The following is a 144,179-nucleotide window of genomic DNA, read 5'->3' as shown; positions in this document are numbered from 1 at the left end:
GCCAAGGATGACCCCCGGCTGGGGGAGTCCACTCTTGTTTATTGGTGCCCCGTTGGCACACGAGGACTGCTGAGCCCACGCAGCGGGAGATCGTGGAGGAGACCGACCTCTGCCCCGGACGGGGCCGGGGGGTGGACACGTATGTTTAGTTATTTTTTATTAACTGTTTTTGATGCACTGCTCACAGGACTACACCATTTGATGCACGGCTACTTGCTGGAACTGAATCGGCCCCGGCTGGGGCCCAGCCCACTGGTAATGACCCTGGGGCCTCGAGCCTCGGACGGTAATTATTGTTTGATTCAACCATGGCCCCCACCCCGATAGTGACTTGGAATGTGAGAGGTGTCCATGACCCACTGAAGCGAACTATGATACGGTCTGGTTTGAAGAAATTTCTCCCTGCCATTGTAGGTTTGCAAGAAACCCACCTTACTAAAGACACGGTGGGATGTCTTGGATTTTCCTGGGTGGGCAAGGCCTATCATTCCACTCACACCTCATATTCAAGGGGGGTGAGTGTACTGGTACATAGCTCCTTGGCCTACCAGGAAATTGGTGCAGCGGTTGACACGCTTGGTAGATATGTCTTTTTATATTGCAAATTATATACGGTGTCTATGGTTTTAGCTTTTGTATATATTCCCCCCCCCGTTCTCGAGGGAGGTGCTGCAGCTACTTTTGACCTATTTGGGGGATAAGCCGGATGTTCCTATAATGATTATGGGGGACTTTAACGCTTGCCTAGATCCGAGAGAGGATAGACATCCACCAGCTAGGATACCCCAAGGGAGTAGGGGGACGGCTCTGAGCAGGTTGCTGAAGGATGTGGGGTGGCTTGATGTCTGGAGGGCTAGATTCCCTACGACCAAACAGTTTTCGTGCTTCTCTAAGACGCACGGCTCATTGTCCCGTATAGATCTGTGTATTGGGTCCCCCCAGGTTCTTCATATGGTTCCCAGAATAGAATACTTTCCGAGGGGGGTCTCTGATCATTCTCCGCTGGTGGCGCACCTGGCTACCCGCCCGGTGTCCTCTTTGCCCAGAGCCCCTTGGAAATTAAACGCCTTCTGGCTGAAATTGTTCACTTCCCATGACCAGGTTACACGCCGGATAGAACAGTATTTCGCGGAAAATTGGGAGGGGATGGAGCGGACCCAGGGCTGGGATGCCTTTAAGGCCTGTTTAAGGGGAACATTTATAGAGGAGATTGCGTCCATTAAACACAACTCGTCAGCTGTTTTAGAGCGGGTGGAAGATCAGGTGAAGCAGCTGGAACTGTCCTATGTTATTGACCCCTCGGAGGCCGCGAGGGAGGCATGGATGTCGGGCCAGGACTCCCTGGACCGGCTGAGATCCTCCGCCGCGGAGAAGAAGCGATTTTTTACCCAGCAGGCCTATTATGAGGAGGGGGAGAAGACGGGTCGCTTGCTAGAATTGCCCGGTCACAGCAGGCGTCCCCTGCCATAGGAGCGATCCGGGATGTGCAGGGGCAGCTGGTGAATGAACCTGAGTTGATTTTAAAGGAACTGGCTGCTTTTTACTCTGAGTTGTACAAGTCTAGGGATGAATTCACGGACGGGGAGCTGCAGCGCTATGTGGATGCGGTGGCTCTCCCGACCTTGACTGATAAGGCGAGGAGTGAGATGGAGAAGCCGCTGACCCTGGAGGAGTTGGGAGAGGCGGTTGCCTCCTTCCCCACATGTAAGGCCCCGGGAGACGACGGATTGCCCATGGAGGTTTACACTCAATATGGGGCGGTGATGTTGCCCAAGATACTCGAGGTGTTTAATGCCTCGCTGGAATCGGGGGCCTTGCCCCCGTCTATGACGAGGGCAAACATCATCTTGCTGCTGAAGGCGGGCAAGGATCCTCTGGATCCGGGGTCGTATAGACCCATTTCTCTCCTGCAGAGTGACGTTAAAATACTGGCGAAGGTAATGGCCATGCGCGTGAACAAAATTATTCTGTCTATTATACATTCTGACCAGGCGGGATTCATGCCATGTAAATCCACAGCGACGAACCTCCGGCGGCTATACTTGAATATGCAGACCCCATCGGACTCCGCTGGCAATAGGGCACTGTTGTCGCTTGATGCCAATAAGGCCTTCGACAGTGTTGGCTGGCGGTACCTATGGGCGGTGCTGACTAAGTACGGCTTCGGCCCTAGGTTCCTGGGGTGGGTCCGGCTCCTGTATGCTACACCAAAGGCGGCCATACGTATGGCGGATAGGATGTCCCATGCCTTTGCTCTGGGCAGGGGGACCAGGCAGGGATGTCCCCTGTCCCCCCTGCTCTTTGCCCTGGCCATAGAGCCCCTTGCGGTTCTGGTGAGGGGGTGCGAGACGATTCAGGGATTTAGATATGGCGAAGTTCACGAGAAAATCATGTTGTACGCTGATGACATGCTTCTCTTCCTGGAGGATGCGGAGGGTTCCCTAGAGCAGGTCATGGCCATTATTGCAGACTTTGGCCGCTTCTCGGGGCTCACAATTAATTGGTCTAAGTCGGCCCTGATGTTCCTGGACGGGGAGCCCGAGACTGGGAGGGGCCTTGTGTGCCCCGTGCCTGTAGTGCCATCTTTTAAATATCTGGGGGTTTGGATATCGCCCGTGATAACTGACTACTGTAAATTGAATGTGCACCCCCTGCTGTCCAAATTCAGAGATAAAATACAAATTTGGAATAAACTGAGAATGTCTTTGGCAGGTAAAACTAACCTTATCAAGATGATACTGATGCCTCAATTGCTATATTTCCTGCATAATACACCCATGGTAATTAATTACCCTTAGAATATTCCGAGTGGTCAATTCTCTTTTCAGACAGTTGTTGTGGCATACCAAAACCCCCAGGATTAAATTAGAACAGCTGCAGCGCCCAAAGGAGGGGGGAGGACTGGCATTACCCAATCCCTGGATATACTACCTGGCGGCTCAACTTCAACACCTGATAGGGGCCACAGGGCCGCAACCCGGGGCCTTGGCGGCTAGACTAATGTTGCAGGGATCGGGGGCAGCCACAATACCCGAGGGGCTGGAGGCCCGCAAGTTTCAAAAACCCAATAAGCGTATGCCCACTTATGCTCTTGTTCAGAAGGTGTGGAATAAGGCTAAACAGCTGCAGGATGTTGAGGGGTTTACCGAGTTTACCCCTATCTGGGGGAACGATTCATATGAGGAGCTGGCCAAAATAGAGCAGGGTCACAGGTGGAGTTCTTTTGGGGTCATGCATCTTAAACATGTCTTCAGGGGGGGGGACCCTGCTCCCTTTCAGTGAATTACAAACCAGATTCAACCTACCGCACAGTATGCAGTTTTACTATATACAGTTGCAACATGCAGTGAGGGCTCAGGGGATGGCGGTTGAATGGGTTCAGTCCCCCACACCGGTTTTCCGGGCGCTATGTCAGGCGCAAGACACCAAGGGCATGATCTCACATTGCTACAACATGTTCCTGTCAAAATTCCTGGAAGGGCATCCTATGAGGGTGGCTGAACAGTGGGAGGTAGACCTGGGGCCCGTTGAGGGGGAAGTGTGGGAGGAGGCCTTACAGGCTGTGAATACGTGCTCGCTGAATGTGTCACAAAGGGTATCCCAACTGTACATCCTACTTAGGGTGCATTACACTCCTGTTAGACTCTTCAGAATGGGCCGGGCTCCGGACCTGCTGTGTGGACGATGCAGGGCGACCCAGGGTGATCTGGTTCACCTGCTTTGGCGGTGTCCCAAGTTGCATAGGTACTGGGCGGAGGTACTGGCGACCCTAAACTCAGTGTTCCAGACCAATGTCTCGCTGGACCCGCTCTGCTGCCTGCTGGGTGTTCTGGAGGGGGTGATAGAGGAGGAGGCCACCAGGGTGGCGTTTGCCAGGGCATTGTTCCAGGCGAGGAAACTCATCCTTGTACACTGGAAGTCGAGGGAGCCCCCTTCGGTTAAGACCTGGATACAGCACATGGGTAGAACACTGTTGATGGAAAAGTATATTTACCAGCACAGAGGGAACGCAAGGAAATTTCTTAAATTATGGGATCCATGGCTCGCAACACCCGGATTGAGCCCCTTGGAGCTAGTACAGGCACGGCTACTTGGGGGGTTAGAGGGGTAAGGAAAAAACGCGCAGGGTTCATAGCCCAGTACCTTTGGAGACCGTAAGGAGGGAGTAGGAAGGGGATCGCGGGAGGAGATAGGAGTCTAGGGCTGTGGACATGGGTGCTTGAGAGGGTGCAATATCTGTATACATTGATGGGATGTAGTGCATCTGTTATTTGTTTATAATTTTGCTGGTGTGCATGTTTGCATACTGAGTGTAAAATGTCATTATTTTAATGTCAATTTGTTGTGTGAGCAATAAAAATCTTTTTGATTCAAAAAAATAATATGTATGTATTTGATATTCTGTATTTTATTCTCAAAATTTCAATAAAACATTTGAAAACAGAAATTTACAAGGGTGCATTGTTTTTCACACACAGTTGGTAAAGTTTTTGCAGGGTCTTTAATACAACTTTCATTATTTGATAACATTTTAACCACATATAATATGATATTCATATGTGAGATTTTGGGGAGTGACGATCTCCCAGAAGCCCACAGCACGCCGTAGTGATGTAGGGGCACAGCAGGAGGAATCATTGAGTGTGGTGGTAGGGGACCAGATGATTGACTCTCCAAGAAGCTGTTGTTTCTGTAAAAGACTTGAGCTGGTGATATATCTTCAACACAGCGGCGTTCGGTGGCACGAGCAACTTAGAAAACATCTCAATATACATAACATAGAACTGTTCTGTATGCGACTATATGGGCTCAGCTCACAAATCTGCTTTACTCTTTTTGAGACATGATTTTCTCGACATGGAACTTTGCATACATTAAATCTCTAAAGGCTCAATTCACAATAGCTCCCTTTATGTAACCCCCTCTCAGTCAGTGTAATTCCAACAGCTGGTTTAATAAACAAAATCAATATAAAAGTGAAATTACAAGGAATACAACTGGGGGTGTAACTGTGCATGATGGGGCACCTTATAAAGACCATTAAAGTGCCCTGATTGTCTACTTTCATTCATCAAGGAAATCCCTTTAGAGTCCTGCCTTGTAGAGAATTCCAACATTAATATACATTTAATGTGTCCAAATATATTTGCAAATGCTATTGCTACCTATACATAATATTATGTAGGTTGATAGTGCTGGGCTCCAGTGCAGAGCTCCATAGCAGTTGCATGAGTTGCTAAGGCCAGAGTTGCATGGTATAGTTGTAGTTATGTATGCAATAAAAGAAGAATGAAAATGTGCTATTTGATTTAGTTATAGCATAGCCTTATTGCTTCTTGAATAAAAAAAATACTTAGAATATAAAAACAGAATTAAGAAAAAAAAATATTCTTCACAGATCTGTCCATAAACATGAGAAATCATCTGAATTTGATGGTTGATGGTTTGTTGGTTTAGCTGCTTTCCTCACAGTTTTAATAAAGCAGTGCATTTATGTTTAAATGTCTAGTCTACCAACAAACAGAATTTCCATAGGGTCTGTATGTAAACCTTTCATAAGTATTTTCCATCAGTTGGTTATTCTCTTGTAAGCGTTCCAGTATCTCCATTGGTACTTCCAGTACAAATCGATTATTTCCAACCATCACAAAACTGCCACCTATTTCTCCATCAATTGTAAAACTGACGATCTTTTGGTTATCCGAAAAGTTTGATATTTTCACTGGAGATGGTCTACTGATGTAGTCGGTGCAGATGAACATTCCCGGGGACATAACTGACTCAAATGTAACACTTTGTATGCTTCTTGTTCGTAAAAACAGAAATCTTCTTGTTGAGTCTTCTATTGTGTCAAGGGTTTCACCGTTGTTGTTCGGGTCCTAGTATGTAGAAAGAGAGAAGGCAATATGTGTTAGGACAATGGAGAATTGCATTACCTACATCTCAAAGACATTTATCAAGAACCTAATCTCACGTCTTCCAGAAAATTCACTGTCTGTGAAACACTGCACTATGAAATGTGTTTCACTCAAAGAATGTGCTATAGATGTGCTTACCTGTCCATCATCACCTATATCTTCTCTAGTACCTACATGCCATCTGACCTTGTATATGTTCTTCTATGTGCCTGAAACCCCAAAATATCCATCTACTTCTCCTACTTCGTTGCTCTTGTTTTGGGTCTGTACTTTCACTTATTGCTTTCTCAATGATCCACCTGAATGGTCCACTTTCCTGTCCCTATTCCAGCCAAATGCTGCTCTTTCCACTAATGTATGGCTCTGGGCCCTGTACTCTCTTTGCTCTTGCATGTGTTTCTCCCTTCCCTGTTGCAGGAGAGGTTCCCCATTAATAATTTATAGACTGATATAGATTGATTTTTTATGTTTAGATGTAGTTATAAAATTAGGGTATTATAATTAAGTAATATTATGCAGCTATAAAAAAAATCTGATGAGTGGAGGAATACATGCACGATGTATAGGGAGATCTTCAACAAAATGGCGTCAGGGTAATTTTTTATTGAATGATGAACTATAAAAAGATGGATGTGATTACTTATTCCAAATTCCCTGATGATGACACGTGACCGTGACAAAGTATGTTGGGCGGGCTTGGTGATGTCATTGCACATGGGCCAGGACAGGTTTATGTGCTGATGCAAGCTGTAAATCAAACAGTGGTGCACTGACAAATGTGAGTGTGTTTTAAAACGTTTTTAATAAAGGTGAATATTTAAACAGTAGGGATGGTCCCGATGTTTCGAGTCGAATGTAAGTTTGACTCGAACATCGGGTGTTCGTTTGTTTGTAGAACAAACTAACATTTGGGGCACTCGCGGCAAGTTCGCCCACTGCTGAGCACCCCATAATGCCCTGCGAGATCGTAGTGAATTGACGGCTGCTGATTGGCCAAAGCATGCAGAAGGATTTAGCGAGCATAATTCATTCCGGAAGCATGCTTGTAATCCAAAGCACTTGCATATCAAAGTGAATTTTGCCATAAGAAATAATGGAAACTGAAATGATTCGTTTCACAACTATTTATTCATAAATCCTTCAGTTTATAGTCCATATAAAAAGATTATAGCAATGCGATAGGTTGTGTAACCATAAAATGTCCATCCACAAGGGGATTAGAAGCAGAAATCCATCAGGAGCTACAGAGTATAAAAGAGAATAGAGGCACCTCTAAGTGTAGCAATATGGTTACATCTAATGACGGTACAACATATACCAACTCACATGGTTTATGATTAAAAGAGGCACATCTAAGTATGCAGGCATCCGGGGTAAAGCTGTCTACAATCGTGACCGCGAAGACTACCCTGCAGTAGAGCGATCTGAAAGCGAGGCTTGAATCGCTCGTGGAGCGCAGCATGGAAGGGATGACGTCAATGGATGGTTTATGTGGACAGATCCCTGCATACTTTTTTTTTATTTCCATATTCTTTATTAATTTTCTTCATCGTATAAAAAACAGATTACATCCATATAAAACCTTAATATTGTCTTTTCCTATTACACATATAACATAATCTTTTCAATATCCCACATTTATTCATTTTCTTTTCCCCCCTCCTCCCTCCCCCTCCTCTCTTTGCTATCCGGTTTGATAGGTTTTCCTTTCATATAGGGTATGCCATTTTTTCAGCCAAGGGTTCCACATTTCGCCAAATTCCCTGATGTTCCTTCTCTTAACCACTTAAGCCCCGGGCCTTTAGGCAGCTAAATGCCCAGGCCAGGTTTTGCGATTCGGCACTGCATCGCTTTAACTGACAATTGCGCGGTCGTGCGACGTGGCTCCCAAACAAAATTGATGTCCTTTTTTTCCCACAAATAGAGCTTTCGTTTGGTGGTATTTGATCACCTCTGCGGTTTTTATTTTTTGCGCTATGAACAAAAATAGAGTGACAATTTTGAAAAAAATTCAATATTTTTTACTTTTTGCTATAATAAATATCCCCCAAAAACATATATAAATTTTTTTTTTCCTCAGTTTAGGCCGATACGTATTCTTCTACCTATTTTTGGTAAAAAAAAAAATCGCAATAAGCGTTAACCGGTTGGTTTGCGCAAAATTTATAGCGTTTACAAAATAGGGGATAGTTTTATTGCATTTTTTTTCCTACTAATGGCGGTGATCAGCGATTTTTTTCGTGACTGCGACATTATGGCGGACACTTCGGACAATTTTGACACATTTTTGGGACCGTTGTCATTTTTACAGCAAAATATGCATTTAAATTGCGTTGTTTATTGTGAAAATGACAGTTGCAGTTTGGGAGTTAACCACAGGGGGCGCTGTAGGAGTTATGCTTCACCTAGTGTGTGTTTACAACTGTAGGGGGGTGTGGCTGTAGGTCTGACGTCATCGATCGAGTCTCCCTATAAAAGGGATCACTCGATCGATGCAGCCACCACAGTGAAGCACGGGGAAGCCGTGTTTACATATGGCTCTCCCCGTTCTTCAGCTCCGGGGAGCGATCGCGAGGGGGTGGCTAGAAACGAATAGCCGCGCCCTCATCCCGGATCGCTCCCTGAGGCTTACCGACCGCCACATGTACCGGGGGGGGGGGGGTCCCGATCCAACCCCCCACCCGCGGAAAGGCAGCAACGTGCGGGCACGTCCTTCTGCCTGTCCGTGCCATTTTGTCGACGTATATGTACATGCGGCGGTCGTTAAGCGGTTAATATATACTACCTTCTCCTTTCATATTGTTTTGGTTGCTACATTAATCCACTCCCTGCATACTTAGATGTGCCTCTTTTAATCATCAACCATGTGAGTTGCCAAATGTTGTACCTTCATTAAATGTAACCATATTGCTACACTCAGAGGCGCCTCTCTTCTCTTTTATACTCAGTTGTGACGTGACGCTACTTGTATATCAAGTCAAAATGTATTAACAAATGTTGCTCGTCTTGCAACACTCTCAAACCAAGGTTTTACTAATATGTTCTTTATAACATAGCAAATTTTCACTTTTTTTCTTTTTGTTTCACTTTAGGAAAAGCAGATTGTTTGGCAGTTGGAACATGCAATCATTCTGTATTCATGGATAGAAAAGGCTGTTAAGACTCACCTCTAGTATTAGTTCTCCATTACTGCAGGAGAGGTAAAGATTTGGTCCATCGATTTTCAAAGTAACTGGCACTTTGTCTGTATTGGATCTTTGAATATAACTTGTAATTTCAAAGTTTGCTAAATATGTAAAAAACAAATGCACAAAAATGTTACATTTTTCATGATGTACAGTACAGTATATATTAGAATTTGTAATTACTTTGGGGCATTTGGAACATAGTCAATGCTACTGTGAGCACCAGAAATAAAAAATGTGAAATCATTGGCAAAGGGCGTTAGAGATTTGCTGATTTTCAATGTCTCATAACAGGGTGACAATGCTCTTCTTTCTGTTTTAAATAACAAACATGTTATACTTACCTCCACTGTGCAGCTCGTTTTGCACAGAGTGGCCCCAAACCTGGTCTTCTGGGGTCCCTTGGCGACTGTCTCGGCTCCTCCCTGCAAGAATTCACCACCTTCATGCGAGCGAGTGAGCGAGCATGGTGGTGAGCTCTTGCGGGCAAACTCCCGTGATACAGTGAGCGGCCCCCGGCACGCCGCGTCATTGGATGTGATTGATAGCAGCGCAAGCCAATGGCTGCGCTGCTTTCAATTAACCAATGAATGAGCCGAGAAGCCGGCCGAGAAGCGGCGTGGGACTTTCGAGGGGTCAGGTAAGTAAAAGGGAGGCTCGGGGGGGGGGGCAGTTTGGAGGCGCTGCCCATTGATTTCAATGGGCAGGGACACTTTAGTTTAACTACCTGTGATTGATCAACTGATCCTTTTAGTTTAACTACCTGTGATTGATCAACTGATCCTTCCTGCTAATTCACAAACAGAAGCATAGTAAACAATGTTTACTATGCTTCATTGATGAATGGACACATGAGTGATTGGTACGGATTTCTCACTGTGTTCATTCGGGAAAGAAAGGGTCCAGTAAGTTACATAATTGCCGGCCCCTTCCCCCACTCTCCATCCTGAGACATCCCCCTGTGTGCCCATAGCAGCTCTGGCCAGAGAGGAGAGGAGGGAAGACGGCAGTGCTGCAGGGGAAGGAAAAATAGGACCGGTGGCTGCAATAAGACAGTACAGCTTCTATTTGGAGGAGGGAGGGGCCTGATGAGGGTGCTCGTCGGAACACGCTGCTAGCTCTGAGGAGCTCCGTGGGCTCCATGGATCACTCGGGCGTGCACTAGGCTGCGTCTCTTCCCTTCCCCCCCGCTGTGCTTCTTCCCCCCGCTCCCCCCACCTCTCGTCCCGTCGTGCTGCCTCGGTACCTTGGAACCGCGCTGTGGAGAGTGGTCGCGAGGATCTCCTGGAGACGTGAGTTTGTGGAGCCCCGACGCTCGCAGGTGTTGGAGGAGCCGAGGGGCTCGGGTTCTGTGTGCTGGGTGTGCTGGGCGCGCTGTGCGGTGCTGAGGAGCTGAGGAGCGGTGAGGAAGTGCAGTCTGATTCGTCTGTCTCAGGCGGTGTGAGTTCCCAGCGTGTCAGTGTGTCAGCACGGTTCAGCATGCAGCGTACCTCAGTGAATGAAGCTGCAGCTGACTACTGACTACTGATAGACTACTGATAGACTACTGATAGTGGACTAACAGAAAGACTGTGATTATCATTATCATTATTATCATTGATAAAACCTATATGCTACCTAAATGTCAATCACCATCAGCTAATTATACAAAGGCATACAAGGCATATATAAAGGCACCTCAGTGAATGTGGCTACAGCGGCAGCAGATTACTGATAGAGGAGGATCGATAGAAGACTGTTATTGACCCAATGCTATCTAATGCTATCTAATGCTATCTAAACGCTAACCATCAGTCAACTATAAAATTGCACTCCAGCAAGTGATGATAAGTGTTGAAGCGGTTGGCCGATTGAAGACTGTCACTAACTAAATGCTAAATAAATACTAACTACCAGCTAATCATAATTATATAGCAACTGTATGCAACTATAAGTAACTATAAGTAACTATAAGTCATCATAAATGATTACAATTATAGGCGATGGAGTTGTGATTAGCGTGTCAGGGGACAGCACACTACAGGGCACTTTAGTGAGCGAGGCTGAAGCAGAAACCGAAGCGGATAGTGGATAGTGGATTGCCACTTTAAGGGATTACAAGGGGCGTGGGGTGTGTGGGGAATAGTGTGTCAGAATAGTGTGCGGGGAAGCGTGGCTTTCTGTCCCTGCCCCCTACCACCTTTCAGCTCAAGCTCAAGCTCACCTACCAGCTCACATTGCTCCCACAGTCCGCAGGTTCTCACTACACTTTAAATATCAAAGGATGGGAGACGACTGAGCAGGAGACGTGAGATAAAGGAGAAAGAGAAAAATTAAGGAAAACAAAGGACACCTTTCTATCTTCAGAGGTTCATCAACTGGTAACTATAGTCTTAACTTTAAGTTCTGGCAAATGCTCCGGTAATCGATTGCAACAAGCGAAGGGATATAACAGCCCCACCACTTATCCGCTATCCAACTGTTGAGTTGTCCGAGGGGTCATTAGTGGAAAACTATTCAGAATTGAAAGCCCTTATAGTCGATCAATTGGCCGTGTTAAGGGTATTTGGGGGGTCCCTCGATCATTTTTATTTTTTTTTTTTGTTGTGTGACCAACAGAATATAGGAAATGAGAGGCCGCCCAGTAAGGGGTGCTGTGGCTAACGCCCCCAAAATAAGTGCCAGCCCTGGCACCATAAAAAAATACATGACACAAGACACTTCCAAAGACTGTCCTAGCGAAACATCTGGGGCCAAAAGCAGACCATCATTGGGCCAACAAAAAAATGGACAGAGAAGGTACTCTGAAACAGTGACAATCAGAGAGTCTGAGGAGGATGTTGCGGAACCACACGGTGCCATCCATAAAGATTTACCCCCATCAAAAACAGAGCTATTAGAGATGTTTTCGCGACTAGAATTATCAATCTCACGAATGGAGCTTTCGTTAAAAAATGAGATAACGATTGTACACGAAGACATGAGTCATTTATTGAGAAGAGTGGAAGAAACTGAAGAAAAACTGGATAGCCAAGCAGCTGAGGTGTCAGAGTTAAAAATGCAAATGAAGGAATTACAAATAGAACAAAGGAACTTGAGGTATCGTATGGAAGATCAAGAAAATCGAAACCGGAGGAAAAATTTGAGGATCCGGGGTTTACCAGACCTGGAAGGAGAAGACCTCCAAGTAAAACTCGATAAATTATTCGGCCCCATTTTGTGTAAAACAGAAACGGAAAAAATCAAATTTGAAAGAATTCATCGGATTAGAAAACCGGCGGAATTGGCAGCCGGAATACCCAGAGACGTGATCGCAAGATTTCATAATTTCCAAGATAAAGAACAGATATGGCAGCGTCTTAAAACCATCAGGCCGGTTACATTCAATGAGACTGAATTACAGATTTTTCCGGACCTTTCCACCGTGACCCTCTCTAGAAGGAGATTATTAAAACCGCTACTCGAACATTTTAAAATACATGGTATCCAATATTCCTGGGGTTACCCAGCGTGTTTAATCGGGAAGAAGGAGGGCAGGTCCGCGACCTTAAGGTTCCCTGAAGAGATGACTAAGTTCTGTAAGAGACTGGACATTCCATTGATAGAGATACCTGGATGGAATGAACCACAAGAGAAGATATCACCTATACCGGGTCATCAGACATGGAACCTCATCCCAGGAAATAAAAGAGGAAAATAATTAAGAAAAAATCCACATAAGATGAATAAAAAGGGGAGATGATGAGGGGGGCCGGGGGGTGGGGGGGGGGGTTAGGGGGGGATGGGGGGGGACCGGCTGGTGTGAGCCCGGGGAGTTCTGGGGTCCTGGGGCTACTCACCCACCCCCAGCCTCCGGTTGGGGGGGGGGGGCGGGGGCAGTTCGGGATGTAGTCACACTTGCAGAGCTCAACCTCTGGGGCGAGAACCGTGGGCCGGGTGGAGAAGGTTGGCCACGGATCCAGGTGCCTATTTTAGGCCGTAATGCCCCTATTGGTGGGGGAAGGGAGGGAGGGGGGGAGGGTTAGGGAGAATATAGGGGTCATAGTACAGAGTAAATGGGGGGAGGTGGGGGGGTGTGGGAGAGGGTTCGGGGGGGAGTATCTCCGGTTATCAGTATCAGAAATAAGCTGCCTGTTGTGGTTTTGCCCTGATGCTTATTGGAAATCCTGTCTATGTAAGATGACGAGTGACATGACTCAATTCATAACAACTGAATATAATAATAACAATGTAACGGGAGTGGTCCGGGGGCGAGGGATTATCTGGTAGAACTATGGGAACCTTAAAAATACTCTCATATAATGTAAGGGGATTAAATTCCCCGTTAAAAAGGGGTAATATTTTAAGAGAAATTAAACATCTTAAAGCAGATATAGTACTCATACAAGAGACACATATCTCGCAGGAGTCAAATCTTAAAATAAGTTCACCGGAATACCCACTATGGTACTATGGAGACTCACCGACTAAACTGGCAAAGGGGGTTGCCATAGGGTTTGCCAAGGAAGTTAGATTCGTCCTGGTAGAGAGAAAAGTAGATCCCGAGGGGCGGTATCTCCTACTTAGAGGAAAAATAAACGAAGTGGACTATTCTATAGCAAACATTTACTGTCCAAATAAGAACTCCATGAGATTTCTTAAGGGGGTCATCGAGATGTTTATGGACTTCAGGATAGGCAGGGCAGTTGTGGCGGGTGATATGAATCTCTGCCTGGATCTGGACCTTGATTGTACGTCCCGTGCACAGCGGACTGGAGATGCACAAAGAAAATTACTTAAAAAAAAATTACACCAACTCCAATTGATAGACGTTTGGAGAATTCAGCATCCGAAAACACGAGATTATTCATTCTACTCCGCTGTGCACGGGACGTACTCTAGGATCGACTTTTTTTTAGTGGATCATAGCTCACTGGATGTAGTGACAAGTTCGGGAATTGGGATAACTACCCTGTCGGATCATGCGCCAGTTTCAATCAACTTAAAAAACGAGGGAGCTCCCAAAAGCAACACCAAATGGAGACTTAACGAGGATTTAATACAGGACGAAGAGGTTGTAGTAAGGATAAAACAGGAATTGGAATGGTATTTCAAGACAAACTGTTCCGAACACATGTCGGAATCATTAGTTTGGGAGGCTCACAAGGCCTATATCAGGGGCATACTGATCGCAATAGGATCAGCGAAAAAAAAAGAAACTAAGAAAAAATATGATGAGTTATATAAAACTATCTTGGATCTTGAACAGACCCATAAACTAACAGGAGAGCATGAAGCGGAGCGCACCGTTATCTTAAAAAGAGAGGAATTAAGAGATCTCATTGAATATGATAATAGAGCGGCATCTTACAGACGTAAGAAAGAGAACTATCAATGGGGTGACTTGTCGGGTAAATACCTAGCAAAAGGGTTTCAAAACAAATTTAAGGGTAATTTTATAGAAAGTATTCAAACAGGCAAGGGGAGTAAGGTACATACAACATCAGAAATTGCAAGAGTATTTCAAGAATACTATGGGAAGTTGTATTCGATATCGCAAGGGGACACCTCAGAAAAAACAAAAAGGAGAAGTGTTAATACAAAAATTTTTTTAAGTAACACATGTTTAAATAAAATACCAGATGACAAAATTCGTTTTTTAGAAGAACCTATAACGGAAATGGAAATCCGTAATAATTTAAAGGAGTTACCAAAGGGGAAAAGCCCAGGCCCCGATGGGCTAACAATTGCATACTATCAAAAGTTCAGTGACATTCTGATCCCCAGGATGTGCTCCTATATAAACGGTATCGGTTTAAACTGGGATATTCGTCAAGAGGCTTTGGAGGCTGCAATTACAGTAATCCCTAAGATAGGTATAGATCCCTCCTTATGTTCTAGTTTTAGACCCATTTCGCTATTAAATGCAGACGTAAAATTGTTCGCCAAAATCTTAGCAGGGAGAATGAAAACAATCATGAAAGACTTAGTACATACTGATCAAGTAGGTTTTGTCCCCGGGAGGGAAGGTAGGGACAATAGCATCAGAACACTTCTGTTGACACAGATAATAAAAGATAGTAAATCCCCAGGTCTACTCCTGTCTATAGACGCCGAAAAGGCTTTCGACAGGGTAGACTGGGGATTTCTATTGAACACATTGGAGTTTATCGGGATCGGTCCAAAAATGATGGGGTGGATAAGCGCTCTGTATAAACACCCAACGGCAAGAGTTAAGGTGAACGGGACATTGTCAGGGACATTCGAAATGTTCAATGGGACTAGACAGGGGTGCCCCCTGTCCCCTCTTTTATTTATTTTATCTTTGGAACCATTGCTGGCCGGGATTAGAAATAACCCCGACATCAGGGGGATTCAAACAAATGATGGGGAACATAAACTTGCAGCGTTCGCCGACGATATCTTATTATTTATAACGAATCCAACTATAACACTCCCGAATCTATTAAAAACCCTCAAATTGTATGGAGACGTATCTAATTTTAAAATCAATCCTCTAAAATCAGAAATCCTCAATATTAGCGTGAACGCACAGGACGTACGGAGATATAAGCAAGAGTTCCCATTTATTTGGAAAGATACCGAGATAAAATATTTGGGAGTCAATATTACATCATCCCCTGACCTAATTTACCTGCAGAATTATATACCATTATTAAATGATATTAAAAAAGATTTAAAGAGAATTGCATTGAGACAAAGATCCCTACTTGGGAGAATAAATTGTTTTAAAATGTTTACTCTCCCTAAGATATTATATATAATGCAAATGTTACCAATCGCATTACCGGGTGTTTATTTTAAAATACTAAAACAGTTACTAAATAGGTTTATATGGCGGAACAAAAAAATGCGCATAAGTATGGAGGTGTTAATTAGAGATAAGGAACATGGTGGTTTGGGGGTACCGGATATTTACACATATTATAGGGCCATTCACATGGCACGGGTGATTGATTGGGTCAGAGATAACAAAGAGAAAAGGTGGGTGAGAATAGAAAGTTGCTCAAATAAGTCACGGTTAGGAAAAGAGATTTGGATACCGCCACATTTTAGACAAATAAACCCGCACATGCACAAAATCACATTGGCATCCACGTCTATATGGGATAGGGCACATAAAAAACATAGATGGGGCTATAACTCCCCACTAATCCCTTTATTTGACACAAATTTTTTTGTACCAGGGAAAATGGACCTGTTTGGTAACTGGATTAAAAAACCAGATGCACAATTAAAAGACATATTAAAAGATGGCAAAATTCTTACCTACCAGGAACTAAGTAAAAAAAAAGAATTGTTTGAGTTGAACAGGTGGCGATACTTGCAGTTGACGCATTTTGTAGATTCCTTCCCCTCCCCCCTGAGGTCAGATAGACACTTGCTTCCTTTGGAGCGTCTGTGTTTAGCTCCAAAGGGAAGGGGCGCGATTTCCGCAATTTATAAAATATTGATGGGATTGAAAGACCCCGGTTTCCCTCCTTATATTAATAAATGGGAAGAGGAATTGGGAACGGGTAAAACCGAGACAGAGGTCAGGAAAATATTAGAAAGGACGCATACGACTTCATTTAATTGTGCATTGATCGAAATGAACTTTAAGTGTTTAGCACGATGGTATATAACCCCGGCCATAGCACACCGTTATCAAGACGACACCTCCAAATATTGCTGGAGGGGCTGTCTTGAAGTGGGAACTATGTCACATATATGGTGGACCTGCCCAAAAATTAAAACATACTGGAATAATGTATTATTGGTAATTGAGGAGATAACCGGAATTAAAATACTTCCTGATCCATGGGTCTGCTTGTTCCATGGGACAGAAATGTCAACTAAACAGTACATGAGAACTTTACTTCCTCACGTACTAGATGCAGCAAAGAGTCTGATTCCCAAACAATGGAAGGACCCTATGAGCCCGACAGAGAAGAGCTGGTTTTGCAGAATCAATGATATATATTATGCTGAACAGCTCAGGTACATGGGAGAGGAAGGAGAAGGCGGATTTAAACGAAAATGGCAGGACTGGGCTAATTTTAAACTTGCACCAAGGTATATAGATAGGATGATATGATATAGTGTAGGAAGGTTAATGGGCAAAGAGTGATTCAATAGGAGACAGATTTCCGGAGATAGGGGAGGGCGGGAAGGTGGGGATAAGGGCTGGGGGCGGCTTGAGGGTGGGACGAGGGTTTGTTCGGCTAGGGGAAACTAATGTATCTATTTATGTAATTAAGTATTTTTTCCTTTCTCTCCTTTTGTATATTTACTGACATATATTTAAGGAAAAAAAAAAAAAATAGGGAAAAAAAAAAAAAAGGGAATAAAAAAGGGAAGAAAATGAAATGGATAGATAAATAAATTTTCCAACCATGATGCGAACTAAGGAGACTGCGAATTGAACGCAAATTGATTGAATATCCTGATAGTTCTCTGAGGCGGAAAAAAAAGAAAAAAAAAAAAAAAAAAAGACAGTACAGCTGGCCCTCCTGCTCAGCAGGTACTTCAGCCCCCCATTTAAACTGATAGGGCCCGGGACAGGAGGGCGGGCTGTACTGCCTTATCAGCGGCCCTGACTGCTGGGAAAAGGTATTTAGAGATTATATTGCTGGAAAACAAACACACATTGCCCCATGAGAGAACCTATCATCAGAGTTTATTGTGGAGACTTTGCAACTACGTTATATATATCTTTAATTTCATATTTTAAAGAAATTAAAAGAAAAAAGATACTGACCTCCTTCTAAATTTTGTTTTGGCGAGGCTGTTAGTCCAGATGAGGGGTTATAAAATATATATTTGTTTCCCTTATCACGAATTTGAGATATTTCACCGGTTCTTTTTTTATAGACTTCCCCTCCACCTAATCGCACGTGTTCTTCTTCTTCATTCGGCAGATAAAATCTGCCATCTAAATTGAAATGAGCAGGAAATAGAGGTCATTTAGGTAAATATTCTCTTAATACATATTCTACATACAATAGTTATGGTACTCAGTGTATTACTGTAATTCTACATTATGACGGCCTATTTTTAGGCTCCATGCACACTGAAGCTGATAAACTGGTTTATTGGCGTTTTGGCCTTTTTTTTTAAAGCCCATGAACTGAACTCTATGTTAGCCTATGTGTCCATGCACACCTGGGCGTTTTTTAGTGTTAATGAGCTTTGGAGTTTATTGGCTTTTTTCTGAATGCCCGAAATTTGCGTTCAAAGTGCTGTTTTTTGGCGGGAAAAAACGCTAAAAACGCAAAACGCTCAAAAATGCCCATAAACGCGGAAAAACTCTCAAAAACGCTGGGGCCAGCGTTTTTTTGTGGTTTTTTATCCATTGAAAAAAAGGCAAAAAAAAAAAAAAAAAAAGCTACACTGAAAAACGCTGATTAAAGCTATTGCAAAAACACTAAAAAAACGTTGAAAGGCTCCCTGCAAAGCTACTGGCGTTTTTGAATAGCTTTTTTTAGCTTCAGTGGGCATGGAGCCTTAGTAACAAACTAATAAATCTAAACATTATTTAAAAAAAATCTAATAGGAATCTGCTTCAAACGGAGCCCTTGTAAATAATTTGATGATGATACCCATTAAAAAAAAACAGTAATAATTATGACGCTTTGAAGCTGAACTGTAGGCAGATATAATGGACACAATTTAACACAGCTCTGTAATATTTTTTTAATTTAACCACTTGCCGAATGCATTGCTGTATAGATGTGAGGAGAGGAGAGAAAAAACAAGAAGCAGCATGAGTTGGCATGATCCTGAGTGCCCTTTAGTGCCACCACAGTGCCCATCACTGTCATTACAGTGCCACTACAGTGTCCATCAGTGTCACCACAGTGCTTATCAGTGTCCTTACAGTGCCACTACAGTGTCCATCAGTACCAACACAGTGCTCATCAGTGCCATTGCAGTTTCCATTAGTGCCATTACAGTTTCCATCAGTGCCTCTACAGCGCTCAAATATGCCACTACAGTGCTTATCAGGGCCCTACGGTGCCACTACAGTGTTCACCAGTGACCTATGGTGCCACTACAGTGCTCATTAGTGCCACTACAGTGCTCATCAGTGCCACTACAGTTCCACTATTGCGCCCATCAGTGCTTATCAGTGACACTACAGTCCTCATCAGTGCCCTACAGTGCCCATCCGTGGGTGCTTATCAGTGCCATTAGTGCACATCAGTGTCCTACAGTGCACATCAGTGCCATCAGTGAGTGTTTACAGTGCCATCAGTGCCCTACAGTGCCATCAGTGAGTGCTCATCAATGCCCCTAAATTGATCATCAGTGCCACTACAGTGCCCATCAGTGAGTGCTCATCAGTGCCACTCTATCAGTGGATCTTCATCAGTGCCTGTCAGTGCTGTAAAAAAGTGTAAAAAAAAAAGGGGGGGTTTCATTTTCTTTCCACATTTCCAAAAAACGTGTGGAAAAAAATGACATGTTCAAAAGATTTATTATGCCTCATAGAATATACATTGGGATGTTTGCTTTCCAAAATGGGGTAATTCCACTTTCCTGGTGCTTCAGGGCCTTCAAAAGTGTAATAGGTTGTCAGGAAATTAGATATGTAATTTACAGTATCTCACAAAAGTGAGTACACCCCTCACATTTTTGTAAATATTTTATTATATCTTTTTATTAGACAACACTGAAGAAATAACACTTTGCTACAATGTAAAGTAATAGTAGTGAATTTGCTGTCCCCTGAAAATAACTCAACACACAGCCATTAATGTCTAAACTGCTGGCAACAAACGAGAGTACTCCCCTAAGTGAAAATGTCCGAATTGGGCCCAAAGTGTCAATATTATGTGTGGACACCATTATTTTCCAGCACTGCCTTAACCCTCTTGGGTGTGAAGTTCACCAGAGCTTCACAGGTTGCCACTGGATTCCTGTTCCACTCCACCACGACGACATCAAGGAGTTGGTGGATGTTAGAGACCTTGCACTCTTCCACCTTCCATTTGAGGATGCCCCACAGATGCTCAATAGGCTTTAGGTCTGGAGACATGATTGGCCAGTTCATCACCTTTACCCTCAGCTTCTTTAGCAAGACAGTGGTCATCTTGGAGGTGTGTTTGGGGCCGTTATCATGTTGGAATACTGCCCTGCGGCCCAGTCTCCGAAGGAGGGGATCATGCTCTAATTTAGTATGTCACAGTACATGTTGGCATTCATGGTTCCTTCAATGAACTGTAGCTCCCCAGTAATTATTCAGCCCCACTCCCTCCACCATGCTTGACTGTATGCAAGACACATTTGTCTTTGTACTCCTCACTTGGTTGCCGTCTACACAGACCTACATGACCCACCTACCTGACCACTACACTGACCTATCTGACACATTCAGGGAACCACCTACCTGACACATACAGTGACCCGTCTAACTGACACATACACTGACCCACCAATCTGACACATACAGTGACCCACCTACCTGACCCTTACACTGACCTATCTGACCCACCTACCTGACACATACACTGACTCCAACTTCCTGCACTACTCACCTCCCCATCCCTCACACACAGCTCGATGTAGATCAGGGAGCAAGGGTGTAGCATAAGGGGTTGCAGGGGTCACAATTGCAACCCCCGCCCCAAGCTCAAGGGGGCCCCTGTAGCCTTTCTGTCATATTATCATATCCTCCACAAAGTCCAGCTCCAATCTGCCCTAGGTCCAGGGGTCAAGTCCTGGGGAAAAAAGTGTGGGAACTCCCACCCAAGATCCACTCCCCCACCAAAAAAAAAAAATGATACGCTCATATGCATAATTACTAAACCGCATGTTTTTTTTTTTCCGATCCACTGTACCTTAGTAATCCTTTATGTTACTGGCCGCTTCCTGTATATGGATTCATCGGGTGGTGTGCGGGTATTCGCAAGTTACCCGCAAGTTCTTTCGAAATCCCGCGATAACTCGCGGCAGACCTCCTGCAATGTCTCCTGGGAACATGGACAAAAGCTCCCAGGATACATTGCGGCATCGAGGAAGTGACGGAATACCCGCACACTATCCAATGAATCCTTATACAGGAAGCGGCCAGTAACATAAAGGATTACTAAGGTTCGCCTGCCCCTGACAGTGACTCGAGCTGGGCATCGCCGCTTAGTGAAGGATCGGCTCGGGCGGCTCGGCTGCTCTAGTCCTGCAAAGGGAACTGAGTTCCTGCTGTGAAAAAAGTACAGGAACTCCGTTCCCATGCGTTCCCGCAGGACTTGAGCCCTGCCTAGGGCCCCAGAGCCACGCTCCAGTAAAGGGCCTCCACTTTGCTTTTCACAGTCCACATTCCTACTTATTGGCTGGAGAGAAGCTGTGAGCCATTTCCTCAATGGAGAGGAGCACGGGGTGAGAACAGCCCAGGATGGGAAAGTGTCTCTGCTGTGTGCTGGCAACATGGAATGGTAACCAAGCTCATTGTGGCAAGAGGAGGAGAGTGTCGTCCTGTAGCCACGATAGGGCCGATGTTACTGGTGAGGTAAAACACAGCTCAGTGTCTCCTAGTCACCAGCTGGGATTCTCTGTACCCCTCACCCGGGGATGTCTCCTTACCCCACTTCCCTGAGGCCTGGGGAAAAGACTCACACCTCCGGGAGATGACCTTCCCCCAACACCTGCCAACACTGCTTAAACAAATCCCTTAAAGGAGTTGTAAATAAAAATTTTTTTTTGCTGAAATGACTGTTTTATATAGACTTAGGGCCAGATTCTCGTCCATCTGCGTATCTCTGCGGCGGCGTAACATATCCGTTTTACGTTACGCCGCCGCAACTTAGACGGGCAAGTGCTGTATTCTTAAAGCACTTGCTCTGTAAGTTGCGGCAGCGTAGCGTAAATCGGCCGGCGTAAGCCCGCCTAATTCAAATTTGGATCAGGGGAGCATGTTTTATGTAAATGTACTGTGACCCGACGTGATTGACGTTTTTCCCGAACGGCGCATGGTTTCGACGTGAACGTAAATGACGTCCAGCCCCATTTACGGACGACTTACGCAAACGACGTAACTTTTTCAAATTTCGACGCGGGAACGACGGCCATACTTAACATTGTTACGCCGCACTTATGCCACCATATAGCAGGGGTAACTATATGCCCGGAAAAGCCTAACGTAAACGGCGTAACTTTACTGCATCGGCCGGGCGTACATTCGGGAATTCGCGTATCTACCTAATTTGCATACTCAACGCGGAATTCAACGGAAGCGCCACCTAGCGGCCAGCGTAAAAATGCAGTTACGATCCGACAGCGTAAGAGACTTACGCCTGTCGGATCTAACAGATATCTATGCGTAACTGATTTTAAGAATCAGGCGCATAGATACGACCGGCCGGACGCAGATATAAGACGGCGTATCTGGAGATACGCCGTCGTATCACCTCTAAGAATCTGGGCCATAATAGTTAACTGATTCCTTTTAAAAACGATTAAAAATAGATAAAAATCAATCATATAATGTACCTGTAGTTTCTAGTTTCGTTTTTGCATGTTGTTTCCTGCCTTTGTGCTGTATAGAGCCATAGAGCAGTGATGGTTTGGAAAACGAAACTAGAAACTAGACACACAGTAATCACACCTCCTTGATTAGTGACCACAGAGAGAAACTCCCAGCACTGTGGTTATCAGGAAACAGACAACCAGGAAGTGTGGAGATCAGAGAAGAATTACAGCAACTTGAGAGCAAAAACGAACAATGAGGACATGAAAACAGCACTGCATTTAGGGAAAGGAAGCTATTAAGATAAAAAAAAAAATCCTATACAAACCATTTAACTCATCCTGAGGGGCCCATGAGGGGCTGCAGGCTCCAGATTTTGTGTCAGATAACTTTTCAATCCCAGATCTAAGTTGCGCCCCCCCCCCCCAAAAGCCCCCTGACCACCCCTCCACCCTGGATGCTATGTCTGCTGCTGAGCTCCTTTCCCATTACAGCACTCTATACTGCTCCTCCTCCGCAGGGCTGAAATCACATTCCTTTACAACACAGCCAGTCAGCCATGATCTACACAGGGTGTATCTGCCTACTGAAACAACACTGCCGATCTGGCCAGAGAACTTTACAGGTCAGAATGGCAATTTAATAGCCAGATACACCTTATGAAGGTTGACAGACTATGTGTAAAGGAATGTGATTTCAGCCCTGTGTAGTGTGGGGTGGGGGAGCTGTATACAGTGCTGGGATGGGAAAGGAGTTCTGCTAAGTGACCCGACAGGGGTTCCTGTCCTCTGATTCTCCAACAGTGATCCCTGTCTTCTGATGTAAGGAGGAACTCTGGGAAGCAAAAATCTTAAGCCCCATTGAGTATCTTGGCCTGCAGTGGGTATATCTGCACGCACAGTGGAAGTGGTGGGTGATAGTGGGGAGGGGACCAGGTCAACTTTTGCATCGGGGCCCACAAGCTTCAAGCTACGTCTCTGTCGGGGAGGATCTATCCTGCTCCTTACCTTTGCTCTTCATGGCTTGATTGACCATCACATCAAGGCTCTCCTCAGCAGCGGTCAAGCAAGTCCCTGCCAGTGCCTCCATCCAGTTGCTCCATGATGTCCCCGCCAGCGTCGCCATCCATCTGCTCCATGGTATCCCCACCGGTCAGGAGGTCAGCAAACAGATGCTGCACCTCTCTCAATGCTCCCCTCTTCACCGAGCCCTGCCCCTCCGCTGCACTCACACAGACACACAGTGCCACTCCAGAAGGACAGGCTGGAGCAAAGGAGTCCTGTGAGATATTACTGTGTGAGGAGATGTAACAGCGGTGCGCTCAGTGGGACACATCAGAGGATTATCGGTATGCAGCGGATTTATTCCCGGGGACAGCCAGACCAACACCGAGCTCACAAATGCCTGGAGCTACACCGAAACAAAGGCCATGGCAGCGCCCTAGGTGGTAGTGCACCCTAGGCGGCTGCCTACTCCACTTAGTGGTAGCACTGGCCCTGGTCTGGGTACTAACAGGCTGACCCCCCACCCTTTAATTCTCTGCAGCAATGCTGGCAGCCCTCATACATCTATTTCACAGATAACCCCTGGATATGACGCTGCGCACGTGCTCTCAACTTCTGTTGTTGACCATGGCGAGGCCTGTTCTGAGTGGAACCTGCCCTGTTAAACCGATGTATGGTCTTGGCCACCATGCTTCAGATCAGTTTCAGGGTCTTAGCAGTCTTTGGACCAAATTGGACATTTTCACTTAGGGGTGTACTCACTTTTGTTGCCAACGGTTTAGACATTAATGGCTGTGTGTAAATTTACACTGTTATACAAGCTGTACACTCACTACTTTAAATTGTAGCAAAGTGTAATTTCTTCAGTGTTGTCACATAAAAAGATATAATAAAATATTTACAAAAATGTGAGGGGCGTACTCATTTTTGTGAGATACTGTATGTTCCTAGAACACATGACGATGCTCGGTCAATGTTGGGCCTCTCTATGTGGCCAGGCTGTGTAAAAGTCTCACACATGTGGTATCGCCATAACCAGGAGGAGTAGCAGAATGTGTGTTGGGATACCAAGCCTTTCGGGTCTCATATGGATTTTAAGGGGAACCCCATGCCCAAATTTACAATAAAATAAACCGGCGTGGGGTCTCCCACAAAATGTTTTATACAGTAGGAAAAGCATATATATATGAAAATAAATAAGAGGTAAAAAAAAACATATAAAAAGAAGACATTCTAAATAAACTTATTGATAAAAACCATGGAGCATAATGACAAGGATGGAAATACACAACACCTAGGGGCGATGTCTCCATGACAGGTAAAGATATTGCAGATACTCAATGGGATAATGTGTTACATAGAGGATCCTAATTTATAACTTATATAAACTGTACCATGAAGCCACTAATGTTACTAAATGTTACTTACTATGACCACCCCCCAAAGGACAAAGAAAAGGAACCATGTGAGTCCAAATATCCAGAAGGAAGGCCATAAGGGTCCATTGTGAAAAGAAATTCAATTGTAGTGGACATTCCTCCCCCATCGTTTCCCAGTGACACATACACTCACCTACCTGTCCATTACAATCACCTACCTTACACATGCATTTTCCTACCTGACCATTACACTCACCTACCTGACACATGCATTCACCTACCTAACACATGCACTCACCTATCTGACCATTACATTCACCTACCTGACACATACATTCACCTACCTGACACATGCACTCACCTACCTGACACATGCACTCACCGAATTAACACCTTTATTGTGCAAAATTGCAAGTCTCCCCTGATCCCAGCCACGTGTTCTCTCAGTCACGCCCAACAAGTCACCGCTGACCCCAGGGATTTGTGGGAGATATAGTTTGATGGTGGATGCACTGTACATTGGACAGCTTTCATGATTGGATCTCCGCTCCATTCGTAACCCCTGGCCCTTTGTTCTTAGTCACGCCCACCTCGGACACATCACCGATGGCCTAGAGACCTGTGGGAAATGTAGTTTGCGATGGGGGGTGCACCATTGGATGTCAGTGTTTGCTTTTCTAATTTTTCCTGGCGTGCCCACAGAGAGGGCTCGGCGTGCCGGCAGTGGCACGTGTGCCACGGGTTCGTCATCACTGGTATAGACTATTACAGCTCCATTTTCTGTATGTTTTCCTGAACTGTTGTTTGCATGCACTCCTTGCGCCTGAACTGTCATGATGCTGCACACATGATCAGTTATAACACCAGTCATTTGATGGCTTGACAGTTTGGTTGAGAGCGAACATAAGCATACCAGTAACTTTAACAGTTATAATTGACAATTGGCAGAAAGTTAAATCAGTGTGTGTGGGGGGGGGGGGGGTATTATTCTGCTTTAAAAAAAAAAGAAGCTTACTCTGTTCACTGGGATCCCCATCACTAAAGCAATAAAACCACTTGTTATCCTAAAGCCTAAAAAATAAGCTGTTTTTTTGTCTGTCTTGGATATTTCCTCTAACTTCCTGTCCCAGTGACATAATTGTCCCCAGAACAGGAAGTGAGGTGATATTCATTGAAGGGGGTCACAGACAGCATAAATACCTCATAGAAGATCTATGCCTTCCTCACTCTGTCCAAAACAAGAATGTCATTAACTAAGCGATAATATGTGTGACTGTGCTATAATTTAAAAACACCCAAGTAATAATTAAATAAAGATACTCGATGTGCAATGAAAAATGTAAACTAATAATTAAAATGAATCAAGGTGTCCTCTGTCATGCAATCTATTTAGTGCAATAAAATGATATTGTGCAATAAAGTTCATCCATCAGGGTCCAGATTCCCCAATCAAATGCATTAAGTGTCCCGTGCAAAATTTGTGCAATATATCCTGTGTCAAACACACATAAAGTGCAATAGTGTATCCAAAATAAATGGTCCACAAAGGAAATCCTGCTTACTGTTTTTTCATCACACCCAGCCTCCTCCAGCTGTCACACTAACCCAGAGGTCCTCAAACTACGGCCCGCGGGCCACATGCGGCCTGCCGAGGACATTTATCCGGCCCACCGGGTGTTTTTGCCGCCGCTGCCTGTCCGTTACTTTTTTCCAACATAAGAGACGGACAGTCCGGCAGCTGGCCTATCATTGGTGGAAGAGGGGGCGGCGGCCATCGATTGGCTGGCCGGCTGAAGCGCTGGATCATGGAAATTGTAGTCTGGCCACAATCAAGCTCCTGGCGGTGGGTGGAACTGAACGGCGCAGCCGGACTACAAGTCCCACCTCCCAGGACTCAGGACTCAGAGGCAGCCAGGGCCTGTGGGAGGGGCCGGCTGGACGTGACTTGCGCAGTGACTTGTGGGCAGTGAACGTCGGGCACTGACTCGTGGAAAAGGGAGAGAAGGAGGCGTGCCAGAGCATCACAGCACAGTCGTTTTGAGCAACAAGAGCAGAGGCAGCTTGGAGGAAGTTGGCATCACCCCCCCTGGAAGAGGTCGGTCAATCAAGGCTGAGGTGAGACAGATCCCGATACACTAGATGACCCCAACATCCTATGGGCACTAATTGGGCTGCGGTGGTGGGCACCGATTGGGCTGTGGTGGTAAGCACTAATTGGGCTGCGGTGACCAGCACTAATTGGGCTGCGGTGGCCAGCACTAATTGGGCTGCGCTTGCGGACACTGATTGGGCTGCGCTTGCGAGTCAGTGACAGACAGCCTTCTTCTTTCCTGCAGTGGAATCAGCACATTTGCATCACTTGTTACGACTAGCAGTGACAAATATGGAACCGGACATTGGCCATCTCGTTAGCCAAAAGCAGCCCATAGTTCCCATTGAAATACTGGTAAGTTTGTTGATTTAACTTTACTTGTTCTTCATTTTAAATATTGTATTTGTTCCCATTTTGTTCTTTCACTTACAAATACGATATGTGCAGTATGCATAGCACATTGTTAATTTTTTTAAACTATAGTCCGGCCCTCTAATGGTCTGAGGGACAGTGAACTGGCCCCCTTTTTCAAAAGTTTGAGGACCCCTGCACTAACCATTCACCAGATTAATAATACATCAGGCTTTACTTTATATAAATAAACAAACAAATTTCCTCTTCAGTATCCACACACTTCAAGCACAAATAGAATCATGTCACTCCGGACAAGCCCCGCCCTACGTGTTTCGACAACGTGATATCGTCTTCAGGGACGGAATGGAGGTGCCTCATTCCGTGTCTCATATTTTTATTCATTTTACATGTATTACAACTGAAGCACAATATAATTATTCAATACAGCAACAGCCTATCTACACAAAGTAAATTCTACCTAAATCTATTAAAAACACCTCTCTTCTCTTGCTAGCAAAAATCATGATCTTTTAAAGAGACATACCCTCCTTAAGGGGACTCTATCTATTTAAAAATTGTCCAAAGAGTAAATATTAACCTAAAAAACTATAAAGATATATTCTCTGATCTACTCCAATATATTACTAAACTGAGTATTAAATATTAAAAAGCTAAATGACAAACAATTAGGATCAATGTTGATGTTCATACCTCCAGGTTGTAGTGTTTCTAATTAATAAATCCACTTAGTCTCTTTCTTTGAGATCTCTGTCACCCTATCACCTCCTCTCCAATTGTGATTAGCACAATCTATCCCATGTTTTTCCAAAAAGTGCTTGGAGACTTACACTAAATGGATTGTATGACAGAGGACACATCAATACGTTTTATTATTATTTTTCATTTTTCATTGCACATTGAGTATTTTTATTTGTATTATTTATGAATTCACGTGGGTATTTTTAAACTATAACACAGTTACACATATTATTGGTTTGATTTTTGCACTATTGTTTTTGTGGGACTGCAGCTACAGGTTAATAGTAGTGGTAGTTTAAGTTTTTCATGTGGCACATACTTTACACTGTAAGACAAAAGAATGTCATTGGCTGAAATTTCATTTAAAATCCACAATAACACTAAAAAGCATAGCATTATTTGTGTGGTAATATTTCGCAGAATATTGTGTGTGTGAATATACGGTATAAGTCATTATTTTACCTTTTGCTGACGAAAACTTCCTGATCATATCCAACAACAATCTAGGTCTTGGGAACGGAGGACCCTTATGAAGACCTATGTTTATCCGAAGTGTTATGTATGGAGGAGTTGGGTATGTGATTACACGAGGTATATTCCAGTAGGCCATCAGATGATCGAGCTGTGGCTGAACGGAAGACATTTTTCTGTTGCTAAAAAAAGTTTTAAAAGGAAAACATTTAAATGTTAGCTTTTTAAAATAAGACTTGTCTTCCAAAAACCCTCTGTAAGGCCTCATTCACATGGACATATTTGTCAGTACACCAATGTAGAGTGCCGCATTTACCCACCCAGAATGCACAGGTGATGCGTGTAGCCAGCCTGTTTAAATCAATGACAAGCAGACAACCGCACAGATCTTTGTGGGTCTTTACGTATATCCCTGAGTGTACATTGTGCCGGACAGAAACATGGCTCCAACACAGACAGACTGGGCTGGTAAACTTGGCCATATCATGGGTGTACTGATCAGACACGCCTCCTGTGTGAATGAGACCTAAAGAATAAAAGGGTTGATTTCTTAAAGGAATAGAGTATGTTCACTTAGCAAAGTGAGTGCCCACTGATCTTAGTAAATTGGATGAAGCTGTATTAATTTCAGTCAATCCATTCATACATGATTGTTTTTTAATTTTGCTTGTGCATGATTGAGTATTCAAAGTGAATAAAAATTACATTATTCAATAACATTCACATTACACATTGTACAAAACCTGGAACCAGGATCAACTGGTTAGCAGTGGCTTTTGGGTGCCTGACTGATGGTCCTTCTATAGGTATTGTACGGTGAGGTGAAGGCTTTCAAACTTTGGGGAAAACACTGTATATGTTTGTGAATATGGAGATACATATTCTCAACTTGTGGTCAGACTGTATCATGTGCACATTAAATAAGGATACATAGAAATGATTGTGTGATCACCGTTTTTGGCAGTCTATTGACACCTCATAGCATTTCACACATGCGGACCGTTTGTGCATTTTTCATCCATCCGTTGACTGATGAAAAAGGGACATCAATGCATCTCTATGGAAAAATGGATGCAAATGGATGATCATCCATTTTCATCGGTTTGCAACCGCTTCCGTCAACATCCGTTATATGGAACAGATCAAAGCCCTGCTCTTCTTCCATTCTCTGAAAACTCGGCTGAAAACTGATGTAAAGGGAGAAACGGTACGTTTTTGCATGAAAAATGGCTCTAGGACTCAACTGATCAAAACAAACGGTCCACGTGTGTGAAAGCGGCCTTAAAAGGTTAAATATGTGAAAAGATGCCTTTTTTTTTTTATCAGGAAACCGGTCCACACGAACCACATACATAAAACACAATAACACAACAATTTACAACTCAAGGCAACTATTACATGTATACGTATACTGGGGTATATAGCAAACATGATGGGGCGATGGCGTAAATTGCCCTCATTGTCAGGGCCCGGAGGAGGATAGTATAAATCCATCCCCTCTGGAGTACCGTGCCACCCTGTCGCCCGAGTTGGGGTAACATGGCCCGGTGACCCATTTTTTTAAATAGCATAGAACAAATTCAGAGCAAAGGAAAGGTGGAGAAAGAGTGTGCCCGTGGGCACATAGAGCTCAGAAGAGCGAGGAGGAAGGGGGAAGAGGTTAAAAGCGGTCTCAGGGGGGAATGGAGAGTGGGGAGTAGTCACAAGGTGAGGTGGGAGGGGGGGATTCGCGAGCACGGTCCCACGTCATCAGCTCAGAGCCGTCATTCATCGCATCAGACAATCTAAGGGGATCTCTAGATCTCATATAGTGAATCGTCAGTTAGTCTGGTCTTCCCCTCTGAGGGCCTGGCCCTCCGTTGAGTACTTGAACATGTTCCATGATTGCCACATCTTGGAGTAGGATTCACTCCTATCCTGGCTTGTGAGGATAAGGTCCTCCATTTGGTTGATGTCCTCGACCTTCCTCAGCCACATGGCGATGGTCGGTGGACGCTGAGATTTCCACAGGAGTGGAATGAATACCTTCGCTGCGTCTAGTAGGTGTCTGATGACCGATTTTTGTACATATTGGCCGGGGTGTCAGTGGCGTGTAAGAGGAAGTATGCCGGATCGTCCGGGACCGGTCTGTCAGTGAATTTTTGGACTATTCTGCGGACTTCCCCCCAATAGGACTGTAACCCTGGACAGGCCCAGAAAATGTGGAGAAGAGTGCCCCTTTCTTTTTGGCATCTCCAACACATATCTGAAGTGTAATAATGTCCGAGTCCTGTACCACTGTGTGAGAATTTTGTAATTAGTCTCCTGTATGTTGGAGCACAAGGAGGACTTATGTGTAAATTTAAGGATATATTGTCGCTTGCTGGCGGAGAAGTGGCAATTCAGATCTCTCTCCCACTTGGCTAGGCTCAGAGGCTGGAAGTCCCCTGTCGGTGTCATGAGCATATTATATGTCAAAGAAAGTGCATGTGGTAGCGGACCCGTTCCACCGTGCCGGAGATATCCGGGTTCAGTCTAACGTGGCACAGGAAGGGCTCCAGGGACAATGCGAAGAGCAATGGCGATAAGGGACAGCCCTGTCTGGTCCCGTTGGTAATCTGGAACAGTTCGGAAAGTACCCCGTTCGCCCTCACTTTTGCCGAAGGGGTGGAGTAGGCCGCAGAGATCCACTGGAGCATATTTTGTCCCACTCCTATATGCTCCAGCGTCGCAAAAATTATCTTCCAGCTCACCTGGTCGAACGCTTTCTCAGCGTCCGTTCCAAGAAATACGCACAGTGTTTTGTTACTATTGACTAAGTGCAGCAAATTCAGTACCTTGGTGGTATTGTCCCTGGCCTCCCTGGTTGGGACAAATCCAATCTGGTCCCAGTGAATTAGGTGCGTCAGGTGCTGTTGTAGCCTAGTGGCAACGATCTTGGTAAAGATCTTAAGGTTGGCGTTTAGGAGGGATATTGGGCAGTATCTACCGCACTGAGATGGGTCTTTGTCCTCCTTCGGGATGACTGAAATATGAGCTTGGGTCGTGGAGGTATGAAATGTTCTCCCCGATCCAAAGTCATTATACAATTTGGCCAGATGATGGCCCAAACTGGGCAGGAGGGTTTTGTATCAAGGGATGGTCAGACCATCCGGACCCGGAGCCTTTCCTGATATTGAGCGCAGTCCTAAGTGGGTCGGTGGGTAGACAGTGCCGGGAAGCGAGCTCCCGAACCTCTCCGCCCACCCCCGCAATCAATAAGTGATGCATCTTACACCGGTATAAAACATAGATAAGCATGTAACGTGAGGTAAGAGTGGTTGTAAACCAATCCCACCCCAGGCTAATTGCCTGTAAAAGGTCCAAGACCCTCCGCCTACCTCCCCCCCCCGCACTCCAACATTAAGAAGCTCCATGCACAGCAACTGCATGTACTAGTCTCTGCAGCTTCAAGTGGCCCCCCTGGGAGTAGTCCCGGCTCCCAAATGTCACTCCATCCCAAACAGGTGCATTCCTGGCGGATCCGCCACTCCCTCCCTTCAAGGGGAAAAAAACTCCACCCCCTCCCTTCAAGGGGAAAAAACACCCCCAACACTCCCGGCTGAATATGCCAAAGCGGCATGCAGACGGCTGAGCGCCCCCCCCGAACAGCCACCAGGGGGAATCACCCATGGGCACACGGTGGGCGGGTAAGGAGCAATCCCTGCAAGGCCCCGGGGCATGGGGGGTGCCGGGAGAAAAAGAGGGGGGGCACCAGACGACCAAGAGATTCCTTTAGCCTCCCATAGCCTAGACGGGAGCGGGCACACACCAAGGAGGAACCGTCAGCGCTGGTAAAATGAAGGGGCTTTCATCTTGTGTCAATGGAGGAGTGATACAGGCAGGGGTGGGTGATCTCAGTGTCTACTCACGATTTTCTCCTCTTGATGCGGTCCTGCGCCTCCATCTGCCTCTCTGTTGGCAGGGTGGCAGGGGGCCCCGAAACGTGGATAAGCCCGAATGACCCGCCAGGCGCGAGAGGATCTGTAGCCAGTCCAGAACCAGGATCGGGTCGACCTCCAGAAAGCGAAGAGGGCTGGGAGATCTGCGGCAGTCTGCATCGTGAAAGCGGAGGTGTCCCTCCTGAAGGTGACTGCCAGCGGGTAGCCCCAGCGATAGGTGAGACCCTGTTGTTTCGCAAGATCCAGGACCGGACGCAGCATGGCTATTCGTTTCAACGTTGCTCTGGACAGGTCGCGTAAGATCCTCACGTGTGTCCCCGCCGTTGCCACATCACCATGCTCCCAGGCTCGGCGGAGGACATTTTCTTTCTGCAGGTAGCGATGAAATCTGCAGACCACATCCTGCGGTCTGCTCGGATCCGCGGGTCTCGGGCCAATGGCCCTGTGGACCCTATCCAGCTCGATAGTAGCCTCCTGGTCTGCCAGCACTGTGCAGAAGATGTCACGCACCATGTCTCCGAGGATCTCCGCCTCCATATCTTCCAGGATTCCCCCGGAGCCGCTGATTCTGCCTGTGGCTCCGGTCCTCAATGTCCTCCAGGTGGAGCTGCAGCGCAATGGCGGTATCCCTGTGCTGGTCTCGGGACTGTTCCAGCGCCGTCACCCGCATCTCCAGGGTGGAGACTGACTCCTCTCCTGACGTTATCATAGCTATGAGTAAGCACTGATTGTAGTGCGAAACGTCAGCTGTATGCCCCTTTCTATGCTGTGATGTGTGGTGTTTGAATACTTTTATCAATAAAAGGCAACCGAGAAGGTTTTTCCAGAGTGCGGCTGTCCAAACATTTCTTTCTACAATTGCTGACGTTATCCTTACCGCTAAGGTTGAAACCTCTCCCCTCACCTCCTGGATATCCCGTCTATGGGTTTCTTCCAGACGGAGGATCAGCGCCTCGATGTCTGTCCTGGTAGGGAGCGCCTGTAACAAGGCCCGGATATCTGGATCCATCCCAAAGCTGTCGGGTGGCTGGGGGGAGGACATCGCTGCCGGTCCTGGGCTTTGTGGTGCTGTCCGGGGGCAATCGGGTATTGCAGAGGTGCAGGGAGAAAGATCCCTGGCGTCTTGGACTTGGGCCTTCTGTGCGGGTACACGCGGGGAGCCTCGTGGTGCTGCTACTCTGGCGCCAGGGGAAACCTCCTGCAAACGGTTAAAGTATTGTTGTATTTCCCCTAAGCTTTGTCTGGAGGGGGTTCCCCGTGTCACAGCTCTTGTCCTATGCCTCTTGGCGGATTGCATACTGGTTTCCAAAGGGTATATTGCAGGGTAATGGAGGCGGAGGCTGGGAGCTCTAAGAAAAAGCTGCTTCACTCGGCCATGTCCAGGCCACGACCCCCGGAAAAGATGCCTTCTGAACTATGATGTAATATATTTCCCTGATGCTGTATCCCCAAAAACACTTTTATTAAACTTCCACTTTTAAGATAAAACTGGGAGCTTGGCTTGCAACTTATAGTAATAAAGATTCAGTTAAAAATATTGATCAAATGTAATATAGTGACATAATACAGTTTGAATTAATCGTGGAATACTTGGTGTCAAAGAACATAGCCTGCTTTCCCAATCACTCCCAGTCAAGTTGAATGACATTATATGATTTAACCACTTCCTGGCCAAGCCCTTTTTTGCCAATCGACACTGCGACTCTTTAACTAACAATTGCGCGGTCGTGCAATGCTGTACCCAAACAAAATTGACGTGCTTTTGGTGGTATTTGATCACCTCTGCAGTTTTTATTTTTTGCACTATAAACAAAAAAAGAGCGTAAATTTGGAGAAAAAAGCAATATTTTTTTACTTTTTCCTATAATAAATATCCCCAAAAAATATATAAAAAACAAATTTCCTTCTCAGTTTAGGCCGATACGTATTCTTCTACATATTTTTGGTAAAAAAATTGCAATAAGCGCATATTGATTGGTTTGCACAAAAGTTATCGCATCTACAAAATAGGGGATAGATTTATGGCATTTTTATTAAGATTTTTATTTTGTAGCAATGGTGGTGATCTGCGATTTTTTATCACGACTGCGACATTGTGGGAAACAGATCGGACACTTTTGACACATTTTTGGGACCATTGACATTTATAAAGCGATCAGTGCTATAAAAATGCACTGATTGGGCCTGATTCCCAAAAGAGATACGCAGGCGTAACTGCTGTTCAGTCTGTGCCTAACTTTGGAAACGATCCTCAAAAGGCTTTTTCCAAAGTTAGGCAGAAAATCTGACATGTGTAAGACACTTACACGGTCAGATCTTAGGATGCAGTACCGCATCCGCCGCTGGGGGCATTTCTCATGGAAATGCAGCTTTGAGTATGCAAATGAGGACTTAAGCAGATCCACAACGCTTTTCATCAGCTTTTCAGCACTGTGATTTCTGCGTAAGTTTCCATTTGCTTGCGCAAAACTAGGGCTGGTTTTACAATGTGGAAAGTTAGTCACACCTTGTAAAAGCCCATTCAAGCGACGGCATTTGGTATGCATTCCTGAGGGAGAACTCCACGGCAATTTTTCAATTCAAAACCGGCATGGTTTCCCCCCCCCAGGAGCATACCAGGCCCTTAGGTCTGGTATGGGTTGTAAGGAGACCCCCCCTACGCCGAAAAATCGACGTAGGGGTCCCCCTACAATCCATACCAGACCCGTATCCAAAGCACGCTACCCGGCCGGTCAGGAATGGGAGTGGGGACGAGCGAGCGCCCCCCCCTCCTGAGACGTGCCAGGCCGCATGCCCTCAACATGGGGGGGTTGGGTGCTCTGGGGCAGGGGGGCGCACTGCGGGCCCCCCCACCCCAGAGCACCCTGTCCCCATGTTGATGAGGACAGGACCTCTTCCCGACAACCCTTGCCGTTGGTTGTCGGGGTCTGCGGGCGGGGGGCTTATCGGAATCTGGGAGTCCCCTCAAATAAGGGGGCCCCCAGATACCGGCCCCCCACCCTAAGTGAATGGATATGGGGTACATCGTACCCCTACCCATTCACCTGTAGGCAAAAAGTAAAAGTTATTAAACACACAACACAAGGGTTTTTAAAATAATTTATTATTCTGCTCCGGAGGCCCCCCCTGTCTTCTTTATTAGCTCTAATACCAGGGGGGGCTTCTTCTTCCACTCTCCGGGGGTCTTCTCCGCTCTCCGGGGGGGCTTCTTCTTCCGCTCTCCGGGGGGGGGCTTCTCCGCTCTCCGGGGGTCTTCTTCTATCTTCGCCGCTCTCCGCTGTTGACTCGGCGAACCCCGGTTCTTCTGCAGATGTCCGGTGCCTTCTTCTTCAGCGCTGGCTGCCTGCTATCTTCGTGTGTTAGCTCAATTACTAGCAGGCAGCCATCGCGGTCTTCTGTGACGTCAGGTTCTTCTCTTCTGTTCTTCTCCCCTCTTCCGATGTTGACTCGTCCCATTTATATAGGCATCACCGTCCCATCATGCTCCGGTAGGTACCCACGTGGTGGGTGCCTACCCACGTGCACCCACCACGTGGGTACCTACCGGAGCATGATGGGACGGTGATGCCTATATAAATGGGATGCAAGGCGCGCTTCCATCATTGCAGTGTCAAGAGGCGACGAGTCAACATCGGAAGAGGGGAGAAGAACAGAAGAGAAGAACCTGACGTCACAGAAGACCGCGATGGCTGCCTGCTAGTAATTGAGCTAACTCACGAAGATAGCAGGCAGCCAGCGCTGAAGAAGAAGGCACCGGACATCTGCAGAAGAACCGGGGTTCGCCGAGTCAACAGCGGAGAGTGGCGAAGATAGAAGAAGACCCCCGGAGAGCGGAGAAGCCCCCCCCCGGAGAGCGGAAGAAGAAGCCCCCCCCGGAGAGTGGAGAAGACCCCCGGAGAGTGGAAGAAGAAGCCCCCCCTGGTATTAGAGCTAATAAAGAAGACAGGGGGGGCCTCCGGAGCAGAATAATAAATTATTTTAAAAACCCTTGTGTTGTGTGTTTAATAACTTTTACTTTTTGCCTACAGGTGAATGGGTAGGGGTACGATGTACCCCATATCCATTCACTTAGGGTGGGGGGCCGGTATCTGGGGCCCCCTTATTTGAGGGGACTCCCAGATTCCGATGAGCCCCCCGCCCGCAGACCCCGACAACCAACGGCAAGGAATGTCGGGAAGAGGTCCTGTCCTCATCAACATGGGGACAGGGTGCTCTGGGGTGGGGGGGCCCGCAGTGCGCCCCCCTGCCCCAGAGCACCCAACCCCCCCATGTTGAGGGCATGCGGCCTGGCACGGCTCAGGAGGGGGGGGGGGGGCGCTCGCTCGTCCCCACTCCCATTCCTGACCGGCCGGGTAGCGTGCTTTGGATACGGGTCTGGTATGGATTGTAGGGGGACCCCTACGTCGATTTTTCGGCGTGGGGGGGTCTCCTTACAACCCATACCAGACCTAAGGGCCTGGTATGCTCCTGGGGGGGGGACCCATGCCGGTTTTTTCTTTGAAAATTGGCATGGAGTTCTCCCTCTCAGGAATGCATGCTGAGCGACGCTGTCATTTTTTTTTATAATTATTTGTTTTCCCGGCGCGTATATTTTTTTTCACCCTTTGCAACTTTAGTGTCCCGTCGCAATCCACAAAGCCGCCCGGCGTCAATTACGTTTGCGCGCTGCACGTCGGGAAAATTACGTCACACGCATGCGCAGTACGGCCGGCGCGGGAGCGCGCCTCATTTAAATTTTAAACGCCCCCTGGAGAGGAGGACCGCCTTGCGACGGCGGCACTTAAGTTACACGGCCTGAAATTTCTAGGTAAGTGCTTTGTGGATCAGGCACTTAGGTAGAAATTTTAAGTCAGTGTAACTTAACTGCTGAAACTTAAGTTAGGCAGCTTTTTTGGGAATCAGGCCCATTATGTATAAATGTCACTGGCAGGGAAGGGGTTAACACTAGGGGGCAATCAAGGGGTTAACTCTGTGTTCTGTGTGGGGATGGGACTAACTAGGAGTGATGACAGATCGCTGTTTCTACTTTGTAAACACACAAATCCCCGTGCTGGCCCCACGACCACGCGATCGTTCGTGCCCCGGCGACACGCACCCTCTGGCAGATCTTAAAGGGCAGACGTATGGATAGGTGATTTTGCGCATCCGTGCCACTTTGCCAACATATATCGGCGTGAGCCGGTCGGCAAGTGGTTAAAGGGTAATTCCGCTTTTGTTGTGAACTAACAAACCCTTCTGGGTAATCAATGTACATTGCAAGAATTTTCACAAGGTTTTTAGATATCTACTTTTTGTTGCTGTGAAGAAATAGCTGTTCCCTTCACCAGACTGATCACAAACTCATTCTTAATAAAAAGAGTATGGTTCATTATTAATCAGCTGTTGATTTTTCTGTGTTGTAATGAGGAAAGACACAGTTCCTGCATCCCTTTAGAAGTGATTAACCCTTGGGGAGTATCTCATCAAAACTTACATTTTCACAGGGGCTTCAGCTTGTATAAGAGCAGTGTGAACAGCAAGTTTTGGCAAAGCATTTGCAGAGCTTTCAGCAAGCTTTGTTGAAGCTTTTAAAGTTCCATATAGCTGCAGTTTGTCAACTAATGTGAGTGCTGATTGCCACTTTAGCAAGCTGCTAGCAGGCTTTAGCATTTGTTCAAGCTTGCTGAAAGCCTGCAGAAGCCTGCTAGCAGCTTGCTTAACGTGGCAATCAACACTCCCATTAGGATTTGTGTTCAACATTTACAAGCCAGAGCTGAATGTATTCAACAAAGCTTGTTGAATGCTCTGTAAATGCAGTGTTAAAGCTTGCTGTTCAAACTGCTCTTATACAAGCTGAAGCTCACATAAAACAGGATGATAAGCAGACTTCTGGGAAAAACAGTGAGCCAATCACATAGGCAGGAAATGACATTTCAGTGCAAGATCCATACACCAACTGTGTACAGACAGCCTGCAGGTTGCCATTTTACATTGAATTCTATTGAAAATCACAGCGCTGCAGATTGAAAAGGAAAGGTAATTTTTAATAATATTCAATTATAACATCACTTGTGTAGCAAATGTGCTAAATGTGCTGTTTTCTTTAAGACTAAAAATACACTTTACACATTGAACATACAGTTTTCAAAGCCAACATTCACTAATTGAGTAAATCATCACCATTGCTGCCCAATGTACAATGAAAAACAATGTTAAACCTACCTGTGTACTAGAGAACGTCCTGAACCGTCTGATCCTTCGCCTGTACTATTGGGTGTACACACACATATTTATATGTTGAGACAGCTCATGCTGTAAAGTATTTTGTTATGTAAGAATGCACACAGCCCACTTCTACCTGGATTACGGCAACTTGTGTCTTACCGGTTTATTGTCTTCCTGTAACTTCCATAATTTTGAAGTAGTTTAGTCATAAAGTCACACCTAATCATAGATATGTGACTTATAACCAGAAACCAGAACCTTATTGATGATATTTGCGCACACACAACATTTTTAATGCTGTGTTTAGGGGCATCTGACAATTTTTTTTTCTGCCTCTAAATGCCCCTCCATGTTCGCCTGTGTGTCCAAGTACACATAAGAGTTTAGAGGCAGGGGCGTTTCTAGGCAGAAAACAAAACCCACAGCATGTCCAGGAGCAGCTGTATTTTGGCAAAAAAAAAAAAAGCTTGACATGTGTAAACGCATCTAAATGCACATTAATACTAGCCGTACCAAGCACTTAAGCATTCATTTATTTCAATGGCCAAAATTCTGGCCAATCAAATTAATTAATGGCAATATACCTTAAGGCATCTAAACGCGTTTACACACATCAAATTTGTTTCTGCAAAAACACGCCTGACAAAAGGAAAGCCATTTGGGAGAGGTTAGCTAGCGTCCGTATACAGGGGGCCTTAATCACATCAGTGGACATGTCATCTTAGCCAAATCAGAAGAAGAAACACCACAGTCAGTCACCCTAAGGCCCGTTTTACACAGGCGGACCAAGCGGATCACCCATTGCTCTCTATGGAGCGGTGGATGTCAATGGACATAAGTCTGCTGACACCCGCAGATATACGATTCGATCCTGTCCACTAAAAACAGACTGATGGGGTATCCATTCCCCATTCGTCTGGCAGATTGGATGACAGTCATATGGAGAAGGACAGGCGGTCCGGTTCCATTCGTCCACCCGTATAGAAAAGTGGGACATGTCATCCACCTGCTCAACGGGGATCAGCGAACAAATTCCCTTGTGAGTAGCCAGATCTGCTGGCGGAGTTCGACTGTGTGAAAGGGGCTTTAGTGAAAAATGTTTTCATGGTGTACAGATAATGTACAGTATACAGAACAAAAGAAGTCCTACTGTTTAGCATCCATTCATGCAGTATAAAAACAGATACTGAGGAAGAAATCCAGCATATACATCAAGATAAATGAGACCTTGCAACATCCATACATACAGTATAAGAATAAATACTGAGAATTACTATTCTGTCTCTAGGACAGATAGCTAAACCTTCTTATCCTATAAACTTCAGATACCATATTTCTTTGATCTCAGTTTTGAAAACTTAAATTTTATTGAATTTTCAACATTTTCCAGGCAAAGGAAAAACAAAAGAAAGGACAAAGAAAAAAACAAAACATAAAAGGACATATAACATTATAAAGAGAGGCAGCACTAGGAAGGACAAGCAGAGTTGCCGGTAGTACAACTGGAGCATAAGATAGGTCAATGCAAGATCCAATCTGGTTAACATAGGGCCAAGTGTCTATATCATCACAGAATCCAGCCTGCCACAGTGTGCCTTAGCGACCAAAAGAAAATAGGGTATAGTGAAGAAGTAAAAGACAGTCAGTGAAAGTGGAGAAATGTAAAGAAAGAGAGGTAAAGAGTGAAGGGGAAAAAGAGAGGAGACAGGTCCAACATCAGCCCAAAACCCCCCCCCCTTACAGCCCGGGATACCCAACCATGCCGCGCCCCCCCCCCCAAAACGGGGGTTATCATGCGATCAGGGCCTCCAGCGCATTCCATAGTTCCCATACCTGGTTGTGGGTATTGAGAGTGTTGTTCAGGAAAGCTGTCATGTATTCCATCCTTTTAACATCCCTGATTCTAGAGTGTAGTTCAAACAGGGAGGGAGGTTCCTTCTTTTTCCATTTCAAGGCCACCAAGCACCGTGCGGCCATAAGGACCTGTGCCAAGAGTTTTTTAGAAAATTTAGAAAACGAGGGGGGTGGGAGGCCCAGAAGGAAAAGTTTAGGACAAAACGGCACCGATGAACCAAATATAGAGTGGATTAGGGAATGAACTGTCTGCCAATAGGGCGCAATCAAGGAGCAGGTCCAATAGGTATGATATAGCGTTCCCTCCGCGTCAGAGCAGCGCCAGCAGCGGCGATCAGCTGAAGGGTAAATAGAGTGGAGCAGGTCTGGGGTTTGGTACCAATGAAACAACATTTTATACTGGTTCTCTTTATAGAGCGTACAGATGGAGCTCTTAGAGGCCTGCGACCATATAAGCTGCCATGCCTGCGTGGGTATATCCTCACCCAAGGCCTGCTCCCACTTGCGCATGTAGACATGCTGAGGCCCAGTAGGTGACATGTCCAGTATCAGAAGCCGGTAGGTGCGCGAGATCATACCTTTGGGGGATGACCCTTCCAAACAGATTCTCTCAAACTCAGTTAAAGTGGAGAATTGAAGATTCGTTACTAGAGAATTGTGACGGAGCAAAATGACGGATTTGTAAATAACTAAAAAAAGCCTGTTTGGGCAAATCAAAAGCCTCTTTCAGGTCTTGGAAAGACCGTAAAGTTCTGGTTCTAGTATCCACCAATTGACTGAAGCGAAATAAGGCCCTATCCCTCCAGAAGTGGGACATATGCCAGGTCAAGCTGTCTGGGATATTAGGTGTAAATAAAAAAGAGGTGACCAGGGAGGCGGAGGAAGTGAGGGGATATTGCAATTTAGCGCGCCGCCACAACGTTCGCAATAACATCATTGGTCCAAGAAGTTGTGAAGGGCTGAGCGATATGTCGAAACTCCACAGCATGGAGTTAGGGTGAGTAGGAGCCAGCCACAGTTTTTCAATTTGTGTCCGATCTCAGTTTTATTAGAACAAGCCAAGTGAAACTACAAAATAACAGAAATAGACCTCAAGAAGTACAATATTGCATACATTACAGAAACAATGATCTACAATATAGGATGAGATAGTAAAAACATCCTTTTTAAGTTCTCTAAGGGGTGATGGTGATAGATTGAGAAATACATGTCTTGCTTCCTGTAGTGTCTTCTCAAAGAATGGTGGCTGGTTCACTTCCTGTGAAGACTCTACCCAGAATTCCCTGCTTACTAACAACTTCCTTTACTACACATACAGTGAATCAAATAAACAGAACTGCAGCAATACCAAACAGGAACACTAGATGGAGCCTGCACTCCACATATGATTGTCTAATGTAAATTACAAACCTTACATGTAATTTTAACAACACAGATACAAATAACCCAAATAACCCTGTCCTACTGTTTGGTGTTGTTCATGCCCGGTTCTTGTTGGGGTGCACTGTGATTTTGTTTTCTTTGCAGGTGTCCCGCGATGCCTCAACTGGATCCTGGGACATTCTTTGGTGTTTTGGGGAGCCAGAAGGCATACCTCCCAACTTTCTGAGATAGGAATGAGGGACACCTATCAGCAAAAGTATGCAGGCATAGGACACACCCCTTGCCACGCCCCCTTAAAGGAGAATTGTACAAAAAAATAAGATTGGTTAAACCCACAAGTGCTTTTTTTACCACTACAATTTCTTTATATTGGCTTTTGAAATTTACAAATGCAGCCATTTAGAAATCAGATTAAAGGTTTAGCACTGGGAAACACTTTTTGATAGATCAAAAGTGCATTTTATATACATCTGTATAGATCAGACCAAAATGAGGGACAAATGAAGAGAATGAGGGACAGAGGGACATTGCTCCAAATCAGGGACAGTCCCTCGAAATCAGGGACAGTTGGGAGGTATGCAGAAGGGCAGAGGTTAGGCCCAATGGCAGGCAGTTAGGTCTGCCTCGTGACTTGGTAAGTGTTAGATGGATTGGGGTCCAAGGTTTGCTGTGGGGCCAAGTAGTTCCAAAAGTCACCCACTTTGCCAGGTTGGACAGGGCCCCCGATATCTTGATTCTTCATGTGGGGGGCAATGATTTTGGCCTCTCTCCAGTAGAGAGCTTATCAGGGACGTTAAGTTTTTCTTATACTTCAGAATTCATTCCCTGACATGCTCATACTATGGTCAGATGTCGTGTCATGTACATCTTGGTGGTCGGCTAGATCTGTCGAAAAAATAATAAGGCTCATCAATAGTTCATTGTCAGGAATGGGGGTCTGGTTATTCGACACTTGAATTTGGAGTCCGAGACATGGCAGTTCCTTAGAGGTGATGGTGTTCATCCTAATGCCATAGGTACTAACCTATGTTTTTTGGGTCTGGAGAATGGGATACAACACGTTTTTTGTGTGTGGAGGGGCGCAAAAGTGTAAGGCTTTACACTTGTGTCGCCGTGGCGGTTGGGGTCCTTGATGGAGGTCTATTTGTGGTTATTGGGAAAATGGTGGGGATCCATCTGAGGTATGGAGTCCTCGAGTGTGTATGGTACAATGGTGTTAAAACTGATGGGTTTCTGATGTCAGCTGGGTTAGGCTCTAAGGCAGTGTTTTGTGGCTGGGGTCGCAACTGGGGTTGCTGTCTGGATTTAGCTATGTGGGGTTATGTAAAGAAATTGTATGTTTAATAAAAGGCAGTTTTCAGGCATTTTAACTCCATTTATGCTTTGTGTGGTTAATTCTTATAATTAAGGGGAGGTATTTTGGGGTAGACAGGGCTAGGGGTCAGTCTCAAGTGAGCTCTTACCTAACCTAGTCATGCTATTGTGCATAGTAAATACATACATAATAAGAACAAATACTGAAAATTACACCCAGAATACAGAAAAAGAGAAGTGCTACTTTGCACAGTCCATACATACATTTTAAAAACAGATACTGAGAATTGCACCCAGGAAATAGAAGATGGGGATGGAGATTACATGATTAGGGAAACAAAAACAAAAAAAAATATCCAATTGATATAATAAAATAAGTACTAAGTTGGTGCCTACGTGTACATAATGTCAACCATTTGAAAACTGAAAGAAAACCTTGCTTTTACACCTATGTTCATAGGTGTACTGGACACCTGGCAATTATACAGCTTCAGGTCTTTGATAAAGCAAAGCTTCACTTTAAACTAACTTCACTAACTTCTGCAAACAGACCAGCTTATACACAGACAGACATAGACATCACAAGACTGAGAAATATAGACAAATAGGGACACATAAGAATACCAGTTCATATTGCTGTAATATTAGGCACACCTACCACAGACAAGCATGGAAGCAGTTGCAGTTTAATGGGATCTAGGTGTGTTTCTTTTCAAGCGGTAATACCTGTTTAAAGCATATATCATACACAAGGTATAATGTTATATGCAGGTGGAGCATATGAATCATTAGATCAGTACTGCTGGCAAAAACTTATGACACAGTATTAGGGATGGTCCCAATGTTCGTTTCGAATGTAAGTTGATGGGGACAAGGGCCTAGTCCCTAGAACCCTGACCTGGTGGTTGTGAGGGTCTGCAGGCGGGGGGCTTATTGGAAACTGGAAGCTCCCTTTAACAAGGGGGCCCCCAGATCCCGCCCCCCCCCGCCCGTGAATAGGTATCGGGTACATTGTATCCCTACTCATTCAACCAAAAAAGCGTCAAAAAGTAAAAACCACAATAGACAGTTTTTGAGAATTCCTTTATTAAAAAAGAAAAGAAAAGTGTCCCGCGATGTCCACCCATCTTCAATCATGCTGCCCGTCAAATCCGAAAAATGGAAAAAAAGCCCCCCACCCGCAGACCCCCACAACCACCGGGCCAGGGTTGTGGAGACGAGGCCCTTGTACCCATCAACATGGGGACAAGGTGCTTGCAACATGGGGACAAGGTGCTTTGGGGGGGACCATCCCTATGTTAAGGGCAAGCGGCCTGGTATGGTTCAAGGGGGGGACTTGCTCACTCCCTTGCATGGATTTTCGGGGGGAACCCAAGCCAATTATTTTTGAACCCAGCATCTTATGTGTGTAGGTCTGTTTGTTTATGACCTAGACGATGATGAGTTCATGAACAGGAGGAGGACGACGACGCGTTCATGGACCAAGAATTGGTTGCTCCGTAGGAACCAATTCTCTCACATGCCTTTGCTGCGGGAGCTTCAGGAAAATAATCCTGTTGATTACAGGAATTTCCTGAGGATGTCTGATCCCGTCTTTCAGCACCTGTTGGCTTTGGTGTCCCCCTATATTACCAGGCAGGACACCGTTATGCGGGAAGCCATCAGTGCTGAGCAGAGGCTAGTTGCCACCCTCCGTTATCTGGCAACTGGGAGAAGCCTTCAGGACTTAAAGTTCTCGACGGGCATCTCCCCCCAGGCTCTGGGCCTCATCATTCCTGACACCTGCTCTGCCATCATCCAGGTTCTGCAGGAGGAATATATGAGGGTAAGTTTTCTCCTTTAATATCCCATTTTATGTCTATAATGTATGCTAATGTCTTGTAGTTATCTCCTCCTTCCCTAATTACCATGTTTGGCATATGCTGTGAATGTTCCCTTTGCCCCCATGCATGCTGTAAACTTTATTGATGCCCCTTTTTGGCCTAAATGCATATTTCCCATCACTTACCTCCCCAGCATGCTATCCTGGGCCCCAACCAACCAACCAATGTATTGTGTTATATCCATTGTAATGCTCCCCCCCTCCCCTCCCAAATGTGTTGTAAAGTCTATGTTCACCAATCTTAAATTTGATTTTTTTTCACATTTTTGGACTCCCAAACTCATCTAGCCCTCCCCTCCCAAATGTGTTGTAAAGTCTATGTTCACCAATCTTAAATTTGATTTTTTTTCACATTTTTGGACTCCCAGACTCATCTAGCCCTCCCCCCCCAAATGTGTTGTAAAGTCTATGTTCACCAATATTAAATTTAATTTTTTTCACATTTTAGGACTCCCAAACTCATCTAGCCCTCCCCTCCCAAATGTGTTGTAAAGTCTATGTTCACCAATCTTAAATGTTATTTTTTTCACATTTTAGGACTCCCAAACACATCTAGCCCTCCCCTCCCAAATGTGTTGTAAAGTCTATGTTCACCAATATTAAATTACATTTTTTTCACATTTTAGGACTCCCAAACTCATCTAGCCCTCCCCCCCAAATGTGTTGTAAAGTCTATGTTCACCAATATTAAATGTTATTTTTTTCACATTTTAGGACTCCCAAACACATCTAGCCCTCCCCTCCCAAATGTGTTGTAAAGTCTATGTTCACCAATATTAAATTTTATTTTTTTCACATTTTAGGACTCCCAAACTCATCTAGCCCTCCCCTCCCAAATGTGTTGTAAAATCTATGTTCACCAATATTAAATTTTATTTTTTTCACATTTTAGGACTCCCAAACTCATCTAGCCCTCCCCTCCCAAATGTGTTGTAAAGTCTATGTTCACCAATATTAAATTTTATTTTTTTCACATTTTAGGACTCCCAAACTCATCTAGCCCTCCCCTCCCAAATGTGTTGTAAAGTCTATGTTCACCAATATTAAAAAAACATTTTTCACATTTTTGGACTCCCAAACTCATCTAGCCCTCCCCCAAACTTGGGCACTGGCCCATCAGAGGGGGTGTTTAATGTGCTAATTGTCTAAATATATTTAGATATAATATGCTAGTTTCAAGAAATGTTAGAATGCTTATAATGTCTTTGTCTAATCTGCTTGCAAGGTTATGTGGCTAATTTTTTTTTTTTTCTTCCCCAGCTTCTGTCCACACCATAGGAGTGGCAGTCTGTGGCTTTGGTCTTCCAGACCCGTTGGAACTTCCCCAACTGCGGGGGAGCCATCGACGGGAAGCACGTCCGCATCGTGCCTCCACCCCGTTCGGGATCCCAGTTCTTTAATTATAAGGGGTTCAACAGTATTGTGCTGATGGCGGTGGTGTCAGCACAGTACGAATTCCTTTTTGTGGATGTCGGGATGAACGGACGGATATCGGATGGGGGAGCCTTCAGGCAGATGGAGTTTGCGCTTCGCCTTCAGGATGATGATCTGTCATTGCCACCGGATGACCAGAATGTAGAAGGCCTGCCATTTGTTTTCCTGGCTGATGAAGCGTTTGCCCTGGGACCCCATCTTATGAGGCCATTCCCTCAGCGCACCCTCACCCCAGAGAGGAGGGTGTTTAATTTCAGGCTGGGCCGAGCCCGCAGAGTGGTGGAGAACACTTTTGGCATCATGGCCAGCCGGTTCCGGCTTTTTCTCATGTCTCTCCACATGGCCGAATATAAGTGGAATACTATAATTTTTGCATGCTGCATACTTCACAATTATTTGCGGAGACAATCTACTACCTATCTGGCCCCGGTTGGGCCCGAGGCACAACATTTGACACCAGCAGAAACTTTGCCGGGCCTAGAACCTGGCCACACAGGACTGCCCCCCCAGAGTGCCCGTGAAGTGCGGGACAAATATTTAGAATATTTCATGGGTAGGGGGGCCATACCATCGCAAGCCAATTTGCCCTAATTATTTTTGGCTGGAAAAATAAATTCAACTTTTTTGCTAAAACTTGTTATGTCTCGTTTGTATAGCTTGTAGATGTTTACTAATTTTAACTATTGTTCTACATGTAGTGTCAAGTGTATTTTCCTTATCAACTATCAAACATTTCCAGGTGACCCCAAAACAAAACACATATAAACTTTGAAGTTTTTGAAGCAAAACCCCACACACTTTTTGTAATTTCCAAGTTGCTTTATTTTTGCACATAACCTTAATTTTTGACACCAACATTTCACAGATGTATATTTTTGATTGCCAAAAGATGTCTAATATTTTTTTTATTTATTTTTTTGTTGCTTAGAAAATACAAATTAAATTTTCTTTTTTTTTTTTCTTTTTTTTTATACGAAAAATAGAATCACATTTTTTTTTTTTTTTATTAGAAAAATACAATCAAATTTTGTTATTTTTTTGTCTTTTTTTTTATTAGAAAAATACAATCAGATATATTTTTAATAATTTTTTTTTGGGATTCAGACTCTCCCCAAAACGTCGATTGGGATTCGGACAGGAATCGCACCGTATTCCTGTTCATATCACATGCAATTCTTTGCAGTGGGATATGAGTCCATTCATTATGCATGAGCTCAAATCACACTGCAAAATATTGTTTTTAGGTATCGAAGCATTTACATGAGTACAAGTACTTGTGCAAATGCTTAGTATCAGCAGCGATAGCGGTATCAGTACAACCCTAGTACACACTATTTTTTTCCAGCAGGCTGAACAGAATCCTGCCTCCACTCAAACAAGATGGATGGAGGAATCCCCCTTCTGTGCTTTTGTACTCTGACAGCAGGACTCCTCCACTGTCAGAATACAATGATCAGCGCTGCCCATAAATCGAAAGAGGTTTTTGAGCAGGACCAAGATCAGGTTTAGTTCGTTCTAGAGCATCATTTATAATCTTCAGAAATCACCCTCGGGCAGCCAAGTTACTCATTATTGGCTGCGAACCCCATCAAAGCAAAGCGGTGTACTTTGTGATCATTGTGATGACCAATCACAAATTTAAATAGGAATAATAGTGCGCTCCGCAATTATTACATATGTTTTTTTATGTTGCAAATGCTGCTTCTAGCTCCACCCCCTGCTCTGCACCCCCGTCCTGGGCACTGAAATACCTTGTCCCACCACTGCCCAGAAGGAAGCCTCTTCTAAAGATGACGCACAAGAAAGCCCGCAAACAGTTTGATAAAGAAAAGCAGACTGAGGACATGGATTACTGGAACCACGTCCTGTGGTCTGATGAGACCAAGATAAACTTATTTGGTTCAGATGGTGTGAAGCGTGTGGGGTGGCAACCAGGCGTGGAGTACAAAGACAAGTGTGTATTGCCTACAGTCAAGCAGGGTAGTTGGACCCCAAACACACCTCCAAGACGAACACTGTCTTGCTAAAGAAACTGAGGGTAAAGGTGATGGATTGGCCAATCATGTCTCCAGACCTAAAGCCTATTAAACATTTGTGGGGCATCCTCAAATGGAAGGTGGAGGAGCGCAAGGTCTCCAACATCCACCAGACATTAATGGCTGTGTCAAGTTATTTTGAAGGGACAGAAAATTTACACTGTTATACACGCTGTACGCTCACTACTTTATATTGTAGCAAAGTGTAATTTCTTCAGTGTTGTCAAATGAAAAGATATAATAAAATATTTACAAAAATGTGAGGGGTGTACTCGCTTTTCTGATATACTGTATCTCCCTTATCCCAGTTTGTTCCCTTTTTCCCCTTCCGATTTATTTTATGGGATGCCCTTGCTCCTGGGCCCAACAGCTATTTTTCTAAATTCCCCAGCCAAGGGACTGGCTTGATTTTGGTGAGGGGTGAGTTGTGCACCCTCTAGTTAGGTAGGTGCTAGAGTGAGGATTTTTCTATCAGAGTAGGAAAATTTAGGCAGGCCTAGCAAGCCTGTTTGTCTTCATTCTGGGCTGGGAGTGGCTCAGGGCAGGGTTGGGTGACTCACAAGTAGCATCATTGTCACCTCCCTCTTCTTTCTAGAAGGTGCTAGAAAGAAAGGAGGAGAGGTGGAGCTGCCTTAGGAATTCTAAGAAGCCTTGACTAATCCCCAACTTGGATTGGTAGGGGGCAAGCCTCCTTAACCACTTCCCTACGGCCGTACGACTATTGACGGCCGCAGGGTGGTTCTAAATCTCTGAGCCGCCGTCAATTGACGGCAGCTCATTTCCGCGTTCCCCGCGCGCGCTCCCGAGCGCGCAGCGGGGAACTTCTGTACTGGCCGTGTCCCTTGGACACAGCCAGTCACAGATCGCCGTGAACGGCCAATCGGAGCGGCCGTTTCCTAGGCGATCTGTGCGGCCAATGAGAGATGATCTCATATGTTTACATATGAGATCATCTCTCATTCCCGGCTCTCGCAGACAGCGGTGCTGTCAGGGGAGAGAGGAGACGGGTCTGTGTCTCTTGTACATAGAGACACAGATCGGTCACCCCCCCAGTCACCCCCCTTCCCCCACAGTTAGAACACTATATAGGGAACACACATTTAACCCCTTCCTCACCCCCTAGTGTTAACCCCTTCCCTGCCAGTCACATTTATACAGTAATTAGTGCATATTTATAGCACTGATTGCAGTATAAATGTGAATGGCGCCAAAAATGTGTCCGATGTGTCCGCCATAATGTCACAGTCGCAATAAAAATCGCAGATCGCCGCCATTACTAGTAAAAAAAATAATAATAAAAAAATAATAATTCTGTCCCTTATTTTGTAGGCGCTATAACTTTTGCGCAAACCAGTCGCTTATTGCGATTTTTTTCTTTTTTTTTTTTTACTAAAAATATGTAGAATACGTATCGGCCTAGACTGAGGATAAAAAATGTTTTTTTTTTAAAAATTGAGCCATTTATTACAGCAACAATTAACATTTTTTTATTTTTTTTTCAAAATTGTCGCTCTATTTTTGTTTATAGCGCAAAAAATAAAAACCGCAGAGGTGATCAAATACCACCAAAAGAAAGCTCTATTTGTGGGAAAAAAAAGGCGTCAATTTTGTTTGGGAGCCACGTCGCACGACAGCGCAATTGTCAGTTAAAGCGACGCAGTGCCGAATCGCAAAAAGTCCTCTGGGCAGGAAGGGGGTTTAAGTGCCCAGTAAGGAAGTGGTTAAAGCGGTGGTTCACCCTCCATAGCAACATTTTAGCATAAAATTAGGCATAGTAGCGCGAGCTACAGTATGCCTGTCTTGATTTTTTTCGCCCGGTACTCACAGTGCAATCCTCTATAGAAGATTCCGACTCCCCGGGGAATGGGCGTTCCTATCCAGACGGAGGATGATTGATGGCCGGCTCTGGCACGTCACGCTCCCCGAAGACAGCCGGAGTAGGTCTCGGCTCTTCACGACTATGCGCAGGCGCCGTGAAGAGCCAAGCCTATTTCGGCTATTTCCGGAGAAGCGTGACGTGCCAGAGCCGGCCGTCAATCATCCTCCGTCTGGATAGGAATGCCCATTCCCCGCGGGGAGTCGGAATCTTCTATAGAGGATTGCACTGTGAGTACCGGGCGAAAAAAATCAAGACAGGCATACTGTAGCTCACGCTACTATGCCTAATTTTTTTTTTTTTATTATTTATAGGGTGAACCCCCGCTTTAAATACCCAGGGTCAGCCCAGCTGGGGAAGAGTTGTCGGTGGAAGAACTGGAGTGAGAGAGTGTGAGGCTGTTGGGGCCCACTGGGAGCATCCATGAGGAGTGAAGAGATCCTGGAAGGAGAGGCACAGGAGAGAGCAAGGATAGGACAGCGGGAGAGAACACTGCTAAGAGACTCCAGGGAGGAAAACTGTTCGCAGCCGGTAGGGCTGGTGATTGGAGCACAGTCGGGAGGACTGGGGAGGCACGTTTGAGAGAACTGGGAGATTGCAGTTTGAGATGGGTGCAGAACCAAAAGAGAGGACTATAGGAAGGGCAGTGGAGAGAGGTCATTGTAGCTAGGCTGGCTGGCACACCTACCAATCTGAGATTGGTGGGTGTGCAGAGGACAGTAAGCACCTGAACTATATCTACACCACAGGGACCCGGGATCCATGCCCGCAAAAGGCAGTTCACTGAGGCCTAGCTGAGTTATTGTTGGGCATAAACTGGAGGCAGCCCTATGAAAGCAATGGGAGACTGCGGATCGCCATAGTTAATCTCGGCCTGTGATTGGCCCTGTACACAGATTACCTAGATCCAGGGCTGATCATTTGCAATAATGATTGCTGCATGAGCGATTACATCTAACCAGAGTGCAGGTACTTTCGCAGGTGTGAATTCACTTTTAATCCTTGGGTTTGTGTTGGATGTAAATACCTTCTATTTTTAGAATGCAATACTGTGCGTCAGGGTCTAGGGAGATAGTTTCATTTCCACTTATTGTGCACTAATGTTATTCTAAATAACGTGTCCAAAAACAAAACACAAAAAAAATGACAAGGGCACAGTTTTTCACACGCAGTAGGAAATGTTTTTGCAGGGTCTTTAATACAACTTTCATTATTTAATAACATTTTTAACCACATATAATATGATATCCATGTCAGGGACGTGCAGTGAGGTCAGTGACTGTTGAGGCACTGGTTAGTATCAGAGCCAGATACACACACGTTGCATACTAGACTTGAGCTGGCGATATCTCTTCAACACAGCGGCATTCGGTGGCACAAGCAACTTAAAAAACATCTCAAAATACATTACATAGAACTGTTCTGTATGCGACTATATGGGCTCAGTTCACAAATCTGCTTTACTTGCATACATCAAATCTCTAAAGGCTCAATTCACAATAACTCCCTTTATGTAACCCCCTCTCAGTCAGTGTAAGTCCGACAGCTGGTTTAATAAACAAAATCAATATAAAAGTGAAATTGCAAAGAATACAACTGATGGTGTAACTGCGCATGATGGGGCACCTTAGAAAGACCATTAAAGGGCCCTGATTGTTTACTTTCAGTCCTCAAGGAAATGCCTTTAGAGTCCTTGTAGAGAATTCCAACATTAAAATATAAGTCCAGTCAAAATTTAAAAATGTTCTATTAACCACTTGCCGCCCGCCAATGACAGATTGACGGCGGCAAAGTGGTTGTAGAATCCTGACCGGACGTCATATGACGTCCTCAGGATTCTGAGCCGCTGCGCGCCCCCGGGGGCGCGCATCGCGGCGATCGTTGTTGCGGGGTGTCAGTCTGACACCCCGCAACAAAACCGATCTCTGTAAAGAGTCTCTCACGGAGACTCTTTACCACGTGATCAGCCGTGTCGAATCACGGCTGATCACGATGTAAACAGGAAGAGCCGTTGACGGCTCTTCCTCACTCGCGTCTGACAGACGCGAGTAGAGGAGAGCCGAACGGCTGCTCTCCTGACAGAGGGGGTTCGCGCTGATTGTTTATCAGCGCAGTCCCCCCTCGGATCGCCACATGGACCACCAGGGAAGCCCACCCTGGACCACCAGGGAAGGGCAGATCCCCAAAAAAAAGGCTAAAAAAAAAAAGGCTGTAAAAAAAAAAAAAAAAAAAAAGGGCAGATCCCAAAAAAAAGGCTAAAAAAAAAAAAAGCATTAAAAAAAAAAGATGCCACTCAGTGCCCACAATTGGGCACTGAGTGGCAACATAGGTTAATCAGTGCCGCCCCAGTGTCCATCAGTGCCACCCTACAGTGTCCATCAGTGCCACCCCACAGTGCCCATCCATGCCCAGTGCCCACCTATCAGTGCCCATCTGTGCCACCCATAAGTAGCCATCAGTGCCACCCATAAGTGCCGCCCATGAGTGCCCATCTGTGCCGCCTATGAGTGCCCAGTGCCACCTATGTGTGCCCATCAGTGCCGCCTATGTGTGCCCATTAGTGCCGCCTATGTGTGCCCATCAGTGCCGCCTATGTGTGCCCATCAGTGCCGCCTATGTGTGCCCATCAGTGCCGCATACAAGCGCCGCCAATCAGTGCCACCTCATCTGTGCCCGTCAGTACTACCTCATCGATGTCCATCAGTGCCATCTCATCGGTGCCCATCAGTGCCGCCATATCAGTGCCCGTAATTGAAAGAGAAAACTTACTTATTTACAAAAAATTTAACAGAAAAAAATAAAAACGTATTTTTTTTCAAAATTTTCAGTCTTTTTTTCGTTGTTGCGCAAAAAAAAAAAATCGCAGAGGTGATCAAATACCACCAAAAGAAAGCTCTATTTGTGGGGAAAAAAGGACGCCAATTTTGTTTGGGTACAGTGTAGCATAACCGCGCAATTGCCATTCAAAGTGCGACAGTGCTGAAAGCTGAAAATTGGCTTGGGCGGGAAGGTGTATATGTGCCCTGTATGGAAGTGGTTAATTATATGTAAAATATCTTTGGCATTATTCATTTTCTGTATAGCCGATTGCCAAGCTTAGAAAGTCTTATCTAAGCCAGACAATCAGCTTCTTCCTGTTCTTCAGGGACAACCTTACTTCCTTATTTCTAAATTCAGCATGGGGGCCTCTCACTTCCTGGAAACGTTGTCCTTCTCTTCTACGCGCCCCCTCCCCATCCCTCCTCTCCTTTTTAGACAGACATGCCTAGACCTGTCCAGCACCGCCCCCATCCCTCCTTCTCTGATCTCCTCCTGTCTTCACAGCCTCATTCTGGCCAGCAGTTTCTCCTGAAAGGGGGGCAGGCTTTGGAAGTCAGTTCTGTTTGTTAGAAACTGTAATATAGATTACAATGCAACATGGTGCAGATTTTCTACAGTGTACAACCACTTGGTTGTTTCTGCATGGCACTGTGTGCATGGTGTGATGGGTACTGTGTGCATGGAGTAATAAGTACTGTGATGGACATGGTGTGATGGCTACTGTGATGGGCACTGTGTACATGGTGTGATGGGCACTGTGTGCATGGTGTGATGAGTACTGTGTGCATGGTGTGATGGGCACTGTGATGGACATGGTGTGATGGGTACTGTGATGGACATGGTGTGATGGGCACTTTGATGGGCACTGTGTGCATGGTGTGATGGATTCTCTAAATCAAAGTCGCATCAAAGCATTGCAGGTACCCCCCCCCCCCCCCAGATCCCTTCTCCTGTGCACAGCTATACTGTAAATGTTTAACCACTTAAGGACCTTGCCTGTTTTTCAGACTTTTTTTTGCTAGAAAATTACTTTGAACCCCCAAACATTATATATATTTTTTTCTAACACCCTAGAGAATAAAATGGCGGTCATTACAATACTTTTTGTCACACCGTATTCGCACAGCGGTCTTACAAGCGCACTTTTTTTGGGGAAAAAAATCACTTTTTTTTTATTAAACAATAAGACAACGTAAAGTAAAGTTAGCCCAGTATTTTTTTTTATTGTGAAAGATAATGTTACACCGAGTAAAATAATACGCAACATGTCACTCGCTTGTGGAATGGCGTCAAACTTTTACCCATAGGCGATGTTTAAATTCTATAGGTTGCATCTTTTGAGTTACAGAGGAGGTCTAGGGCTAGAATTATTGCTCTCGCTCTAACGATTGTGGCGATACCTCACTTGTGCGGTTTGAACACCGTTTTTCATATTTATTTTAATTGATTTTATTTATTTTTACACTGTTAAAAAAAAAAAAAAAAAAAAAATATGGGTCACTTGTATTCCTATTACAAGGAATGTAAACATCCCTTGTAATAAAAAAAGCATGACAGGTCCTCTTAAATATGAGACCTGGGGTCAAAAAGACTAAAATGCAATAATAAAAAAAAAATTGTCATTTGAAAAAAAGACAACAAAAAATGTGCCTTTAAGAGGCATGGGTGGAAGTGACGTTTTGACGTCGCTTCCGCCCTGCTATGCTATGGAGACAGGTGGGGGCCATCTTCCCCTCACTCGTATCCCAGGCAAGCAGCGTGAAGGACCCGATCGCCTCCGATAACGGTGATCTCGCAGGTAATTCGCCACGGAGACCACCATTATCGTTTACAGGAACGGCCATTTTAAAGATGGATATCTCGGTTGTGGCAGCAGCTATATATGTAAGTGAGCCGGTCCTTAAAGTGGAGGTCCGGTGAAAAAAAAAAAAAAAAGTCAGCAGCTACTAACACTAGCTGCTGACTTTTACTAAGGAGACTTACCTGTCCAGGGTGCCCGCGATGACGGTAGCCGAAGCCGAGCCAACGCTCGGGTCTCGGCTGCGCCGCCGCCATCCTCGGTCAGGGAATCAGGAAGTGAAGACTTGCGGCTTCATCGCTCGATTCCCTACTGCGAATGCGCGAGCCGCACGGCGCTGCCGTGAATGGATGATGTCTCCTGGGACACACACAATGTCTCAGAAGACACTGCTCCACCATTCCACAGGAGGCAACCGAGGAACAGAAGAATGAAGACGGACCGTGGATCAGGAAGTGGCAGATTAGGACGATCTGCCTAGCAACAGGCACTCAGGTATGTATAATTTTTTTTTTTTTTTTTGCCATTTAAAAAAAAAAAGTTTTCCTTGGGGGACATTCGTTTTAAGTGGTTAAATGTCTAGTCTACCAAAACCCAATATTCCATAGGGTCTGTATGTAAACCTTTCATAAGTATTCCCCAACTGTTGGTTATATTCTTGTAAGCATTCCGGTATCTCCATTGGTGCTTGCATAGAACGATTATTATTTCTAACCCTATTAAAGCTGCGAACTTCTTTATCAATAAAAAAACCGACAATCTTTGCCTGATCCGAACTTTTCGACATCTCTACTGGAGATGTTTCACTCATGTCGGTGGAGATGAACATTTTTGGGGACATAACTGACTCAAACGTAACAATTTGGCCGTTTGGTCTTGGTCGTAAAAACAGAAACCTTTTTGTTGAGCCTTGTATTGTGTCAAGGGTTTCACCGTTGTCGTTCGGGTCCTAGTATGTAGAAAGAGAGAAGGCAATATGTGTTAGGACAATGGAGAATTGCATTACCTACATCTCAAAGACATTTATCAAGAACCTAATCTCACGTCTTCCAGAAAATTCACTGTCTGTGAAAACACTGCACTATGAAATGTGTTTCACTCAACTAATGTGCTATAGATGTGCTTACCTGTCCATCATCACCTATATCTTCTCTAGTACCTACATGCCATCTGACCTTGTATATGTTCTTCTATGTGCCTGAAACCCCAAAATCTCCATCCACTTCTCATACTTCATTGCTGTTGCTCTGGGTCTGTACTTTCGATTATTTCTTTCTCAATGATCCACCTGAATGGTCCACTTTCCTGTCCCTATTCCAGCCAAATGCTGCTCTTTCCACTACTCTATGGCTCTGGGCCTTGTACTCTCTTTGCTCTTGCATGTGTTGCTCCCTTCGCTATTGCAGGAGAGGTTCCCCATGAATAATTTATAGACTGATATAGATTGATTTTTTATGTTTAGATTTAGTTTAAAAAAAATGGGTAATATAATTAAGGAATATTATGCAGCTATAAAATATCTGATGAGCGGAGGAATACCTGCACAGTGTTTGGGGAGATCTTCAACAAAATGGCGTTGGGGTTATTTTTTGGTGAATGATGGACTATAAAAAGATGCATGTGATTACTTGGTGACTTCAATGTACACGGATCAGGAAGTAGCCGGAATTGCAGGTTTATGTGCTGATACAAGCTGTAAATTAAACAGTGATGCTTGTTTAACATTGTGATTTACCTGTGTGTACTAAGGAGATGGTGCACTGACAAATGTGAGTGCGTTTTAAAGAGTTTTTAATAAAGGTGATTATTTAACCGCTTCAATACTAGGCATTTTCACCCACTTCCTGCCCAGACCAATTTTTAGTTTTCAGCACTGTTGCACTTTGAATGACAATTTCACGGTCATGTAACACTGTACCCAAATAAAATCTTATAGGTAGATTCAGAAAGAGTTAGGTCGGCTTATCAGTAGATAAGCTGACCTAACTCAGAATCTACGCCGACTTATGTTTTAAGTGTATTCTCAAACAGAGATACGCTTAAACATATCTAAGATACGACGGCTTGCGCCGTCCTATCTTAGGTTGCAATATTGAGGCTGGCCGCTAGGTGGCGCTTCCATTGCGGTCGACATAGAATATGTAAAGTAGTAGATACGTCGATTCACGAACGCCCGGCCGCCGCAGTACATTTACGCCGTTTCCGTAAGGCAATATCAGGCCTAAAGTTATTCCATCTAATAGATGGAATAGCAATGTTAAAGTATGGCCGCCGTTCCCGCTTCAAAATTTTTACGTTGTTTGCGTAAGTCGTCCGTGAATAGGGATTTACATAGTTTACGTCCACGTCAAAATCAATAGGCCCGTGCGGCGTACTTAGCCGCAATGCAAACTGGGAAATGTAGGCGCATGCGCAGTTGAAAAAAAAGTCAAGAACGTAAGGTCAAGCCCCATTAACATAAAACACGCCCCCTTACACACATTTGAATTAGGCGCCCTTACGCCCGCCCGCTTTAGGCTACGCCGCCGTAACTTAGCAGGCAAGTACTTTGAGAATCAAGGGCCAGATTCACAGCGGAGATACGACGGAGTATCTCAGATACTCCGTCGTATCTCTCAGAGTATCTATGCGACTGATTCATAGAATCAGTTACGCATAGATAGCCCTAAGATCCGACAGGTGTAATTGTTTTACACTGTCGGATCTTAGGATGCAGTACCGCGGCCGCCGCTGGGGGGAGTTTGCGTCGTATTCTAGCGTCGGGTATGCAAATTAGCAGTTACGGCGATCCACGACGGATTTTCGCGTTCGGTACGTCGTCACTAGTATAGTTTCCCATCGCAATTTTAGGCGTCGTTTGACCTGCCCTAACTTTAGACAGCACACGTATGTGCTGTTTAAAGTATGGCCGTCGTTCCCGCGTCGAAATTTACATTTTTTTTTGTTTTGCGTAAAACGTCCGGGAATACGAAAGTACGCTACGCACGTCGCACGTCGTCGCCGTTCGAAAAAATTACGTCACTTCGCGCAAAGCACGGCGGGAATATAGAAACGGAGCATGCGCAGTAGGTCCGGCGCGGGAGCGCGCCTAATTTAAATGGCACACGCCCATTTGAATTACGCGGGCTTACCCCGGAGGCCGCCAGCGTAGATTTTCATTGCAAGTGCTTTGTGAATCAGGCACTTGCGATGAAAACTTGCGACGGTGTAACGTATCTACGATACGTTACGCCGCCGCTAGTCTACGTGAATCTGGCCCCAAGTACTTGCCTCGCTAACTTACGGTGGCGTAGCCTAAACACGCTAAGCTACGCCGCCGCAAGTTTACACCATTGTACCTGAATCTACCTATGAATGTTTTTTTCCCCACAAATAGAGCTTTCTTTTGGTGGTATTTGATCACCTCTGCAGTTTTTATTTTTTGCGCTATAAACAAAAGAAGACCGACAATTTTGAAAAAAACACAATATATTTTACTTTTTGATTTAATAAATATCACAATTGAAAAAATATATATATATATTTTTCCTCAGTTTAGACTGATATGTATTCTTCTACATATTTTTGGTAAAAAAATCGCAATTAGCGTTTATTGATTGGTTTGTGCAAAAGTTATAGCATCTACAAAATAAGGGATAGATTTATGGCATTTTTATTTATTTAATTTTTTTTTACTAGTAATGGCAGGGATCTGAAATTTTTATTGTGACTGTGACATTGCGACGGACACATCGGACACTTTTGACATGTTTTTGGGACCATTCACATTTATACAGCGATTACTGCTATAAAACTGCACTGATTATTGTGTAAATGTGACTGGCAGGGAAGGGGTTAACACTAGGGGGCGATCAAGGAGTTAATATGTTCCATAGTGAGTGATTCTAACTGTAGGGGGAGGGGGCTCACAAGGGGAGGAGACCGATGTGTGTTCCTCTGTACTGGGAACACACATCGGTCTCCTCTCCTCTGAGGCCTTGTACAGACGAGCGAACATGTCCGATGAAAACGGTCCGCGGACCGTTTTCATCGGACATGTCCGCTCGGAGATTTTGGTCTGATGGTTGTACACACCATCAAACCAAAATCCCCACGGACAGACAGCGCGGTGACGTGGCGGTGACGTTGACGCCGCCACGTCCGCAAACCCGGAAGTTCAATGCTTCCACGCATGCGTCAAATCACTTTGAAGCCATGCGTGGGTTCTCAGGCCAGCGGACATGTCCGATGAGTGGTACTGACAATCGGACATGTCCGACGGACAGGCTTCCAGCGGACAAGTTTCTTAGCATGCTAAGAAACTTTTGTCCGCTGGAAACCTGTCCGGAAAATTGTCCGGTCTGCCCTATACACGACCGAACATGTCCGCGGACCAGTTTCAGCGGACATGTTCGGTCGTGTGTACGAGGCCTGACAGGACATGGATCTGTGTGTTTCACACAGATCCATGGTCCTGCCTTGACAACTTTTGAGTTGTTTGAATTATTGCACCACACCTAGATATCTGAGAGTTTAAACATAGGAACCTATTAACAAACAAATAATAAGTAATAATGTTTAACCCTTTATTACAGAAGTCCAGCTCTCAAGTATGAAACCCTAATGGTAGAACTAGTAGACCTAAATTACAGTGGGGGATTCCATCAGTTTTGTCCTGTGTTGAACTGAGCCATCCATCCTCTTTATATGTAAAACGGGGGTATTCCTGCGCTATTATGGGTAAATAGAGTTGCTCAAGGGTGCCGCAAACACCGTAAGGGTCAAACACTACCCACAAAAGAATCACAAAAAAAATCAAATAGTGGTGTTGCGCTCCCTCATGAAATAACATATAAACCTAGATATATGAATGCAGAGAGAATAAATTATATACCGTATTTATCGGGGTATTGCGTGCTTACAGTTTTGGTGTCTTGCGCGGCGTCCATCGGCGCGGCTTCGGGTGTCCTCTTCGTCAGGTCCGGCGTTCTTCTGCGGCGTCCTCCCCGCTCGATCCCTGCTTTCCCGCGCCGAGTCTGAATACTGCGCCGGCATATACCGAGCGCAGTACACTCCTGTATAGTCAGGCAGGCTCGGCTACTCTCGCGCTCATGTCCTGTACGTCCAGGACGTGAGCTCGAGAGGAGCCGAGCCTGCCCGACTATACACGAGTGTACTGCGCTCGGTATATGCCGGCGCAGTGTTCAAACTCGGCGCGGGAAAGCGGGTATCGGCGTATATGGCGCACCCATGATTTTGCCCTGATTTTCAGGTGTCTAGAAATGTTTGGAGTCACGAAGGACGTTGCTGCCCTGAGGGCCCCTATGACCACACCAGGGGTGTCCTCTACGCCTGCGAGAGTGCCCGTGACAGACACGGGCATTCGGCTGTCCACAAGGGGACAGTTTGCATTGCTGTCCTCTCGAGGGACTAAGATGTTGGGCCTGATCTGCCCTCGGTGCCAAGATCTGACCGTGCACCTCCTGCCATTCGCCCGGTGCCATGGTTGTCGGGCCTACCTCTTTGAGGCCGCTCCGCCGTTGGGACGCCTGAGGGAGTACTATATGGATCAACGTTCGGGAGTGATCGCCGCCGAGGTGGAGGCCCCATGGCTGGAAATTCCCTCCTCCAAGGAGAACGTGGGATCAGAGGCCCCGAGTGATGGAGATACCACCATCCCGTCTGCCAGATGGAGATACCACTGTCCCGTCTGCCAGGACTCTATTGCCGGCTGCCTTGTCCCCTAATTTTCAGAAGGTAGGCCCGCTGGACGGGATGGGGAAGTTAAGAGACCATGTGGCCCGTGCGGCATGCGTGGAGGCCGAGAGCACCTGCCTGACCATCTCTTTGAGCCGGGGTTCCCTGAGCAGCAGGGCTTTGGGGGATCCTGGGCCTCTACAGGGAGGAGGAAAAAGAAGAGGCGCCCTGCCCGGAGTGCATCCTGTGGATCGAGCACCGCATGTCTGCTCTGAGGAGCGGGTGAGTCCGTTGTGTGATGTTTTTCTGTTTGACTCACCACTCCTCCAACCCAAGACATGCCGTCCTGTGCAGGGTGCCCGATGTTCCCGTTGCCGGGCCCTGTTTGTGCGATTGGGTGAGTTGCCAGGTTCGGGCACTCACTAGAAAAGAGAAAGGGAAGTTACGGACAAGTATGCCCCCACTCCGTTTGACTTTTTCTTCCTGGTTTCCCCTTTCCCCCTGGCTCCTCCAGAACCACATAAACTTGTGTGTAGAACTCTTGGGGGGGGGGGGGGGTTGGGTTCAGTCAGTTAGAGTGGGGACCTTGCCAACTTTTTCTTTGGAGCAGCTTTGGAACGTTCAACAAGGAGAAAGAACTGTTTTTCCATTTTTTTCTGTTCACTTCCTTTTTGCTGCCACTTCTTCATATCTCTGAATCTGTGACTGTTGCAGTACCAGCGCACTGACCGCTAGGGGCAGTGTTCTGCAAAGTTCTTTGTAGGAGAATGTTATTGAGTTTTGAACTTTGATATCTCTTGCACAGAGTATTTCTTCCTACAGCACTTGCAGTCCAGAACTTTTAGTGAAGGAAACTTTGTGTTTTTTTTCCTATACAGGATTTCTTCTGGACCCACCTGCTGTCAAACACTGCGGAGAATGGGCAGATAGATAGCAGGGTTGTGTATGTTGTATGTCTTAGGCCATTTTAAGATTTTTATTAGAATGTGTGAATTCTGTCCTTCCTTCTTTTCCTCCTTTCCTATTTTTTTAAGCAGGTATCAGGTCAGCATTTGGGCTCGAATGCTTTAGGACACTGGGGACAGTGTCATTTCAAGTATGGGCACTACGCTAAAGTTACGCTAAAGTTAGTGGGGAATGGGAGAGTTACCTTGCTCCCATTCACTATTTGTTTAAATTTGGGACTCCCGTCATTCCAGAAATGTCCACTGGGTCAGTCTGTGGTGCAGGGATGCAGTGTCATCCCTGGCCAGCAGTTGGCGCCAGAGGGGTTCTGGCAGAGCAATGGGAGAAGTTTCTCCTTGCAAGGCATGCTGGGGAAGGGTATATCTGGACAGGTGTCATGTGTTCTAAAATCTTCGCAGGGTCCCCGTTCCAGGTGCGGCATCCACCTTCAGGGTGCGCGCATCCATGGACCCCGCCGGCGTGGCCCACCTGGCCAAAGTTGCAGTCTATGAAAACCCTCATCCGGAGGTACAAGGGAACCCCAGTGACTTGCTGGGTTCCCAGTTCCACTGAAAGGATCCCAGGCTGGGTGCCATACGATTGGAGAGTCGGTTTGAGGAGGACCCGGAGGCAGGTCGTCCAACAGAGCCTGAACAAACCAATTGGGAATCCGGTGATCAGAGTACTGACAGGTATGTTGCTGTCATCTGGTGACCGATGCAGAAATCTACTGGGAGGATTTGCTTCATTTATCTACCTAGCTCAGTTATTGTAATTGGCCCGTGAGACAGGCCTGCATCCTCAAAGAAATCCTAAGTAATACCACGGCTGCCAGACTTATACAAAGGGGTCTGTCCGGGGGCACTTTACCCACTCCAAGCAGAGTGGCGACGAGTTACAAATTGGTACTACGCAGAGCAGTACTGACTGCTCCATCTGATATCCAGGCCTGATACTGCAAGGTTCTCTTTTTCTCTCCCTCATCAACCTTGACCTTCCCAATTGATGTTGATGTTGGCCGTGTTTGGCCTGGAAAATAAAGCATTGAGAAAACCTTTTTTTTCACTGTCTGGACCTTCGCTCACTACCTCTGTTCTCACAACTACACCCCTAGACAACACCAGGGTAACTTAGTAGGCCGATCCCCAAATCAACCAGCGGCTCCTTCGGGGGAGAGCGCTACATAAGTATGTTTATTTTTTAGAACCATACTTACCTAGGTGGATGCAGCCAAGTGCTGGTCCAGCCATGAGCCAAGTGCCGGTCCAGCCATGAGCCAAGTGCCGGTCCAGCCATGAGCCAGGTGCCGGTCCAGCCATGAGCCAAGTGCCAGTCCAGCCATGAGCCAAGTGCCAGTCCAGGCATGTAGGAGGATCCCGACCATATGGTTGAGTGAGTGAGTGAGTAATTTGTATAGTGCTGACAAATGCGAACCAAATCGCCTCAAGTCGCTGTATCCAGAGTCATGCGATCTTTCCCCATCCTGGACCGGTTCTGTGACAACACCCGACAGCGGGCTTCAGCAGTTGAAAATGGGTTTCAGGAGTGCAGAAAGGATTGTGAGCCACAGAAGAAATACAGCCAGAGGAGCTTTGGGTTTCAGGAGTGCAGAAAGGATTGTGAGCCACAGAAGAAATACAGCCAGAGGAGCTTTGGCTGCACTCCTCCTTTGATAGATCGAAAGAGCATCCATCCGCTCGATGACTTAACTGATCAGTTAAAGATGCCACTCAATGAGATATTCAGAGTACAACCAATTCTACATTATTTAAGATCACTCCAGAGAAGTACTAATGACATTGTGGTGCATGCCCTTTATGAAAACTGATGTTCGCAAGGGACTTCCCAGTGTTTTCCCTTTTCCTAATACCTCCCTGAGGTGGTACATTTTGAATTTTACATTTAGCATATATCATTATTTCCCAAAAAAGGGGGGGGGGGGGGTTGCTTTCTATTATGTTGTGTTAAAACATTCTGAAGGGAACTCGAGACCAAGGCAGCAACGCGTCGGATGTATAGAAACCGACTACTGAGTCTTTCCGTTGAAGTTTCTTCTTTGATTGCATTATTACTCTCCTTAATCGAGTTTCTTGATATGCTCCTATAATGCGGGCACTTGGTCACAAGTAGTCCACCTGATGGTATACCTGAGAGTTACTGTCAGGAAAATGGCCGTGTTGTGGGCAATTCGCCAACGCACGTGCACGCCTTGACAATTGTAGGCACCCCCCCCCCCCCCCGGCCTATTTAAACCTGCCACTGACACTTCAAGCTTGCTGGATTATCATCAGCTTTCTGTGTTCCTGTGCCTGTTTACCTTGAAACCCCTGGCTTGACCTCTGCTTCTGGCTTGACCTGTGTTCCTGATTATCTCCTTGCTCTGACCTTGGCTTGGCTGACTATTCTTCAATCCACTGCCCACTGTTTATGACCCGGCTTGCTCATGTTTGTTCTTGGACTGTCTCCCGGTATATGACCGCTGCCGTGGCTGCAAACCCTGCTCCTGGTTTATCCTGCAACTGCCTACTCAGAACTTCTTCTTGCACGGCTACTGACATCGCTACCCAGTGCACCCCAGCCACGTCCTGCTTACCAGCCTGTTTGCAGCATTACTGGCAACCCGTGCAACTTTGGGCACCATATCCCCTGTATCACTCCCAGGGGAGTGCTGCACTCAGCCGCAAGGGGTGCCCTCTCTGCCACCCGGCCCCACATCAGAGACTTGACAGTTACCCCATCTTTGAGCCTCACTGAATAAGATTGGTCTCCATAACATATATGAATAATTTTTTGTTGTACTCCCCTTTCCCTTATATGATGGTTTGAGTTACGCTCGACCTACCATTTGTCCATACCCTTGTATTTCTTACTTTGGAAAAAGTAAATAAAAATCTATTGAAAAGAGAAGAGGCAGGGCTTTGCTTCCTCATGTCAGAGCCTCCAGCAATGAGAACAATGAGCAGCAGATTATTGACTTAAAGCAGAACTCCGGGATTTTCAAAAATGTCCCTATTAGTACAATGCAACGTGTCAGTGTCCACCAGAGCCGAATGTCAGGGACAACCACCAGTGCCAAATGTCAGGGACAACCACCAGTGCCAAATGTCAGGGACAACCACCAGTGCCAAATGTCAGGGACAACCACCAGTGCCAAATGTCAGGGACCACCAGAGCCAAATGTCAGGAACCACCACCAGTGCCAAATGTCAGGGACCACCAGAGTCAAATGTCAGGGACCAACAAAGCAAAATGTCAGGAACTACCAGAGCAAAATGTCAGGGACCACCAGAGCCGAATGTCAGAGACCACCACCAGTGCCAAATGTCAGGGACCACCAGAGCCAAATGTCAGGGACCACCAGAACCAAATGTCAGGGACCACCAGAGCCAGTGTGGCAGGGACAATGGAGGGGTGGATTGCTGGCAGGGAGGAGGAGGAGGGAGGAGAGAGGAAAGAGGGAGGACACCTCCTCCATGGGTGGCACAGACCGGGGACTGTGAGACCCCTTATGCCCACTACAACATGTCTGCTTCCTCCCTGTTCTTTCTGAGGGCTACAATGGGGCGTGACAAACTGCTGGCTGAGCTGAGGAGAGGGATAGAAGCCAGCGGTCTTACAAACAGGATTTCAGCAGGCAATAACGTTTTTTCAGCCTATTACAGAGGAACTACAGAGCTCAGAAGAACATGGATGGCAAAGTTTGTGCAGGTAGGAGATCAGCAACAAGGACATGGAAAAAAAATCTTGGTCGGAGTTCTGCTTTAACCAAACCCCACCCCAAAGCTTCTGAGACTAGCAGTCAGAAGCAGCAGTGCCTTAGATCTCATAGTGAAGATTAGGGTTGCCACTTCTTCTTCAAGCCAAACCCGAACACTTTAGTGGCGTACAGTAAAACATTTTTTTTTTTAGTATACACTATAGGATTGTAACAGACCAGGGACACCTTGGGGCACTCCGAAGAGAATAGTAATGCGACACACATAGCGCCCCCTGTAAGGCCCTGTTCTGAGCCACATTCCTGTCTGAATAATGTGTCCGGGTTTCAGGTGGACTGAAACACGGACACATGATTCAAAACCCAGACTGTCCGGGTGAATCCTGGACAGGTGGTAACCATAGTGAAGATATACAGTTATGAGGCTGTATGCACAGGTGTGCCTAGGCACACTCACATACTAGAAGGTGCGCTGCTATTTTTTATTGGGAATTTTAAGTACATTTTCTCAGGATACTCTGTTTAGGCACAATTACTCTTTCAATATGTTTTTTATAACATAGCAAATTTTGTGGGGCGTGGCTTGGACATGAGACAGTGAAGACGTGTCTTGTGTGAGCTCCGGCGCTGGCACTGATTTAATTCATGTTTTAGAACAGCCTTTTCTTCTTCACCTATATGGCAAGCATGGGGAAGAGTTTAGGGAAGAATCTGCCTAAGAAGAGTACCTCCGCCAACTCTATGAAGCGATTTCTCGCGACTGAACCGGAGGACTTTCCTGACTCGGATGGCTTAGGCCGCTTGCCTCGTGGGTCCGGTGCGGGCTCCGCCCCCCGTCACAGGCCTAAGACCAGATGCCTTTCCCCAGTATCCTCCGGAGGCTCTGATGGTGAGAGGAGTCCGGTGAGACGTTCGGGGACTGTTAGTGCTGCGACGTTGCCTACAACCGCGGACCTCGCTTCTATGCTACTGAGCTTGGAAAGAACGATCAAGAAGGAGGTATCTGCAGTGCGCACTGATCTCGCCCAAGTTCTTGAGAGCGTAGAAGACTCGGAGTTGCGGCTTGACAGACACGCGGCGGCCATTCGGGACTTACAGGCAACTACTCGCAACCTGGCGATTGCCCACAGAATGGCGTTATACAAGATTGAGGACCAGGAAAATCGGAACCGACGGAACAATATCCGCATCAGAGGGTTGCCAGAGGCAACGAGGGATGAAGATTTGGCGCCCTCCATACGTGGCATTTTTAACGGCCTACTGGGTAATCCAGCGGATCATCCCTTGAAACTGGACAGGGTCCATCGTGCCTTACGCCCTCGCAACCTGTCTTCGGATTTCCCTTGTGATGTTATTTGCAGGGTGCATTATTTTGAAGGAAAATAATTGATCATGCGTAAGGCGAGGGAATCGGCTTTGTTGGAGTTTGATGGTGTCACCCTCTCCTTTTTGCTTGATCTGGCCAGGGAAACTTTGGAGCGTCGGAGGGCGTTGAAGCCCCTCACGGAGAAGCTTAGAGAGGCTTCTATTGCCTACAGGCGGGGTTTCCCAGCGGCACTTATCGCTAACAGAGATGGAAAGATTGCCATACTTCGTTTCCCTGAGGATCTAGAGACATTTTGCATGGATCTTAGCATCGTTCCCCCTGAATTGCCCGGGTGGCAGGATTGTGTACCTTCCCCGCCTACCCCCTCGGATGGGCATTGGCAGAAGGTTTCTAAGAAACGCCGTTCGGCTACCCGGGTTCTGGCTCACAAGCTGACTGAACCTCTGCCTTGTGAGATCTTGGCTTTGGCCAAGTTGGGACACGGGCTGCTGGTATGCAAGTATTTTCCTGGCGCTTGTCCTTTGTTATTACACGGTTATGGGTTTTTTTTTTTTGGTTACATCGACATTCCTGTGTCAACGATATGTCGCTATGGTCACGGGACATGTGGTGAATTTTTGGACATGCCTGTGCTTCTGACCTATTCATTAGACACACGATGGGCTGCATGGTGGTTTATAATACATGTGCCGGCGCCGGACCCTGCGGATGGTATATGCCTTTTATAGACATCTGCGGTCTGGTTTCGGAGACGGCCTCTCCCTGTTTCCCGGGATGTCGGGGGGGGGCAGTTCCGTGGAGCGGTTCTATTCGCATCTGCCAGCCTGACAGGATATTGGTGTTTTGCTGATGCCCCATACGAATTCAATGGCCACACTTAAAGGGGTGTTCCAGTCAGTTTTCATGTTTAGCTTCTTCTTTCCAAGTGTGGGCACCCGGCCGTGACAGCTTTCGGCTTCACGGCCGGGCACCCACTGCGCATGCGTGAGCGTCAGTGCGCATGCGCGAGCGGCGCCGCGCCATGCAATTGGACAGGCGATCGCCTGCATCCACTTTGCTTGCGGATGCATGTGCCCTCATTAGGGATGAGCCGAACATACCCGCGTTCGGTTCGCACCAGAACCGTCGAACAGTCCATTCGTTCACGCGAACATTTAGAACCCCATTGAAGTCTATGGGACTCGAATGTTCGAATTCAAAAACGCTCATTTTAAAGACCAATATTCAATTTAATGTTGGAAAACGTCTTTCAGAACCCGGGTCTTGCCCCAGGGAACATGTATCAATGAAAAAAAAAGTTTTAAAAACTGTCGTTTTTTCTGGAGCAGCGATTTTAATGATGCTTAAAGTGAAAAAATGTTTTAAAAAATTCCTTTAAATATCACACCTGCTGGGTGTCTATAGTAGTGGCACGTGTTCAGGGCTGGTGCAAGGATTTTTGACACCCTAGGCGAAACCTTATTTTGCCGCCCCCTTGGATCCTCCCCTGACCCCACCCCCTTTGTGCTTGCCCTGACCTTTTTAATGGCTGCTCAAAAACAAAATAAAAATACCTTCAAAGTTGCTGCTTTCTCCACAAACCAAACTTCTCCTGCAGTCCTCACTCCCAGCACCCTGCCATCCTGCTCCCAGCAATCCTCACTTCCAGCACCCTGCCATTCCTGCTCCCAGCAATCCTCACTTCCAGCACCCTGCCATTCCTGCTCCCAGCAATCCTCACTTCCAGCACCCTGCCATTCCTGCTCCCAGCAATCCTCACTTCCAGCACCCTGCCATTCCTGCTCCCAGCAATCATCATTTCCAGCACCCTGCCATTCCTGCTCACAGCAATCCTCACTTCCAGCACCCTGCCATTCTTGCTCCCAGCAATCCTCACTTCCAGCACCCTGCCATCCCTGCTCCCAGCAATCCTCACTTCCAGCACCATGCCATCCTGCTCCCAGCAATCCTCAGTTCCAGCACCCTGCCATTCCTGCTCCCAGCAATCCTCACTTCCAGAACCCTGCCATTCCTGCTCCCAGCAATCCTCACTTCCAGCACCCTGCTATTCCTGCTCCCAGCAATCCTCACTTCCAGCACCCTGCCATTTCTGCTCCCAGCAATCCTCACTTCCAGCACCCTGCCATTCCTGCTCCCAGCAATCCTCACTTCCAGCACCCTGCCATTCCTGCTCCCAGCAATCCTCACTTCCAGCACCCTGCCATTCCTGCTCACAGCAATCCTCACTTCCAGCACCCTGCCATTCCTGCTCCCAGCAATCCTCACTTCCAGCACCCTGCCATTCCTGCTCCCAGCAATCCTCACTTCCAGCACCATGCCATCCTGCTCACAGCACTCCTCACTTCCGGGCACCCTGCCATTCCTGCTCCCAGCAATCCTCACTTCCAGCACCCTGCCATTCCTGCTCCCAGCAATTCTAACTTCCAGCACCCTGCCATCCTGCTATAAAACAGCAAACGTGCAGTCAGACCAACTACGTTTAGGTGCTATAAAACAGCAAACGTGCAGTCACACCAACTGCGTTTAGGTGCTTTTAAACAGCAAACGTGCAGTCACACCAACTGCGTTTAGGTGCTATTAAACAGCAAACGTGCAGTCACACCAACTACGTTTAGGTGCTATTAAACAGCAAACGTGCAGTCAGACCAACTACGTTTAGGTGCTATTGAACAGCAAACGTGCAGTCACACCAACTGCGTTTAGGTGCTATTAAACAGCAAACGTGCAGTCAGACCAACTACGTTTAGGTGCTATTAAACAGCAAACGTGCAGTCACACCAACTGCGTTTAGGTGCTATTAAACAGCAAACGTGCAGTCAGACCAACTACGTTTAGGTGCTATTTAACAGCAAACGTGCAGTCACACCAACTGCGTTTAGGTGCTTTTAAACAGCAAACGTGCAGTCAGACCAACTGCGTTTAGGTGCTATTTAACAGCAAATGTGCAGTCACACCAACTGCGTTTAGGTGCTATTAAACAGCAAACGTGCAGTCAGACCAACTGCGTTTAGGTGCTATTAAACAGCACACGCGCAGTTACAGCAAATGCGTTTAGTTGCTATTAAACAGCACACGCGCAGTAAGAGCGACTGCGTTTATGTGCAATTAAATAGCACACGTGCATTAACAGCGACTGCGTTTCTGTGTAAATAAATAGCACACGTGCAGTAACAGCTAATGCATGTATGTGCAATTAAATAGCACACGTCCGCTAACACTGACTGAGTACTATGTTTAGGTACTATGTTTAAACTAAAGACTATGCAGGCAATACAACACGTTAGAGCAGGGTTTCTCAACTCCAGTCCTCGAGGCGCCCCAACAGGTCATGTTTTCAGGCTTTCCATTTTTTTGCACAGGTGATTTGATCAGTTTTACTGCCTTAGTAATTACCACAGCCAATTCATCTCAGGGAAATCCTGAAAACATGACCTGTTGGGGCGCCTCGAGGACTGGAGTTGAGAAACACTGCGTTAGAGCACTGCATCAAGCACAATCTCCTGCCTGACAAATACTAATAGCAGATCTAGCTATGCTATACAGTTTATAAATATATGTACAACTCCTAGGGATGTATATATATTCTCTACAAACTGTAAATTTAACTATACTGACTAGCCTTCCTGCTCTATCTATCTATCTATCTATCTGGTAGAAAAGACACTGTGTCTCTATATATCTCTCTCTCTCTAACTGTCTGACTGATCTTCTCTTTCACAAAGCCGGAACACACTACACGAGGCCACCTTGCAGGCTACCTTTTATAGTGTTGGGCGTGTACTAAACCCCCTGAGACATAATTGGCCAAAGCCACCCTGGCTTTGGCCAATTATGGCTCTTCGTTTTTTGCGCACTGTGATTGGCCAAGCATGCGGGACATACAGCATGCTTGGCCAATCATCAGCGTTCAACGCCGCAGTGAATTATGGGACGTTTTGCGTCACTCGAATTTGGCGCGAACGACCCGTTTTGTTCGAATTTCGACGAACGATCGAAGGACCGATGTTCGAGTCGAACATACGTTCGTATCGAACGCGAAGCTCATCCCTAGCCCTCATTACCGGTGAATTCCACTAATTGGAGGCTGAATGATTCCCTTATTTCGGATGAGATTGATGTGAAGGAGATCGGGACTGATTATTATATTTTAGGGAGAATATGTCCCCGGAGGTGTCTCCGGGGGAACTTTGGGAGGCCCATAAGGCTCATATCCGTGGTAAGTTCATAGAGCTAGGCTCTAGGAGGAAAAGGGAGAGGACGATTCAGCATACCCGATTGATTGAGGATATTGGCAAGCTAGAGAGGAGCCATAAGTTATCTAATTCCCCCTCCATCTTTCATTCCCTTACGCAGAAGCGTGAAGATTTGAAGGCCCTTTTTCATTCTGAGCACACCTCCCGGATGCGGTTGGTGTCCCAAAGCTTCTATGAGTGGGGTAATAGACCTAGCTGCCTCTTAGCTCACTCACTCCAGCAGAAAAAGTCTGCTTCTCACATAGCAAAAATTAAATCGCCTTCAGATAATCTGCTGTATAAAACTAGCGAAATTGCGAAGGAATTTCGGGATTTTTATCAGCAGCTCTACCATGTTGGCCATTCTAGTTCTGCGGGGGTCGATAGGAATTCTCTTATTCGGGATTACCTTACTCAGGCTAAACTTTTGAAACTTTCCACCTCGGCGATGGAGTCTTTGGAGGCAGAGTTCACTACCGCAGAGTTTGCAGCCGCCCTTAAGTCCATGGCTGGGGACAAAGCCAGATGGTTTGACAGTGGCATACTACTGCACATTTGCGGACACTTTACTCCCGTTTTTGACAGCGTATGCCCATTCAGCCTCTGCGGGCGTGGGCTTCCGTCCGGAGACTCTTCATGCGCAAATTATGGTGCTTCCTAAGCCCGGAAAAAAACTGAGTTTAATCAGCAGCTACCATCCGATCTCTTTATTGATTTTGGGTGCTAAAATCTATGCAAAAGCGGTCGCGATTAGACTTTTACCCCCTGATCCCTCGTTGGGTATCTGAAGATCAAACTAGTTTTATCCCATTGAGGGAGGCGAGGGATAATTCTCTCCGTACACTCTCTTTGATTTCCCATGTGCGAGGGCGCTCCCAGCCCACCCTTCTGCTGTCCACTGATGTGGAAAAAGCTTTCGACAGGGTGGTCTGGGAGTACCTGATGTCCACACAGTCACACCTTGGTTTGGGCCCTAATATGCTGTCATGAATCTCTGTGCTCTACCACTCATCCATGGCACAATTGCGGATTAATGGAACTTTGAGTAAACCTTTTAGCCTGTATAATGGTACCTGGTAGGGATGCCCCCTGTCACCTATTTTATTTGCTTTATCCTTAGAACCATTTTTGGCGACGGTGCGCAATGACCCTAATATTCACGGCGTTTCTCTTGGATCAAGAGAACAGAAATATGCGGCGTATGCAGACGACATTCTTTTCTATGTCCAACAACCCCTTGTTACCCTTCCTAATCTTATGGCAGCCTTTGTGAAATTCGGCGTTCTTTCTAATTTTAAAATCAATTTATCCAAATCCGAAATCCTGAACATCTCAGTTCCCCCTAGCACGGCGAAATCGCTGAAATCCTCCTTTCCCTTTAGTTGGCAATCCAAATCCCTAAAGTACCTAGGAATATATCTCACTTCTAACCCCGCATCTTTGTTTCGGAAGAATTATGTCCCATTACTTAACTCCATTAGAGCAGACTTAATGTGGTGAAAATGAATGTTTTGCCCAGATTGCTCTTTTTTCCAGATGATTCCTTACAAGATCCCTCCTGGATTTTTTTAATTGTTACACTCATTGGTATGTAGGTATGTGTGGAACCGTAGACGACCTAGAATTGCTTCTCTCATATTGACTCAACCCAAACAAACAGGCGGCCTAGCGCTTCCGGACTTTAAACATTACTTTTCAGCTTTTGTTTTAAATCGCATCTCAGACTGGAAGTTTCACAAATCTTCGAAACTCTGGGTACAGCTTGAAATGAATATGAGTGTGGTTGACCTGTTTCCGCTCGCCTGGATACCAAGCAAATTTCATAAGCTCCTCCCTACTACTTCTCCACTCACCACATCTACGTTTGATATGTGGGACTCATTGTGCAAACGTCAGAAGTGGCCTTATAACTCTCCACTTATGCAACTGAATGGTCATGACTACTTTCCTCCTGGAAATATGGACCCCACTTACAGCAGGTGGCTTTTGGATACTCCCCTTTTGCTTCATCAAGTGACTTTGTCCCGTGGTGTTCGACCCTTGTCAGATTTGATCACGGCCACACCAGTGTCATTCATGGACCAATGGAAACATCATCAACTGGTAGCGTTTGTTAAGTCACTTCCTCACCCTCTCAGATTGGAATCGGAACTGACTTTGGTGAAAAGTTTATTTGGTGGGGATCAACCAAGTCTATTTCAGTTTTCTATAAAGCTTTGCTATCTTTTCCTCCTGTTGCTCAACAGACGTTTTTGTCCAAGTGTGAAGCGGAATTTCAAACTTCTTTATCGGACATTCAACGCTCTACTATTCTCCAGCTATCACATGTTTCAGCTATTTCCTCTAAAGCAGCGGAAGTTAATTACAAATCGTTGACACGGTGGCATTACATGCCAGTGGTACTTCATAAATCTTTCCCTGATGTATCTAATCTTTGTTGGAGAGGGTGTGGACAACAGGGGTCGCATGCTCATGTGTCATGGTTCTGTCCTCTCATCAAACCATATTGGTCTGAGGTTCTACGTTGGATCAAAGAGATCCAGGGTAGCTTGGTTTCTGCTGACCCTTGGGTAGTTCTGTTGCATTGCACGAGTGAGCCAATGGGACCATACAAGAAAAGCATTACACATCACCTCTTAAACACAGCTAAGTCTCTCATCCCGAAATTCTGGAAGCGTCCAGTGATTCACGAGATTCGTGATTGGTTTATCCTGGTGGATCACTTCTATCACATGGAGACTAGTATGCTTACGCTGCGAAATAAGTCAGATTTGGCGAATCAAATTTGGTCCTGTTGGTTCGCCTTCAAGCACACAGCTGCATATGCTGGCATTATGGCCCAAAGGGGACAGTAGGGACTTGCAGGTAAAATGTTGTTTGACTATGCACACCTGTTCGGGCTGGCACTTCCCCTTCCCTTTTTTCCCTCCCTCCCCCCCTTTTTTCTCTTTTCTTTCTCCTTTTCTTCTTTCTACTTTTCTCTGGTTTTCTGTTTTTCCTTCTTGAAGGTACAATGATTTGCCTTTATTTGTATGTTATTTAGACATGCCCCAGTATCTGTGGCGGGTTACGCCCGGAAACTACACAAGGGGAAAGCAGTGGTTAGAGTTTGATGTAGTCACTGGCTCAAAGATCTACAGCTACATCTTTATATCCTTATATATACATTTGTTCTTAAGCTTTGGTTCAGCCCTGGTTCACACTGGGTACGATTTGGAACGATTTGAGATGCGATTTGACATGTCAAATCGCATCTCAAATCGGCGGCAATTGTCGGCAATGGCACTGTCCTAATCAGTGCGACGCCGCATCTGCGATTTCAAAAAGTAGTTCCTGTACTACTTTTTGCGATTTCGGGCCGCGATTTACATTAAATGGCGGCCGAAATCGCGTCAAAATTGCAGCCGCGAAATCGCGGTAAAATCGCACATTTTACCGCGATTTTGAATTCGCAGCAGTGTGAACCTAGGCTGAATGCTCTGTTTTTGTCTAAAGGGTGTCTTTTTGACAATGTCGCTTGGGTTGTTGTTTACTGTGGCATTGCTATGCCTCTTTGCCCTCTGATGGAAATTGTCTATTCTCATTTTCTGTGTTGTACCGGTATCTACCTTTTTGCAATAAAAACTTATTGAACAAAAAAAAAAAAAATAACATAGCAAACTTTCACTTTTTGAGTTTAGTTCCACTTTAAGAAAAGCAGATTGTTTGGCAGTTTGAACATGCAATCATTCTGTATCCATGGATAGAAAAGGCTGTTAAAACTCACCTCTAGTGTCAGGACTCCATTAATGCAGGCGAGGTAAAGGTTTCTGTCTTCGATTTTCAAAGTAACTGGAATTGTTATGTATTGAGGACCATAAATTGTAATTACAAACTTTGCTAAATGTGTAAAAAAAAAAAAAAAAGGAAAAAAGTGAAATTCTTTATGATGTATATATTAGTATTTGCATTAGTCAAAGCTACTGTGAGCACCAGAAAGTGTAAAATGTGAAATCATTGGCAAAGGGCGTTAGAGATCTGTTGATTTTTAATGTCCCATAACAGGGTGACAATGCTGTTCTTTCTGCAGTTAAATTAACCTCCCTGGCGGTATGATTATGTCAGGTTTTTGATGCTGAAAGCAGTACAATTGTTTTGCATGGAAATTTGGCGTTTTATATTGTAGGCCTGTAGGGCCAGATCCACAAAAGAGATACGACGGAGTAACTGCTGTTACTCCATCGTATCCCTTGTCCTAACTTTGGAACTGATCCACAGAAGCAGTTTTCCAAAGTTAGGCAGAAGATCCGGCATGTGTAATTGAATTACACTGCCGGATCTTAGGATGCAGTACCGCATCCGCCGCTGGGGGCATTTCGAGTCGAAATGCCGCTTCTAGTATGCAAATTAGCACTTAGGGCGATCCACAAAGCTTTTCAGCTTCGTTTTTTCGCCGTAAGTTTTAGTTTGCAAGTGTAAAATTAGGGCTGGTTTTACAAAGTGTAAAGTTAGTAACACCATGTAAAAGCACATTCAAGCGACGCCATTTGGTATGCATTCCTGAGGGAGAACTCCACGGCAATTTGTAAAATCAAAACCGGCATGGGTTCCCCCCCCAGGAGCATACCAGGCCCTTAGGTCTGGTATGGGTTGTAAGGAGACCCCCCCTACGCCGAAAAATCGACATAGGGGGTCCCCCTACAATCCATACCAGACCCGTATCCAAAGCACACTACCCGGCCGGCCAGGAATGGGAGTGGGGACGAGCGATCGCCCCCCCCCTCCTGAGCCGTACCAGGCCGCATGCCCTCAACATGGGGGGGTTGGGTGCTCTGGGGCAGGGGGGCGCACTGCGGGCCCCCCCACCCCAGAGCACCCTGTCCCCATGTTGATGAGGACAGGACCTCTTCCCGACAACCCTGGCCGTTGGTTGTGGGGGTCTGCGGGCGGGGGGCTTATCGGAATCTGGGAGTCCCCTCAAATAAGGGGGCCCCCAGATACCGGCCCCCCACCCTAAGTGAATGGATATGGGGTACATCGTACCCCTACCCATTCACCTGGAGGCAAAGTGATAGTTATTAAACACACAACACAAGGGTTTTTAAAATCATTTATTAGTCTGCTCCGGAGGCCCCCCCTGTCTTCTTTAGCTCTAATACCAGGGAGGGCTTCTTCTTCCGCTCTCCGGGGGTCTTCTCCGCTCTACGGGGGTCTTCTATCTTCGCCACTCTCCGCTGTTGACTCGGCGCACCCCGGTTCTTCTCCAGCTGTCCGGTGCCTTCTCCTTCAGTGCTGGCTGCCTGCTATCTTCGTGTGTTAGCTCAATTACTAGCAGGCAGCCAGCGCGGTCTTCTGTGACGTAATCTTCTTCTCTTCTCTTCTTCTCCCTTCTTCCGATGTTGACTCGACGCCTCTTCTCACTGCAATGATGGAAGCGCGCCTTGCATCCCATTTATATAGGCATCACCGTCCCATCATGCTCCGGTAGGTACCCACGTGGTGGGTGCCTACCCACGTGGGTACCTACCGGAGCATGATGGGACGGTGATGCCTATATAAATGGGATGCAAGGCGCGCTTCCATCATTGCAGTGAGAAGAGGCGTCGAGTCAACATCGGAAGAAGGGAGAAGAAGAGAAGAGAAGAAGATTACGTCACAGAAGACCGCGCTGGCTGCCTGCTAGTAATTGAGCTAACACACGAAGATAGCAGGCAGCCAGCACTGAAGGAGAAGGCACCGGACAGCTGGAGAAGAACCGGGGTGCGCCGAGTCAACAGCGGAGAGCGGCGAAGATAGAAGAAGACCCCCGGAGAGAGGAAGAAGAAGCCCTCCCTGGTATTAGAGCTAAAGAAGACAGGGGGGGACTCCGGAGCAGACTAATAAATGATTTTAAAAACCCTTGTGTTGTGTGTTTAATAACTATCACTTTGCCTCCAGGTGAATGGGTAGGGGTACGATGTACCCCATATCCATTCACTTAGGGTGGGGGGCCGGTATCTGGGGGCCCCCTTATTTGAGGGGACTCCCAGATTCCGATAAGCCCCCCGCCCGCAGACCCCCACAACCAACGGCCAGGGTTGTCGGGAAGAGGTCCTGTCCTCATCAACATGGGGACAGGGTGCTCTGGGGTGGGGGGGCCCGCAGTGCACCCCCCTGCCCCAGAGCACCCAACCCCCCCATGTTGAGGGCATGCGGCCTGGTACGGCTCAGGAGGGGGGGGGGGCGCTCGCTCGTCCCCACTCCCATTCCTGGCCGGCCGGGTAGCGTGCTTTGGATACGGGTCTGGTATGGATTGTAGGGGGACCCCCTACGTCGATTTTTCAGCGTAGGGGGGTCTCCTTACAACCCATACCAGACCTAAGGGCCTGGTATGCTCCTGGGGGGGGAACCCATGCCGGTTTTTTCTTTGAAAATTGGCATGGAGTTCTCCCTCAGGAATGCATGCCGAGCGACGCTGTCAAATTTTTTTTTTTCCCGACGCAACTTTTTTAAGCCGGCGCAATCCACAAAACTCGGCGTAACATAACTTCGCGCATGCGCAGTACGGCCGGCGCGGGAGCGCGCCTCATTTAAATGGGACTCGCCCCATTTGAATAGGAACGCCTTGCGCCGGCCGGATTTAAGTTACACAGCCTGAAATTTCTAGGTAAGTGCTTCGTGGATCGGGCACTTAGGTAGAAATTTTAAAGGCAGTGTAACTTAAATGGGATTTTTTAAGTTGCGCCAGGTTTTTGTGGATCTGGCCCGTAATTCTTAGAAATAACTCACTTAAATCTGTCCAGGTATGATAAAGTTTGAAACACAAAATCATTAATTATAATATAATAAATAACTATAAATAATTATAACAAATAATAATATAATAATAATAAAAATTATTCAATAATGTAATCAAATCAAAAACACTGAAATTTGCTCAGTTGCAGAATTGTCGCTGTCATTACTTTCAGTGTTTGATGACGAATTTCCCCACAAATCGTTATCGCTCAATTCTGCAAGTGATTCTAGTTTATTATCGCTGTTTTCTAGCTGGTCTAAAACCACTTTTGACATAAAGGAATACTTTTTGGTTGCTATGGACAATCTCCAGTTTCCAGGCAGAACAGTATTTATAATATAAAAGTGCATGCATGTCACTGGACAGACCACTAGGGACAAAGGGATGTGAAATTATTTTATACAGTATACTGTGATGTGTAAGATTACAGTATACTGTATGTGTATTGTGTTTTTATTTTTTTGAATTTGGCGCCGACCCCCGCCTTGTGCGTCATATCGTCGCAGGGAACGGAGCTCGGCGACACTGTGTGAATCGAGCGAGGAGACAGCTTGCATACACAGCAGGGAGACATCGCAGGATCCAGGTGAGAAGGTAAGTAACCATGCCTGGATACTGCGATGCAATCACGAGTCTGGCTTGGGGATACCGCTAATGGTACTGGATTTCCACCCCAAGCCAGACTCGGGATTACCGCCAGGGAGGTTAAAGCCCAACTCCAGCTAAACCTAAAAAAAAAAAAAAAAACAGTCATCAATATATGAGAAAAAACACCAATTAGTAAAGTAAATTGACTAAATATAAAACAAATTTATTAGTCTTACTTTACTAATGATAACATTCCCTCCATATATGTGTTCAGGGCAGTGTTGCCAACCTACCAGATTGAAATCTAATGGCATGACACCCAAAATTTACTGGCACAGCCACGTTTTTACTGGCATTTCACAATAATTACTAAATTACATTTTTAGGTGCAAATTTCAGTATTTAGGCTACAAACAAGTATGCTAGGCAAATAGCAATGTGATTTAAGGTAGATATTAAGGTAAAAAAACATGTTTATTATTTTCGATATAATAAGGGCAAATTATATAGTCACATCACCCCCTGCCTCCACCCTCCTCTGCGGTGCCACAATCTCCCTCTGCATCCAACTCCCTCTGCCTCCAATCTCCCCCTGCCTCCAATCTCCCCCAGGCCCCCTGCCTCTAATCACCCCCTGCCTTCATCCCCCTCTGCGCTGCCACCAACACCCCCTGCCACTAACACCCCCTGCCTCCAATCTCCCCCTGCCTCCATTGAGCCCTTCCTCCTTTCCCCTCTGTGGTGCCACCACAGCCACCATCACCCCCTGCCTCCAGTCACCCCCTGCCTCCAATCTCCATGGGCAGTTCCAAGCCAAACCGATCGCGGCTATTTTTACTGCACATTCCCGCAACCACGGACATTTACGATCGGGGGAAAAAACTGTCAGTTTTTACGAACTGTCCGTAAAAATACGGACGGTTGGCAACACTGGTTCAGGGGTGCATTTTCTCAAGATTTGGGATCAACATCTTTGTGTTTTGTACATAATCTAGACCAGCCTTTTTCAACCAGTGTGCCCAGGAAAAATGCCTAAAAGTTTCCCCAAAATTGTATACAAGCCAGTGGGTGGACCAGGCCTGCGATTTGGTTACACACTTGGGTGGATTTACTAAAGGCAAATAGACTGTGCCCTTTGCAAGTGCAGATGCACTTATTTTTCTCTGAGTTTAGTAAATGTGGTAATAAAGCTATGCTTATTTCTATCATCCAATCATGTGCAAACAAAAATGCTGTTTCCTTGCCCCTGATTGGGTATTCTTTACAAAGTGAAGCTTTACCACATTTACATATACAGTGGAACCTTGGATTACAAGCATAATCCGTTCCAGGAGAATGCTCATAATCCAAAGTACTCACATATCAATGTGAGTTTCCCCATAGAAGTCAATGGAAACAAAAATCATTTGTTCCGCATTGACTTCAATGGCATGCAATACCGCATGCGGCCAGAGGTGGGGGGTGCCGGAGAGCCTCGAAAAATGTCCGAAAAGGCACGAGGACACTTCGGCTGACCTCAGCAAACCTCGGAAAGACTTTGTTCCCGAGATTTACAAAGGTCAGCCGAACTGTCCTTGGATCTTTTTATGCATTTTCGAACAGCATTGATCGGCTGCGATCAGCCACGTTCGGCTCTGTTCAGGCGCCCCCCCACCTCAGGCCAAATGCGGTACTGCAGGCCACATTAGCTTGAATTCTGCCTGTTTTGCGAGAAAACACTCGCAAACCAAGTCAGAATTATTTTTAAAAAGTTGCTCGTCTTTCAAAAAGCTTGTTAACTGAGTTATATGTAAACCCGAGGTTCCACTGTACTAAGAAAAATAAGTGCAACTGCACTTGCAAAGTGCATGTAGTCTATTTGTAATCTACTAAAAGTAAATACACTTGAAAGTCACAGGTTTTCTTTGTGCACCATTATAACCTTCCAGCTTCCAGCATCCTAACAATCAATGACATCATTGGTTGGTAAGGAGGACGTTGGGCGCCTGCACAGCATCCTTGTTTGCCCCTCCCCTGCTCCTGCCAGCACTGGGGTCACATTATCTGAGTTATGTCGGGTTCTCATACATACAAATTGAATGTGGGTTTCCCCACATCCAATTTGCATGACAGGAGAGTGTGTCCGGCTCTCAATGGAGCCAGTCCATACATCTCCGGGGCGGCTATGGTCCGCATTTGGAAAAGGGTCCTGTGCGTCTTTGGTCCTGATTCAGGTGCGAATTCAGGCACTTTCACACAGGCGGTCCGCTAAAGTCAGATGGATAGAAACCCTATTTTCCATCCGTCTGGCAGATCAGATCGGATAAAAATGGACTCTACGGTGCGTCTTCATCTGACCCTCCATAGAGGAGAGTGGCGCTCTGACAGGTCAGTCTCTACACGACCTGTCATCTGCCTGCTCAGCGGGGATCGACGGAACGATCCCTGCTGAGCAAAGCGGAGCCCGTGCACAGACACGTCCGTGTAAAAGAGCTCTTAGAGTAAAAAAAAAACAACCCTCCTTTACAAACACTTTTAGGTAGATTCACGTACAGAGGACTAACTTTAGGTTGGCCTAGCCTAGTGTTTTTAGGCTACACCGCCGTAAATTAACAAGGCTAGTAGTGATTCTCAAACCACTTACCTGCTAATTTTCGGCGGCGTAGCCTAAACCGAACGGGCGTAAGGGCGCCTAATTCAAATTACTAGGAGGGGGGCGTGTAGTATGGAAATGAGGGATGACCTCACGTTTTTTGACGTTTTTGCGTACTGCGCATGCGCCGGGCGCCTACATTTCCCATGGCGCATTGTGGGTAAGTAGGCCGTAAGGGCCTATTGATTTTGACGCGTACGTAAACGACGTAAATCCCGATTCGCGGACGACTTGTGCAAACAATGTAAAAAATTCGAACCTCGCGGCGGGAACAGCGGCCATACTAACATTGTTATTCCACCTCATAGGTGGAATAACTTTAGGCGGCCTATCGCGTACGGAAACGACGTTAATCGACTGCGGCGGGCTCGCGTTCGTTCGGGAATCGTCGTAAATGCTCATTTACATAATCTAAGCTGGCCGCAATGGAAGCGCCACCTAGTGGTAAGCCAAAACATTGCAATCTAAGATAGGACGGCTTGCGCCGTCCTATCTTAGATATGTTTAAGTGTATCTCTGTTAGAGAATACACTTAAACATAGGTCGGCTTAGATTCAGAGTTAGGTCGGCTTATCTGTAGATAAGCCGGCCTAACTCTTTGTGAATCGACCTATTTATATCTTTAGATCCACTTTAATTTTTATATTTTAAAGCAATTAAAAGAAAAAAGAAACTGACCTCCATCTGAATTTTGTTTATGGGTGGCCATTAGCCAATATGAGGGGTCATCATGAATTTGAGATGTTTGGCTGGTTCTTTTTCTATAGACTTCCCTTCCAGGTAATCGCAAGACTTCTTCTCCATCGGGCCTATAATATCTCCCATCTAAATTGAAATGAGCAAGAAATAGAGGTCATTGAGGTAAATATTCTCTTAATACATATTTTACATACAATAGTTATAGTACTCAGTGTAATAATTCCACTTTAAAGAAATGGAGGGGATCCAATTAGTCTCAAGCATACATAGCGCACCTCATCCCAAATAATAATGTATTAAAATATCAGGGTCGAGGATAGTACAACACATGATACAAAATTTAAAAACACTTGTATTGAGTCAGAACTTAGATATCCGGGATGCTGGTGTTCCCAAATTTGGATAACTGCAGGGCCATCTTTTCCATTGGGCACGCTGGGCAGTTGCCCGGGGGCCCCGCTTGCCTGGGGGGCCCCACCGGCTGCCCAGCAACCACAGTAAAAAATTGTGGAGAGTGACGGGTTAGAACTGCCCATGCCCAGTTTGCGGAAATCACAGAGAAGATCCGGTCCTCCACGAGTGCGGGGGGTTGCTGATGTAAGGGGGGAGTGAATGCAAAAATGTAAGGGGGCACTGATATAAAGGTTCCCCCTCCTATATTAGTGACCCCCCTTACCTTAGTGTATTTAATCTACGGAAGGTGGTCTCTGGTCACCAGAGTGCCCCCCACATCAGAGTTCCCCTTTACATCAGAGTCTGCAGGATTCCCCCTTACAATGCAAGGGGGAACTCAGTCTGCGGACCCTGATGTAAGTGGGAAAGAGAAAGCAGTGGACTCTGATATAAGGTGGTCTCTGGTCACCAGAGCCCCCCTCCACATCAGAGTTCCCCCCTTAGATCATGATCTGCAGCGTTCCCCTTTACATAAGCGTTCCCTTTCATGGTAAGGGTGAATCCTGCAGACTCTGATGTAAGAGGAAACTATGTGCTGGCTGGGTTATAGTAACCTGACCTTCATGTCAATGAAGACATTTTTTTTTTTACTTTTGTTTAACTTAAACACATTGCTAATAGCACTAGCTATATGTTTATAGTTTAAATACTGACATTTGCATTGTTCGGCACTGAAAACTGAAATTTTAGGTACTTTTTTTGCAGTGGCAGTAAAAAATGTGGTTCTGCCAGTAAATTTTATGATTTTTGTCAGTAAATTCTCGTGCGTGATTGTGTAGACAGGGCCCCAGTGCACTGTATTGCCCGGGGGCCTATAATGCTCTTAAGATGACACTGGATAACTGGTCAGTTTAAGATGTTGTCACCCAATATATTTCGCCATATTCGGCTTCCTCAGGGGTTTTGAAAACAACCAGAATTAAATGGCCAGCTCTGACAACCCGGATGGGGAGAGAGTATTTTCACCAATCCTAAAGGCACCAGGACACCAAGAACAGCTCAAACCGCAAGGGGTATAGAGCCCTAGACCAAGGTGCTGACGCTGCGCCGGGGCAGAAGCTAGATACAGGAAGGGATATGCCTGATCAATCAGTCTGGATAGGTTCGGAAGTATAAGAGACTGTCTCGACGGATCAGTGCTGCACTCTTATATTTCCGAACCAATCCAGACTGATTGATCAGGCATATCCCTTCCTGTATCGAGTCTGATAGAGTTGAAGTTTCTGGCTGTCCCTCCAGATACTTAGAATTTATCAAACATATTGGGTCCCCTTTTCTCTCCCTATGGTCGAGCTTCTGCCCCGGCCTCAAATGATGATACCCATCAAAAAAAAAAAAAAAACAGCAGTAATAATCATCACGCTTTAAAGCTGAACTGTAGGCAGATATAATAGACACAATTTAACATAGCTCTGTAATATATATATATATTTTTAACCCAACCACTTACTGACTGCACTATGATGGCTACAGCGCAGCCGGCTAGTTCTTGGACGCGTCATATGCTGTATAGGTGTGAGGAGAGAGAGAAACACTGAAGCAGCGTGAGTTGGCATGATCCTGTGTGCCATCAGTGCCACCACAGTGCTTATCAGTGCCCTTACAGTTCCACTACAGTGTCCATCAGTGCCACCACAGTGCTCAGCAGTGTCATTACAGTGCCACCAGTGCCACTACAGTGTCCATCAGTACCACCACAATGCTCAAATGTGCCACTACAGTGCTCATCAGGACCCTACGGTGTCACTACAATGCTCATCAGTGCCACTACAGTGCCTATCACAGTGCCCATCGGTTCAATTACAGTGCCCATTGGTTCCATTACAGTGCCCATCGGTTCCATTACAGTGTACTTATTAGTGCCACTACAGTGCCCATCAGTCCCACTACAGTACTCATCAGTGCCCTTTGGTGCCACTACAGTGCTTATCAATGCCATATGGTGCCACTACAGTGCTCATTAGTGCCACTACACTGTTTATCAGTGCCACTACAGTGCTCATCAATGCCATTACAGTTCTACTATAGTGCTCATCAGTGCCACTGCAGTGCTACTATAGTGCTCATCAGTGCCACTACAGTGCTCATCAGTGCACTACAGCGCTCTTCAGTGCCCATCAGTGGGTGCTTATCAGTGCACATTAGTGTCCTACAGTGCACACCAGTGCCATCAGTGAGTGTTTATCAGTGCTCATCAGTGAACTACAGTGGCAGCAGTGCCCTACAGTGCCATCAGTGAGTGCTCATCAGTGCCACTACAGTGCCCATCAGTGAGTGCTCATCAGTGCCACCCTATCAGTGGATCCTCATTAGTGCCTGTCAGTGCCCTAAAAATGTGTTAAAAATGTTGATCAGGCCAATAGAAGGAGCAGTGGCTCCGAGCGCGTAGCCCAATCAGCCTTTGTTCTCCCTGTCTGACCCTCCTCCCGGAAGTGGTCCTTGGAAGTAATCACGTGACCTGTCACGTGACCTGTGGGGCTGGAACAGGCTTGATCCCGATGGCCACAGGACAGGCCTGAAGACTCCACACATTCTGCTTTCTTCACTTCTAAAGCAGCCCATGGATCCGGGACGAGGACTACAGGGTGTTACAGTTTCCTTACCTTCTTGTAAGTGTGTTTTGTACAATGTGTCATTAAATAAACCTCTTTAATACTGCACTTAGGTGGTGCTTCCTTTCTCTACCCCTCTTAAGATGGGGGAAGAGGTTGTGTGTGATAACAGCTGGGCACCGGCACCGTGTGGCAGAGCCTCTGTGAATTCCACCCCCCGCCGGCCGAATACAGCATATGCTCGGCAAGCTCCGGAACTGCACATGCACAGTTCCAAGCTTAACCGATCTCGGCTATTTTTACTGGTACATTCCCGCAACTATGGACATTTACGAACGGGAAAAAAAAGTGCCTGTTTTTACGGACTGTCCGTAAAAATACGGACGGTTGGCAGCACTGCTGGTGGGATTGTCCCATAGCCCATGCCTTTTGGTCAGAAGTATTCAACATTCTCTTTACCATGTTCAAAACCACTTTGCCACCTGACCCAACGGTAGCGATCCTGAATAATAAACCACAAGCCATAACCTACCGTCAATTCAAAATCCTACTACTAGTAACCACAGCAGCAAAACAAACCATTGCAAAAGCTTGGAAATCTACCACATTAAATACAGTATCAGTTAAACATCGAGTAACACAGGGAATGATTCACGCTAAAACAGAGGCAATCTTACTAGACAAATTATCCAAATTTGAATCACTATGGCCCCATGGATCGAACACCACCTACCACCAGGTCTTGATTACTCAATTCTATTATCCTGAGGATACACTCCTGGTGCTCCAGGGCCTTCACAAGTGTAGTAGGTATTTAGGAAATTACGTAGATATGTAATTTATGTCCCTAGAACACCTGATAATGCTCCGTCCATGTTGGGCCTCTTTATGTGGCCAGACTGTGTAAAAGTCTCACACATGTGATATCGGCATAACCAGGAAAATATATGTTGGGTGTCATTTTTTTGTATGTACACATGCTGTGTGTTAGAAATTAGACATGTGCAATTAGTTTCGGTCCAAATACAAATTCAGATGAATTTTTGGTTATTCAAAGATTCGGATGCATCCGAATTTCCGAACGAAATAGGAACAAATAGTAACTTTTCAGAAAAATTTGAATTCTGTGTGAAGAATAGCTGGTTGTTAAGCAGTGGGCTGGGAAGCTGGCTGCCCAAGTCCTTAGATGAATCATCATCTGTTCCCTTCCCAGTCCTTCGGGTCTCATATTGATTTTAAGGGGGACCCCATGCCAAAATGTACAAAAAAAATGGCATCTGGTCCCCCCCCCCAATTTCTTTTTAAAGTAGGAAAAGAATATATAATATATATATATATGAAAATAAGAGGTAAAAGTATATAAAAAAATATATGAAATAAAGACATTCAAAATAAACTTATTGATAAAAACCATGGAGCATAATGACAAGTAGGGATGAGCTTCGTATTCGAGTCGAACTCATGTTCGATTAGAACATCGTATGTTCGATCGTTCGTCGAAATACAAACAAAGCGGGTTGTTCGCGCCAAATTCGAGTTACGTTTCACAGACCATAATTCACTGCGGCATCACTGGATGATGATTGGCCAAGCATGCACTATGACCCGCATGCTTGGCCAATCACAGCTTGCAAAAAACGGAGAGCCATAATTGGCCAAAGCCAGGGTGGCTTTGGCCAATTATGGCTCAGGGGGTTTAGTACACACCCCACACTATAAAAGGCTGCCTGCAGGCCGGCCTTGTGTAGTGTGTTGCGGCGGTGTTTAGAAAGAACAGAGAGAGACTTAGAGAGTGTCATTTTTTGCAGGTAGATAGAGCAGGCAGGCAGGCTAGTCAGTTAATGTTACAGTGTGTAGAAGATATATATACATCCCAGGTGTTGTATATATATTTATACACTGTATAGTTTAGCTAGATCAGTTCTTTCTAATTTACTGGCAGGCAGGTGATTGTGCTATTTAAAGACGTTTTCACAGACATACTATAGACACCCAGCAGGTACAATATTTAAAGAATTTTTTTCATTTATTTTTTATTTTTTTATTTAAGCATCATTAAAATCACTGCTCTTGAGTAGTGATTTTAATGATGCTTAAATAAAAAAAAAAGGAAAAATTAATTTAAATATTGTACCTGCTGGCAGGGCTGAAATGGGACAAAAATTTGGCCCTGGACTTCATCCAGACCGGCCCACTTTAATTCAATAAAATGCTGCCCCCACCCCCCAAAAAATCACGCCCACCAAAAGGCCCCTACATCCATTATTGTATATCATGAGAGGGTGAGAGAGAGAGAGAGGAGAGAAAGGGGGTGGGTGAGAGAGGGGGGTGAGTGTAAGAAAAAGATAGTGAGTGTAAAAGAGAGGGGGTGAGTGTAGGACCCCTTTTTACACTGAGGCATTTTTTAGGTGCTTTTGGGCGCCTGTAAAGCGACTGAAAAATGCTTCTGCTGCAGTCCCAGTGTGAAAGCCTGAGTGCTTTCACACTGGAGCGCTGCTAGGGCATTAAATAAAGTCCTCCAAGCAGCATTTCTGTTTTAAAAAACGGCCCACTGAGCCATCGGCCCACTGGGAAACTCCCTGTAGTCCCTATGGCCAGTCCATCCCTGTCCCCCACACACGGTCATTTTAATTGACGTTTTTCAAAACGTCGTTTTTTTTCATCACATAAAGTGATGGTGTGTACGCGGCATGAGAAAAAGGAAATCTCTCCAATAATACTTACAACTAGAATTGCTCTGTTGTATTGAAGATGTATCGTAGATTCTCCAAGCCGGTTCTAATGAGTGTCAGGAACAAATCCAACTTTTATATCCACACAGGTAGCACCAGCACCTTGATCCTGACACCATGGAAAGGCTTTTCCCGACTCCCCAGGGGTCTCCAAACTATGGACCTCCTGTTGTTCAGGAACTACAATTCCCATCATGCCCAGTCATGTCTATGAATGTCAGAGTTTTTACAATGCCTCATGGGACGTGTAGTTCCACAACAGCTGGAGGGTCATAGTTTGGACATCCACGTCCTAGAGTGAGGAGTAATTAAAGTATATGTAAGCCCCCACTTTGTAAAACGACACATTCAGGTTAAAACAGAAATGAAAGACAAAACATTTGTGTTTATAAATACACTATATTGCCAAAAGTATTGTGACGCCTGCCTTTACACACACATGATCTTTAATGGCATCCCAGTCTCATGCCGCGTACACACGATCATTTTTCAGCATGAAAAAAAAACGTCGTCTTTCAGCATGTCCAAAAAACAACGTTTTTCCAACTTCATCATTAAAAACGACGTTGCCCACACACCATCGTTTTTGAAAAATGATCTAGCAAAGCGCGGTGACGTACAACACGTACGACGGCACTATAAAGGGGAAGTTCTATTCGCCTTTGGGCTGCTTTAGCTGATTCCGTGTTAGTAAAAGACGATTTGCGCTTTTCTGTCTGTTACAGCGTGATGAATGTGCTTACTCCATTATGAACGGTAGTTTTACCAGATTGAGCGATCCCGTCTCATAACTTGCTTCTGAGCATGCATGGGTTTAAAACGTCGTTTTAGCCCACACACGATCATTTTTTACAACCCGAAAAACGACATTGTTTAAAACGACGTTAAAAAATGCAGCCTGTTCGAATTTTTTTTTTTTTGTCGTTTTTCAGAACCTGAATGATGATGTGAAGGCCACACACCATCACCATAATTTAAATGACGTTTTTGAAAAACAACGTTTTTTTTTTTCATGCCGAAAAATGATCGTGTGTACGCGGCATCAGTCCATGGGGCTCAAGATTGAGTTAGCCCACCCTTTGCAGCTATAACAGCTTCAACTCTTCTAGGAAGTCTGTCCACAAGGTTTAGGAGTGTGTCTATAGGAATGTCTGACCATTCTTCCAGAAGCGCATTTGTAAAGTCAGGCACTGATGTGGATGAGAAGGCCTGACTCGTAGTCTCCACTCTAATTCATCCCAAAGGTGTTTTATTAGGTTGAGGTCAGGATTTTGTGCAGACCAATCAAGTTCCTCCACACCAAATTCGCTCATCCATGTCTTTATGGACCTTGCTTTGTGCACTGGTCCAAAGATATTTTGGACAATTTCATGCTTCCAACTTTGTGGGAAGAGTTTGGAAATGGCCCCTTCCTGTTCCAACATGACTGTCCACCAGTGCACATAGAAATATCCATAAAGACATAGGGCCAGATTCACATATATCTGCGGCGGCGTAACGTTTCGTCTTTACGTTACACCGCCGCAAGTTTTCAGCGCAAGTGCCTGATTCACCAAGCACTTGCGTGTAAACTTACGGCGGTGTAACGTAAAGCCGTTCGGCGCAAGCCCGCCTAATTCAAATGGGGCGTGTACCATTTAAATTAGGCGCGTTCCCACGCCGAACGTTCTGCGCATGCTCAGTTTGAAAATTTCCCGACGTGCTTTGTGCGAAATTACGGCGCCCCCACGTATTTTTTGAACGGCAACGTGCATTACGTCGTTTCGTATTCCCGGACGTCTTACGCAAAATAAAAAAAAATGACGCGGGAACGACGGCCATACTTTAACATGGCTGTTCTAAATATAAGCCATGAAAAAGCAGGCCTAAGTTTGCGACGGGAAAAACCGACTAGCGACGACGTAAGAGATTGCGACGAATGCGCGTATCTTCGTGGATCGCCGTATTCAGCTAATTTGCATACCCGGCGCTGGAAAACGACACGAACTCCACCCAGCGGCCCCCGGAAAATTACACCTAGGATCCGAAGGCGTACGAAGCCGTACGCCTGTCGGATCTTAGCCAAAAGCCGTCGTATCTTTTTTGTGAATTACAAATAAAGATACGATGCGGCAAATTTGAAAATACGCCGGAGTATCAGTAGATACTCCGGCGTATTTCCTCTGTGAATCTGGCCCATACAGAGGAGGAGAGGGAGAGGAAATTAGGGATGGAGAGTTGCTGTTTGAGCAGAAAAGGAGCAACAAAATGCTCATAAAACACTCAATTCAGGCATTTCTATTAAAGTCTATGGGGCCAAAAACGCTTGTAATCTGCCAAAAAAGAAGCTCATGTACTTTTGTGATCTTCAGGCATTTTGCTTCAGGCTACAGAACACTCATATGTGAACAGAGGCCATTGAAATGAATGGGATTGGGCTTGTTGAGAGTTTTAGAGATTCAAGCAGAAAATCGCTCAGGTGTAAGCGGAGTTCCACCCAAAAGTGGAAATTCCACTTTAACCACTTGATCACTGGGCACGTAAACCCCCTTAATAACCAGACCAATTTTCAGCTTTCGGTGCTCTCACAATTTGAATGACAATTACTCAGTCATACAACATTGTACCCAAATGAAATTTTCGTCCTTTTTTTCACACAAATAGAGCTTTCTTTTGGTGGTATTTAATCACCGTTGGGTTTTTTATTTGTTGCGCTATAAGAGAAATAAGACTGAAAATTCTGTAAAATAAAATAAATTTTTCTTTGTTTCTGCTATAAAATTTAGCAAATTTAGTATTTTTTCTTCATTCTTTTGCATAAATGTGAAAGATGAAGTTACGCCGAGTAAATCGATACCCAACATGTCACCCTTCAAAATTGCACACGCTCGTGGAATGGCGCCAAGCTTTGCTACTTAAAAATCCCCATAGGCGACGTTGCAGGGTATTGTGGGGTATTGCAGAGTATTGTGGGGTATTGCAGAGTAGTGTGGGGTATTGCAGAGTAGTGTGGGGTATTGCAGAGTATTGTGGGGTATTGCAGAGTATTGTGGGGTATTGGTATTGTGTATTGCACAGTATTGGACGGAGCGATCACGTGGTAAACCGCCGCTATCAGCGGCGATTTACCGTGATCCGTGACGGACATTCCCGTGTGCGCGCCCCAGTGGGCGCGCGGGAGCGCGATTCTGGGAGGACGTTCATGGACGTCCTCCCAGAGTTAAGCAACCGCCTTGTAGACGTATATCGTCTATAGGGCGGTTGGTAACTGGTTAAGCACTCCTCGCCCCCTGACATGCCACATTTGGCATGTCATTTTTTTGGGGGGGGGGGGGTAACATCTTTTTAGTGGGACTTCCTGCCCCACTTCCTCCTTCCTATCTTCAGCCGCCTAGGCGACTCCTCCTCTCGCCCTAGGCGGCCGCTCCCTGCTAGCGATCTTCGGGGACACAACTTAGGTCCCATAAGATCGGCTGGCCAATAGGAGAGCGCAGCGCGACTCGCGCATGCGCAGTGTGCGCTCGGCTGTGAAGCCGTAAGCTGTCACGGCCGGGTACCCACAGTTATGGTGGCGACGCTGAGGGGGAAAGGAGCGAGGCTCCGTGCGGCCGCATGGCTGGACCATGGGGCAGGTAAGTGTCAGTTTATTAAAAATCAGCAGCTATACTTTTTGTAGCTGCTGACTTTTAATAAACTAAAACACGGGTGGAACTCCGCTTTAAGTTGAGGTAAATTTATGACCATACGTTATGTCATGAGTGAAAAAATGTATACAACCGTTTTTAAAAACACAGAGTCGTATAACATATGGTGTATGCGTTGTGGTGTACTCTAGTGTACAATGGCTGGGGTGCCATACACCGAATGTCACCACAACACCACACATAGAGCACGTGCTTTGCAGTAACGCACATTGTCACAAAGAACAAGTGTGAACAGGTCCTCACACTTTGGTATTCTGGTGCATTGCAATTGCAGTGAAGTGGACTAACTAAGCCTAAAATGTCTCTTATTCTAACTACCCTGTAGAAGAAAGATGTGTATACTTACCTATTGTTGCTAATAAAATCTATATTTTAAGATTTAATACCTCACCTATATGATATATGGTTTAAATAAGAGTTCTATTGACCAGAATGAAAGCTTTAACATAATACACATTTATTAGAGAAAGATATTGGTCTATCTAATATACTGCATACATTTACAGGGCCAGATTCAGATACAATGGCGTATCTGTCCGGCCGGCGTAACGTATCTCTGATACGTTACGCCGCTCTAACTTTGGGCGCAAGTTCTTTATTCAGAAAGAACTTGTGCCCTTAGTTATGGCGGCGTAACGTATGTGTTGCGGCGTAAGGCCGCATAATTCAAATGGGGATGTAGGGGGCGTGTTTTATTTTAATTTGTGTTGACCCCGCGTTTTTTACGTTTCATTTGAACGGCGCATGCGCCGTCCGTAAAATATCCCAGTGTGCATTGCTCTAAATGACGTCGCAAGGACGTCATTGCTTTCGACGTGAACGTAAATTACGTCCAGCCGTATTCGCGAACAACTTACGCAAACAACGTAAAATTTCAAAACTCGGCGCGGAAACGACGGCCATACTTAACATTAGCTACCCCTCATATAGCAGGGGTAACTATACGCTGGAAAAAGCCGAACGCAAACAACGTAAAAAAAAAGCAACGGGCGGACGTTCGTTTCTGAATCGGCGTAAATCCTCATTTGCATATTCCTCGCGGAAAAATACGGAAGCGCCACCTAGCGGCCATCAGAGATACGACGGCGTATCAGGAGATACGCCATCGTATCTCTTTCTGAATCCGGCCCACAGTCTTTAAGCAAGGGAGTAAATATTAGTTTCAAATACAAAGTAAGTACATCACACTAAAAATATCAAACATAAAAAACTTATGACAAAGTATATGGTAAGTGCTGAGAGATGGTTTCCTATAAGATTACCACCAATACTGACTTTCTGGGCCCAGGGTTCTCATCTCCTACCCTCTATTGATTTAAGGCTCTGCTTTTATAAGGCTCTTTCCTATTGACTTACACATGGTACCTATGATTGGCTACGGTTATCTCTCCCAAATATGGGCAACTTCCTCCTACCTGAGCTTTAGTGACAATTAGCTTTGACCTTAGGTTCGTTAACTTCACTTCAATGGCTATTCATGGAAGAGTACAGCTAATCAAGGCGGCGCCGTATAGTCTACCGATTTCAGCTGTGAAGTTCTTCCTAGCTTGTTTGTATACCAAAAGGTGTAGGAGACTGACCGTCTCCGTGATACCTTGTCACCCAGCATTCATGCATATCAAACGGAGAGTGCTAAATAGATATATTCAAGCTAGACGGTCAGCCTAGTTAAACTATAAGAAACCATTTCCCACACACGACACATCTAACATTATCGTAGATTATATATATATATGTACAATTATTCCCAGTTGCTAATGGCAATTAGACATAACATTTCTCATAAGGCAACACTATCGTTGAGGGCTCCAGTCCAGTCACATGATCTCCCTAGCGGCCGGCTTCAGGGGAGAGGAGAGATCACCAACAATGACTGGAATTCCTGGGTGGTGATGTCACCCAAAGGCTTACTATGGGGCATTCATTTTTGTCTGTCGCTCCTCTCCCCTGAAGCCACCACTGGGAGCCAGAGGCGTATCTAGTGTAAATGGCGCCTATGGCAAGCACTGAAACTGTGCCCCTGTGGAAACATTTGAAACCCATCTTTCGGATAACCTTAACAAAAAAAAGGCTAACAAAACTAGTGATATTTATCATCCCTTGTGATACCTTGGGTAGTGACATATCCTCTTTATGGATAAATATGGGGTTTATTAGACCCCTGATCCCTCCTCTGCCCTCCAAGGCCAGGTAAATGCAGAACCAATACTGGAAGTGATGAAATCTTCATCACTTAAGGCCTTTTCACAGAGGAGAGGGAGAAACTGATGTTTTTCCTTCTTCTTTGTGCGCTGCCAATCCGACCAGATGGAATGGGAGAACAGGGGAGGGCTGTGGCTGAACGCAGCAGGGATAGCGCTGCCATTGTCAATTAGCAAAGGTGCTGAAAAGGAGATCCTACCTATGCTCGGAAGGAGGGAAGAAGACATCCTCAGACCCTGGTAAGTGCCTTGCTGCCCAGCCACTCAACAGCACCCCCTTCATATGGCACCCATGGCACTTGCCATGGCTGCCATACCCTAGATACGCCACTGCTGGGAGCTGATCATGTGACTGGACCAGAATTCTCTGAGAATAAGTAAGTATAAGCATCCTATTCTACAGGGTACAGTAGTTAGAATAGGAGTTAGGAAGAGGGGTTTTTTTTTACTCTTAGTTAGAGCCTGGACTTCTACTTTAAAGCTATATTCACACAAGAGTTTGTGAGCAGCAAGGGACAGCTGCCTGCAAGCATTGTTAAATTCTTGCTGGTGATTGCAAACAGCAATGCAATGCATCAGAGAAATGTAAACAAGTCCTTAGTGTCCAATGCTATAACAGCTAAAGAGATATTTGTGGTCTAGATCAGTGTTTCTCAACCTGCTTTCAGCCAAGGTACCCGTTAAAATTCTTGATGGCACCCTATTCATAGGTGTGCGCAGCCTATTGCATTAGGGTGTGCACACCAAAGCTCAAACACACATGCATGTGTAATATACCATATATGGCAGGGGGCAAGTCAGTAGGGCTTTGTCAGCAGGGCAGAGATCGGTGTCAGTAGTTTATCTTTATTTGTATTATTATTATTTTTTTTTTACAATGTTTTTTTTTTTTAATATTAGTTTTTTTTTTTTTTTGAGCCCTGTTTGGGGGCTTTGGTGAAATATCAGTGGTCTAAACAGACCCCTGATGTCTAACTTTTGAGACAGATAAAGGGACCGAGGACAGAGCTTCCCCAGTCCCTTTCTCTGCAGCCAGGCAGCAGGGGGAATCTGCATAGTACAGGGTGATTAGGGTGTGCCCAGGCACACCTTACACCCTATGTGCGCACGCCTATGACCCTATTCTAAAATGTAAAAAAAACTCTGGGGGGATTTAACAAGGTTTTTAAACTTCTGGTGATAAAACTAAGCTATTATGAAAAAATAGATATTACTGTTACTGGTATGCTTATGTTTGCTCTCAAGCAAACTGTGAAGTCATCAAATGACTGGTGTTATAACTGATCATATGTGCAGCATCATGACAGTTCAGGCGCAAGGATTGCATGTAAACAACAGTTCAGGCAAACTAACAGCAAATGGAGCTGTAATAGTCTATACAGTCTCTGATGCAGGGGCATAACATGTAAGGCAATGGAGGCTGCTGTCCTCAGAGTTGAGTCAGCTCTGTAAAAACAACAAGAAAGAAGGAGAGAGGGGAAGCGCCACCTAAGGAGGAGATTTCATTGAAAAACACTTACAAGATAAAAATTGATGGAGGAGAAATGTTCACTACAATTTAATTTCTTTTCACAGTGAACTCTTATGGTCTTCCTTCTGGATATTTGGGCTCACATCATGGTTCCTTTTCTTCGTCCTTTGGGGGCAGGGATGGACTGGCCATTGGGACTACAGGGAGTTTCCCGGTGGGCCGATGGCTCAGTGGGCCGGCTTCAGTGCCAGCAGACCACCGCCCTCCTCCGCTCCTTTGTCTCTCCCTTCCCGCGGCGCTCACCTCCTCTCCCTCCCCACAGCGCTCAACTGGGGGGAGCAGAGAAGCAGGGGGAGGAGCAGGGGGGACAACAGAGGAGCATGGGGGAGGGGACAGACAGCTGACTCAACAGCTATGACCTGGGAGTTTCTCACTTTTGCCTAATCTTGTCCCATAAGGGGGGGCACCGAACTGATTCTTTGTCCCGGGTGAAATAATGTCTAGCTTCCCCACTGGTACTGCCTATAAGAGTACCAGCCATTCTACTCTAATACAGTAGAATGGCTAGTGAAGGGGGAGAGGGGGCTTGGGTGGCCATGGGGTGCAGGAGTTGTCCGGCCACCATGGGAGAGACCTGTCAAAGTGGGCCAGTCTGGATGAAGTCCAGGGCCAAATTTTTGTCCCAGTCCAGCCCTGGTGGGGGAAAACGTTGTTTTATGTCTTGTGAAAAACGACAACAAAAATTGAAGCATGCTTCAATTTTTTGTGTCGTTTTCCAAACGTCGTTTTTTGTGTCAATTAAAATGATAGTGTGTGGGCAAAACGATGTTTAAAACAACGTTTTTAAACCCGCGCATGCTCAGAAGCAAGTTATGAAGCTAGCTTCAATGGAAAAGAGTGCTGAACGTAACCGCGCTTTGTTAGAGCATTTTAAAAAAACGATGGTGTGTAGGCAACGTCGTTTTTGAAAACGTTTCAAAAACGTCGTTTTATTTCATAATTTAAAACGTTGTTTTTTTTCATCACATAAAGTGATGGTGTGTACGTGGCATTACTGTTGAGTGTCCAGGACAGAAAGTGAAGGTAACTCTCCCCTCCTGGGGTACCCTGCCGGCGCTCCTGGTTCCAACTCTTTGGTGAGTGCCCCATTTGAATCCTCTTCCTATAGGGGCACTTATGCAGGCTTGATCCCGAGCCATGTTGCCTGCATCCAAGGTTTTTTACCTTAATGCAGAAAATGCATCAAGGTAAAAACCTTACAGAGGTTGACCCCTACAAAAAAATCATGCTCCTGTCCCTTTAAGGCACAAGCTATAGCACAGTGCTTTTTCCTTATCAATGGTTCCTTTCTATATTCTACAGTACCTGGATGATCCTGCCTGTTCCTATCTTCCACTCTGTGAGCAGATCATGTTTATCGCGACTGCTGAGCCATGAATGCGTGGTCAGTTTACGCGCCTCCATAATTCCAGCTCTCTCCTATGCGTCTCTGTATCTACCCCTTTCCCCTCTCCCTGTCAGTTCTGTAGCGTTCAATCTGTATGAGAACACAATCTCCTCCCCACCCCTCATTTCTCAACCAGCAATGCTATTCCCCTGAAGCTACTCCTCCCCTCCCCAGGCCAATTCTGACATTTCTCTCCGACATGCAAAAATCTGTAATTTCTTTCTATGAAATTACTTAGAACCCCCAAACATTATATCTTTTTTTAAAGGCACTAGAGAATAAAATGGTGGGTGTTGCGATTTTTTATGTCACATGGTAGTTGTGCAGTGGTTTTTCAAATGCAATGTTTTGGGGAAAAAATACACCTTAATGATTTTTTTGTTGCATATAATACCCAATTTTTTTATTTAAATATAAAACATGATGTTACACTGGGTAAATAGATACCCAACATGGCATGCTTTAAAATTGCGTACGCCTGTGAAATGATGCCAAACTAAAGTAAACTAAACTAAAGTAAACTAAAGTAAACTAAAGTAACTAAAGTAACTCTAAAGTAACTCTATTAACCACTTCCCTACCGAGTCATTGTAAAATGACGTCGGCGGGAACCTCTCCTCTTTCAGAGTGGACATCATATGACGTCCTTGCATTCCCGGCCGCTAGGGGGCCCGCGCGCCCCCGCCGCATTGCTCGGGACCTGGTGCGTGTGCATGGCGGTCGCGATGTCCGCCGGGCACCCGCGATTGTCCGCAATCACTGCAGGACCATGGATCTGTGTGTGTAAACACACAGGGGTAGATTCAGATAGATTACGCGGATCTAAAGATCCGCTAATCTATCTGATTTACGATCCGCCGGCGCAAGTTTTTGAGGCTAGTGCTGTATTCAGAAAGCACTTACCTCAAAACTTGCGGCGGCGTATCGTAAATCCCCCGGCGGAATTCAAATTCCGCGGCTAGGGGGCGTCTACAATTTAAATCAGGCACGTCCCCGTGCCGATCCAACAGCGCATGCGCCGTCCGCGATTTTTCCCAGCGTGCATTGCTCCAAATGACGTCGCTAGGACGTCATTGGTTTCGGCGTGAGGGTAACTTGCGTCCGGCCGTATTCTGAATCGACTTACGCAAACGACGTAAAAATTCAAAACTCGGCGCGGGAACGACGGCCATACTTAACATAGGATACCCCTCACATAGCAGGGGTAACTATACGCCGGAAAAAGCCGAACGCAAGCGACGTAAAAAAAAAAGCGACAGGCGGGCGTTCGTTTCTGAATCGGCGGAACTCCTCATTTGCATATTCGTCGCGTACAAAAAACGAAACGCCACCTAGCGGCCAGCGGGAGATTGCAGCCTAAGATCCGACGGTGTAAGTCACTTACACCTGTTGGATCTTAGGGAGATCTATGCGGAACCTGATTCTCTGAATCAGCCGCATAGATCCGAGCAACGGAACTCAGAGATATGACGGCGTATCAGGAGATCCGCCGTCGTATCTCTATCTGAATCCGGGCCACAGATCCATGTCCTGTCAACGGGGAGGAGACTGATGTATGTTCCCAGTACAGAGGAACACACATCGATCTCCTCCCCTTGTGAGTCCCCCTCCCCCTACAGTTAGAACCCACTTTAGGGAACATATTAACCCCTTCAGCGTCCCCTAGTGTTAACCCCTTCCCTGCCAGTCACATTTACACAGTAATCAGTACAGTTTTATAACACTAATCGCTGAGGTTTGTGGTGCAGCTGGAGGGAGAAAGAGGAGGAGAAGCCGGCAGTGCTGCAGGGGGTGGCAGAAGAGGTTCGGTGGCTGCAATAAGACAGTACAGCTGGCCCTCCTGCTCAGCAGGTACTTCAGCCCCCCATTTAAACTGATAGGGCCTGGGACAGGAGCGCTGGCTGTACTGCCTTATCAGCGGCCCTGACTGCTGGGAAAAGGTATTTAGAGATTATATTGCTGGAAAACAAACACACATTGCCCCATGAGAGAACCTATCATCAGAGTTTATTGTGGAGACTTTACAACCACTTTATGGGGCAGATCCTTGTACAGCGGCGCATTTATGCGCCGGGCGTAGCGTATCTAAGATACACTACGCCGCCGTAACTTACTTTTTTTTTTTTTAATCCACAAAGAATCCGCGCCGTAAGTTACGGTGGCGTAGTGTATCTTTGGCGACGTAAAGCGCGGAATTCAAATGGCTGTGATGGGGGCGTGTTTTATGTAAATACATTGTGACCCGACGTAAACAACGTTTTTTTTTAACTGCGCATGCGCCGTCTGTGGGGGTATCCCAGTGCACATGCTCGAAATTAACCTGGAACAAGCCAATGCTTCCGACGGTGACGTCATTCTACGCAAATCCCTATTCGCGAACGGGAAGGACGGCCATACTTAACATTGAGTACGCCTCATAACAGCAGCTTTAACTATACGCCGGAAAAAGTCGAACGCAAACGACGTAAAAAAATGCACCGGCCGGTCGTACGTGGATCGCCATAAATAGCTAATTTGCATACTCGAAGCGGAATTGGACGGAAACGCCACCTAGCGGCCGCCGAAAAATTGCAGCTTAGATCCGACGGCGTACTAAGACGTACGCCTGTCGGATCTAGCCGAGATGCCGTCGTATCTTGTTTTGAGGATACAAAACAAAGATACGACGTGCAAAATTTGAAATTACGCGGCGTATAAAGAGATATGCCGGCGTAATACCTTTGTGGATCTGCCCCTATATCTTTAGATCCACTTTAATTTCATATTTTAAAGCAATTAAAAGAAAAAAGAAACTGACCTCTTTCTTCTGAATTTTGTTTATGGAAGGCCATTTGTCCAGGTTGAGGGTTATCCCAAAAAAAAAAATCGATCAATTTGTTTCTCGCATCATAAATTTGAGATGTTTGATCGCTTCCTGTTTTTCTATAGACTATTTCTTTTGCAAATTTTTCTTTTTCATAGGGCCTTCCAGGTAATCGCATGTCTTCTTCTCCATCGGGCCTAGAATATCTCCCATCTAAATTAAAATGAGCAAGAAATAGAGGTCATTTAGGTAAATATTCTCTTAATACATATTTTACATACAATAGTTATAATACTCAGTGTATTAATTCCACATTACGATGGCCTATTTCTAGTAACAAACTGATAAATCTAAACAATATTTAAACATATTTTTAAAATCCAACAGGAATCTGCTGTATGGGAGGAGAGGAGAGAGAAACAGTGCAGCAGCGTGGGTTGGCATGATCCTGTGTGCCCTTTAGTGCCATCTCAGTGCCCATCAGTGCCATTACAGTGTCCATCAGTGCCACTACAGTGCTCATCAGTGTCATTACAGTATCCATCAGTGCCACCACAGTGCTCATCAGTGTCATTACACTGCCATCAGTGCCACCACAGTGCTCATCAGTGCTATTACCGTGTCCATCAGTGCCACTACAGTGCTCATCAGGGCCCTACAGTGCCACTACGATGCTCATCAGTGCCACTACAGTGCTCACCGGTGCCACTACAGTGTCCATTAGTGCTACTACATTGCTCTTCAGTGCCACTACAGTACTCATCAGTGCCACTACAATACTCATCTGTGCCCTATGCTGCCACTACAGTGCTCATTAGTGCCACTACACTGCTCATCAGTGCCACACAGTGCTCATCATTGCCACAACAGTGCTTATCAGTGCTCATCAGTGCCCTACAGCGCTCTTCAGTGCCCATCGGTGACTAATCAGTGCCACCCCATCAGTGGATCCTCATCAGTGCCTTTCAGTGCCCTAAAAATGTGTTAAAAAAAGCGTTTTAATTTTCTTTCCATATTTTCAAAAAACGCAAGGAAAAAATGACTCGTTCAGAAGATAAATTTATGTCTTATAGAATATACATTGGGATATTTTTTGAAAAGTGTAATAGGTAGTCAGGAAATTAGGAGATATGTAATTTATGTCCCTAACAATGCTTCGTCCATGTTGGGCCTCTCTATGTGGCCAGGCCGTGTAAAAGTCTCATGCCGCATACACACCATCACTTTATGTGATGAAAAAAAACAAAGTTTTTAAAAACGTCAGTTTAAATGACCGTGTGTGGGGCAAAACGTTGTTTTATGTCTTGTGAAAAACGACAAAAAAAAATTTAAGCATGCTTCAATTTTTTGTGTCGTTTTTCAAAACGTTGTTTTTTACTTCACAAAAAATTACGTTTTTTTTTCATCACATAAAGTGGTGTCGCCATAACCAGGAGGAGTAGCAGAATATATGTTGGGGTGTCATTTTTTTGTATGTACATGCTTTGTGTTAGAAATTAGACATGTTCATTTCATTTCGGTCCAAATACAAATTCCGAAAAAAAATTTGCTCATTCAGAGATTCCATTAAAATTAGTTTTGTTTATTAGTTTTCTTATAAATTCCAGCTTTTCAGAACAATTAGAATTCTGTGTGAAGAATAACTGGTTGTTAAAGTAGAGGTTCACCCTTTAAAAAAAATTCTGACATCACACGGAGTCGCGCCATCCTACCGACAGAATGCCGGTGTTTTTTTTTTTTCTCATCACATACCTCTTAATCCCGATTTTCACCTCACGACAATCCCGTGGGAGTGGGCATTCCCAAGCACTGCCTGTGATTGACAGGCTTCCGAACGGTGCATACTGCGTGTCACAGGTTGCCGACAGAACGCGAACGTCGGTGCGCAGGCGCCGTATAGAGCCGCACCGACGTTCGGGTTTTTCCGGCAACCTGTGATGCGCAGTATGCGCCGTTCGGAAGCCTGTCAATCACAGGCAGTGCTTGGGAACGCCCACTCCCGCGGGATTGCCGTGAGGTGAAAATCGGGATTAAGAGGTATGTGCTGAGAAAAAAAAAACACTGGCATTCTGTCGGTAGGATGGCGCGACTCCGTGTGATGTCAGAATTTTTTTTGAGGGTGAACCTCCACTTTAAGCAGTGGACTGGGAAGCTGGCTGCCTGAGTCTTTTACAATCGATGAATTATCATCTGTCAGCGGGCTTCCCCCTGAATGTAAAGAAAAGAATGCCAGCAATAAAAAAATGTTTAAAAAACATGGGTCCCCCCCCCCCCAAAATGTTTTATACAGTAGGAAAAGCATATACCGTATTTTCCGGCGTATAAGACAACTGGGCGTATAAGACGACCCCCTAATTTTCCAGGAAAAATTTCGGTTTTGGTATATACTCACTGTACAAGACTACCCCCTTTTTACTAGTCTTTCTGGAAGCTGAGGGGGAGCCAGAACCGCTGACAGAAACAGGCTTTTTTAAATCTCACTGTGCCATTACATTACATTCCTCACTGTGCCATTACATTACATGCCCCCACTGTGCCATCACTTGCCCCTCACTGTACCATCACTTGCCCCTCAGGCCCCGTACAGACGACCGAACATGTCTGCTGAAACTGGTCCGCGGACCAGTTTCAGCAGACATGTTCGGTCGTGTGTAGGCCCGAGCGGGCAGGATTCCAGCAAAAATGTGCCCGCCGGGCCTTTTCCCAGCGGGCAAATATTTCTGGACTTGTTTTAAAACAGCCCGCTGAAATCCTGCCCGCTCGGACATGTTCGGTCGTCTGTACAGACCTACCGTACATGTCCGAGCGCCCGCCATCCCTCGCATGCGTCGAATGACTTCGACGCATGCGTGGAAGCATTTAACCTTGCAGGGCCGCCCACGTCGCCGCGTCATCGTCGCGGCGATGGCGCGCACACGCCCCGCGTATTGTTTACGCGCGGATTTCTGTATGATGGTGAGTACAGCCACCATACAGAAATACCCGGGCATACATGTACGGTGAAAACGGTCTGGCAGACCGGTTTCATCGTACATGTATGCTCGTCTGTACGCGGCCTCACTGTACCATCACTTGCCCCTCTCTGTACCATCACTTGCCCCTCACTGTACCATCACTTGCCCCTCACTGTACCATCACTTGCCCCTCTCTGTGCCATCACTTGCCCCTCTCTGTGCCATCACTTGCCCCCAAGTGCAATCACCGCAAACAGACAGTGCAATCACTCACTTTTTTGTGTGAATAGACAGGCGGTGGCAATCTCCGTGCTGCGCGCGTCAATGATTTGAAAGCCGCGCCTTCTCTTCAGAGTGTTCTGTGATAGGCGGAACACAAATTTTCCTAGCAGCGCCTCTGTTCTGTGTTCCGCCTATCACAGACGTTTTCTCATCTCGTCCGAGGATGAGAAGGCATCTGTGATAGGAGGAACACAGAACAGAGGCGCTGCTGGGAAGATTTGTGTTCCGCCTATCACAGAACACTCTGAAGAGAAGGAGCGTCTTTTTTTAATCATTGACGCTCGCAACACGGAGACCGTACCCGGCGTATAAGACGACCCCTGACTTTGGATGCATTTTTTTGCATCCAGAAAGTCGTCTTATACGCCAGAAAATACGGTATATATTTTGTGGTAGAGCTTTGCCCTGCCAGGTTCTAGAAGGAGGTTGTGACCCAGAATTCTCAACTGAACGGGTTGAGGGGCTCCAGGAAGCTTGTAACATGAAGAGGAGACTGGCTTTTCAGTTTCCTCCTTTCTTAGAAAAGTCCACTGCAAGTGAGAGCCAAATAGGCTGAATGTCATTTTGTTGATGGAAAAGGAATGCTAAAACCCCTGCAAGGGAAATCTGTGTTTGCTTACTGAACTTTCTTTTAATAAAAATGGGCAAATTCGTGTGGCGCGTCACGGCCCATAATTCACTGCGGCATCGCAGTGCATTGCTGGCTGATGATTGGCCAAGCATGCACTATGACCCGCATGCTTTGGCCAATAACAGCGCGGAAAAAATGGAGAGCCATAATTGGCCAAAGCCAGGGTGGCATTTGGACAATTATGTCTCAGGGGGTTGTAGTACATGCCCCACACTATATAAGGCCGCCTGCGTGGCGGCCTTGTGTAGTGTGTTGTGGCGGTGGTTAAAGACAGAGAGAGAGAGAGACAGTGTCATTTATTTTGAGTTAGAGCAGGCAGGCGAGTCAGTTAGCTTCAGTTACAGTATGTAGAGGATATATGTGCATCCCAGGTGTTGTATATATTTATAGACTATATTCAGTTTAGCTAGATCCGTTGCTGCCATTCTCTTCATAATATACTGACAGGCAGGCAGGTGATTGTGCTAGCTGCAGAATTATTTACTTAGTGTACTGTGTCCTTTGCACAGTGTGCACCTAAAGCTCTCTGAATACAACTGCTGGTGTTCTCAAACAAATACAGGCAGGGACCTGCAGTATTTAGATTTAGTGTCCTTTGCACAGGACCAGACATTACATTAAAGCCGCAAGCAGTTTCATTTTGTGCAGGGACAGTTCTAAACACGGGAAACACATGCCACTTCACAGGCATACTATAGACACCCAGAAGGTACGATATTTAAAGGAATATTTCACTTTTTTTTTTTCACTTTAAGCATCATTAAAATCACTGCCCCCGAAAAACCCTTCTTAGTACAATAACTTGCATATTAGCTTTCAAAATTAGCACTTTTGATTTCGAACGTTTGAGTCCCATAGACTTTAATGGGGTTCCAAAGTTCGCGCAAACTTTTGGTACGTTCGCAGGTTCTGGTGCGAACCGAACCGGGGGGGGGGTTCGGCTCATCCCTAAACATGAAGAGGAAACATGGGTTTTCAGTTTCCTCCTTTCTTAGAAGAGTCCACTTTGGGACCTGGAGCCCAGGGATTTCTGTGAGATCGGGTGGGATGAAATCCCCAGTCCTGGGTCCTGATTTTGAAAAAAGCCAGCATACTGATTGGTCAGGTGTGTGCTGGGCATTTAGTAGTAACCTGACCATAGTTCTGGGCTACCAGGAGTCAGGAGGGCTTTACGGGGGAGCCAGTGCAGCTGTCTGTACAAGAAAGACAAGGGCCTGCAGTGCTGCAAATGAGCCAACTATGCTTGTTTTGTTGATGGAAAAGGGAATGCTGAAACCCCTGCGAGGGAAACCTATGTTTGTTTGCTGAACTTGCTTTTAATAAAAATGGGCGAACAAAGCCCTTAAAAAAAAGAAATAGTGAGTGGCAGTGTCCTTAAAGCTTAACATTTGACGCTAGTCCTTTACTATGTAACTTTAGCGCCCTGCTCCTGTTGGGTAGGCGCTATTTGTCAATTTAAGTTATCTGAGCTGTAGTTTAGCTCAGAATGATTATGTCAAATTATTGGTTTCTGTTCCAGTTCAGCTGTGTTGCATATTTTCCACTTGACTGTGGGTGTCGCTGTCACCACGGGTCAAGGTTGGAAACGCAATGGGTTGGGTACCTTGAGTATTTTTTCCCAGAAGCAGCTCAGCGGGCATGGTCCCTGCCGCTGTGCATTCTGGGAGAGGGTACTTAAGGGACAGACACTGTTCTGGCGGGGTCTTCCGATCCTGACCTGATGGCCTCAGGGATGTGCTAGCAGTTTTTCCGGCCTCGGGCCTGCTTGCCCGAGGCTCCGCTACCGAGAGTAGGCCCAGGAGTTTCTGGGGCCTACTGGTCCAAGGGTGGTCCTGTGCTGTCTTGCCTGCGGGAAGAAGCAGAGCAAATGGGGATTCAGTTGGAGGACGCATCCTGGCCAATCTAAGTGTGTGTGTGGTACCATGGTCCTGTAGCACAGGACTGTGCAACGACTCATTTACACTCATTAAGTCTGTGGCAGAGACATTTGGATGAGCTTCGCACCGGCAGCTAGGTCCATGAGAGATGCCTATCCGGTGGTTGCTGAATCCAGTGTGGAAACAGTTTGACATCTGGATCCAAGAACGTACCCATAATCCGCAAAGTAAGGTACATGAATCTCCCCTAACCCTCCATCCCTCTGTCTGAGTTTGTTTAATAAAACCTTGAAGAAAAAGAGACTAAGGGGCTGATTTACCAAGCCTTTGCGCTATGATTCATGGAGCAAAGGCAGGAGTAAAAGCCTTTTTGACATTTACTAAAGAAGTACGCTGGCAGAGCAGCATATTTCTTTATTTACTATAATGCCTAGTGTGCCCAGGAGAGGGTGCATGGTGCGCCTCTATAGACCTGGCGCACAGCATTTAGAAATGTAAAAAGAAGGTGTGTGGGCGGGAGTTTATTAGGGGGGCATGTGGGGTGAAGTGGGGAAGTGTAGTGACATGTGTTTGTTTAACTTTCACGGGCCGAATTGAAAGTGAAATAGATTTTTCTGAAAACGATCGCCATACGCCGCAAGTACGCCTAAACCTCCGGGAGGTTTATTTGTGTACTGCACATGCGTGCGCGGCAATTACGGAAATTTAAGCACGCCTTCTCACTACGCCGGCAAAATCTTGGTAAATACCAAGCGGCGTAGCAGCCTTTGCACGGCTTGAGGCGGCGCACGTTAAATTCCCGAACCGTTTTCAGCTTACACCGATAATGAAGGGGAACTCCGCGCCAAATTTCAAACAAAAAAACGGCGTGGGTTCCCCTCCAGTGGCACATTAGACCCTTGGACTTCGTCTGGATCGTAAGGGGGAAAACCTACGCTGAAAAAAATGCGTGGGGGTTCCCCCAAGATCCATACCAAACCCTTATCCAAGCATGCAGTCTGGCCGGACAGGAATGGAGGTGGGGACGAGCGAGCGCCCCCCCTCCTGAGCCGTACCAGACCACATGCCATCAACATGGGAGAGTGTGTGCTTTGGGGCAGGGGGGCACTGCGCCCCCACCCCAAAGCACTCTTGTCCCCATGTCGATAGGGACAAGGGCCTCTTCCCGACAACCCTTGCCGTTGGTTGTCGGGGTATGCGGGCAGGGGCTGATCGGAATCTGGGAGCCCCTTCAATAAGGTGACCCCCAGATGCCGGCCCCCCACCCAATGTGAATGAGTATGGGGTACATCGTACCTGTGACGGTATTGGTATGATATCCCCGTCAAAGATTCCCTTCTTCCATAAGAACGTCACCCAATATTCCACCAGGAGGAATATTCCTGAGATCGCCCATTAAGCCACACATTAGTCCAGGCTTACTGCTAGAACAAGACAGACTTTAATGTTATATCACACACAGCTTATATGTAATTTCCAAAACTGTTACAATGACAAATCTCCGCCCCCCTCACACTGGGGCTTCCATACAGATGATTAGGCAGACACGACGGAGCCGATGCTGAAAACACATTTTCTTTAGACAATGACATAAATGACGCTGAGTACTAGTTGTACTGAATACATTAACTAGACCGCTCAACCCCGCATATAGAGAGATAATTACCACACTGGAGCAATCAGAATAATTAATAGTGTTGAGCAGAATATGCCATATTCGATTTCGCGATATATCTCGAATATATATATTCGAATATTCGAGATATATTCGCTAAATTCGAATATTCGTGATATTTTATCGAAATTAAATGATTGCGATTTTTCGCTATTGCGAATGCGAAAATAATTGCGATTTTTTGATAACTGCGGTAGGAGCACTCTGATTGGCTCAGAATATTCGTGATATTTTATCGAAATATCGCAACATGCGAATGCGATATTTATTGCGCAATTTCGAGAAATGCTGGAGGAGCGCTCTGATTGGCTCAGAATATTCGTGATATTTTATCGAAATATCGCAACATGCGAATGCGATATTTATTGCGCAATTTCGACAAATGCTGTAGGAGCACTCTGATTGGCTCAGAATATTCGTGATATTTTACAATACAAAATAATTGCGAATATTCGGCAAATGCGGAAGGAGCACTCTGATTGGCTCAGAATATTCTTGATATTTTACAATACAAAATAATTGCGAATATTCGGCAAATGCAGAAGGAGCACTCTGATTGGCTCAGAATATTCTTGATATTTTACAATACAAAATAATTGCGAATATTCGGCAAATGCTGAAGGAGCACTCTGATTGGCTCAGAATATTCTTGATATTTTACAATACAAAATAATTGCGAATATTCGGCAAATGCTGAAGGAGCACTCTGATTGGCTCAGAATATTCTTGATATTTTACAATACAAAATAATTGCGAATATTCGGCAAATGCTGAAGGAGCACTCTGATTGGCTCAGAATATTCGTGATATTTTACAATACAAAATAAAAAGTGTTTTGCATTGGTGGTGATTCTTTACTCTATCCATCTGTCACAGCCGTTTGTCAATCAAACACCTTGAAGATTGAACACGTTCATGCTGCATGCTTTGGACTTTTTTTCACTTCACATATCAAAGACATTTTTATGAAAGATTATTTTTCTATTATTGGGACTATATTTCTTTATATATTTGATTCACTGTGTAATTCACAAGTTATTTGCGCTTGCTTATTTTATAATTTGCCCACATGTCTTGTCACTAGACATATTTTTTATTCTTGTAGAGCGACTCCATTTTCTGTCTTGTATTAATTTATGTTGTATAACATTTTTGAGTTGCTGCTGTATTCTCCCCTTTTTTAAGGTATGCGCAATTTTTTCCTTCTTACAAAAAATAATAATATCAAACATACAAATATTCATAACATACACATACACAAAGCCCCCCCCTTTTGCATCAGAGACAATCAGAGTTCTCCTACCACAGTTATCGAAAATTCGCAATCATTTTCGCATTCGCAATAGCGAAAAATCGCAATTTTTTTTTTTTCAATTTGGCAACATAAAAGGATCGCCTCAGCTTAGCTACTCGGCCCAGGGTCTCTAATCATACCAGCAATGCTTTTAGACGTCGATAGGATGTGATCTGTTTTAAAAATCCAATTGAAAAAATGCGAATATTCGGAATTGCGAATATCCACCGCGAAATTCGAAATATAGCGCGATTTCTCGAATATGCTATATTCGAGTCGAATATTCGCAATGCGAATATTCGTGAGCAACACTAATAATTAACACAAGCCACTTAAACACAGATCTCCTTCACACAACACAATAGATCAATTAACCTTTAGAAACAGTGAGGGGACATTAGCACGTCAATAACCTGTTAGCCAGGACAGAATCACACAGGGCAAGCAGGGAGAATTAGACTGAGACATATAGGCAAATGCATCACAATGGCCCCCCTTTTTCTCCCTGCTCCGGAAAACCCGGTTGGACCTTCCCTGGTCCAGTAGGGTTGACGGGTTCAGAGCTTTTAGTCCGAGGTTAACTCCGTTTGGCGTGACTGACCTCCCTTGGCAACTGCTTCAGACTCAGGTATGCCACCGGGTCGTCAGATCACACGCCGTTCAGTCCCCAAGTCTTTGTGCGATCTGCAGAGTCACCAGAAGTCAGTGTGAAGACGGCGAATGGGTCTGTGCGCCGCCATCTAGGTGTCCCGCTATGGGAGGGGGCAGGTTATGGCTCTGAAGTGACAATCACAGGAGATTCATAAAAAGAAAAAGTTATATTTGTTGAAATGCTGTAGCACCGGTGCTCAGAGTTCGGGGGGGGGGAGGAATCAGGGCCCCATAGGGTCAGCCACCCTCTGCTCCCTCCGCAGCCGCCAGTCCTCCTCTTTGAGCTTCTCCAGCTCCATCTCCAGTTCATGGAGCCTGGGGGGGTCAGCCTGCTGTGACCTCAGGTGGTTGTTCTCCTCCTCCATGCGGCTTATGCACTCCTCCAGCTCTATGTACTCACGGATCAGCTCCTGCTTGCTCATGTTCTGCAGGCTCTCCACGTGGTCCTTCATCATCAGGAACTGGGTGGTGGTGTAAGGGGCCACCGGTGGGCCCTTGGCGAACATCTCGGCCCGCATCTGGGACGCCCGCTGCGACTCCCTCTCCTCCAGTCGCTTCTTCTCCTCCCAGGTCAGCTTGTTATACGGCTTCCAGGACCTCTTCTTCTTGGGGGGTAGCCGGCATTGCCTCTTTCTGCCCAGCTCCCTCCAGGGCCCCTCCGGCTCATGGCTGTCGCCCATGACCAGCTGACAATGGTGTTCCCTGTTGTCCGTAATACCAGATTGTACCGTGAGGACTTCGTAAATGGTGTCCAATGGTTCTTCCGGACCCAGCTCCTGGAGATCCCAAGCCGAGTCTACACAATGGGCTGCTGCTGGTGGGCGGTACCCCGATGAGACCAATTTGACCTGGTGTTGTCATTCATGGGGCAATTCTGCTTGAAGTGACCCAGCTGTTTGCACCGGAAGCAGCGTTGTTCGTTGTCCTCCTGGCGTGGATAGCGAGGGCTAGATGTCACCGGTCTGTTAGGAGGTTGGTATCTAGCGGCTGGTGGGTGTGAGGGCACCGTTGGTCGTGGAGGTTGTACCCGTGATGTGACCTGGTTTGTCTTGCGAGTATCCGCATATTCATCCGCCAACTTTGCGGCCTCTGGTAGAGTCATGGGCCTGCGATCTCTCACCCAATCTTTGACGTCCGTCTGGATGTGATTGTAAAATTGCTCCAGGAGCATTAGTTGCAAAATGTCCTCTGCGGTGGTGGCCTGGCTGCTGTTAACCCAGTTAGAGGCCGACAGGGATAACTGGCATGCCCATTCCGCGTAAGAGTCTTTCGTGGTTTTGCGTGAGTCCCTGAACTTCTGTCGGTGGGACTCTGGGGTTACTGCATAACGAGCCAGGAGCGCTTCTTTAACCCTGGCGTAGCTATGGATATCCTGATCTGGCACGGTCCGGAAAGCATCAGAAGCTTTGCCTGACAGTTTGCCTGACAATATTGCAACCCAGTCTCTTCTAGCTATTCGGTGCAGGTTACATTGTCGCTCAAAGTCTGCCAGGTAGTTATCAATCTCACAGTCCTTTTCATCAAAAGCTTTAAAAGCGCTAAACGGAATCTTCCTTGCGTCTGCTGTGCTGTACTCACTGTTTGGAGAATGTGCGGCTGCTTGTTGGACTGCTGCCAGTTTTAACTGTAGTTCTGCGTCTCTTATTTGTTTATCCTTCTGTAGTTCTGCGTCTCTTATTTGTTTAGCCTCCTGTAGCTCTGCGTCTCTTATTTGTTTATCCTTCTGTAGCTCTGCGTCTCTTATTTGTTTATCCTTCTGTAGCTCTGCGTCTCTTATTTGTTTAGCCTCCTTCGCTAACAGGTCCATCACTTTCAGCACCACATCCGGCGTTGGGTTCGGGCCGAACCATGCTAGCTTCTCTCTCATTAGCTTGTTGGCTGGCGATTCCTCCTCCTGAATCACTGGTGTCTCCATCTCTTGTACTGCTGGCGTTACTGCAATCCCGTCCTCCTGGTCTATCTCCATTGATTCTGCTATGATGACCCATTCGGTTTTGTTGCTAGCAATCCTTCCACGAACTTCCAGTAGTTCTTCCAGTGTCTGCTTGGAATCCCGGGTGTAAAGGAGAGTAGAAGGGAAAATCCCGCTGCTGCCAACCAATTGTGACGGTATTGGTATGATATCCCCGTCAAAGATTCCCTTCTTCCATAAGAACGTCACCCAATATTCCACCAGGAGGAATATTCCTGAGATCGCCCATTAAGCCACACATTAGTCCAGGCTTACTGCTAGAACAAGACAGACTTTAATGTTATATCACACACAGCTTATATGTAATTTCCAAAACTGTTACAATGACAAATCTCCGCCCCCCTCACACTGGGGCTTCCATACAGATGATTAGGCAGATACGACGGAGCCGATGCTGAAAACACATTTTCTTTAGACAATGACATAAATGACGCTGAGTACTAGTTGTACTGAATACATTAACTAGACCGCTCGACCCCGCATATAGAGAGATAATTACCACACTGGAGCAATCAGAATAATTAACACAAGCCACTTAAACACAGATCTCCTTCACACAACACAATAGATCAATTAACCTTTAGAAATAGTGAGGGGACATTAGCACGTCAATAACCTGTTAGCCAGGACAGAATCACACAGGGCAAGCAGGGAGAATTAGACTGAGACATATAGGCAAATGCATCACAGTACCCCTACCCATTTACCTGGGGGAAAAATGTAAAGTAAATTTATTAGTCAGCTGGGGGGTCTTCAGCCGGGGCCCCCCTTTCTTCTTTAAGCTCTTTTACAAGGGGGTGTAGGCCTGGTCTTTGCCGTTTTCTGCGGGGGGGGGCGGTCTTCTCTCTTCTGCCGGGCCCCCGGGCTTCTCCTGGCTGTCTTCTGCCGGGCTCCGGTCTTCTCTGTTCCCTCTTCTGCCGGGCCGCCCGGGCTTCTCTCCGCTGTCTTCTCTGTTCCCTCTTCTGCCTGGCTCCACCGCGGGGGCCAAGGCTTCTCTGATGTCTTCTTCCTTCTTCTCTTACAGCAATGTTGACACGACGAGCTCTCCCGCTGTAATGCCGTCTGAGCGGTGCGCAACGACTTATATAGGCATAGGGCGTGGTCACCGGTGATGCCACCCGGAGACCCCACCCTTTGTGACATCACATTCCCATCATGCCCCGGGAATGTGATGTCACAAAGGGTGGGGTCGCCGGGTGGCAGTCGTTGCACACCGCTCAGACGGCATTACAGTGGGAGAGCTCGTCGTGTCAACATCACTGGAAGAGAAGAAGGAACAAGACAGCGGAGAAGCCCTGGCCCCTGTGGTGGAGCCAGGCAGAAGAGGGAACAGAAAAGACAGCGGAGAGAAGCCCGGGTGGCCCGGCAGAAGAGGGAACAGAGAAGGCGGGGCCCGGCAGAAGAGAGAAGACAGAGGAGAAGACCGGACCCCGCGGTGGAGCCCGGCAGAAGACAGCGGAGAAAACGACGAAGCCCGGATGCCCCCCCCGAATGTAAAAGAGCTTAAAGGGGGTGGGGGCCCTGGCGGAAGACAGCTGAGAAGCCCGGGGGGGTGGCCCACCCCCTGGCAGAAAACGACGAAGCCCGGGTGCCCCCCCAAATGTAAAAGAGCTTAAAGGGGTCGGAACTAGCTGACTAATAAATTATTTTAAAAATCTGTGTGGTGTGTTTTTTTAACTTTACATTTTCCCCCCAGGTGAATGGGTAGGGGTACGATGTACACCATACTCATTCACATAGGGTGGGGGGCCGGCATCTGGGGGCCACCTTATTAAAGGAGGCTCCCAGATTCTGATAAGCCCACACCCGCATACTCCGACAACCAACGGCCAGGGTTGTCGGGAAGAGGCCCTTGTCCCTATCGACATGGGGACAAGAGTGCTTTGGGGTGGGGGGCGCAGTGCCCCCCTGCCCCAAAGCACACACTCCCCCATGTTGAGGACATGCGGTCTGGTACAGCTCAGGAGGGGGGGGCGCTCGCTCGTCCCCACCCCCATTCCTGTCCGGCCAGACGGCGTGCTTGGATAAGGGTTTGGTATGGATCTTGGGGAGAACCCCCATGCTGTTTTTTTGGCGTAGGTTTTCCCCCTTACTATTCAGACCAAGCCTAAGGGCCTAATTTGCCCCTGGAGGCGAACCCACGCCAATTTTTTTTTATAATTTGGTGAGGAGTTCCCCTTCATGATCAGCGCCCCCCGATCATTGCCGTGCACCCGCGATCGCTCTTTACAGAGCGAGAACCGGGAGTTGTGTGTGTAAACACACAGCTCCCGATCTTGTCAGGGGGACAAATGCCTGATCGTCTGTTCATACAATGTATGAACAGCGATTTGTCATTTCCCCTAGTCAGTCCCACCCCCATTCAGTTAGAACACACACAGGGAACATAATTATCCCCTTCCTCGCCCCCTAGTGTTAACCCCTTCCCTGCCAGTGGCATTTTTATAGTATTCGATGCATTTTTATAGCACTCCTTGCTATAAAAATGCCAATGGTCCCAAAAATGTGTCAAAAGTGTCCGAAGTGTCTGCCATAATGTCGCAGTACCGATAAAAATCGCTGATCGCCGCCATTACTAGTAAAAAAAAAATATTAATAAAAATGCCATAAAACTAACCCCTATTTTGTAGACACTATAACTTTTGCGCAAACCAATGAATAAAAGCTTATTGCGTTTTTTTTTTTTTTTTACCAAAAATATGTAGAATAATACGTATCGGCCTAAACTGAGGAAAGAAATCTTTTTTTATATATTTTTGGGGATATTTATTATAGCAAAAAGTAAAAATTATTCTTTTTTTTTTTAAATTGTCGCTCTACTTTTGTTTATAGCCAAAAAATAAATACCACAGAGGGATCAAATACTACCAAAAGAAAGCTCTATTTGTGGGAAAAAAAGGACGCCAATTTTGTTTGGGAGTCACGTCGCACGGGCGCGCAATTGTCAGTTGAAACGACGCAGTGCCGAATCGCAAAAAGTGGCCCGGTCATTGACCAGCAATATGGTCCGGGGCTCAAGGGGTTAAAAAATTACAAAACAGTAAAGTTGGCCCAATTTTTTGTGATAATGTGAAAGATGATGTTACACCGAGTAAATAGATACCTAATTTGTCATGCTTTAATATTGCACACACTCATGGAATGGCGCCAAACTTCAGGACTTAAAAATCTCCATAGGCAACGCTTTTTTTTTTTACAGGTTACCAGTTTAGAGTTACAGAGGAGGTCTAGTGCTAAAAGTATTGCTCTCGCTATAACACACGCGTCAATACCTCACATGTGTGGTTTGAACGGTGTTTACATATGTGGGCAGGACTTACATGCATGTTCGCTTCTGAGTGCGTTTTAATTATTATTCAATAAGACCTCACATCTATCCTTCAGGCTGGAAAGCATGAGATCGGGGGGAAAAAAACACTGATCTCATGCTTTCAGCCGCGATTGCAGCTTTGTTAATGTTTCTGCCTCTGCATTTCTGGTGATCTGAGCATGCCCAGGGACTTAGATTTTTTGATGTTGCTTTTTGTGTGTGAACAGCACTTGGATGTCTCTGAGCATGCTCATAGAGCGTGTTTTTTGGGTTAGTAATTTAAGGACATCCTTAACAGGTGTAACCACTTACAAGTTCACCCAAAGTAGAGACTGAACTTTGTCCATGTGTTTTCAATTGCCTCATTAGCACACAAGCCTATGTTATATAAAGCTTGTATAGAGCATTTGTTAACTGCCCTGTTATTTCCAAAGCATAAACCATATTATGTTTACTGTCTCAAATTAAACTATGTTTATTTTTTATATTTATTTATTTTTGTTTGTTTTTTTTTTTTTGTTGTTGCTTTCCTTGTTTTGTTGACTAATACAATTACTTTCAAATTTTGAAGTTTGTTTTTAGTTACTTTTTCATGCTACCGATTTTGACAGCTGCAGCTGAAATAGGGCTGATTGGCCTAACCAATCAGTTGTGATTTGTCTGGAAGCTATTTTCCTGGTGCCTTCATGTGTGAAATGTTTGCTGCCATGTTTAGTCACCAGGAAAGGAAAAATACAGAGTGGTAAGTATTGTTTCCTTTTTACTGCAGTGGTTCTTAGCCTCAGTCCTCAAGTACCCCCGACAGAACATGTTTTGTGGATTTATCTTATCAAGAATTGCTGTCCAGACTGTCTTTTAAAGCACATGTGCAAGAAGAAGGAAAACCTGCAAACATGGCCTGTTGGGGGGGGGGGGGTGTATTAGCGGACAGGCTTGAAGTGCTGATTTACAGCACTGTGCTTAAATCTAGCGCAAGGCAACCCTATTCTAATTGTGGGTGTTTGAGGGAAGCCAAGTGAGTGTTAGAACCCCTGCTTGTGTTTTTTGGGGTTGGGCTTTGTGTCCCTTTTCTTAAAATTGGCTTCACTTCCTGTCACACAGCTGAACAGGAAGTGAGGTTAAAACCCTACCAATGTCTTTTCTTGGGGACACACAGGTCAATCTAACTAGTGTCCCCATTAAGCAAATTGCACTCCAGCACTGCTGTGTACACCCCAAATGATTAGTTAGTTTGGGGTTTAGTAAAGGCAAAGCCACTCTGCAGTAGAAGCGTAGTCGCTGAAAATCAGAGGGGAAGCACTGATGATTTTAACATCCAATCCTGTAAAAGTAAAGTTTTTTTTTTTTCTTCCTTGCTTGTCCACTTGTAGTGCAAAGTGGATTTGCCTTTAGTAAATGGACCCCAAAGTCCAAGATCCCTAATAATTTGGGGTGTACACAGCAAAGTGCTAGAGTGCAATTTACATAATGGGAAACTATTTAGATTGATCTGTGTGTCCCCAAGAAAAGACCTTAGTGAGGTTTTACCCTCACTTCCTGTTTGGCTATGTGACAGGAAGTGAATGAATTTGAAGTAGAAAGTGACAACATTTGTGAGATGTCTTCACCCTATCAGGGGTGCAGACATCCCCAAAAAATGAGCAGATGATACTTATTTGCAAATTAATTGTTTATTTAACATTGGTTGGTGTTTGTGGGGGTCCCTAACACACATTTACACATATTAGCAACGCTGTATCCTGGCCTATTGGCATGGTAATATTTTCTTAGTCCTTTCAATAAAATTATCAGAAATGTGTGCTTAAAGTAGAACTATACTCAACACTTTTTTTCTTTCATTTTGGATAGAGTGAGGGAGGGAGGGTTATAGCCCCTGTCAGTTTATTTTGTACCATCCCTGTCCAATTGGGGAGATTTGCCTTCACTTCCCGCCCCATAGCCAAACAGGAAGTGAGAGAAAAACTATGCAAATTAAGGGAATCCAGTGCCCCCCTCCCCCCCAGAACTAGTGTGTGTGTGTGTGTGTGTGTGTCCCCCGAAAATTTCTGGGCGGGTCATAAAAAACAGGGTGTGGCCTTGACAGGAAGGGGTGGGTCATTTTTCTATTAGGAGGTGCAGAAGTTTAGTCAGGCCTAGGGCAGCACAAAACCTAAATATACTACTGCATATTAGGGCTTATTTAGACAGGATCCGATTTACAGCATGTTTTTAGATTGTGGGAGGAAACCCACGCAGGCACAGGAAGAACATGCAAACTCCAGGCAGATGGTGTCACGGGCGGGATTCGAACCCTTTTTGCTGCTAGGTGAAAGTGCTATCCACTACACCACTGTGCTGAACGAACATGATCGCGGCTGAAAGCATGAGATCAGTGGTTTTTTTTTCCGATCTCATGCTTTCCAGCCTGAAGGACAGATGTGGGGTCTTATTGACCCCGCCTCTCTCCATAAAGAGGACCTGTCACACACTAGTTACAATGGATGTTTACATTCCTTGTAATAGGAATAAAAGTGAGCAATAAAAAAAAGGGACAAAAAAGTGCAAAAATAAAAATATTACATAAAAAAAAATAAAACAATTAAAACACCCCTGTCCCTAGTAGCTCGCGCTCAGAAGCGAACACGCATGTAAGTCCCGCCCACATATGTAAACACCGTTCAAACCACACATGTGAGGTATTGACGCGTATTGAGCGAGAGCAATAATTTTAGCACTAGACCTCCTCTGTAACTCTAAACTGGTAACCTGAAAAAAATTCAAGCGTCGCCTATGGAGATTTTTAAGTCCCGAATTTGGCGCCATTCCATGAGTGTGCGCAATATTAAAGCGTGACAACTTTGGTATCTATTTACTCGGTGTAACATCATCTTTCACATTATCCCTAAAAATTGGGCTAACTTTACTGCTTTGTTCATTTTAAATTCATGAAACCGTTTTTTTTGGACAAAAAAAAAGCGTTTGAAAAATTATTGCGCAAATACCGTTGGAAATAAAAGAAAATTATCACTTTATTCCCTAGGGTGTCTGCTAAAAAAATATATATATATATAATGTTTGGGGGTCCTGAGTAATTTTCCAGGAACAAAATATAATTTTTACATGAAGGAGAGAAGTGCCAGAATAGGCGCGGTATGGAAGTGGTTAAAGTGAAACAATAATAGTGAAATATTCCTTTAAATTTCATACAGGGGGGTATTACATGCCAGTGAAGTAGTGCATGTTTCCCGTGCTTAGAACTGTCCCTGTACAAGATGTAATTTCTAAAGTGAAAAAAAAACTAATTTAAAAGTAATCATGGCTATAAAGAATACAGCCATTGTTCATTAAAAAAAAAAAAAAAACATGGGGGTCCCCCCAAATTCAATTACCAGGCCCTTCAGGTCTGGTATGGATTTTAAGGGGAACTCCACCCCAAATTAAAAAAAAAAATGGCGTGGAGTTCCCCCAAAAATCCACACCAGACCCTTATCCGAGCACGTAACCTGGCCGGCCGCAGAAAAGAGGGGGGACAGGGTGCGGCCCCCCTCTCCTGAACCGTACCAGGCCACGTGCCCTCAACATGGGGAGGGTGCTTTGGGGTCCCCCCCAAAGCACCTTGTCCCCATGTTGATGGGGACAAGGGCCTCATCCCCACAAACCTGGCCGGTGGTTGTGGGGGTCTGCGGGCAGGGTGCTTATCGAAATCTGAAAGACCCCTTTAACAAAGGGGACCCCCAGATCCCAGCCCCCCCCTGTGTGAAATGGTAATGGGGTACATTGTTCCTCTACCATTTCACCAAAAAAAGTGTATTTTTTTTTAAAAATAGCCGGTTTTTGACAATTCCTTTATTAATGTCTTCTTTCCGCGCTTCTTCTTCCATCTTCTTTTCTGCTTTCATTTGGGTTTCTTTCTCCATTTTCTTCTTCTTCTTCTGCTTCTTTCTTGGGTCTTCTCGTCTGCATCTTGACCGGCGTCTTCTTCCATCTTCTTCTCCTTCCGTCGGTCTTCTCATCCGCATCTTGCTTCTTCTTCCCCAGACGCTGCGCTTGAAATTGAAGTCCCCGCCGTGTGACGCTCCTGTGACCCCGCCTCCTCTGATGCCACAGGTAAAGTCATAAGAAAGTCCCCGTGTGGGACATGTGCATCAGAGGGGGGCGGGGTCACAGGAGCAGCACACGGCGGGAACTTCAATTGGAAGCTTGTCCACATCTTGCGTGGCTTCTTCTTCCCCGGACGCTGCGATTGAAATTGAAGTCCCCGCCGTGTAGCGCTCCTGTGACACCGCCCCCCCCTCTAACGCACATGTACCACACAGGACTTTCTTATGAGTTTACCCGTGGCGTCAGAGGGGGGCGGGGTCACAGGAGCGTCACACGGCGGGGACTTCAATTTCAAGCGCAGCGTCCGGGGACAAAGAAGCAAGATGCGGATGAGAAGGCCGACGGAAGGAGAAGAAGATTGAAGAAGACGCCGGTCAAGATGCGGACGAGAAGACCCAAGAAAGAAGCAGAGGAAGAAGAAGATGGAGGAAGAAACCCGAATGAAAGCAGAAAAGAGGAAGATGGAAGAAGAAGAAGCGCGGAAAGAAGACATTAAGGAATTGTCAAAAACCAGCCATTGTCATTTTTTACACTTTTTTTTTGTGAAATGGTAGAGGTACAATGTACCACATTACCATTTCACATAGGGGGGGCGGGATCTGGGGGTCCCCTTTGTTAAAGGGGTCTTCCAGATTCCGATAAGCCCCCCGCCCGCAGACCCCCACAACCACCGGCCAGGGTTGTGGGGATGAGGCCCTTGTCCCCATCAACATGGGGACAAGGTGCTTTGGGGGGGACCTCAAAGCACCCTCCCCATGTTGAGGGCATGTGGCCTGGTACGGTTCAGGAGAGGGGGGGCGCACTCTGTTCCCCCCTCTTTTCGGCCAGGTTGTGCTCGGATAAGGGTCTGGTGTGGATTTTTGGGGGAACTCCACATTTTTTAGATTTGGGGTGGAGTTCCCCTTAAAATCCATACCAGACCTTACGGGCCTGGTATGGATATTTGGGGGGAACCCCCACATCATTTTTTTTATTTTTTACGGCGGGGTTCCCCTTAATATCCATACCAGACCTGAAGGGCCTGGTAATGGAATTTGGGGGGACCCCACGCTTTTTTTTTTTATGAATGAATTCTCTCAGAATTGCCGGGAGCCGACAATTCATTATTCCCGTGAGTGATTTTTAAATGATTTTTTTTCCTTCAGAATGTCATTTTGAGTAGGGACAGTTCTAACCACGGGAAACATGCGCTTTTTCACATGGTGACTTTACACCCCCATTAGGTACGAAATTTAAAGGAATATTTCACTTTTATTGTTGCACTTTAAGCATTATTAAATTCACTGCTCCCAAAAAAACGTCAGTTTTAAAAAATAAAAAAATCATTGATACATGTCCTCTGGCAGGACTCAGGTCCCCAAACACTTTTTAGGACAAAAACTTGCATATTTTTGATTTCTCCCATAGACTTCTAAAGGGAGTTTGGCGGCGCCTTTACATATTAATTGCATTGCGCCCGCTGCTACGCCGGTTCATGCGCCTAATTAAGGATTCATCCGGCATGCCAATTAAGCCATGAACCAGCGCAGCGCATTGATATTAGTATTAGCCCCTAAGTGTTAGTGCAGACATTTGTGAATAACTCTTCATGGAGGACCCCTAAGACGAACGTTGCAAGGTAACGGCAGTCCCAAATTCAAACCCGCAGCTCCTATGGGGGTAGTGCTACATAACATATATATATATATATTTATATATATATATATATATATATATATATATATATATATATAGACATTCTAAATAAACTCTCTGATAAAAACCATGGAGCATAATAACAAGGATGGAAATGCAGAGCACCTATAAGGCCCCGTACACACGACCGGATCTGTCCGCTGGGATGTATCCGCGGATCAGTTCCAGCAGACAAATCCGGTCGTGTGTACGGCCTAGCGGACATTTTTCGGAGGACATTTGTCCAGCCGACCGGTTTTCAAGCGGATAAAAATTTCTTAGCATGCTAAGAAATCTATCCGCTGGAAACCTGTCCGTCGGACGTGTTCAGTCATCTGTACAGACTCACCGGACACGTCCAACCGTCCGCCATCCCTTGCATGCGTTGTACTGATTCGACGCATGCGTGTAAGCTTTGAACTTCCAGGGCCGCCCACGTATTGTTTACGCGCGGATTTCTGTCTGATGGTGTGTACAACCATCAGACAGAAATCTCCGGGCGGACATGTCCGCTGAAAACGGTCCGGCGGACCGTTTTCAGCGGATTATCCGCCCGTGTGTACGGGGCCTAATACAAATAAAGATACTCTGTACAATGACAAATTTAAACTAATAATAAAAATGAATCAAGGTGTCCACTATCATACAATCTATTTATTGCAATAAAAAGCATATTGTGCAATAAAGTTCATTTATCAGCATCCACATCTCATAATTCAATATGTGTCCTGTGCAAAATTTTAGCAATATATCCTGTGTCAAATACACATAAAGTGCAATAGTGCGTCCAAAAAAATATTTTCATAAAGCAAATCCTCCTCACTGCTTATTCACCACACCCAGCCTCCTTTAACTGTCACACTTACCACTCAACAGATAAATAATGCACCAGGCTTTACTTAATATAAAAAAATGGAATGACATCACTCCAGACAAGCCCCGCCCTATGTGTTTCGACGTGCTGCTTAATATAATTATTCAATACAGCAACAGACTATCTACACAAAGTATATCCTACCTAAATCTATTAAAAACACCTCTTCTCTTGCTAGCAAAAATCAAAAACTTTTAAAGAGACATACTCTCCTAAGGGGAACTGTACATATCTAAAAATTGTCTGAAGCGTAAATATGAACCTAAATACTTTAAAAACGTATGCTCTGATCTTATGCTCTGAGTATTAAATATCGAAAAGCTAAATGGTCTCTAAAAATGACATAAACAATTAGGATCAATGTCGATGTTCATACCTCCAGGTTGTAGTGTTTCTAATTCATAAATCCACTTAGTCTCTTTCTTTGAGATCTCTTTCACCCTATCACCTCCTCTCCAAATGTGATTAGTACAATCTATCCCATGTTTTTCCAAAAAGCTCTTGGAGACTTGCACTAAATGGATCGTATGACAGAGGACACCATGGATAAGTTTTATTATTATTTTACAATTTTTCATTGCCTATTGAGTATTTATTTTTATTTGTATTATTTATGAATTCACTTGGGTATTTTGGAATTATAGCACAGTCACACATTATTGGTTTGTTTGACAGAACCCACTGTCACTGTGGGGGAGATTCAGATAGAGATACGACGGCGTATCTCTGAGATCCGACGGTCGGATCTATGCGACTGATTCATAAGAATCAGTTACGCATAGATCTCCCTTAGATCCAACAGGTGTAAGTGACTTACACCATCGGATCTTAGGCTGCAATCTCCCGCCGGCCGCTAGGTGGTGCTTCCATTTGTATACGCGATGAATATGCAAATGAGGAGATCCGCCGATTCAGAAACGAATGCCTGCCCGTCGCTTTTTTTTACGTCGTTTGCGTTCGGCTTTTTCCGGCGGATAGTTACCCCTGCTAAATGCGGCGTATCCAATGTTAAGTATGGCCGTCGTTCCCGCGCCGAGTTTTGAATTTTTACGTCGTTTGCGTAAGTCGGTCGCGAATACGGATGGACGTAATTTACGTTCACGCCGAAACCAATGACGTCCTAGCGACGTCATTGGGAGCAATGCACGCCGGGAAAACTTGCGGACGGCGCATGCGCATTTAAATTGGCGCGGGGATGCGCCTGATTTAAATACTACACTCCCCCTAGCCGCGGAATTTGAATTTCGCCGGGGGAGTTACGATCCGCCGGCGCAAGTTTCGAGGTAAGTGCTTTCTGAATACTGCACTAGCCTCTCAAATTTGCGCCGGAGGATCGTAAATCAGATAGATTACGCGGATCTAAAGATCCGCTAATCTATCTGAATCTAGCCCAGTGTGTTTTGGAAGGGACTGTGGGCTGGCCTCTCACCCACAGACTATGGCCCAGAAGAGACTGGAGACCTGGGGACATGCTGGCATTGAGATAATGTAATGTAATGCTACATCCCTTCCCCCCCCCTTTTGTTGCTTTTTTTAATTGTGTTGGTTCATGACACATAGACAATGGTCTGGACTAGAGACGTCTCTTCACAGGGGATGTGTATTGAGAGGCTGCCTGCTTACCATAATCCCTATATGTTTAACTGTAGTATTTCAATCTACAAGTGTTCCATTCCCATTGATTCTTCCTTGTCCCCTACCCCCTCCCTTCTATGACAAGGCTAAGGGGAGTGTCCCTAACTGTGTGTAAAAGTGTATGTCTTGTATTTAATAAACAGTTTATGCTCTGCATGTTTAACCCTCAACACCTGTGTGGATTGTCTTGTGATTGAGGGGTTAAGGGCTGGTTATGGCAAATCTGCAGGCTGCGGGTGCGTTTGGAGGACAAGAGACACAGGTCTGGCAGATGTGCCCACCTGGGGTATTCGAGATCCATCACAGTTTGATTTTAGCACTATTGTTTTTGAGTGACTGCAGCTACAGGTTAATAGTAGTGGTAGTTTGTCATGTGGCGCGTATTCTTTACACTGTAAGACAAAACAATGTCATTGGCTGGAATTTAATTTAAAATCCACAATAACACTAAAAAGCATAGCATTATTTGTGTGATAATATTTTACAGAATATCGTGTGTGTATATACGGTATAAGTCATTATTTTTACCTTTTGCTGAAGAAAACTTTCTGATCTTATTCAACAACAATCTAGGTCTTGGGAACGGAGGACCCTGATGAAAATCTATGTTCATCCGAAGTGTTAAGTATGGAGGAATTGGGTATGTGATTACACAAGGTTTATTCCAATAGGCCATCAAATAATCGAGCTGTGGCTGAACGGAAGACATTTTTCTGTTGCTAAGAAAAGCTTTAAAGGGAAAAAAAAATGTTGTTAGCTTTTTAAAATAAGACTTGTCTTCCAAAAACCCTCTGTAAAGCCTTATTCACATGGACATATTTGTCAGTACACCGATGCCGAGTGCCACATGTACCCACCCAGGATGCACAGGTGATACGTGTAGCCAGCCTGTTTAAATCAATGACAAGCAGACAACCGCACAGATCTTTGTGGGTCTTTACGTATATCCCTGAGTGTACATTGTGCCAGACAGAAACATGGCTCAAACGCAGACAGACTGGGCTGGTAAACTTGGCCATATCATGGGTGTACTGATCAGACACGCCTCCTGTGTGAATGAGACCTAAAGAATAAAAGGGTTGACTTCTTAAAGGAATAGAGTATGTTCACTTAGCAAAGTGAGTGCCCACTGATCTTAGTAAATTGAATGAAGCTGTATTAATTTCAGTCAATCCAATCATACACAATTGTTTTTTTAATTTCCCTTGCTCATGAATGAGTATTCAAAGTGAATAAAGTTTACATTATTTAATAAAGTTCACTTTACACATTGTACAAAACCCTAACAAGAATCAACTGGTTAGTGGTGGCTTTTGGGAGCCTGACTGATGGTCCTTCTAGCCGGGGTCAGCAACCCATCAATCGCAGGAAGCTGACAGGTATATCTCAAACAGGGTTGTGCCGATGCTTCCCTTGTCTCCGTTGGTGTTTCATCAGATTTGGCGACCCATCAGAATTTGTAACGGAAGTGACATTCTGACGCTGCCATCTTGCTACTCCCCCCACTCCTCCACATCAAGGATACACTGAGATGGGGGCAAGCGGACATCTTGTTACAATGACCGGAGTTTTGCATTTCACACTTATTTTTAACAGTAAAGGAAGCTTATAAGGTGAAATACAGTATTTCAAAATCTGACAAACTGTTTACATGTTGAATTATAAAATCAGAGGTGTTCTGTCAGATTCGCAAGCCTGTGAGATCTACAGGTTTGCCACTGCTTTTAAAATTGAACATGTAAAAAGTCGGATTTCTAAATATTGTATTTCACCTTATAAGCTCCATTTACTGTTACAAATAAGTGTGAAATGCAAAACTCTGGTGGGTGTAACAAGATGTCAGCTTGTCCCTGTTCTGCTTTTAAAATGTAATATCAAAACAGTGTTACGGACTTCTAAATACTGCATTTCACTATACAAGCTGAGTTACTGTTAAAAATAACTGTGAAAAGCAAGACTCCAGTGGATGTATAAGGTTGTTCGCTTGCCGACTTCTAACTCTAGGCTTACTGCGGACAAGTGCGGGTGTACCAAGATGGGTGCGAGGCAACTTCACTTTGGCTGCGCATCGCGCATGCGCAGTAGGCCGGGTAGCGGCTATCTGATGGGTAGCCCCTTCTCAGTGTAGCCTTACTGTAGAGGAGTGTGGGGTGTAGCAGGAAGGCGGCGACGGAACGTCACTTACGTTACAAATTCTGACAGGTCGCCTAATCTGATGAAACGCTGGCGTTGCTCTCCCTTCACTAGCAGAGAGGAGCAAGAAGCAAACTCATGCTGGATGGAGGGCGGGACCGGAAGGTGCTTTAGTTACCTTTGCAAGTTAACTAGCAGATGATTGGCTGCTAGGCAGTCCTAGCAACCAATCATCAGCTTGTTAACATGAAAAATTAACTAAAGCAGCTCCTGGTACCGCCCTCCATTCAGCACCGTGCAGCCTCTCAACTCCCCTGTAATGTACAGACGCTGTAAGGTAGGAGAAAGCTACCCACAGATGTGTGTTTGGAGCAATGGGGAAAACAGATATAGAGGGGCAGAGGACACTACTGGGGGGACAATACAGAGGATAGTGCTATGCGGGAGGCAGGAGAGAGTACACTACTATAGGGGGTTTCAGAGGAAACTGCTATGGGGGGGGCAGAGGACATTGCTATGGGGTGGCAGAGGAAACTATTGTGGAGGGGGGGTAGGGGGCTGCAGAGGACACTTCTGTAGGGGGGCAGTGGGCACTACAATGGGGGCGCAGGACACTACCATGTGTGTGAGGGGAGGGGGCAGAGGATACTACAGTGGGTGGCATAGTATATTACTAGGGGGGTGATGTAAAATGAGGCAGAGGACACTGCTATGGAGGAGGGGAAGGCAGAGGATACTATTGTGGTGGGGGTGAGTGATTTGAAGCAGGGCAGTAGACACTACTGTGACACACTATGGCTCGGTTCACACTGCAGTGATGCGGGAACCCTGCGCATCCAGTACGGTTCCTGCATCACATGTCATCCACCGGCAGTTCACACTGCCCTATGCGAAACGCTTGGAGTGTCAATACAAAGTTAATGACAACCCTAGATCCGTTTACATATCGCCGTGCGATATGGACAGAAATCGGATCGCATGGGTGTAAACACCCATGCAATCCAATTCTGGTACGAACCAAAAAAGGGTCCTGCACGAGTTCCGTTATTCAAGATGGAGACACGGGTGAGGACACAGTTGGATGCCTGGACAGGAAAGTGCCCTAATAGTAAAAGTCAGCAGCAACAGTATTTGTAGTTGCCGACTATTAATTTTTTGGAGGGAGGCCGGAACTCCTCTTTAACCACTTCAATACCGGGCTTTTATACCCACCTCAATACCAGGCCTATTCTGGCACTTCTCTCCTACATGTACAAATCATCATTCTTTTGCTAGAAAATTACGCAGAACCCCCAAACAATATATATGTTTTTTTAGCAGACACCCTAGGGAATAAAACGACGGTCATTGCAACGTTTTATCTTGCACGGTAAACACCCATGCAATCCAATTCTGGTGCGAATCAAAAAAGGGTCCTGCACGCGTTTGGTCCGAATGCGATGCAAATTCATCCATACACTCTGTATGGCTGAATTCACATCGCACAGACATCCCATGTGATTTGCACAGCAGTGCGGTACGAATCACATGCGATGTCTGACACCACAGCGGTGGGAACTGGCCTTTAGTGTTTTTATTGAATGCTTTTTTTTTATATTTTTAAAGGATGACGCCAATGCTCCAACCCCCCCTCCCATCGGGGATCTTTGATTTCACACATGTTGCCCAGGTAGATCCCAACCTCTGAAAGGTTGCCTACCCCTGTTCTATAGGGATTGTAAGGCGAGACAAAGGCATTCAAACTTTGGGGAAAACACTGTATAGGTTTGTGAATAGGGACATATATATTCTCAACTTGCGGTCAGAATATATCATGTGCATATGAAATAAGGATACAGTAAAACCTTGGTTTGATAGTAACTTGTTTTGAGAGCGTTTTGCAAGACAAGCAAAATGTTTTAATAAATTTTGACTTGATATACAAGCGATGTCTTGATATTTATGTAGCATCATGTCACAACTGATAAAAAAACTACCCCCCCCCCCCCCCCGTCGCATAAGGAGCGTCACAAGTTGGCGAAAGAAGCCGAACGTCGAGTAGGCGCTATACGGCGCCTGCGCACCGACGTTCGACTTCTTTCGGCAACTCGTGACGCTCCTTATGCGACGGGTGGGGGAGTTTTTGTCATCACGTCAATCACTAACTGCTGCATAGGAACGCCCACTCCCGCGGGATTCACAACCCGGAAGCCGGCTAAGAAAATAGCTATACGAGGTATGTACAGCAAAAAAAAAAAAAAGATCTGCATACTGTCAATGTCGGTAGTGAGCTGGATGTAATGTTAGAATTGTTTTTTAGGTTGAACCCCCGCTTTAATAAAGGTACAACATTTAGCAACTTATTGCTACACTTAGAGGTGCCTCTCTTCTCTTTTATACCCTGTAAAAAAATACTTTGATATACAAGTGCTTTGGATTACAAGCATGTTTCTGGAATTATGCTCACAAACCAAGGTTTTACTGTACATAGAAATGATTGTGTGATCACAGTTATGAAATCTCATAGGATTTGAGTTAAACGGTTAAATACGTGAAAAGATGCCTTCTGAACTATGATGTAATATATTTCCCTGATGCCCTTACTAAACTTCAGCTTTTAAGGTAACAGGAGCTTGGCTTGCAATTTATAAGTAATAAATATTTAATATTAATATTTAATATAGTGACATAATATGGTTTGAATTCATTGTGGAATATATGGTGTCATATAACCTAGCCTGCTTTCCCAATCACTCCTATTCAAGGTGAATGATTTCATATGGTAAACAGTAACTCCACTTTTGTTGTTAACATACAAACCCATACAAAAATCAATGTACATTGCAGGGATTTTAACAAGGTTTTTAGAAGATTCATACTTTTTGTTGCTGTGAAGAAATTTATTTTTGGTTCACCAGACTGTTCAGGCATCAACTCATTCCTAAAGCGGAGCTCTACCCAAAAGGGGAAGCTCTGCTTGTCTGCCTCCCCCCCCTCCCTCTGCTGCCACATTAGGCAACTTTTTCGGGGGGAACAGGTACCTGGTTTTGACCGCTGCGGCAAAGTGAGAGAAGTTCGGCCCATTCACAAAGCGAAGCGTGATTCGCGCATACGCAGTAGGAAACTGGCAGTGAAGCCGCAAGGCTTCACTGCTGGCTTCCGTTATTCAAGAGGAGACACGGGTAAGGACACAGTTGGATGCCTGGACAGGAAAGTGCCCTAATAGCTACAGTATTTGTAGTTGCCGACTATACATTTTTTGGAGGGAGGCCGGAACTCCTCTTTAACCACTTCAATACCGGGCTTTTATACCCACCTCAATACCAGGCCTATTCTGGCACTTCTCTCCTACATGTACAAATCATCATTCTTTTGCTAGAAAATTACGCAGAACCCCCAAACAATATATATGTTTTTTTAGCAGACACCCTAGGGAATAAAACGACGGTCATTGCAACGTTTTATCTTGCACGGTATTTGCATAATAATTTTTCAAATGCCTTTTTTTTGGAAAAAAATTGTTTCTTGAATTAAAAAAATAACAAAACAGTAAAGTTAGCCCAATTTTTTGTAAAATATGAAAGATTATGTTACACCGAGTAAAATAGATACCTATAATGTCATGCTTTCAAATTGCACACACTCATGGAATGGCGCCAAACTTCGGTACTTTAAAATCTCCATAGGCAACGTTTTGAATTTTTTTACAGGTTACCAGTTGAGATTTACAAAGGAGGTCTAGTACTAGAATTGTTGCTGGCACTCTAACGCACGCGGGGATACCTCACATATGTGGTTTAAACGCGTTCACATATGTCGGCAGGACTTACGTGTGCATTCGCTTCTGCGCGCGAGCTACCGGGGACAGGGGCGTTTTAATTTTTTTTTATTCTTTTATTTATTTATTTTACTTTTTTTTTTTTTTTTACACTTTTTCTTTATTTTTTTTACTTTTATTCCTATTACAAGGAATGTAAACATCCCTTGTAATAGGAAATGTGTGTGACAGGTCCTCTTTATGGAGAGATGCGGGGTCAATAAGACCCCGCATCTCTCCTCCAGGCTGGAAAGCATTAGATTGATGAAAAAAAATTCACTGATCTCATGATTAGTGTTGCTTACTAGTCGCAATCGCGGCTTTGTTTACTTACGGATACCCGGGCGAGACGTCATCACATCGCGCCCGGGCCTCTGACGATCATAGAGATGACTGGTGACCATCTGGTCACTAGCCATCTCTATGCTTCCTGCCTGCGCCAGACGATTCTTTCTCAGGGCCTCCGATAGGAACGGGAGAGCCCGGAGAAGCACCGAAGGGGGGGATGTCCCCTCCCGCCGCCTATTAGAACGATCAAGTGGTGGAACTGCCACTATGATCATTCTTATGTTGCACAGAATCGCCGGCACTAACGAATGATATCTGAATGATGTTTCTAGCTGCAGGCATCATTCAGATATCCCCCTACAAAGCCCAGGATGTCATATGATGTCCACCCAGGATGGGAGATCCCATCTGTGGATGTCAAATGACTATGGGCGGGTATTGAAGTGGTTAATAAGAGAGTCTGATTCATTATTAATCAGCTATTGTTTTTTTCTGTGTGTAACGGCACCCCGGGTATGAGAGGGGTTAAAGCTATTTAGGATATTCCATTACTGAACACCAAGGCAGCTACCGAGACTCCAGTCAGGCGAACAAGGCCCATAAGAATAATTCTCCCCCAATAACGAGACTAAGCTCTGTCTTAAAGTTTAAGCAGGACTGACAATCTTTATTGAAAAGACCACAAGTTTTATACACAGTCAAAAGAGGAGGTGCATCATATTACTCTGGAAATACATATGTGATAAGACCTAATTAACATGCTAATTACCTAATTCTTTTTAACAGCCTGGCTGTCTCAGAGTTTACTAGCCTGGCTGTCTCCTGAAGTTCAATGCACATTATCACAGGAATCTTTTCATACAATACAGGGTTAATTAGCCCAAGCCCCCATGAAAGGATCCTTAGAAGTTAGTCTGGATTCATTAACATTACAGACAGACAACAGACAGGTGTCTGGGGGTGATGACATTAGCATCGTTAAGCAATAGACAATCGGCCTGTTACATTGAATTTCCTGGAATGCCCAAATAACATCTTCATATTTCTTGAGAGATATTGTTAATGAATATTACTGTTCCATTTTAAGTAGTCCAAGATATAATTTCTCCATCACCCTATGCCCCTAATGGACATAGGGTGATTTAGACATAAGAGGTGCATGGGGAGCTGAAGCAATGGTATCTCATACTTTCGAAGGGATTCTGGGTACCACAGGCCCTCCCGTTACACTGTGCTATAATGAGGAAAGACACATTTTCTGCATCCCTTTAGAAGTGATTAACCCTTGGGGAGTATCTCATCAAAATTTGCAATTCTATTACAGGAGTACCTAAAATCTGACTTGTATCTTAGGCCTGTTTCACAGGGGCTTCAGCTTGTATAAGAGCAATGTGAACACCCCGTTTTGGCAAAGCATTTGCAGAGCTTTCAGCAAGCTTTGTAGAAGCCTTTAAAGTTCCATACAGCTGCAGTTTGTACACGTTGAAAACCTAATTGGAGTGCTGATTGCCACTTTAAGCAAGCTTCTAGCAGGCTTTAGCATTTGTTCAAACTTGCTCAAAGCCTGCCAGCAGCTTGCTTAAATGTGCAATCAGCACTCTCATTAGATCTGTGTTCAACATTTACAAGCCAGAGCTGAATGGCTTCAACAAACCTTGCTGAATGCTCTGCAAATGCATTATCAAAGCTTGCTGTTAACACTGCTCTTGTGGAAGCTGAAGCTCATGTGAAACAGGCTGAAGTGCAGACTTCCGGGAAAATTAGTGAGCCAATCACACAAGCAGGAAATTAAATATCTGGGGAAGTTCTATACACCAACTTTGTATAGACTGCCTGCAGGTTGCCATATTTCATAGATTTTTTTTTTGAAAATCACAGCACTGCAGATTGAAAAGGAAAGGTAATTTTTAAGAACATTCAATTACAACATGGCTTGTGTAGCAAATGTATGTGCTATATTATTATTTTTTATTTGTTTTTACTCTTTATTCGAGTTACCCTTTAAGAATAGGAATACACTTTACACATTGAACATACAGTTTTCAAAAGTCAACATTCACTACTGCTTTAGTAAATCATCACCATTGCTACCCAATGTACAAACAAATACAATGTTAAATCAGACACCTACCCGTTTACTAGAGAGCGTCCTGAACCGTCTGATAGGAAGACAATCACCTGTACTATTGGGTGTACACACACAATATTTATATGCTGAGACAGCTCATGCTGGAAATTATTTTATGTAAGAATGCACACAGCCCAATTCTGCCCGGAAAAAATTGTGTCTTACCGGTTTATTGTCTTCCTGGAACTTCCATAATTATAGAGGCAATTTATTATTGACTTTTTTATTCATAAAGTCACACCTAATCACACCAATTCATAGATGTGTAACTTATAACCAGAACCATATTGATGATATTTATAGCCTAAGGGCTCATGCATACACAACCTTTTTAAAGCATTTTCTTCTTCCTCTAAACGCCCCTCCGTGTAGCTTATGTGTCCATGTACACATAGGAGTTTAGAGGTAGAAAACAAAATCCACTGTCAGCATGTCCAGGGGCAAAAAAAAAAACCCTAGGGCCCATTTTACACAGGTGGACCGATCGGATCGCCCATTGCCCTCTATGTAGCGGTGGATGTCAACAAACATGTGTCTGCTGATACAATCTGATCATGTGCACTAAAAACAGACGGATGGGATTTCTCATCCATGTGGCGGATCGGATGACAGTCAGACAGGCGGTCCATTTCCATCCGACCACCCATAGAGGAAAGCAGGTTGTTTGTCAGCTCTGCATTAGCGAGTGAACATGGACATGTTATCCGCCTGCTCCGCAGGGATCAGCAGATAGATTCCTCAGTGAGCAGGCGGATCCGCTGGCAAACTCCGCCTGTCTGAAAGGGGCCTTAGTGAAAAACATTTTATTGTGTACAGATAATGTACAGCAGAGGTCATCAACCCCTGGGCAGCGGCCCAACACCGGGCTGTGGCGCCTCTGCTGCCAGGCTGTACCACAAAAAAGACTGTGCCACGCAGAGAGATGACTACATCTCTCATTGCCCGCATTGCTGTTCCGCCCTTATTTACAGGGCTGTGAAGGCTGCTCTACACAGAGGAGTAGCCACGGCCGAGCACAGAGAGAATGACGTTGTCTCTCACTGCCCCACCCTCAGTCTGGGACAGTGCCGCTAGCTAGTTTACCCACACTGACGAGAGGCTGTCGGCACCTGTACTGTACTCAGCAATGCTGGGGGAATGTGATTTTTACATTGAAATAAATTAGTGACAAGCTGCTATTTGGTGGCACATAACAGTGACATCTGGTGGCAGGATAGTGACAATCCACATCTGGTGGCACGTAACAGTGACAAGCTGTATCTGGTGGCAGGTGACATGGCAAGTGACAAGCTGAATATGATGACAGGCGACATGACGAGCTGAATTTGGTGGCAGGTGAGGTGGCAAGTGACAAGCTGAATCTGGTGGCAGGCAACGTGGCAAGGGACACTCCACATCTGGTGGCAAGTGACAAATTGCAGTTGGTGGCAGGTGACATGACAACCTGCATCTGGTGGCAAGTGCTATGGCAAGTGACAAGCTGCATCTCGTGTTAGGCGATGGTGGCAAGTAACAAGATCAGAGATTCCTCTGATTCTACATTATGGTGAGTTGAACTATTTCATTCTACATTACAATGTAATAATAGAAATAATGCGCTTCAATCCTCCTGACACCATAACAACCATGGTGCCGTGATGACTCAAGAACCAACACCAGCAATTGCTCCGACAAATTGCCCGTGAAAACCCACATGGGGGTTGGGGACCGCTGATGTACAGTATACAGAAGTCCTACTGTTTAGCATCCATTCATGCAGTATAAAAACATACAGAGGAATAAATCCAGCACACACAACAAGATAAATGGGACTTTGCAAAATCCATACATACAGTATAAGAATAAATACTGAGAATTACACCCAGTATACTTAACCACTTCAATACAGAGCATTTTCACCCCCTTCCTGCCCAGACCAATTTGTAGTTTTCAGCGCTTTCGCACTTTGAATGACAATTGCGCGGTCATGCAACACTACCCAAATTAAAATCTTTATGTTTTTTCCCACAAATGGAGCTTTCGTTTGGTGGTATTTGATCACTTCTGCGTTTTTTATTTTTTGCGCTATAAACAAAAGAAGCGCAACAATTTTGAAAAAAAAACACAATATCTTTTACTTTTTGATTTAATAAATATCACAATTTAAAAAAAAAAAATCCTCAGTTTAGGCCGCTATGTATTCTTCTACATATTTTTGGTAAAAAATTTTTTCGCAATAAGCGTATTTGATTGGTTTGCGCAAAAGTTAGAGCATCTACAAAATAGGGGATAGTTTTTTTTGGCATTTTAATTTTTTTACTAGTAATGGCGGTGATCTGCGATTTTTATTGTGACCGTGACATTGCGACAGACATATCGGACACTTTTGACACGTTTTTGAGACCATTCACATTTATACAGTGATTAGTGCTATAAAACTGCGCTGATTACTGTGTAAATGTGACTGGCAGGGAAGGTGTTAACACTAGGGGGCGCTGAAGGGGTTAAATATGTTCCCTGGGAGTGATTCTAACTGTAGGGGGAGGGGACTCAAAAGGGGAGGAGACCGATCTGTGTTTCTCAGTACTGGGAACACACATCGGTCTCCTCACCTCTGACAGGACATGAATCTCTGCGTTTACACACACAAATCCACGGTCCTGCCGTGATTGCGGGCAATTGCGGGTCCCCTCCGGACATTGCGGCCGCCAGGCACACGCACCGTGTCCCGAGCAATGCGCCCCCTAGATGGCCGGGAATCCCCGGACGTCATATGACGTCCGCCCGGAGTAATGAAAGGTTCCTGCGGACGTCATATGACTATACGCCGGGCAGCAAGTGGTTAAAGCTGAAATCTGGGATAAGCAAATATTGTCTCAATACAAGAGTTATGTGTTTTCTTAATTAAATCTTGATGTGCTTTGTGTTATTCTTCCAGACCCGTACAGTAGTGCAGTGTGAAAAATTGCCTCTGTGTCCAAGCTTCCAGTAATAAAGACCAGTCACTGCTCTCTATCTCCTTGTGCAGACAGACTGGTCTTGTATCCGCCCCGTTCTGTAGTTTTCTGCAGGCAGCCTGCAGTGGGTGTAGCCTGTTGGGCCCCTCCCACAGCTCTGCTCTCTGCACAGGCATGTTCAACATGGTGATGATGTCACTGCTGCTTTTACAAGGTTATATCTGGGTTTGAAAAGACATTTGGTGGACACAAAATCGATTTTAAATTCTTTGTAATTAGTGACAAATATATTTGAAGTTTATGTATCCAGAGTTCAGCTTTAATAAGAGAAGTGTGAAATTGCATCGTCTAACCAAGAGGGAAGAGAACAAGAACTGAGAATTACACCCAGCATACAGAAAAAGAGAAGTGCTACTGTGCATAGTACACACAGTAAAGGAACGAATGCTGAGAATAACAACCAGCATACAGAACAAGAGAAATGCATAGTACATACATACAGTATAACAACAAATACTAAGAATTACACACAACCAGGGGCAGCCCATACATAGGGGGGCACACAGCCAATGCACCCCCTATGCATGCATCCGGCCCCTAATGTACATGCAGGGTGCCTGAAGCATGGATTTCAATCATCAGATGTTTTTTCACCTTAATGCATAGGATGCATTAAAGCGCAGCTCCACCAAGAAAAAAAAAAAATTCAAAATGCTTCAAAACAAAAAAAAATTATTTTATACATACCTGAGTGCAGAGTGCAGAGTTCAGGTTTATGTCAGGATTATGCTATGTACAGAGTGCAGGGTTCAGCAGTGCGCTACGTACAGAGGGTAGGAATTCAGGGGTGCGCTATGTACAGAGTGCAGGAATTCAGGGGTACGCTACGTACTGAGTGCAGGAATTCAGGGGTACGCTACGTACAGAGGGCAGGGATTCAGGGTTGTGCTATGTACAGAGTGCAGGAATTCAGGGGTACGCTACGTACAGAGGGCAGGGATTCAGGTGTACGCTACGTACAGAGTGCAGGAATTCAGGGGTACGCTACGTACAGAGTGCAGGAATTCAGGGGTACGCTACGTACAGAGTGCAGGAATTCAGGGGTACGCTACGTACAGAGTGCAGGAATTCAGGGGTACGCTACGTACAGAGGGCAGGGATTCAGGTGTACGCTACGTACAGAGTGCAGGGTTCAGCAGTGCGCTACGTACAGAGGGTAGGAATTCAGGGGTGCGCTATGTACAGAGTGCAGGAATTCAGGGGTACGCTACGTACTGAGTGCAGGAATTCAGGGGTACGCTACGTACAGAGGGCAGGGATTCAGGGTTGTGCTATGTACAGAGTGCAGGAATTCAGGGGTACGCTACGTACAGAGGGCAGGGATTCAGGTGTACGCTACGTACAGAGTGCAGGAATTCAGGGGTACGCTACATACAGAGTGCAGGAATTCAGGGGTACGCTACGTACAGAGTGCAGGAATTCAGGGGTACGCTACGTACAGAGTGCAGGAATTCAGGGGTACGCTACGTACAGAGGGCAGGGATTCAGGGCTACGTACAGAGGGCAGGGATTCAGGGTTGCGCTACGTACAGAGTGCAGGAATTCAGGGCTACGTACAGAGGGCAGGGATTCAGGGTTGCGCTACGTACAGAGTGCAGGAATTCAAGGTTGAGCTACGTACAGAGGGCAGGGATTCAGGTTTGCGCTCTGTACAGAGGGCAGGGATTCAGGGTTGCGCTACGTACAGAGGGCAGGGATTCAGGGTTGCTCTATGTACAGTGTGCAGGAATTCAGGGTTGCGCTACGTACAGAGGGCAGGGATTCAGGGTTGCGCTCTGTACAGAGTGCAGGGATTCAGGGATTGATATATATCAGGTTGCAGGTTGCCACATGACAAGGCCTGGCGGGCCGGATTCGGTCCGCGGGCCTTGTGTTTGCCACCCCTGTTAGTGCAAAAGGAAAATTGCAATATATCTCTACAGGTTGCTGCTTCCCTCCCCATTCCGCCCTTGCACTCCCACCCCCCTTTAACTAACCTCCAACTTCGATAGATATAAGTAGTAGGGTACGCAGAGAACAAAAGCAACATTCATACATTAGAAGTAGGGGTTACTCTCCATATCATGTAAACAGTCTCTCTAATACCAACTCTACTGGGCTAAGGCTGGGAGTATCCAGCCTTGTGGACCATAGGGTGTTGAATTTTTCTGGACGACCCCAATGCTGGAAAATATACTTCTCCAACCGCAGGGTGTTCCCCGTTTAAGTTATCCATTCTTTGAGAGTAGGAGGCACCGTCCCCTTCCAATGTCTGAGGATAAGTTTATGTTCTTGAAACAGTGCTCTGGCTTTGGCTTGCTTAGGAATGTGCTCAATTGAGAGGTTGTCTAATATTCCCAAAATACATGGCGTAGGGTCCATCGGCACAGCAACCTGAAATGCTCTATTGATGGTAGCAACAACTCCGACCAAAAAAGATGTAGCTTGGGGCAGTGCCACAGTAGGTGGATAAGGTCGGCCTCTGGCCTCTGGAGCACCTGGTGCATGAGTGGGGCAATTCTAGAGAAATACTTAAAGTGGATGTAAACCCTCTCCTATACTCAGTGAAGTGAACAGCCTCAGATGATACACAGAGATGAAACAAATCTTCCTATATACATTTTACTTGTATACCTGCTGTCTTCAGCTTTCTACACTTTTTAGAAAGTGTTTTAAATCTTGTATCCTCTTCCAGCAGTGGGTGGGAGTCTGGACTTACACTGTGTGAGAGCTGATTGGAGAAATGCACCCCCACCCCCTCCACATAGGCAGAGGAATTAAGGAACATGCAGAGATGCAGTCTGAATAGACCAGCTCTCTGCTAATCTATCTCTAAGCTCCCTCCCTGACACAAATTTTCAGCCTGTCAGAAGTTATCATGCTGATAACAGAGGAACGGAGCAGCAGAAAGACACAGGACTTAGAGCTTTGGGGAGAGATAAGTAAACACTACAGATATATGATGTGCCTAGGTCAGATTTCATGAATGGGGTTTGCAACCACTTTAAATAATGCATTACAATTTAACTAAACCCATTCGATTTTAGTCAAGTAAAGAGTACTTGACTACTGTGCTAATGATATCTAGATCTGGACTAGATATACTTTTTAGGCTGCCTGTGAAGCCAATTGCCAGCTGTACTTCCATTGTCAGCGGTATGGCGACCAGAGGGTCAGTTGTGGAGACAAAGATATGACACCGGGTTCACGCTTCAGAACTAATCACCAGATGATTTAATGTGTTCTTATGGGATCTGCTTCCACTGTGACAATGTTGTAAGTAACAGAGGTGGCTGGTAAGGTGACAAGCACTTGTTTGGAAGATCTTACAGATGACCACTCACCTCTTAGACTTCTAAGCACATTGTACCTCCCCTGAGACACCTTTCATCCTCCACTGACTATATACATGTAAACGCCTTAGGCTTCATGCACACTGGGCTTTAAAAAACGTCTGTTCTCTTTGGAGTAAAAAACGCTCATATAGAGCATTTTTTGTACAAAGTTTAGACGAGTTTAGGAGAGTTTTTTAAATTTTTTCTGCCAGTGAGCTCCAATCAGAAAAGCGAATGAGAAGGTTGTTGTTTTTTTTCCTGCCTCTAAACATTGATCTCAAAATATGACTGTAAATGTCCTGATATGCATAGACACATAGGATAACATTGAGTTGCTTCTACAGGCAGAACACAAAACTCCTGCAACGTTTTTTTTAACGCCAGTGTGCATGGAGCTTAAAGCTTCCATGTTTATTACAAAGAAGAGTTGAGAGAAGGCAAAAGCAGGTTTACATTTCCAATTTCACTAAGTTAACAGGGTCATTGCAATGCAATCTGTCCTAAACTGTCTAATCAACAATGTCCACAGGAGAGCTCAGTGAATACATTACCTACCATAAAAATGTGGCCAAAAATGTGTTCAAATCTCTCTTTACTACCGCTTTTCTGGCCTTGCTTTTAGCTTGTCTGGTTTCTGACCTTGCTTTTACTTTTAGCAACACATATTTTTTTCTTCCTCTGTCTGCTTTCTGATTTGTACGTGACCATATATGTTGACACATCATCCCCAAACTTTACTTCCAGGACATGTCAAAAGCTTAAAACCGATGTCAGCTTTATATTGCTGTTTGAATCTCCATTAGGGAGATTCACCCTCTGTATTTTTCATGGTGACCATTGTGATTAACACTAAAGTGAGAAAATATACAAAATTCGGCGCTGTCATAGAAACAGACTATGGGCCAAATCCACAAAGACCCGGCGTAACGGCGAATTTCTAATTTAAGTTACACTGCCTTAAAATTTCTACCTAAGTGCCCGATCCACAAAGCACTTACCTAGAAATTTCTGGCCGTGTAACTTAAATTCCGCCAGCGCAAGGCGTTCCTCATTTCATGGGGGCGATTCCCATTTAAATGAGGCGCGCTCCCGCGCCGGTCGTACTGCGCATGCTCGTGACGTAATTTTCCCGACGTGCATAGCGCGAAATTACGTTACGTCGGGCTTTGTGGATTGCGACGGGTCAATAAAGTTGCGTCGGGAAAAAAAAAAGATACGGCGCGAAAAAAAAAAATCAAATTCGAAAAAAAAAAAACGCGTCGCTAGACAGAAGGGTCTGCTTTTACATGGTGTACTAACTTTACACCATGTAAAAGCAGCCCTAATTTTGCGTATGCAACTTAATACTTACGGAGAAAAAACGAAGCTGAAAAGCTTTGTGGATCTCCGTAAGTGCTAATTTGCATAACCGAGACGGCATTTCGACACGAAATGCCCCCAGCGGCGGATGCGCTACTGCATCCTAAGATCCGGCAGTGTAATTCAATTACACATGCCGGATCTTCTCCCTAACTATGGGAAACTGATTCTGTGGATCAGTTCCATAGTTAGGACCAGGGATACGACGGAGTAACAGCAGTTACTCCGTCGTATCTCTTTTGAGGATTTGGCCCTATATTAAGAACTGATGGGGATTTATTTCACTTTGGATTAATATCCTTTTTCCTCTTTCTTCCTGTTGTGTCTACTAGACAGAAGTGAACGTAAATCTTCTTAATTGAACACAGACAACAAAAAAAAAACCTGAATCTATCCAAAACCTAAAGTTTGGCTTCAGATATATTTTTTAAACCTAATTCCATCAGCGTTAAAAAAAAAAAAAAATAGGTAGTATGTGCTACGAGCATGAAATGATGTGACAAGTATCCCAGCTTCTTTGTGTAAGTGCAGCTGCGGGGTGGGGAACACCTTGGCTGTACCTGATTGGCTTGGGACTGACCGCTTTCTTTCCAGGTTTGGCCAAACATGGGTTCAAACAAAACCCAAGCTCAACCCTTCTACATAGCACTAAAAGTAGTGGAAAGAAAGTCCATTTACAATAAGAGAATAGTATTTTAAGGCATACCGAGTGAAATTGTTTTAAAATCATAACATACAGAGGTACAGGACTTTAAAGAGGCAAAACAGGGCAAGGCTTCAGTGGGGCTATAATTACTTTTACTAATATGATTTTCATTAAATGGCAAATTACAGACTCCTCTATCCACACAAATAAGGGTCCTTTCACACCAGCGGACCGTTCGTCCGTTCATTACAAGTCCGTTAACGAACTTGTAATGAATCCCTATGGGAACGCGTCCGTTAGCGGATGGAGCATCCGCTAGCGTCCGCGTCAGTCGGCATCCGCTTTTCCGAACGGAAGAAACCCTATTTTTCTTCCGTTCGGCGGAACGGACCGGATGCAGACGGACAGACGGTCCGTCTGCATCCGGTCCCCCATAGGGGACAGCGGAGCAGAGACAGGGCGGTCCCTGCACTGTGTGCGGGGACCGCCCTATCCGCCGACAGCTCAGCAGGGATCCCCGCTGAGCTTTGGCGGACCCAGAAACGCTCCGCTCCGTGTGAAAGAGCCCTAAGAGGGATGGAGGAATCTCCGCCCCCCCCCCTCCCCCGCTGGACCCCCCACCTCCCCGGCTGAAACACTGACAGCAGAAATCTCTGCAACTGCTGATAGACAAAAGTGTTCAAACATTCCTGTTTGACAGAAGTCAATCTTGATGCGCTGGCGGGGAACCTAAGAAGAAAAAGATTGGAGCTAAACCATTGAACAGAGCAGGTAGGTATGACATGGTTGTTATGTTAAAAAAATAAATAAATCTGCCTTTAATATCACTTTAATGTCTACCAAAATCTAAAAAATTGTCAATAATTTCAAAAATGTCCTTTTCTGTTTTTAGACAACAAATTAGATATGCGATTGCTGAAATGTGTCCTGTCATTGTCTGATAATTGGACTTGGGGTCAAATCAAGACAGATTTCAGCTTGCAATACCTTAAATAGGACAAGTAATGGTGGTGACAGCTGAACATCAGGGCCATTGAGGACTTTTGAAATGACCAGAACAGCTAAATTCCCTAGATGAGATAATGCTGGGAGGGGAAGCAGCTGGGCCCACCATGTCCACAAGGCCCATAGAAGCCTGATCATGACATTTTAAGGACCGACTTTCCATTATAAACCACCCCTTTTATGACTGCTACCCTTTTCCCCCTTTACCAAAATTAACGACTGACACCAGTGTGGAGTAAAGTTGGCCTTACGGCATATTTTATTTAACAAAACTAAAATTAACATAAATAACCATTTTCAATAAATAACTTTTACACAGCTTTAAACCACCTGGTGGTCTGAAAGACCACAACTCCAATTGGCCACTGGGACAATAACTGTTTTAACTTCGGCCTCAGTCGCAAACCCCAGACACAGTGACCTACACATTAACTCCTTCCTGGTAAACCCGCGTTGACCGAAAGGTACCCGTATCCCCCATATACCTATGGGTACAACCGTTTGAAATCAAACTTCCTGCCTTTTTCCTCTCCAGAAGCCCCAAACACCGCCTTCCCGCTTTCCGCTCGCCTACCACATGGGAGGGTGGGTGGGACGTTTCCCCTTTAGTTAAAATGGAGGAGTGACGCTACGTCACTTCCTCCCTCCAGGCTAGAGTTAGCCAGCCCCTCCTTTTCCCCCCAGGCTGCTCCTTTCCCTTAAAGCTGCGCCGCTCTATTTTCCCCACAGCCCCTCCTTCTGCCTTAAAGCGGCCACTGCTAAACATTATGTTCCTTCCTGCGGTCCCCCCCCCTGTCATGCCGTCCCTCCTCCTATCGTTTCCCTCTCGGCTCTAGGACTCTCTTTCCTCTCCCTATTGTAAGAATAGACTTTTGATGGTCAAAATTGTGAAACTGCAGAGTCTAACTTTTATTGCCTCATTTTGTTTTTAGGGACTTTTTGTTTACCATTAATACTTTAAACATATGATTACCAGTTACTACATAGCGGCAATTCTATTGAGCAATATTACAGAGGTCAAAACAGTCACAATGAAATGAAACAGCATATAGAAAGGCAACGTGTTATATCTTAGCTCGTTTGTACTGCACTAGAAAACTACTGATAAGATGTAGTTATCATTAGAAATATGTATGTAAATGTAATGGTCCATTCACACATTTTCATTGTAGTAACATGTAGTAAACTATTAAATTGTGGGTTTTTTATCAGCTTTAGGGCCCGTTCATACTATGGGTTACAGCAAAGTGTGCATTACCGTTTACTATACTGCAACACGCAGAAATGCACATTGGTCCGATGTGGTGTCTTTCATTTGAAAGGCATCCCAGTGCACCTTACTAATGGACATGCATTGTACTGTGCTGCAACACACATCTGTCAGAATATAAGCTGGTGTGTCATTCAGAATAAACACCAATGCGTTGCACCTACGCACTTAATATGTATTGCGGTAAAGATCACAGTAATGCATGTTATAGCAACATGTGTGAATGCATTTATGTAGAATTTGCCTTGTTATTTGCCTAGTGAAAGTGCATGTACATTCATTCTGGCTATATTCTGTGCTTTCCCAATGCAAATTATTGATTTTATACAAAAAATATTGCATTTGGCCACTAAACGGGGCTAGTTCTCATAGCACTTTGTTTTTATTTATTTTTATTAACCTCCCTGGCGGTCTTCCCGAGACTGACACGGGGTTAGATTTTCTTGCTACTATCGGTAACCCCGTGTCAGTCACGGGCTTGCCTCGCTAGATCCACAGGCATGGTTTACTTACCTTGTCCCTGGATCCAGCGATGCCACCGCGCTGTGTGAGCGAGCAGGACCTCGCTCGATTCACATAGTGCCTCCGTGTGACGCCGATCTCCGTTCCCTGCGACGTTACGACGCACGGGGACGGAGAACGGCGCCAAATTCAAAAAGGTAAACAAACACTATACACACAGTATACTGTAATCTTATAGATTACAGTACTGTATGTAAAAAAAACACACCCCCCCCTGTCCCTAGTGGTCTGCCCAGTGTCCTGCATGTCATTTTATATAATAAAAACCTTTTTTTCTCCCTGCAAACTGTAGATTGTCCATAGCAACCAAAAGTGTCCCTTTATGTCAAAAATAGTTTTAGATCAGCTAAAAAACAGCGATAATAAATTATAATCACTTGCAGAATTGTGCGATAGCGATTTGTGGGGAAATTCGTCATAAAAAAATAAAAGTAATGACAGCGACAATTCTGCAACTGAGCAAATTTCAGTGATTTTGATTTGATTACATTATTGAATAATTTTTATTATAATTATATTATTATTTGTTATAATTATTTATAATTATTTATTATATTATAATTTATAATTTTGTTTTTAAAAAAATGTAATACACGGGATGCCTATTAGAATCTTGTTTGGTTAGATTTAAGTGAGTTATTTCTAAAAATTACAGACCTACAATATAAAACGCCAAATTTCCTTGCAAATAATGGTACCGCTTTTAGCATGTTTTTTCTGAAAGAATCATACCGCCAGGGAGGTTGAAGGCCTTGTCAAAAATTGTGTTATTTACTATTGATGTTTTTTTTGTTAATTAGTATGGGTCTGGGTGGTCACTTTATTTTTAAAGGGGGCTTCCAGATTCTGCTGCTGCCTCCCACAACCATGGGGTAAATCCAGCGGCGGCTGGTTGGCCGGTCAGTGGGCACAGCGGGGACACAGCGCGGGTCAGGAAACACCTCCTCTCCAGTGCAGAGTACAGGCCGTGCATTCCATGGAGCCTGCGACATCACTTCCGGATTAAAACTGGCACAGGGAAACTGGAAGTGACGTTGTAACTCAGATGGAAAGCACTGCCCATGTCCTAGGGCGGTGCCAATGTCCATCAAAGCATCTGGCCGTAGTGATACACTACGGATGCCGGACAGAAGCGCACTTGAAATTGCACTGAAAGTGCACTTGGAAGTGCAGTAGATCTGAGGGTAATGCTGCGTACACACGATCATTTTTCGCCATGAAAAAAAAATATGTTTTTCGGCATGTAGAAAAAACAAAGTTTTTCCAACTTCATCATTAAAACGACGTTGCACACACCATCGTTTTTAAAAAATGCTCTAACAAAGCACAGTGACGTACAACACGTACAACGGCATTATAAAGGGGAAGTTCCATGCGGATGACGCCACCCTTGGGGCTGCTTTAGCTGATTCCCTGTTAGTAAAAGACGATTCGCGCTTTTCTGTCTGTTGAATGTGATGAATGCGCTTACACCATTATGAACGGTAGTTTTACCAGAACAAGCGCTCCCGTCTCATAACTTGCTTCTGAGCATGCGCTGGTTTTTAACGTTGTTTTAGCCCACACAAGATCATTTTTTACAACCCGAAAAACAACATAGTTTAAAACGTTGTTAAAAAATGCAGCATGCTCGAAAAAATTTGTTGTCGTTTTTCAGAACTCGAAAAATGATGTGAAGCCCACACACGATCATTTTAAATGAAATTTTTTTAAAATGACGTTTTTTTAATGCCAAAAAATGATCGTGTGTACGTTGCATCAGATCTGAAATGAGGGGAAGCTCTGTTGATTTTACCATCCAATCATGTGAAAGCTAAAATGCTGTTTATTATTTTCCTTGCATGTCCCCCTCGGATCTACAGTGACTGCACTTCCAAGTGCACTTTCAGTGCAATTTCAAGTGCACTTTACACTTGTAGTTTGCACTTGTAGTGCAAAGTGGATTTGCCTTTCGTAAATAACCCCCATTGTGTTGCACTGTGTTTAAGAAAACAATACTGTAGCCTAAAGTCTTGCAGGGGCAGCTGCTGAAAGGTAATTTCCTACTGAAATAGAGATGCCCCCAAGAATTGTATCTACCAATAGCTCTTTCCCTACACACAGTGTGTGGGCAGATTCTTGGGTTAAGCACTCCCCTACTGCGCTATAGCCGAAAGATGGCTACAGCACGGCTCTCTAGTTCTGGGAGGGCATCCATGGACATCCTCCCAGAACAGCGCCTCCCTGGGGCATGCATCAGGCAAGTTCTCTAAATTTGTGCCCTTTGGGCCAATCACAGCGGTCCTTTACTATGTGATCAGCGGTGTCCAATCATAGCTGGTCACATGTAAACAGACTTGCCTGTTATCGACATTCCTTTCCTCATGCTCTGTCTCTGTGTGAGGAAAGGAGAGCCGATAACTGAAAAGGCTGACAGGGCACAGTGAGTGCATTGTTTACACTGATAATCAAGGCACTAATCATCAGTGCCCTAGTTATCAGTGCAGGCCATCAGTGTCCAGCAGTGCAACTTATCAGTGCCTGTCACGTTCCTGGTTCATGAGCCTGACGTGTAGAGGAGGGCCTCTTGTACCACATTGGCCACTGAAGATGAGACAGCAGCCACAGAAGCACGGTGGCGTAAGAGTGCCTGAGATCAGTCCTGTAGTTTGTATGGCTGGTTGTCTGTGGACGGATGTGCGGCAAGCAGGCTGGAGGTGGTTAGGCAGACCAGGGCTGTGGCAGGCTGGGATCGCAGCCGGAGCAGGAACCGGATGCGAATTGCAGAGCAGAGCTGTGACAGGCTGGATAAGCA

General features: G+C 45.4%; 2 protein-coding genes across 2 annotated transcripts; both read right to left on the bottom strand.

Annotated features, from left to right (window-relative positions):
* Positions 1 to 4,390: 4,390 nt before the first annotated feature.
* LOC120933041 lies at positions 4,391 to 38,811 on the bottom strand. The gene is made up of 5 exons (XM_040345986.1): positions 38,707 to 38,811; positions 28,577 to 28,767; positions 17,823 to 17,996; positions 9,086 to 9,204; positions 4,391 to 5,879 (listed from the first exon to the last, which is right to left on the bottom strand). Exons 2-5 carry the CDS (start codon positions 28,755 to 28,757, stop codon positions 5,511 to 5,513), a joined length of 843 nt encoding a protein of 280 aa, XP_040201920.1. The 5' UTR covers positions 28,758 to 28,767; positions 38,707 to 38,811; the 3' UTR covers positions 4,391 to 5,510.
* A 16,806-nt stretch (positions 38,812 to 55,617) lies between these two features.
* LOC120933040 lies at positions 55,618 to 130,345 on the bottom strand. The gene is made up of 6 exons (XM_040345985.1): positions 130,277 to 130,345; positions 122,457 to 122,657; positions 99,014 to 99,232; positions 81,657 to 81,803; positions 74,768 to 74,880; positions 55,618 to 56,055 (listed from the first exon to the last, which is right to left on the bottom strand). Exons 2-6 carry the CDS (start codon positions 122,635 to 122,637, stop codon positions 55,678 to 55,680), a joined length of 1,038 nt encoding a protein of 345 aa, XP_040201919.1. The 5' UTR covers positions 122,638 to 122,657; positions 130,277 to 130,345; the 3' UTR covers positions 55,618 to 55,677.
* Positions 130,346 to 144,179: the final 13,834 nt, after the last annotated feature.

This window comes from Rana temporaria, chromosome 3 (genome assembly GCF_905171775.1).
Source record: "Rana temporaria chromosome 3, aRanTem1.1, whole genome shotgun sequence".
NCBI classification, from domain to species: domain Eukaryota; kingdom Metazoa; phylum Chordata; class Amphibia; order Anura; family Ranidae; genus Rana; species Rana temporaria.
The sequence above is the reverse complement of the archived record's forward strand: the minus strand, read 5'-3'. Positions and strand labels throughout refer to the sequence as shown.

Coding starts and splice junctions, on each gene's coding strand:
- LOC120933040 (XM_040345985.1), bottom strand. CDS start 122,637: ATGTCTTCCGTTCAGCCACAGCTCGATTATTTGATGGCCTATTGGAAT. Junction 81,804..99,013: donor ACAAAATTCAGAAGAAAGAG/GTCAGTTTCTTT, acceptor ATTTCAATTTAG/ATGGGAGATATTATAGGCCC. Junction 56,056..74,767: donor ATGGAGTCCTGACACTAGAG/GTGAGTTTTAAC, acceptor TCTACATACTAG/GACCCGAACGACAACGGTGA.
- LOC120933041 (XM_040345986.1), bottom strand. CDS start 28,757: ATGTCTTCCGTTCAGCCACAGCTCGATCATCTGATGGCCTACTGGAAT. Junction 17,997..28,576: donor GAAGTTTTCGTCAGCAAAAG/GTAAAATAATGA, acceptor ATTTCAATTTAG/ATGGCAGATTTTATCTGCCG. Junction 9,205..17,822: donor AAAACAAAATTTAGAAGGAG/GTCAGTATCTTT, acceptor TTACATATTTAG/CAAACTTTGAAATTACAAGT.